The 112500-nt window shown below is 27.3% G+C and overlaps 2 protein-coding genes across 2 annotated transcripts in view; one reads left to right on the forward strand and one right to left on the reverse strand.

Moving 5' to 3' along the window:
- LOC101236459 (TATA element modulatory factor) overlaps nt 1-28076 on the forward strand; it is a 37016-nt gene extending 8940 nt beyond the window's left edge. Inside the window, exons 2-21 of the mRNA XM_065804141.1 lie at nt 5603-6651; nt 7040-7143; nt 7219-7336; nt 7613-7668; nt 9024-9100; nt 9590-9686; nt 10774-10859; nt 10936-11062; nt 12739-12790; nt 13043-13141; nt 13246-13338; nt 13451-13505; nt 13617-13718; nt 15385-15577; nt 18998-19067; nt 20980-21138; nt 21354-21500; nt 25715-25840; nt 25912-26022; nt 27542-28076. Coding sequence (XP_065660213.1) covers nt 5603-6651; nt 7040-7143; nt 7219-7336; nt 7613-7668; nt 9024-9100; nt 9590-9686; nt 10774-10859; nt 10936-11062; nt 12739-12790; nt 13043-13141; nt 13246-13338; nt 13451-13505; nt 13617-13718; nt 15385-15577; nt 18998-19067; nt 20980-21138; nt 21354-21500; nt 25715-25840; nt 25912-26022; nt 27542-27571 — 2951 coding nt within the window. The 3' untranslated portion in view covers nt 27572-28076. The remainder of the gene's footprint in view (nt 1-5602; nt 6652-7039; nt 7144-7218; nt 7337-7612; nt 7669-9023; nt 9101-9589; nt 9687-10773; nt 10860-10935; nt 11063-12738; nt 12791-13042; nt 13142-13245; nt 13339-13450; nt 13506-13616; nt 13719-15384; nt 15578-18997; nt 19068-20979; nt 21139-21353; nt 21501-25714; nt 25841-25911; nt 26023-27541) is intronic.
- Nucleotides 28077-37894: 9818 nt separating this feature from the next.
- Nucleotides 37895-87812, reverse strand: LOC105846133 (gamma-aminobutyric acid receptor subunit rho-3). The gene is made up of 8 exons (XM_065804142.1): nt 87595-87812; nt 85999-86087; nt 60894-60958; nt 53307-53536; nt 46026-46108; nt 45678-45830; nt 42901-43244; nt 37895-38641 (listed from the first exon to the last, which is right to left on the reverse strand). Exons 1-8 carry the CDS (start codon nt 87711-87713, stop codon nt 38234-38236), a joined length of 1491 nt encoding a protein of 496 aa, XP_065660214.1. The 5' UTR covers nt 87714-87812; the 3' UTR covers nt 37895-38233.
- Between the last annotated feature and the right edge of the window lie 24688 nt (nt 87813-112500).

The following is a 112500-nucleotide window of genomic DNA, read 5'->3' on the forward strand; positions in this document are numbered from 1 at the left end:
CATAATTTTTGTGGCTTTTTTTTATATCTATATCATGAAAAAATACAAATTTTTTTTTATGGTTTCTCCTGTGGTGGGTCCCATGAGTCTAAAATACCAAATTTTCAAATTTTTATACATATGGAGGAGGCAGGGTCACTTACAAATATTTAAAAAATACCATAAGAGTTATTTTTGTAGCCTGATATATCAGATTTTAGATTATGTTTTATTTTTTTTGCAAAAGATGATGGAATTTAACCTGAAATTTAGCTTAATTATGTTCTTCATTTCTAAAAGTTTCAATGAAGTCTTGACCAAGTTTAATAGCATGTTCTGCAATTTTATTTACAATGAGAAGACCATTTTTAAATATAATATTACCAGGAAATAAGTCCCAGTTTAATGAACTGATTTTCAGCCATTCTCTCATGTAATGTTATTTTTTAATAAATCAAAGAAAAACCAGCTTTCAAGACCAATAAAATCTTAATTTGTTATTTTATTTTCATTGTCGATAAAAATTTCAGAACTCAGTTTTCCCATCTTATAACTGGCAGGCTTAGCTGTTTGAGGTAATTTAAGAGTTAATTTATGGAACTGATCTACAGGTAAACATTTATCAGCAAGACACATCACCACAAATCTTTCATTTAAATACTAGTTGTATTCCAAATTTCACTTTATGTAATTCCAAAACTTCCGGAATTCATTTTTCGATAAAAATTGGATTCCCTATATAAATACTTGTAGTCATTGTTGGAAACATATTATTGAGGCAATTTTGAATAATATTAAATGGTTCAGAAGTTTTTATAAAAAACTTTATTATTATAACTTATTGTCAAATGCATTAATCTATATAGGACAATCAAACCAACTTGCTTTTCCAAAAAAGTGGTAAAAAAGGTAAAAATATATATTAAATAGCATTTTAATATAATTAGCACCTGATATTTTTATCAATATTACCAAAAGGAATTCTTATTTTTTGCCAAATTAACTTTACTTTGTAAATTACACATGGTAAACATTTTATGAGACAACCGCCTATTTCAGCATGTTGAGCAGTAAAAAAATCACTAATTGGACATGAAGCTATATTAACTGAAGATATGTTTTAGACTCTTAGCATAAAATCTCTGTAATGATAATATTGCAATGCAGTTTTCTTAGTTGGCAATCAGTCTCAGGTATTGTTCTAATTCTTTTTCCACAAGAAAAAACTTCAAGATAAGATATTTTTTTGTAACTGTTGCTTGTTGACATTTTTTATTTACACTGAAATGAAAAATTTAAAATCATGTATTTTTTCAAACTTAATCACCCCCCCCCCCTCTCTTCCTTATGGTATTTTTGAATTATTTGTAAGTATTAGTACCCTGCCCCCACCATATATACAAAAATTAAAAATTTTTGTAATTTCATATTCCTGGGGCCAATCACGAAACCAAGGAGTAACCATGAAAAAAAATTATATATTTTTTTAAAAAATATTAAAAGGAACGATAAAATTTATATTATCAGCGTGGAAAATAAGAAATCGAAGGCGAACAATCAATTTGACCAGCTAAAACATGGATTTGTTAGTCGATTATTTTTTTTGGATGGTCAAAATTTTATTTTTTTGTTTGTTTAAATTTTCAAAATAGTTCTTAATGATCGAAACAAAACACACAAAAATAACCTAATGCTTAAAAATTAACAAACTCGTGTTCTTAATAAAATAATAATTTTAACTAAAATCAATACATGTTTTAAATTCAAACTTGCAAATAACTATCGTTCAAATTATCTGCTAATGTTAATTTGTTTAAAATAGCGCATGTATGCACAGTTTTTCATTCAATTAAAAAAGGAAGTTTGATATTATCCAAATAATTTAATGTTAAATTTTTTATTTAATATCAAAACAAATTTTATTAAATTAAAAAAAAATTTGAACTCATTATTTAATATTAAAAAACATTGTTTTATGAATGCTATTAAAAGATGAAAGCATTGTTTGTCTCTTTATTTGTCTACATTTAGATTGGTTGATGTTTGATGATCCTATCACAATTCAATAATAGAAAGATAAAGTAATTTGTAAAATCGCAATTGATAATTTTAAATTTATTTAAAAATAATTCATTCATTGCAATGGCTTTAAGTTAAACAAAAAAAAAAGTACAGTTAAGAGAAAATATTCTTACTTACAAATTTTAAATAATAATTTTATATCTCTAATTTTAATGAGTCGAGGTATAAAATATTTTTTTTATTTCTTCTCATTTTAAAAACTGTTTTAAAAAAATTAGTTATTAATAACCTTATTAACACTGGTGCAGCCATTGGAATTAGGAAAAATAAGTTCGGCAATAAATTGCTGACCTTAAAATGTTAGAGGTCAGCATCAGGTTGGCAAAAACATTTAACAAAGGGGTTACCATAAAACATAGAAATAAGGTTGGTAATTTTCTGCCAACCTCAGATACTTTTAGGAAGGCAATTAGGCGGCATTGTCAAAAAATATATATATATTTTTATATTATTATAAAAATACTTTATTAAATATTTTTATTAAAACAATAATAAAATAAGAACTTCAATCATTTATGAAGTTTTAAACTTATTTAAAAAGTATTTAAATATAATTTTAGTTTACATTAAGAAATGCGTTTATTTTAAATGATCATTATAATTAACTTTTTATTTTATTTAAAGCCTAAAAGTAAAATAAAAACTTTAAAAAAGATCTACAATTAAAAGTTATTCATTACATAACAATTTTATATATATATATATATATATATATATATATATATATATATATATATATATATATATATATATATATATATATATATATATATATATATATATATATATATATATAGAACCCTTAGATGTTGTCCGAAAGTTTTTTCCATATTTTGTTGACAAAAAGTAAAAATTAAAATGCAAGACCGGAGTTTTTTTTTTTTAATAATGATAGACTGCCTGCCCCAACCAAACCCTCAGTCGATGTAGCAGCACTCCCTTGCGGGTCAGGCTATTTGTCAGTCGATGTAGCAGCACTCCCTTGCGAGTCAGGCTATAAGATAGTCGATGTAGCAACACTCCGCGCATGATTTACAGTAAAAAAAATAAAAATAAAAACATTTTATTAAAAAAAATAAAAATAAAAACATTTTATTAAAAAAAATAAAAATAAAAACATTGTTTATATTGTTAAAAACATTCACAATGTTTTTAAAACATTCTGGTCAATTAAATTTGCGTTTTTGTGGTTTTTTTAAAAAACGATTTATTTGTAATTAAATTAATGGTTTTTACTTTCGTCCAACACGCAAATGTTGGACGAAAGTCAAAAGTAATTAAAAGTGACGTATGTGTTGGCGTAAGAATCACTTTTTTCCTTTCGCTCTTCCCAAAGCTAACAAACTATAGATCTATATATATATATATATATATATATATATATATATATATATATATATATATATATATATATATATATATATATATATATATATATATACATATACGCACACACACACATATATATATATATACATATATATCTGTATATATATACATATATATATTTATATATATATACACATATATCTGTATATATATATATATATATATATATATATATATATATATATATATATATACACATATATCTGTATATATATATATATATATATATATATATATATATATATATATATATATATATATATATATATATATATATATACAAATATATATCTGTATATATATATATATTTATATATATATATATATATATATATATATATATATATATATAGTTATATATCAAGCCTTCCCGGGAAGCATGTGCGGTTGCACGCCTTGTTCGTCCACGTATAAAGTAATTGTTTTAGACTAACTGACCATGGCAGTTCGCATCTTTTAACTTATAAAGCGTTTTAATAATTCGCGGTGAAAGGCTAAACTTACTTACAAAGAAAAAAATAGATAATTCTTAAATAAGGAAACAAAGTTGTAACAAAATATCAAGTTTAATTAAATAAACTAGAAAATTATTAATTAAAAAGAAGTTTTTTTATAAAATTTTTATACAATCGAGTCGTTGTTGAAAAAATCTCTTTTATAACGATTTAACAATAATTAAAAGTTTTGATATACAATTTATTCATGATTTTTATTAGTCCATATAATTTAGAAACTAATTTGCTATGTACAAGAAATTTTGTTAGTTTTTTTTCTTACGTTTATTCATTTATTACGTTTATTTGTTTATTACTTTTATTCGTTTTTATGTCTTTTCGCTTTTAAAAGCATTTTTGATGTATTTGATGTTTTTTCTCAATACTTATATATAATAGGAAAATAAGAAAATAAATTATTTATTTGTAAAAAAATATTATTTGATTAATAAATTTTGTTAATGACAGAATAAGTTAAATAAAAGAATAACTTCTTTAATAAATGTATTTACCGCATTTGATGCATGTATGAAATTGTTTCTTTTATATTGTCCAATTTCCAATGTTAATACAAGTTACTAGAGATAATGAACATAAGGATTTCTCTGTTTAAAAAAATGTATTTAAAAACTTAAACAAAAGTTTTAAATAAGCTCCTTAAAGTTTTGTTAAGAAAGTTCAGCAAGTTAACAATGCACTAGCCCACAAAATCTTGCAGCATCATTTCATTTTTTTACATTGAAAAACTTGTTAAAAAAAAATTTTCACAAATAAATAACAATTAGTTTTCTCGCTTTCCTGTCCATTGATAAAAACAGTAAAGCTTAGCAAAGACATTTAAAAAAAAATTTAAAACTGTCCACATTTCTAGCGCAATTTTTTTAATAATAATTCACCTCCCCAAGGCCGAGAAGGCCAGATGAGGAGGCTACTTGTTGTTATAACCCTCTCTCAACTCTATAACTCCGAAACACGAACCTTGACGAACAAGGTCGCTGCATAAAGAAACAAGTTGGGTGCGGTACTACCAGGAATCGAACTCGGAACCCCTTGCTTATAAAGCGAGTACTCTACCACTACACCACTACCGCATTTATAAATTATTTCATTCCAATTTATAAAGTATTTCTTTTTTATAAAGTATTTATTTATAAAGCATTTCTTTCCAATTTATAAAGTATTTCCTTTGTATTCTGATTGAAAAAATTGTAGATCAAAAATTATTTTTATTTTTGTTATATTCATATCTACTTTTTTCCTTGACTTGTATCAATTTTGGTAGTGGAAAATAACAAACACCGTATATTATTTTTTTGACAACAATTTTCTTTTTTTATTAATAATTTTTTTTAGCTTTTATTTAGATTTTCTATTTCGTATAGTCTTTGGTTCTTTTCTTCAAGTATTGCTGATTAATTCTCTAGTTATTTTTCCGCGAATTTTTAAAATGCTTACTATTTAAAAATGTGGTCAAGTTGTCTAAAAAAGTTACTTTAAGCGTGGGCGTACAAAGTGTGCTGCCGCACACGCTTCCCAGAAAGGCTTTATATATATATATATATATATATATATATATATATATATATATATATATATATATATATATATATATATATACACATACATACATAAATATAAATTGATTTTTATTTGTTTAGCAACTTCAACCTCAACATCATATAACCACCGAAAAGTACAACCTCCTACTGTATCTTCTGCATCAAATCTTTCAACTGATACATTTTTTGATTCATTTTTTGAAAATTCACAAGCAGTTAGCAAAAAAAAAGACAAATTGAGCCATGTTTTGAGCACACCCAATGACAATTTTGAAAAGTCTAATAATGAATCTGAAAGACCCAATAAGCAGTTGCCGTCTAATGAATGGGCTGACTTTTCTATTGAAGCTACACTAAATTCTTCTGTAACAAAAGTAACAAACAATCTAGATGGTACAATTGTTGAAACAATAAAACCTATTCATTCAAAGAACAAAAAAGATAATAGCTTAATTAATATTTCTTTGAATGAAAAGAATAGTTTAGTCGAAAATACTGCAGATTGTTTGCAGGATGATCATAGCAGAGATTTGTTAAATGTTGAATTGACGGTGAACCAAATAAACGATGCTGAAAAAAGTAGTGTAAATGATATTCAAAATCAAAACTCTATTCCTTTAAATCAAAAATCTGAAGATTTCATCATTGAAGATCAAATTTTAAATACAGAAAATAAAATCACTTCTGATTTTAACCATTCCCTCGATAATTCTCTCATTTCATCTGATATTTTAGGAAACACATATGTTGGTCAGGAAAAGAGTACAGAAGAAAAATTTTTTGATCTTGAGACTGACCTAGAAAAAAAAGAAAACAATTTATGTGCTAATAATCATGAGAAGTATAACAATATTCCTAACTCTAAACAAGATGACAACTCTAATCACCATGACAATATTCCTTACTCTAATCCCCATGAAACTGTTTATAAAATTCTTGAATTAGATTGTCTAGATCAAAAAACAGAAATTACTTTTAATAGTGATATGAATAATTCTTCAGGCAATGAGAATGAACCTTTCCTTCTAAATAAAGATATAGAACAGTACAAGGATGTAATCAAACTAACAGAAGAAAGTGAATATTTGGATTTTCATCAAACTCATCATAATGATTCATCTCAATTTAATGTGTTAGAATACACCGAGGTAATTTTAATTATTAATTTTAATTATTTTTTTAATTAATTGTTTTTTTATTTTTATTTTTTATTTATAATTACCTAGGTTTTTTGTTTATTTTGAGTTGTAATAAAAAGTATTTTATAATTTTCTTTTGTAGTTTTTTTATTTTTTTATACTTTTATATTATTATAATATTTTTCTCTGAAACTTTAATTGTATTATAAATAATTTTAATTATTTATATACTAGTATTTATAATTATTTAATAACAACTTATATTTATTGTTATTGCAGTTAGTTATTAATGACTTATAGTTATTAGAAATAATAAAATACAGTTTTTTATAAACTATTTTATAAATGGTTTTATTTTTTGTAACCGTTTTTCTGAATAAAAATTATTGAATGTTAGGAAATTGCACAACTAAAGTGTATTCTTGAAGCTCGTGAAAATAAAATGGTTGAGTTGAGTCACGAAAATATACGCTTAAATGAACTTAACAGTGCATACAAAATGTAAAATTTTATAACTTGTTTACAGTAATAAAAAAATAATCTATATTATTTAGAAATCAAAATTTTTTTATTAAGTCAGCTGGAGCAATGTGAGACTTTATTAAAGCAGAAGAATAAAACAGATGAAGAATCATTTAATCAGTTAAAAAAAACACTTAATGAAACAGAAAGCAAGTTTCAGCTTGTTATTAAGGTAGGGTATATATTTTTATCAAAATCAGAAATTTCCAAGCAGCAGTTCATAACCCTGAGTGATTTCTATATCCACTAGCTCTCTATCAACTGTTTTGTAAAAAAAATTTGAAATATTCCAGATAAAAAAAATTACCATTTTTTATATTATACCATATTTGATTTACCATATATTACCATAATTATTTTTTTTAAATATATTATACCATATTTCAAATGTAATTAATTGACACTGGAAAAATTTAAGTGAGATTTATTTGGACTTTTAATATTAAAGGAACGCGATGCTTTAAAACAAAAGTTAGCAACAGCAGAACAGCAAATTCAAAAAAGGTTTTCATTTTGTTTTAATTTTATAATTACTATGTACACACCACACACACACACACTTGCACACGCACACACATATATAAAGATATATATATATATATATATATATATATATATATATATATATATATATATATATATATATATATATATATATATATTTATATATATATATATATTTATATTTTTGGTTCTCCGAGTCTGTATAATGTTAGTCGCAATCTGCAGACTTGATAATATATTGTATGTGTGTTTAATTCATATTAGTTTTGGTATATGGCCAATATTGTATAATTTTTTGCCACAATCACCAAATCATGTTAATTGTATAACTTTTTACTAAATCCCCAAAAAAAGTTTGTGATACTATTAAAGATAAAGTAAAAAAGAGATTTGCGATGATTTCATTTACCGAAACTGTTATGAATTAAACACGCATGAAATAAATTGCACTGCATATTGCATATATAAATGCATATGTATACATTTATATATATCAGTGTTTCGCAGGAAGGCGTGTGATCACATGTCATTATATGACCAGGCAAATCGCATTTTGCTTTAAGGATTTGACTGCGGCTATTTCCAAAAACAATTCAAAAACGCACTGAATGAAAAATATTCTGAATTATATCTTATGTGAAATAAATTGCTTCGAAACTTCTTAACAAATGTTTTTACATTAGTGAAACCCTTTTAAATAAAGTAACAATTTACTGATAATGATTTTTTTTAAAGTGTCATTGACAGTTGCATTTATTACGCATCAACATACTAACAAATAAAACATGCTCCAATACTTCTTAACCGTGACAATGGCATTAAAATTTCTACAAACAGTTGGAGACCTCTGTTTAAAAAAGTTATCCAAAAAAATGGAATCAAATAATATTTGCTAGTTTTATATTTATGTTATTATGTAATCATTTATGGCTTCTTTTTAATGTCTTCTTTGACGTTTTTTATGTAATATTTGTAACGGTTTTTTTTTTAATTATGTTTTACGTCTAATGTGATCTGTGCAAAAGCAGATCGAAATATTACGAAGAATAAATTTAGTTTGTACGCAGCTGTTTTTTATGTTTTATATTCAAATATATATATATATATATATATATATATATATATATATATATATATATATATATATATATATATATTTAATAAAAATATATATGTATTTTTATTAAAGAAAAACATTGATATATATATATATATATATATATATATATATATATATATATATATATATATATATATATATATATATATATATATATATATATATATATATATATAGATATATATATATGTATATGTATATGTATATATATGGAATAAAGTAAGAATAATTTTAGTGAAAAAGATCTCCAATTGTCACTAACTCAATCAGTAGCAGAGAAAGAAGAAACTATTAAAGCTTTGTTAGAAGAAGGTGAAACATTTTTTTTTAAAATTTATAAGAATAAAACGATATATATTACAAGTCAACTACTGCTGTATTATATATACTATTTGTATTGTATTTAATGTTAATGTGTATGCTTTAATATAATAATAATGATATTATATATAACTTATTATACATGTTGCTATATTATGATTATACTTATACAGCAATAATCTATTAGTTTTAATATGATATATACATGGCTTTTTAAAGTATGATAACAATTAAATTCTTTATAAAATTTATATAATGAAATTAAAAGAAACATTGTTTCTTGTGTGTGTGTGTGTGTGTGTGTGTGTGTGTGTGTGTGTGTGTGTGTGTGTGTGTGTGTGTGTTATATTCACAAATTATTTGTTTGCAGTTAATATATGTATACATTTTTATTGCTTTGTTATCTTTATATCTTAATTGTGTACTAGGCAAGTTATTGTGTAAGGAGAAGGACTGTCTAAGAAAATATTTGTAATTTAGGGGAAGCATTATCTAAGAAAGAGCTAGAAAACAATATTAAAATAAAAAAATTAAGAGTAAAACTAAAGGAGTTTATGACAAAAAATGACAAACTCAGGTAAATTTCTAATTTTTTATGTATGTTTTTTCAAATAATAATAGTAACAATAAATATCATGCTCTTATATTGTTAAGGGCGCACATAGTTCCTACTTATTTTGTTTTTATAAAATATTTAAGAGATGTTTTTAAACAACTAAATTATTTCGTACTTTTTAATGAAAATTATCAATCATAACATAAAACAAAGAGTGTTTACATTAGGGTTGAAACACATTAGGATTTAGTGCAAAGTCCTCTGCTATTCATAATTGCAAAATGAGTTTTTATATGCAGATGATAGATTGAAGGGACAGTCATTGAAAGAATTTAAGGTAGAATGAGATATAAAGAGCTTTAGGTGAGGTAGGTGAAATAATTTTGATAGATTGAAGGGACAGTCATTGAAAGAATATAAGGTAGAATGAGATATAAAGAGCTTTAGGTGAGGTAGGTGAAATAAGAAAATAAGAGCTTAGGTTAGGTTAGATGAAATAAGACAAAAGTTTTTATAACATCAACCATTTTTGTCTCTTCATATTTTCTGCAGTAAAGTCTGACAGAGCAAGCAGAAAACTGAATAGTGCAATGGTGTGCATTTGAAGTAAGTTTATTTTGTTGCATAGTTATAAAATTCGAATCCTTGTGCATTTAGTTGGATATTTGTCGATGTTGTATAGATACTTTTCTACCCTGTTAAAACATCTTAGGTGACTTTAAATGTTGCACCTCCAACTAAAAAGCTATTGGCTTTTTAATGTCACATGGATATTAATTACAAAATTTTTTTAAAGTTTTAAAAGAATAATTTTAATATAGTTTTTTTTTGTTGCTTTCTTTTTTCCCTCAATATTCAAAGTTTAAGTTTTTGAAAAATTCTCAAGAATTCAGCATTTGCTAAAGCATATGCTAAGCATTAGAATAGAGCCAATATATTCTAAATGTACATTCTTAAAAAAAAACTTAATTTTATCCTCCAAATTTTTTATAATATTCTCAAGAAACAGCATAATAACAACAAGTTAACAGTTTTTTGGTTATTTTGAAATAACTTATACAAATTCATGCTTTTGTTAGTTACCAAGTATTTATATTTATTTTTTTAGTACCACAATTGGTGAGCTGAATACAGAAATTCAAAAAGTTAATGATATGTTGGTAGAAAAAGAAAAAGAAAATCAACAGCAAGAAGGTTTTATTATTTTATGTCATAAAACAGTATTTTACAATGCACACACTGAAATATATTAAGAAAATTTTTTCTACAGCTGAAATATTAAAGCTGCAAAAAATGACAGATTTACAAGAAGATGAAATAACTGCTCTAAAAGAAAGTATTGATGAAAATGATGAAAAATATAAGGCAATGGAAACCTCTATCCAAGTTGCTTATAGGTATTATTTTATATGATAATATTTGATTAATTTTTTCTTAATTCAAAAGCAGCATGCAGCTCAATTATTATTTTTTATTTTATTTATTTAACAAATACACTTAACTCATGTCATCACTGACAACTAACAGTTGTCTGTGATGACTACACTACCATATAATTATTTGCTTGTTTTTAATTTAATTTTAAATAATTGCTAACTTAATTTTATCTGATGCTAACTTAGCAATATATTAGATACAACTTAACAGTTGATTGGATATAACTTAGCAATGAATTGGATATAAATTAGCAATAGATTAGGTATATGGTTTCATTAAAAGATCAATATTGAAAGATCCAATAAGAAAAAGTTGTTGAATAAAGTTATACAAAACTTAAAAAAACATTCAGAGTATTCAAAAAAATAGTATAACTGATATGTATACTGAGAAAAAGTTACTTTGGCTGCAATGTTGATTTCTTTTTGTTATTTGCTGTTACTTTATTCATAGTTTAAATTATTAAATAGAACAATAGACTTAAAGATAATATTTAAATTATTAAATAGAACAATAGACTTAAAGATAATATTTTTGCATTGACTCAACCTAAGCAATGAGGTATGCAATTGCTTCACCTTGACTTTTTTAAAAAGTTTTGATTTTCTTATAAAGTTGTAACTAGGGGGTTTCTATATGGTCTTGACAATTCACACTATAAGCACTGACAAGACACTATCAATATTCTGACAATCTATAGTGGGATGCAGTTTACATCTCTTTAAGATTAATATTGATAGAAAAGGATAGAGATGATGTTGAGACATCATCTCTAGCCTTTACTCAACCAAGAGTATCAAAGCGATTAGTATTGATTTCTCCTAGTAAAGAAAATAGTCTTTCAAGACAGCAGAACATGTGGCAGGTTGTACTGATGCACAGTGGCAGTACACAGTACAGATGCACATGTGGCAGGTTGTACTGATACACAGAACATGTGGCAGGTTTGTACTGAATTGCATGTTACCAGCAGCAGAGTGATGATCTTGATCTGAAACACTAAGAACTGTATAAAGTACCAGGAACAAGTTCAAAACATTAAGAACTGTATGAAATACCAAGTACTAAAAAGTACATTACAAAAAAGAAATACTAGGAGAATACTAAGAAATACTAAAAAGAACATTACAAGAACCATATAAAATAAAACATAAATAATATAACGTATTAGGCACTGTGCAACTACACAAATTATGTGGAACTATATAAGTATGAGAAACTACATATACTACATAACTGCATAAAGTATATATATATATAGTACATATACATATATGAGCATATATATATGTATCAACTATACAAAGTTTCAAGTCTTACACAAAGTATTAAAAAACAATCTTTATGTATACTTAATATCTTTAATAGATTGAATAAAAAAATATTTATTAAATCTTTGTAAATTAAATCTTTTTTGTTTTATGTGAGTTTTTATGTTAGGATGTTTGATCCTTACATTTGACTTTAATGATTAATCAATTACATTACTTTCTTTTAATATATATGTACTTTACTCTTGTTTATTTTGTTTTATTTTGTATTAGTTGCGACTTTTATTAACATTTCTTTGCTATCAACTTTTTTCACTTTTATTAATTATATATTTATATTTATTTATTATATTTTTATATTTTAGTGAAATCAATAGGCTAAATTTAGAAAAAGCTCAAATGGAGTCAGAAGTAAATGTAAGTTTTTTACTTTTTACGTATTTACTTTTTACTTTTTATGTATGCAGGTTCTTCCAAATGCACTATATATAAGAGAGCTACCATATATACTTTATGTAAGTATATCGAAGATATGTGGTATATATGGAAAGTGGACTTAATGAATAATTAAAATAAACGAAGACCTATTTGTTTAACATGTTTGTTATTTAAACCATATTTTTAATAGAAATTCAATTTAATGAATTGAATTTAATGTTAATTTTCTAGGAAGGTCATGCTGCAATAGCTATGAAAAAAGAACTTGAGCTCAAAATTAGAGATCTTGAAAGATTATCTTCATTTGACCGAGAGGAACTCCAAAGACAAGTATATATTTTGTTTATATTTTTAAGTATGTACTTAATAGCAATTTGCTTGATAGTTGTAGAAAAAAGTTTAATTTGGTTGAACTCATTTTTGTAAATGCTTAGATGGATGACTTACAAATGGCATATTCTCGTCTTGAGCAACAATCAGCGAGACAAGAAAATTATTTGAAAAGAGAAATACAAGACCTTCTTAAAGTAAATTTTTTAAACACTTTGAATTTTTTAAGCTCTAAAATCTCTAATAGTCTCTACAAGCTTTAAAGCAATAAATTATTATAGTCACTGTTTTGTTTTTCAAATATTATAGAGGTTAGAGGAAGGTGAGAACAGGAACCAAGAACTTCTACAAAGTGTATCTACAGGTAGAACTAGCAAAGTTTGGAAAATTTTTATAGTAAAAAAATTCAATTTTAAAATCTAATAGTTTCATCAATAACTGATATATTTTATATATATTTTTAAATTTATTTTAGCTACCAAGCCTCTATTGCGCCAAATTGAAAATTTACAAACAAGTCATTCCAAACATGTGGAAAATTGGGAAAGAGTAGAGTTTAATCTTACTAGCCGTTTAGGTAATTTTTTTATCAAAATAATTTTTTCATGGATATTTTTATAAAAAGTTTCTTTGAATGACAGATTTTAAGATGACAAAAAGTTCTTTTTAAAATTTGTCATATTTTTCATTTAGTTAAATATAATCAATGTAATTACTATTTACATATGGTAGGTATTTCAATGCCATACAAGTTGTTTATGGTGGATTATCAACACCATACATGTTATGTATGTTGGATTATCAACACTATACAAAATGCCATTACATAATTTGTGGGTTTAGTTTGTGGATTTTAAATCCACAACTTAAACCTTATTTAAAATCTTGAACCACAAAAATTAGTACACATCAAAACTTTTGCATTATTTCGAGGACTACAGCAAGCTAGAAAGTTAATTCAAACTAAAAATTCACAACGCTCACAAATTGTTATAGCAATAACTGGGACAGGAGAAACTACCAGATATTTTTACATTTTGATGGCTCAAATATAATATAAATTCAATAGGAAAATCAAAATAATAGCCTATAAGTTTTTCTTCCGATTTGAAAATAAGACTGAGTGCATGTTTAACTTTTAAAACATTTTTATTCAGGGTTTAACAAATTTTAAACATGATCATGCATAGTATTGTTTATCCCACATGCATGTTTGTAAACTATATTACAAACAGTAAAACCAATTGTTGGATTAATAATAATAAATAAAGTTGAAAACACAGATTATAGGTTTTATTTCAGGTAATTCTGGTCTACAGGTCTCTGTGAACTGAGAAAATAATTAAAGTGTAAAAGTTGTTTAGAAAAAGTTGCATAGTATTATTTGTATCGGTCATTGCTTAGAGCTTGCGCTATGTGTTGCATAGTATGTTGCTCAGAGCTTGCACAATAGAATGTTTTGTTAAAAATAATTTTTGATGATGTTGATGAAATGCTTCTACGTTTATATTATCATAAAATGGCACCAAAAAAACTTAGTTAGCTAAAAGAGATTCTCAGTACTTACAAAGAAAGAATGAAATTTAAGGGTTGTGGAGTCTAACCCAAGAAATATAACAGACCAGACTAATTTTCGACAGAACAGAAATATAACATACTAGATTAATTTTCCACAGAAAAGAAACATAACAGACTAGATGAATTTTCCACAGAAAAAAAACCCAGCAGACTATATAAGTTTTACACAAAAATAACATATAACAGACTGAATTTTCCACAGAAATGAAATATAACAGACTGATTGAATTTTCCACACAAAAAAAGTACAACTGACTATATGAATTTTCCGCATCTGCAAGTTTTAATTTTGAAAGTATCTTTTAACGATGATGAATATCATTTTTACAACAGAGTTAAAAAATTAACTTGTGTCATGTCAAGTAATTATTTTTCCTTTTATATTGCATTGCATGATGATAAAAAACATTTATATTTTTAATCTTAAAATTATGTTTATTATTTTTTTTTAAATTTAATTAATTTTTTTTTTCTTCAACTTTTCTTTTATCTTATAATAAATATTTACAAAGTATGATAAACATTTATAAAGTATAATAAATATTTATAAAGTATAATAAATATTTATAATGTATAATAAAAACAAACTTATAAGTTTTTTACTGTAAGAATAAAACTAAAAAAATTAGAAGATTAAAAAAAAATTTGATGCAATTATATATCAGGTGATATGCAACAACAGTTAGCACTTGCAACTGAAAAAGAAAGATCTGCAACAGAATTAGCTGAAGAGTTAAAAGCAAAATGTAAGGCATTGGAAGTTGAATTTCGGAGAGTAAAACAAGAGAAGTCAATTTGTGATGAAATACTAGAAGAAGAACAGTCAAAAAGGAAAAGCATGGAGGAGGTTTTCAAAAGGTGAATATTTTTTTTTCTATACACTTACATTACATTAAAGGGATCCCCAACCTCTGAGGCATATTGTGCTCATATTAAACAGTATGATAAAAAAAAATGTTTAGGCTAAATTTTTTTGATAAAAGCAAAAGAATAAATGTATACCAAGAAAAACTAACTTTTTTATTTTAGTCTAAGCTTGTCTTCTACGTTTTGTTGTAGGCCAAAAATTCAACATTATATACGCCGCAATCTACAGACCGCAATCTACTGACCGCAATCTAGAGTTTAAGTACATGATGTCATTGATTTTTTTGTTTGTTACATAATCAATCTAATACACAAACAAACAAAATAATCATTGGCGTCATGTACTCTTAGGAATAAAATGCGCTTGAATAAATTATCAAGTCTGTAGATTGCAGTGTATATTATGCTGACTTTTTGGCCTACAACAAAACGGAGAAGGCGAGCTTCAACTAAGATAAAAAAGTTAGTTATTCTTGGTATGTATTTATTCTTTTTTTTTTAATCATTCTCTTTAATATGAGCACAACATGTCTCAGAAGTTTGGGATCCATTTAATCTTTGCTAAAAAAATTGAAAGAAAAAATGAACTTATTTTTAGCTAAAACTCAAGTGTAAAAAATAAAGTTGTATTATCAAATCAGTATAATCAATGCAATGTAATCAATATTTGTAAATTTAAAAATGTCTAATGTTAATGTTTGTAGTTGTTATATTTATATAATAATGTTTTTATCGAGTTTATAGTAATAATAAACTTTTATTACAACACTTTAATAATAAAATTTTAAAAGTTACTTAAAATGTCATTATATTGAATCATAACCACTGGAGGTTGGATGTGGATTGAACCACTGGAGGGGATGGAGGGGCAGAGTAAAAAGTAATAATTGTCAATTATAACGTTTCATTTTAATGCAGTTTTTTATTTGTTTTGTTTTGTTGAAAAAAGATAAGTCAAATATGCAAAAAATTAAAGAATGTTGAGCAAAATTTATGTTGATCAAAATGGTTTACAAAAGCAGTCAAACAAAAGTTTATTATTGATTTAATACTGAGATGTACTTAGACTTTTACCTAATCTTTTGTTAAACTTTTATTAAACTTTGCGTTTGTAAAACAACTTCTATATTCAGATATTATACTTGATGCTATTTTAATGCCATTATTTTGTTTTAACCTAAATAGCCTTTGTGCATTTGGAGTTTCTTTTACAATAGCTTCTTGATACCAGTTTGGCTGAAATTTTTTTTTCTTTTGTTTTCACATGGCACAAGAGATGCTAGTTCTTTAAAGCAGTGCCCATCTTTAGAGCAGTGCCCATCTTTAGAGCAGTGCCCATCTTTAGAGCAGTGCCCATCTTTAGAGCAGTGCCCATCTTTAGAGCAGTGCCCATCTTTAGAGCAGTGCCCATCTTTAGTGCAGTGCCCATCTTTAGAGCAGTGCCCGTCTTTAGAGCAGTGCCCATCTTTAGAGCAGTGCCCATCTTTAGAGCAGTGCCCATCTTTAGTGCAGTGCCCATCTTTAGAGCAGTGCCCATTTTTAGAGCAGTTTAAATAACCTAATATATAACAATAAACTAACAAAAATTATAAATTTAGCCAACCAAAAAATTAATCAGTCTGAAAATAAAACATCTGACTGGGATTCTCTTAAAAAAGAAGTTAAAATTTTTTCCAAAAAATTCAGCAAAACGGAGGCAAGAAAGAGTCGTCAAGAAGAATATAATTCTAAAAAACAGCTAAAAAACTCTCAAAAAAGCGCCTTTTAATCCCACAATGAAACATCTTAGCGAAAACCTTAAAATAAAGCTTCAAACCTTTGAGATAAACAAATTAAACGGTGCAAAACTAAGGGCTAAAATAAAATGGCGAAAAATGCAGCAAGTTCTTTTTTCAACTTGAAAAAGCTAAAATTTTTAAATTGATTTTGTGAATGGTTTCTAAGAAAGATTAAAAATAAAAATTAAAGATTAAGAAGAGATTAAAAATAAAAAAATAAAATTAAAAAAATGATATTTATGGTTTTGTAAAACATTAGATGTTTGGTCTAACAATCTTTGCCACCTGCCACAATCTTTGCCACTTAAGGGAAACTGAAGCAACAGGAAAAATTGTTAAATAAATTTTGTCAGTTACTTTTACTTTTGCAGCAAGGATGATAAAGAAGAAGAAAAGCGAGGATGACAAAGAGCTGACATCGTTGTTTGAATATATTTGTTTATTTTAGTTAAATTTTTTGTTAAGATAAACAAAGCTTGATATAGTTATTAAATTTTTGTTTTTAAGTTTGTACTATTCACCTTTAAGTTTGTACTATTCACCTTTAAGTTTGTAGCATTCACCTTTATGAACTTTAGTCCCAATATCAAAATTGTGGATCTGTAAGTAATAATTAAGGAAAAACTGCAAAATTAGACCTAGTAAAATATATTTTGTTTTTAATATAGTTTTTTTAAGTAATTTGTGCTTTAGATAAGTTTTACCTTCAAAATGAATTATGTTGGAATAATGGGATTCTTCTATGTCTTATTTAGCAGTTAGGGCAGTCACCTTTGCAGTTTTTTTATCTTTCTTAATGCAGTAGAAGTACTGAATTTGCATTTAGTGATATGAACTCCATTATTATGAAGATTGATAAAAAATGTTTTTTTATTTATGTATTTTAATTATGATTATACTTGTTTTTATATTTAAAAATGTTATTTTTTAAGCGTTGTAAAATATTTCATTTTTCCATACAAGTGAATGCATGTTTTTTTTAAATACAAATGATTTAAAATGACATAATGAAAAAAATTCATATAATTTGCAATCTTTGCAAAGTTGTCTGTCAATCATTATCTTGGTTTATAAACTTCATCTTTTCTCTTTCAGTAACTTCCAACGCAAATAGTTGTTGCTTGCGGCTTTGTTGGAAGTGATGTTTAAAAAAATAGTTACAATATACTATGTTTTATTTTTATTTAAATGTTATTATGTTTTATATCATTAATATATTGTCAATAAATAATAGTTGATGATTTTTATTATGTGTATATTGTTATTTTATTTTCAGACATTTATTTTGTTTAATAATTTATTTTTAGCATGCAATATTATTTTATATACAATATTTTTTTTTTGAATATTTTTCTTTATTAGTATACTAATAAGGAATAATATTCAATATTTATACTCCTAAATAAATAAAAAAATATTAAGACATTTTTTGTTTGATTTGCTGAAGTTTTTCAGACAATTAAGTGAAAAAAAAAATATTTTGTTAATATTTTCTTTCTGTAATAAAATATTTTTTTTTTTAAACTTTGTAAATAAATTTTAAGTTTTAAAAAAATTTTCATTTAATTTTTTTTCTAGTTTAAAATTTATATAAAAACTATTTAAAAGATTAAATTATAAGTTCTTTTTTTAGGGAGAAATCACAGAATAATGATATTATCAGTAATTTAAAGAAGATGTATGATGGAATATTAAATGAAAAAGTAATTTGAATTTCATTAAAATAAAAAAAAATTTAATAAAGTAGTTAATAAAAGAATAATATTATTATAATAAGCTTTTATCTCTAATAATATTATTATAATAAGCTTTTATCTCTAATAATATTATTATAATAAGCTTTTATCTCTAATAATATTATTATAATAAGCTTTTATCTCTAATAATATTATTATAATAAGCTTTTATCTCTAATAATATTATTATAATAAGCTTTTATCTCTAATAATATTATTATAATAAGCTTTTATCTCTAATAATATTATTATAATAAGCTTTTATCTCTAATAATATTATTATAATAAGCTTTTATCTCTAATAATATTATTATAATAAGCTTTTATCTCTAATAATATTATTATAATAAGCTTTTATCTCTAATAATATTATTATAATAAGCTTTTATCTCTAATAATATTATTATGATAAGCTTTTATCTCTAATAATATTATTATAATAAGCTTTTATCTCTAATAATATTATTATAATAAGCTTTTATCTCTAATAATATTATTATAATAAGCTTTTATCTCTAATAATATTATTATAATAAGCTTTTATCTCTAATAATATTATTATAATAAGCTTTTATCTCTAATAATATTATTATAATAAGCTTTTATCTCTAATAATATTATTATAATAAGCTTTTATCTCTAATAATATTATTATAATAAGCTTTTATCTCTAATAATATTATTATAATAAGCTTTTATCTCTAATAATATTATTATGATAAGCTTTTATCTCTAATAATATTATTATAATAAGCTTTTATCTCTAATAATATTATTATAATAAGCTTTTATCTCTAATAATATTATTATAATAAGCTTTTATCTCTAATAATATTATTATAATAAGCTTTTATCTCTAATAATATTATTATAATAAGCTTTTATCTCTAATAATATTATTATGATAAGCTTTTATCTCTAATAATATTATTATAATAAGCTTTTATCTCTAATAATATTATTATAATAAGCTTTTATCTCTAATAATATTATTATAATAAGCTTTTATCTCTAATAATATTATTATAATAAGCTTTTATCTCTAATAATATTATTATAATAAGCTTTTATCTCTAATAATATTATTATAATAAGCTTTTATCTCTAATAATATTATTATAATAAGCTTTTATCTCTAATAATATTATTATAATAAGCTTTTATCTCTAATAATATTATTATAATTTTTATCTCTAATATTTTTTCTGTGCATTAGTGATTGTATACAGGTTTTAAATGGAGCGGTACAGTCAGCTATATTTAGGATGAGTCAGCCATATTTATGTAAAATGTGTAACAAAAGTTCTGAAAAAACTTTATCATACTTAAACAAGTATCTCCCTAGTTTCTTGTACTTATACAACCATCTCTATAATTTCTTGTAATTAAACAAGCAACTCCCTGATTTTTTATACTTAAACAAACATCTCTAATTTTCTTTCTCCTTAATTAAACAAATATCTCCTTATGTAAACAAACATCTCCTTAATCAAACAAACATCTCCTTACTTAAACAAACATCTCCTTACTTAAACAAACATCTCCTTACGTAAACAAACATCTCTATAATTAAACAAACATCTCCTTACGTAAACAAACATCTCAGGTTTTACTGTCTTTAATATTATTGAAAAATATTTTAAATATCATCTTGGATTATAAAAAACACACAAAGAAAAACTTATTGAATGAAATTAAAAAAAAAAAATGTTGTTTAAAATTTTCATTTTGTTTACTTTTTTGTTGTTGTTGTATTTTATTTTAAAGCTGTTACCTTTTTAGAAATGAACTAGCTCAATATGAATAAATATAATTATCAAATAAATTATCAAATTAAAAAATTTAATATTTTATTTTAGAAAAAGATTATTTTTTTTAGAGTTTGCTTGAAGACCAATTGGCTACTGAAAGATTGCATCATGAACATGAGATTTCTCAGTTAACGTTTAATCGTTCCAATGTTCAATCTAGCTCATTAAGTCGACAAATTAGCACTGACTCTCTTGTAAAATTAGATGATACTGGTCCATCACAAAAGGTGGCTAGTATAATTTTCTATAAAAAATATTTCTGTTCGGCTGATTTTATATAAATAAAAAATAAAATAAAAAGTAATTTGTTGTCTTTTTGATTTATTAATATTTTTTATATAATCTTTGGTTAAATTTTTAATTAGTTTGTATATTTTATTATTATTGTTTTTTTTTTCTTCTTTTTCAGTGCTAAGATTTATTTAAGTATAATTGCTTTTAGAATTCTTTTATACAATTATATCCTGATACATTGCCAAATAGCATTCAGGATTGGTCTAGTAGTATGCGTTCCACAACTACAACAGCATCATTAGAGCACATAGATATCCAACTTAGAAAACGAGATGGTGAACTTTTTTTGCTACGTGTAAGTTGTTTGCTTTGCAAATGATGATCTTTTACCTACTACTGGAAAGATTTAATCCACTACTGGATTAAATCTTTTTAACAGGGTGTAATTTTTTATGAGGGTGTAAGCTGTTGACATGATTTGATTATAAGATAATTGGATAAAAAGATATGTTCAAATTATTGCTTTTCAAAACTGATAAGAAATTGTTTGATAGACTGCCTGCCCCAACCAAACCCTCAGTCGATGTAGCAGCACTTCCTTGTAGCAGTAGGCTATAAGATCATTAGTGTAGCAGCACATCCTTGTAGCAGCAGGCTATAATATAGTCGATGTAGCAGCACTCTCTTGTAGCAACAGGCTATAAAATAGTCGATGTAGCAACACTCTTTTCTAGCAGCAGGCTATAAGATAGTCAATGTAGCAACACTCCAGGCATGTTTTACTGTAAAAAAAAAATTAAATGTTTGGAATGTCTTTATTTAAAAAAGTATAAAATAAAACATTCAGTATATTTTTAAAAACACTAAGTATATTATATTATTATTATAATTTAATGCTGTAGCTGATGGAAACACCAGCAAGTGTGAATTCCACACTTTGGCAGCCTTTTCATGTTTAAATTGAAGTTTTTCTTTAACAATGTTTTAATTTGTTCAGATTTTTGCATTGACAGCTTCTTCTGAGAATGAATTCTAAAATGGTGCAACTCTATTTCTTAAGAATTTATCTATAACTCCACTATTAATAATTTCTCTGTCATATCTAAACCCATGACCACTGGTATTTCAATTTTTAAACAATAGTGGATTGATAAGCTCAACTTTATCTATAAATATTTTAAACGTTTCTATCTTTATACATAAAGGTTTTTAGAGTAGGATGTATTTTAGTTGCTCGTCTTTGCAGTTTTTAAAAACATTCAGTACGTTTTTATAAATATTTTGAATGTTTTTAAAAACAGTCTAGTCTATTAATTTTCGTTTTTAAGGTATTTTAAAAAAATAATAATTTTAATTAGTTTCCTCAAATAAATAAATGTGTTTTATTATAATCTTATAAGCATTTACTTATGTTAAATTTCATTAACCATTCATTTGACCATTCAGTTAACAAATGTCATAATTAGATCATTATCTTTTTTTATAGCAGATATGATTTTAGCATCATCTGCATATAGTTTTGCAATTGAAGAGATACATTCAGAAAGATCATTGATATATAACAGAAAGAGAAGAGGGCCTAATACCGAACCCTGTGGTAAACCACTGCAAATCTCACACCAATCTGATATAATTTCACCAATTACCACTTTTTGTTTTCTGTTTTTAAAAAAAGTTTCAATCCAATTTAAAACATTGGGCACCTTATTAAATGCCTTGCAAAATCTAGGAACAATATATCAATTAGATAACCATTTTCAATTTCAATTGTAATAATATCAAAAGTTTCTAATAAGTTTGTAAGGCACCCTTTATTTTGTACAAATCTATGTTGTTGAATTATAATATATTATTTTCTATTACATAAATTATCAGCTTTTTTTAATAATTTTTTCCATTATCTTACTTGGTATCAATGTTAAAGAGATAGGTCTGTAATTGAGCGGATCCTTCTTGTCTCTTTTTTAAAAAGTGGTGTAATGTTTGCATATTTCCATAACTCTAGCAGTTCTTCTGAATGAATCGATTTCTTGAATGTTATAGATAAAGGTTTAGATAATCCTTCTGCACAATACTTTAACACATGACTGATGTTATCACAACCAAGAGGTTTGTTTTCATTAAGTTCTAATGAATAATTAAGTATATCTTTTTTTAGTTCTCGATCCCAGTCGCATTCAAATAATTGACTTGTTTTATCAATGAAATATGGTAGATTTTGGTTTTCTTCAACAAATACTGACTGGAAACTAGAATTTAGTAGATTAGCAATGGCTTTTTTATCAGTTAATATTTTATTGTCACTAGTTTCAAGCGCTAGTATTTTTGTATGTGTTTGATTGTTCATTTGTGCATATGCATAGAAACCTTTTGGACTATGTTTTATATCTTTCAGTAAACTTATTTCATAATTACGTGTAGATTTTTTAATTTGTTTTTTAATTGTTTTATTGTCTAATTTGTATTCATCATTCAAGTTTGTATTCTTGAAATTCACTTTGCACCATAAACCACGTTTTTTTCTAATTAAATTCTTGATTTGTTTATTAATGCATGGATTTTGGATAGAACTAATGAGTTTAAAGTGGCTAGGAATATATTGTTTGCAAGCTTCTTCATAAATTTTTAAAAAATTATTCATAACATTGATTTGTAGACATTTTATTGAAGATTTCAACCCACTTTTTTTTATTAAACATGATATTCTTTTCCTTGTATTTTCCTTTTCGAAAATTGAATCTCATATTGTTGAACTTTTAGTCACATGAATTGAACAGGTTTTCTATTTTAAGATGTAATGGCTTTTAGTAACTTGATTAAGTGGAGCATCATATTTAATGTTGATTGCTAAATCTAGATCGTCATACATATTATTAAATCTAATATATTTGTTAGTTTATCGACAGCCATTTGAAAAGTTGGTTTTTTTTTTGGTTTTTTTTGTTTGTTTTTAGATTATTCACCTCCCCAAGGCCCGAGGGGGGCCACTACAGTCGAGGAGGATACTCATTTTTTTTTTTTTTTATATATATATATTTTTTTTGTCATTATTCGTGGTGCAACCCTCTCTCAACTCTTTAACTCCGAAACACGAACCTTGCCGAGCAAGGCCGCTGCGCGGAGAAACTAAGTTGAGCGCGGTACTTCCAGGGACGTGGTGGGAGTCGAACTCCGAACCTCTCGCTTACAAAGCGAGCGCTCTTACCACTACACCACTACCGCTCTAGTTTGCTAACTATTTGATGTAAATAATTATTTTGCAATTTATTGATAAATGCTTTGCTTGTTTGACAGTTTTGGTTTAGTTCAACTGTTCCATCTTCATTCCAAATAATATTCTGATAATTAAAATCACCAACAGTCACTAAATTGGAGTATTTTCCATTGAACACTTCCTTTTTTGCAGTTTTTATTAACTCATTAATTGAATTGTTTACTAAGTTATTACTGTTTGGTAGTATATCCAGGTAATGTTTTTGTTTTATGAAGTACTTAGCTACACCATATTTGTTTAACTTCTTTATATAAAGGTGAAACTACTACTTCATGATCAATTATATCATATTTGGAAAAAATTGCAACACCTCCACCTTGTTTATTTGTTCTATTATTGTAAAAGCAGTTGTAGTTGCTAATATTAATATTTGAGCCATTTTTAAATCATGTTTCACAAATAATTATGATATCTGTTGAATCTATCATGATTTTTGTTTCAAAATCTTTTTATTTTTTTATTTACCAAAGATGTATCATTTGTATACCAATACTTAAGTTAGTTATATTTTTCAACAATAAGTTCATTTAAATTTTCTTTTTCCAACTTACTAAAATTTAGTTGAGTGAAATCGTTGTTTGGTGGGTAAATGGAGTTTTTAATGTCTTTTCGTTCGAGAATGTAAAAGATAAAGTAATAAAAATAATCTCCTTATTTTTATTACTTATTCTTTTACATTCTCTTACATTGTCTCAATAGCTTGGATTTATATCTTTCTGTTTCTGTTAAGTCCGGATTGATAAAAACTTTTTATTAGTTTTTCAATAGTATTTTTGTCGTCTAACTTTGCTTTGCTTTTTCTTCAATGACTGAAGCTTTTATTCCAAAAATTACAACTTTATGCTCTTTCCTTCGTTTCGCTTGCCACTGTATTTATTATGAGCATTTGTTCAGGAAATTTATTTACTTTTTCTGCCCATGTTATGCTTGCATAAGTAGGTAAAGATTTACTATTTTTAAACTCTTTTCATTAATTTTTCGTTATCATTTTATTTCAAAGAAGATATATATATGTATATATATATATATATATATATATATATATATATATATATATATATATATATATATATAGATATAGATATAGATATAGATATAGATATAGATATATAAACACACATATATATATATATATATATATATATATATATATATATATATATATATATATATATATATATATATATATATATATATATATAAATATATATATATATATATATTCACTTATGTATGCATGTTGTTTGTTTATGTATATTATAATATACTCATTTTGGTATAAATTTATTGCATAGGAAGAAGTCAATTCTCTAGAACGGACAAGAGCTTCACTAGCTCGCGATTTGGTGTCTGCAACAAGCAAGCTAGAAGAGCTCGAGATGCAATCTCAAGAATTACAATTTTTTAAAATCAAATACGAGGTATCAGTTTGTATTATATATGGTATATGATTTGATAAAAAAATGGTTCTTACATTTCTTCACAATTTTAGGAGTTAAGCAACCGTTACAATGCAATGCTACAAATGTACGGTGAGAAAGAAGAAGAAAACGAAGAGTTAAAAATGGACCTAGAAGACATTAAGGCACTATATAAACAGCAGGTTTTCATTTTACACGAACTTAATACTTAATTATTTTTTCTTGAAAGAAATTTAATTCCTTAATTAAATTTCCATTTTGAATTATTACATTAATCAAATAGGGTAGTGTGGGGTAATATGGATTGTTGGGGTAATATGGAAATATTCAATAAGTATGCTCGGAGTAAGTTATCTATACATAATGCTAAAACCTGAAAATTACCAACTGTTTATACACATAATTAGCTTCTTTTTTTAGCATTAACAATGTTTATATTTGATTTACATGAATAATTAAAATGTAAAACATTTTGTTTTGAAAAAAATAAAAAAAACATTACGTTTCAAAACTTTCGTCAGCAGACTTCAGAAATATTACTTATCCAAGAATAATGATGTAAATTTTATTAGTTGGACCATCATGTAACAACATGTAAAATTTAATTTATAAGTTCTCTAACCCATATTGATAAATAAACAAAAATCTAAAATGGGGTAAAATGGATATGCAGGTAAAATGATAGTGGGGTAAAATGGATATATATAAGTATATCAAATCCTATTAACATTATAGAATTTTGTTACAAAATCATAAGCTGCGTGACATTTATTTATATACTTAAGCTCACTTTTGCTTTTAAATATAGTATTATACATTTTTCAGTAACATATAATAGTTTTATATAATGGTACTGAACTATTTACATTAAGATCATAGTTCAAATTTGTTTTTTTTTGAATGGCTAGGGTAAAACTTTAAAATTCCCATTTAAATATTTCATATTTTATTTTTTTATTCCTCATTTTATTTTATTACCGTATTATGCCTTATAATTAATTTTATATTTTACATAATTAAAGTTAATTTTATAATATTTTAGATAAAATAATAAGACTGAAATAAACTATCATGCCTGAAATAAAATATTAGTGCAAGACTATTGGTACATACAATCACAGCAAATTAATGACTGCCATACAGCTTGTTAAGGTAGAGGAGTCAGTATACAATGTATCAAAGTTTTCTGGCCAAAAAGGGCAGAGTTTTAACAGCTCAAGATGTTGTCGCAAGGTTGCAAGAAAAAAAAAAAAAACTAAAAAGAAGACTGTATCAGTCAGAAAAAGAAAACTGTTAGTCATAACCAATACAGTTTGACCTTTTAAATTCATGAAAAGCAATAAGTGTGATATATGTATCAAATATACTATGAGTATCCGTATTACCCCACCAGTGGGGCAATATGGATATATGAAAGGTGTTGTTAAAAAGGATTAGTAAGTTAGTTATTGAAAATATATTTATGTTCTACTCATTGTGAAGTTATTGTATACACCCTGAATGTAAAGAAAAATAACAAAAGTTTTTATGGTGATAATTAACTAAAAAAAAAAATTAAACTAAAAAAATATATATATAAAATTCTATCCATATTACCCCACCCCACCCTACATTAATCAAACAATAGGAAACTTTTTAGGAAAAGTTTGATTATTCTTGTCTTATTGTATTTTATTTTGATACTTTTTATTAACTTTTTAGGTCCAAGAGTTGTTATTGTCCGGTAGATGACCACTTAAATTGGCTACAGAATTATTTTCACAATTTACGTTCGTATTTGGCATCACACATTGCTTTAAAAAGCTTTTTTAGACGGATTTGCTGCTTGCCTAATATATACAATAGTTCACACGCAGCGCATAAAAGTATTTGCGGTATCCGTTGATAATGATAATAATAATTTTCCGTAAACTTAATGGAAGTGCGATCTTACTGATTTTCCTTAAATGTTATGGGACAGCGAACTTATTAGTTTCTTTTTTATTTTCTTAATCTTATTTTTTATTAATAATGTTTTTATAATTATTTAAATGAAATTTGAGGTATGATTCTAGTTGATGAACTATATGTATATTAGTTGATTAACTATATGTATCTAGTTGATTAACTATATATATTTTTATGCAATGACATGAAAAAATAAGATTAAATCTTTAAATTCAAATCTTTAAAATCAAATATGATAAGACTCATCGCTACTAAAAAATTTAATGAAAAATTAAAAGTTTATTTTTGACATTGTTGCTCTTTAATTTTTTTTTGAAAAGTTTTGCCCTGAAAGGTTTTTGGGTTACTACTTGACACAACTATGCAGATCGGCATCAATAAGGTATTCATAGTAGTGTTTGTCTCATATGATAGTGTCAGGTGTTTACAGTAATATAACTTTTTGGTATCCTCAGTTGGCCTTAATAATAAATAAATAGATGAACTTTACCTAAAAAATAATTAGTTTTATCTTTCTGATCAGGATCGCCCACTATGGCCATGGAAAATTTCACGATCTTTTTTATTAAATTAAAAAAAAAAAAAAAAAGGAGTGTCATAAAATTTGTGCAAAATAACCTTTATAATTTTTTTTTTTAATATTAAGTTAAAGTAATTAATTTTTATTTAAAACCATTATTTTATCTGAAATTTTTATAAAAGTTTGGTTTTTTGTCATCCGGGTTGATATACTTCAAGAAAATTTTTACTAATTCATGAGACCAAGCGTGTAATCAAGTGCTGTGGTGTAATCAAGTGCTGTGGTGACCTTTTTCAAAAAGTAAATTTTTTTGCTACTTTTAAATCCAAGACTATTTTTCATAGAGAAAACTAAGTGTACCAAAAAGTTATAACACTATAGTACAAAAAGTCGTAACACTATTGTACAGTTATACGAAATATCTAGGTAATAAACCAGTTTACAGCATATAATGCATTTATTTATTGATTTTATGCTGTACATCAATGCATTTATTAACCATAATTATGTATTGTTTCGGCGGCCTTTTTTTTGATTCATACAAGTTTTAAAGTTTACCTAAAATAGATTTGATATTTTTAAGGTTAAATAGTTTGAAGAAATTTATTTGGTTGCGTATGCAACAGTTTTGCAATTACCAAATCTCCAAGTTTGTCATAGAAAGTTATAAAATAATGAGCTTATATAATAATTTGCATTTAAAAATATTTTTTGCCTTTAAAATCTTCGATAAGAAAATAAAGATATTCGTTTTTTGTATATACATGCTTTCGTGTTACGTTTTTATTTATTTACATGATTTCGTTAAATTAAAGGAGAATTTAAGCAATTGTTTAAAAAAGCTACTTTAGTATCCTTAATAACTAAATAAACATTTTAATGTGCAAAAAAGAAAAATACCAGTTTACAATTCTTCATTACCGGTAAACTAAATTAGTTCGGAAAAGTAGAAAAAAAATGTTTCTTTACTAAATATTTGAATTTTTTTTCTTTAAATAAGCACAACAAATATGTGACTTCCTGTGTATAAATTGTTTCGGTTTAACGTATTTCCTTTTTTAGTAGGAGTGCGACGCTTAGTGCATCGTTGTGGATCTTTTTTTATAATTGCATGTGCAATTACCTGTGCAGGTAAATATGCTGCAGTTGTATTTAATAACTTGTAACATTTTAAGAATTTTGATGTTTTTTCAATTCAAATATTTAATACTTGACGAAGAGTTCGATCCGATGTAGCATGAGATTTTTACTCACGCGTTTTTTACTCGCCAGTCTCATATTAAATTTTTACTCCCATTATGAAATTTTTACATTTTGCGGCAAAATGTATTTTACGGCTTTGCTGTATTTTGACAATACTTTTAACGTTTTAAAAATTGTGGCTTTTTGAAAAGCATTAAAGAAGGGACTCCGTTTAATTTGAACATTATTTAAAGTTTTTGTAGCGATTAAATCAAATGACAAATTGATAGGCATTAATAGTAAACAAAGTGTCGCCGTTGGATGCTTTAAACATTTTTCGCATTAATATTATTTATATGAAAATATTATGTAATGGGAAAAAAAAAAATTTTAAATTAATTTTTTTACGACAAAAAACTGGAATCTCTAATTTATCGGGAATTGACTTTTCTGAAGACATTAACTTAATATACTAATCCTTTTTCAAAATTTTTATGAAGTTTATGACATCAGTTTCCTCAAATAGGCCTGTAAATTGAGCCAAGCTTGCCAGGGCTCGACTTGGCTCGTTTACATATTAAGAGTGTTCAGGCTCGGCTTGAGCTCGTTTCGAACATGAGATTCTTTGTTCGAGCTCGGCTCGTTAAGGATTAGTATTGTTTGGGCTCGGCTTGTTTTACATGTTGCTCGAGCTCGACTGGTTTAAAACTCGAAATAATTATTGTAACCTGTTAGTTTAAAGCTCGTTTAGTAAAAAAAAATTGTTCGTTAAAGGCTCGTTTGTAAATAATGCAAGTCCAAATCAACAAACAACATAAACAATCCTACAGTCCATTAAACATGCAAATAAACAACATAATGAAATAAGATCCCACAAATCTAATAGTTCAAAATATAAGTTAAAACTAATAGTTCAATGTTCAAACTTAATGTTCAAAGTTCAAACATAATGTAAACTCTCACAAACATAATAATTCCTATTAAACACCGCACTCTAATAGTTCAAATTAAATTTTCACAAATGTAAGTCTTGCTCTCATTGCATTGGATAAATATATATATATATATATATATATATATATATATATATATATATATATATATATATATATATATATATATATATATATATATATATATATATATATGTATATATATTCGAGCTTTAATCGAGCCTATATGAACGAGCCTATGATGTTCAAGCTCGGCTCGTTTAATAAACGAGCCTAATTTTTTGTTCAAGCCCGGCTCGTTTACCATTCGAGCCGAACATGAACGAGCTCTTGTCGAGCCGTTCACGAACACGAGCCAGGATTTACAGCCCTATCCTCAAAGTAGAATTTTACTTTTTTTTATTTAATTCATTTATGTTGTATTTAATATGTTTAATTTGTGTAATTTACTTTTAGAAAAAAATTACAAACATAAAAAATGAAATCGCCATGGATTACTTAAGGTATTCTAAAATCTTCTATAGGTAAACAAAAGCTTGATATTAAATATTTATAATCAAAAATAACTGAGTCAAAACATTTACAAAAATTGTGCAAGATTATTTAAACGCCTGAGGAAAATACAACAACCGATTTACTTAAAAAGTTCAAATTAAACTCAAAACGCACTTGCCAAAGAATAAACAAAATACTGGTAACATTAGTTCAATGTCGCAATCTTTGCCCTCAGTTAATAAAGTAGGTGATCTTTTCCTTGATCAAAAAACCCTACACCTCTTAAAAGTTCCGATAATTTCATCCACTCGCATTTTAATAATACGTCATCGTTCCTTATGCACAGAATCGCATTTATATACATATATATATATATATATATATATATATATATATATATATATATATATATATATATATATATATATATATATATATATATATATATATATATATATATATATATATATATATATATATATATATATATATATATAGCTGTTGTTCGAGGAAAAGAACTGAGACACAGAAAAAGGATGAGACTTAATTGAATGACGAGTAACACGAGAATGAGTTTTAGTAGGTTGCACAAGAGACGCTAGCTCTTTAGAGCAGTGCCCATTATAGTATTTGTAGAAAAGTGAAAGAGAAGCAACATTACGACGATGTAAATATGGTTGGAGGTTGGCAGCAAGAGCAGGTCCAACTATGTTTACAATACGTTTTTGCACCTTTTCTAAAAGAGAAAGGCCATCATTTGAAGATCCGCCCCAGATATGGCAACAGTATTCCATACAAGGTCGGATTCGAGATTTATTGAGATATAGATTCAAAAGTAAGAAAGTGTCGAGCTCGATAAAGAGATGCAACAGAGAGTGTTGGCTTCTTATCACGACAAGAATAAATGGTAGTATCGTCAGCCATTAATAGCACCTTAGATGCGAGAACATCTGGAAGATTGTTAATGTAAATTAAAAAGAATATAGGGCCAAGGATTGAACCTAGAGGAACCCCTGAAGTTACAGAATAAGAAGAAGAGTGTTGTCCATTGAGGACAACTTTTATACTACAATTGGAAAGGAAGGATTCAATAATCTTAAAGATGTTGCCAAATTCACCATAAGAAGAAAGCTTATGGAGAAGACCAGCATGCCAAACTTTATCAAAAGCTTTTGAAATGTCAAGAGCGATGGCCTTAACCTCTCCACCTTTATCTAATGCACAATAAAACCTATCGGTTATTACTGTCAGCAAATCAGCTGTAGAACGAGAAGATCAAAATCCATATTGATGATCAGAAAGTAAGTTATTAGACTCAAGATGAGAAATTAAGTGTTTGTTAATTAAAGATTCAAAAATCTTGCTTATGATAGGAAGAAGACTAATGAGACGGTAGTTAGACGAATCAGATCGCTCTCCAGAATTTTTGAAAATAGGGATAACAGATACCGCTTTCCAGCAGGCTGGAAAATAAGACTCTGATAAGCACTTGTTGAATAGTTTTGAAAATATAGACGACAGCTCCGGAGAACACTTCTGCAAGACTATAATAAGTATGTTATCCGGGCCACAAGCTGTAGAAGATTCTCAGCATTTTAGATACAGAAGCTGAAAGATATACAGAAATCATTTTAGATACAGAAGCTGGAGTGATACGAATGTCAAGCAATCGATCAATCCGTTTGTTGGCTATATCAGGCAAAACAACTAGTGGAATCAAAAGAAGATATTGATAAAAAGTTCTTAGCAAACAATTCAGCTTTGTTTTTAAGTGAGGTGACAAAGTCTGAACCATACAAGAGAGGTAGAATAACAGATTTTCCCTAATTATTGATACTATTAAAGATTCTCCAGAAGTCACGAGAGCCTAATTTTTGTGATGAAATACGAGATTTCATGACCTGAGAATAGCAGGCTTTAGCGTTAGACAAAACCTTTTTACAATGGTTTCTAGCAGTAATAAACAGACGTCTGTTTTCTGGATAATTGTTTTGCTGATAGATATGGAAGTAACGGTTTCGATTGGCAATCGCAGCACAATGTAAGGAAAACCATGGAGGAGAGTGAGGCTTGACCGGGAATCGTTGAGAGGGAACAAAAGATTCCATGCCAGCCTGAATCCACGAAGTTATGTAAGATGTGCATTTGTTGACAAGAAGACAAAAGATTTCTACCCAAGGGCCATCACGAAGAAAACCATGGAAAGAATCCCAGTTAGCTTTAAGGTAGCTGTAAGAGGTACAATGATAGACAAATTCAGATGATGAAGAAGAATGAGATATTAGTTTTACAGAGCTCTAACTGTGATCAGAAGTACCTAAGGGTAAATGTGGAGAAACTGAGCACTGACTAGGATTAGAAACAAGACATAAGTCGAGTAGAGAAGGTAAATAATTCGGGTTGTCTGAAAAGCGAGTTGGAAAGTTGACTATTTGAGTTAGAGATTGAGAAAGGCAAAATTTTTGGGCTTTAATGCCTGCAGAATCACTACCAAGCCATTCAGTGTGATGAGCATTAAAGTTACCAACAACAACAATATTAGCTGATGCATAAAGAGAGAAGGCTTGGTCCATATGATCAAAAATAAAATTAAAATGAGTGCAGTCTTGAGATGAAGGAGAGCGAAATAAAAAAACCAAAGACAAAGTCAATAGAGCGAAGTGATGCTAAATAAAAGCACATGAAAGAATAGTCTGTGGATTCAAACCTAGTTTCCCGACAAATGGATGTATTCTTACAAATATAAACGCCCAGGCCAAGCATTTGTTTATTGGAGTCTTTACGAATCAAAGGAAGATAACCATAAACACTAATAAGATGAGACAGCTGAACTCAAATTAGTCTCACAGAGAGCAAGTAGGTCTGGTGAACTTTGCAAGAGATAAGACTCAACAGAAGAAAAGTTACTTCGAAGACCACGAATATTAGTGAATGATAGGTTTAGAGAACTTGGTGATGACGATGGTTTTTATGTTTTATAGTTTTTGTACATTATTCTTTTTCAAACTTGTTAAATAATCTGACCTGAAGATATATATATATATATATATATATATATATATATATATATATATATATATATATATATATATATATATATATATATATATATATATATATATATATATATATATATATATATACATATTTATATTTTCAGGCCAGATTATCCTGCTACTGGTAAACTGTAACCCAGTACAACCTGCTTCATGTCCTGCTGCCTTGTAGGATCAACTTTTTTAAGCAAAAGCTTGGAGAAGTCAACTCCAATTTAAAATACCCCTTGCCTTGGGGCTCTTGGTTGAATAAAAGCTAGAGAAACAGATTTTATCTGTTGACCAGCCTAGCACCCCTTCTTCATCTATTAGGCTGGCGCAGATGTACTTATAATACATTGTTTCCAGTTTAGGGTGTTGAATGCTGGAACCTTCTGACTTGATGCATGGGATTTGCCTCTGTCTCTGTTTTTATGACTAAGCAAGTCATTTTATTTTCTCGTAATGAGGGTACAGTTCTAAAACTAAGTTTTATGGTTCTTAGGCCGGATGGTAGTCAGGTTTCCCAAACTCTGTGGTAGCTCTCAGACAGGCTGTTTCTATCAACAGCAGTAAAAGATCAGAGTAATCATAATGACATGCAGCGCATGGATGTTAGTATTTTTTGTGTGCATTGTCGAGGCCACATTTAGAGCCTTTTGTTACGGCAAAGGGTTTATTAATAGTAATGAGGTAATTGCTTAAGCTATTAAATAGTGTACTGAGTACTATCTATGCTTTGAGTTAAGTTTTTTAATCAAATTTAAAAGTGACTAAAGTATCAAAACTATAACACACAAAAAACATCGTCATCAACAAGTTATCTAAACCACTAATATTCGTGGTCTTCAAAGTAACTTTTTTTCTGTTGAGTCTTATCTCTTGCAAAGTTCACCAGACCCTCTTACTCTTTGTGAGACTAATTTGAGTTCGGCTGTATCATCTTGTGATCTTAGTCGTTGATGGTTATCTTCCTGTGCTTTCGTTTAGCACCACTTCACTCTATCGTCTTTCTTCTTTTTTTATATCGCTCTCCTTCGTCTCAAAAAAGCACTCTTTTCGATGTTATTTCTGATCAAATTAACCAAGCCCTCTCTCTTTATCCATTAGCCAATATTGTTGTTGTTGGTGACTTCAATGCTCATCACACTGAATGGCTTGGCTCTAGTGTTAGTAACTCTGCAGGTGTTAAGACCCACAACTTTTGCCTTTCTTAATCTCTAACTCAAATAGTCAACTTTCCAAATCACTTTCCAGACAATCCGAATCATTTACACTCTCTAATCGACTTGTTTCTGATCCTAGTCAGATGTCTTGTTTCTGATCCTAGTCAGTGCTCAGTCTCTCCACATTTACCCTTAGATGCTTCCGATCACGGTTTGATCTCCCTAAATATATTATCTCATTCTTCTACAGCATCGGAATCCGCCTGTTATCGCACCTCTTACAACTACTTTAAAGCTGACTGGGACTCTTTCCAAGATTTTCTTCATGATGGCCCTTGGGTAGAAATTTAATGTCTTCCTGATGACAAATGTACTTTTAATGTAACTTTTTTGGATTAAGGCAGGGAATCTTTTATTTCCCCTCAACGATTCCAAATCAAGCCTCACTCTTATCCATGGTTTTCCTCTAATTGTGCTGTTGCAATTTCCAATCGTAGTATAAAAGTTGTCTTTGATGGACAGCACTCTTCTTCATATCCTGTAACTTCAGGGGTTCCTCAAGGTTCTACTCTTGGCCTTATACTCTTTTTAATTTGCATTACCATCTTCAAGATATTCTCATATCTAAAGTGGCATTGTTCGCTGATAATACTACCATTTATTCTTGTCTTGATAAGAAGTCAACACTTTCCGGTTTGTTTGGAGGGGGCATTTAAGCTTGAAAAAGATCTCATTTCTGCTACAGCATGTGGCTCATAGCAGCTGGTGAAATTTGAATTTTTAATAAATTTTTTAGTTGTTTTAGTAATTTTTTAATTTAGATAAAACCCAATTTCTTTCAGCCAATTGTTATCGCAATCTAGTTATCGTTAACATAATTTAGATAACGTTATCGTTATCATAAACTAGATCTTCCTATATTTATGAACAGTAATGTACTCAATCAGTAATCTACCCTTCATCTTCTAGGATTAATCCTTACTTCCGATCTTTCTTGAAAACCACATATCAAATCCATTTCAAAGTTAATACCTGCACAGGTCGCATCTCTTTATCGTGCTGGCCACTTTTTTACTCCGGATTCTATTTTTTATGTTTATAAATCTCAGATCCATTCTTTTATAGAACACTGTTGCTATATCTGGGATGGATCTTCCTGTAATGTCTAAAACACATAGTTACGCTTAAAAATATTAGAAAACAATATAAAACATTTTATTATAACATTTTTTAATCATGAAGTTTCACAAAGTTTATCTATTAAATTTTAGTTAACTTATGTGGTATTTTAAATTATTTTTTGTGTTAGATAAAATAGTTTATTTAAAATAAAGAAAGTGTACAATGTATCTGATCAGTTTTTATATTCTTTGGGTATCATCAATAAAATATAAAACTGTGTATAATTGTTTTATTTTTAGACAGAAACATCTGAATGTCTGAGCAACATAAGAACTAAGTATTGCAGCATAATGTTCATTTAAAAGTATACTTGTAAATGAATATTATGCTGCAATACTTAGTATTTAGTTAATACTTGAAAGAAAAAGTTGCTATAGCAACTTTTTCTTTCAAATGTTTTATTGCTTAGCTTTTGCAATAGTTAATACAAAATTTAGTTAGATTGCTCTCTTTCTCTTCCCTCTATCACACACACATTCACACAGAAACAAAGTAATTCAGTAATCTTTTTTAAACCTCAAAAATATCTTTCTTAAACATTAAAACCGTAATCCTCGCCATTATAAAAAGTACTAAAAAGCTGTTATAAAAGCTTACATTCTTGCTTTTTCCTCTTATTTTTATATCAGGTAAGTTTAAATTTCTGCACCGTAACTTCCGCATATTGCAAATATTGAATTTAAACATCATGTGCGGGGCTGCCTGCTCTAAAAGTTTCAATCTGGTTACTTAGCAGCCAAAGCTTGGGGCTTTTAAAGCAGCTGCCAAAAGTGATCTGAGATTTTCACGCACTCCTTGGCAAGTGAACTTAGCTGTGTTCTTGGCATTATAAAAGACTGCATGCACTTTATGGAAGAGATCTCTAATCTCAGTGTTTGAATACCACGCAAAGTTTTAGAGGAGTCAAACTCCTAAGCCAAACAAATCTAAGACACCTACGTAAAACATTTATCTTTGCACCGCAAGTTTAACTGGCTTGACCATGTCATTACCAAAAATAGCCAAAATCAAAAAAATCAGGCAACAACCCAAAAAGGTATTACTTTTGGTTTTGTGGGACGTTCTCAGCATTGTTTAATAGGAATTGAAATTTATTGAAATCAATATTATATACAAATATTGAAATAAATAGTATATTTATGCTATTTTTCTTTTGTTTAGCAGAGGAACACGTGTTAGCAACTCTTCACTTTAGCATTAGTATTGATTGTGAAAATACAAGTGTTTAAAATTTGCACTATGCTTGAAAATCTTTATAGTATTAACATTTAGTTAAAAAAGCAACTCATCTCATTAAGGAAATAGATAATGTGAAAACATTACTAATTTTAAAATCAATATGCACGGTTGAACATGTTAGGTTTAATCGTGTTTTAATTTCAGCAAATGTGATTACAACATATATAACCATAGCTATAGTTTGTTTAGTATTTCATTGTAAATTTCCACTAGATTTCCGGGATATATAATTATGAAGAGATGGTGGGATAATGGTCGACATATTTTTAATGAAACATAAACGTTGTAAGAAAAATATTGTTCGGATGAAAAAGTAAACATTTTTAAAAACAAGATTTTACTAAATAAATTTATTTTGAAAATTTCAAAGTATAAATTGTAAAGTATAAAAAAGTATAATAACAACATTTTTCTTTTGTGTATAACAGAAAAAATTAAAAAATATTTTTATGCATTTCAATATACAAATACGCAAAATCTCTGATCAGATTCTTTTTGTTCCAGCCATAGATTATGTGCTATTTCACGTGCTTTTTAAATATGTTGAATATTTTTTATTGTATAAATAAATTACCCAATAATGACAAAACGTGTTAAATACGCCTCAAGTCCATTAAAACGTGTTAAGTACGCCTTGTGTTTATTGCGACATTAAAAATAAAGAACTACGGCTTTCAATTTCGATAGTAGAACCACCAGTAAAATACATTAAAACTAATGAATAAAACAGGGAAAAAAACGCGAGCAAAGTAATCAATTGCAGAAAGCGAAATATTTTCGTCTTTTGGAGCAATTTCAACTTCGACAATCTCGTTTTCTAAAAAAAATGTTGAGTTTCGGTTTTTGAATTTTATCTTCAGCTTTTCATTGAGCAACTTTTGGCTCTCGCATTTAATGTGGATTTTTTCTGGTCTTTCGTTTTGGCTTATTTTTTTTGTGTGCAACTGCTGGTAAAGTAATGTAGCATCTTTAGAATAGTCAATGAAATCATTGATCAAATCTGCTTTTTCTCGGATGTTTTTGGAAAAATCGACCGAAAATTTGTAATCTGACTTCAGTTGCGAACCAATAAATAAATTTCCCTGAATCAAGTTTTTTGAAGTTAGTTATTGTTAAAAAGTTAAACACGTTTAATAAAATGTTATTAATAAAATAACAACACATTTAAATAATGTACATGTACTTGAAATTATTTAAAAATTTGAGACCTTAGAATATCAACACCACATATGTAACTTTTTTTTTTTTTTTTTTTTTGTGTTGCGTTAGAAACTAAGGATGGTCATACTTTCTCAAATGCAAACTTGTTCTTTTTTTACTTACGAAAGTCTTAAATGAGAAAGTAAACTAATTATTTACTTTTATAGATTCCAATCCAATTTTTATTTACAAGTAAAAGTAATTTACTTTTATAAAATAATTTTATATTATAAATAAAAGTTAAAAAAAAAGCGAGTTTATTTTTAAATATACGTTATTATTAGCTAGCTTATTTGAAAGGTTTGAACCCGAATAAATCTATTGGTGCTGATAACATTAGTCCAAAGGTACTTAAAGAATGCGCAGCTCAAATGACTTACCCTCTTACTTTACTTTACAATAAAGCACTGTCCGAAGGCTCAACACCTACAGCTTGGAAACAGTCACACGTCACACCGTTGTTTAAAAAAGGCAGTCGTCTTGATGCCGCTAATTACAGACCAGTGTCTATCACATCAGCTCCATGCAAAGTAATGAAAAAGATTATCAGGGAACAGATAACTAAATATCTTGAAAAAACGAGCAGCATCTCACATAATCAACATGGATTTATGTCCAAAAAAGGATGCACATCTAACTTATTGGAGAGTGTCGACTACATCACGAAAGCGTTAAGTAAAAGAAATTTTGTCGATATTGCATTTTTGGACTTCGCGAAAGCGTTTGATAAAGTTTCTCACCGTAAACTACTTCATAAATTGAAAGCATATGGGATTAATGGCAATGTTCTAAAATGGATTGAGTCATTTTTGATTAGTAGAAAACAGCGAACTGTTTTAGGTGAACACTCTAGCGACTGGACCGATGTTCTAAGCGGAGTTCCTCAAGGGTCTGTACTTGGTCCAACATTATTTATCATTTATGTAAATGACTTAACGGATAAGTTAAAATCAGTTCATAAAATCTATGCTGACGATACTAAACTGTTACAAGAAATAAGACCTGAGTTTCACGATGCTGATTGCCTGATCCTACAAAATGATTTAAACATTGTCACAGAATGGTCAAAGAAATGGCTGATGGAGTTAAATGTTCAAAAATGTAAAGTTATGCACCTTGGTTATGGAAATAGTAATCATGAATACGTATTGAATGATGGAAATGCATCACTTACTCTTGAGGCAACGGATATTGAGAGGGACCTGGGTATCTTCATATCTAATGATCTAAAATGGAATCAACACATACAGGTTGCAACACGTAAAGCGAGTATGATACTTGGCCTATTAAAAAAGACATTTAGATCAAGAGATATGGAAGTTTGGAGTAAGTTATACACTACGTATGTTAGGCCGCACCTGGAATTCGCTATTCCGGTATGGTGTCCTCACTTAAAAGGTGACATCAAAGAAATCGAAAAAATTCAGCGCAAAGCAACAAAAGTACCTCATGATTTAATAGGATTACCTTACGCTGAAAGGTGTCGTAGGCTCAATTTTATTACTTTGGAAACTCGCAGGAGACGTGGCGACTTAATCCAACAGTTTAAGCTAGAAAACGGTTTTGAGAGTATCAATTGGCATAATCCACCAATTCGCAGATCATCTTCCAATGTCCTAATGCGTAAATTCACATATAATAATGCTCGTCACAATTTTTTTACAAATCGTATTGTCAATGATTGGAATAACTTGCCGTCAGCATGCAAAAAGGTTCCGTCAGTTAACGCATTTAAGAATAGAATTGACAAGTATTTTTTTTCTCCAGCTGCAAACAGTACATCTTTTACTGAAGATGAGCTACACGTTTATTAATTAATTCGTGCTTTAGCAGCTACAAATATTGGCTTTTTAGATACTATTTGTCATAGATGTAAACTTGAATTAAATGAAAGCAATCTTTTTTCCCTTTTCCCAATTTTGATATCAACTTACTTGCTATGAACAACAATTGCTTTTTTTTTTTTTTACTTAAAGTTTATATTTCACAAACCATAAATTTTTGTATAATTTTGTTTGTTTGGTTTTTAATTATTTGTCATTTTATCTACGAGGACTTATTTAAATATATTACTATTACTATTACTGTTATGTAATAATAGATTTTATCGAAGTATAATTTATTTTTTTACACATATAGTTTTTAGATATTATTTTATAGTTTTTAGATATTATTTATAGTTTTTAGATATTATTTATAGCTTTTAGATATTAATTATAGTTTTTAGATATTATTTTAACTCTATTGATTGAATTTCAAAACAATTTAATTGAAAAAAAAACAAAACAAGCTAAACTACTTTTATATATTCATTAACAAAAAAACAAAAAAGTTTTAAAATATTTCAAAAATTTTTTAAATAAAGCAAAGCAACAAAAAAAAAAACTATATAAAATTATAACTATTACATTTTTTAATTTTAAAACTTTGAATGTTAATTTTAGTTTAGAACTTTTAATTAGCAAATATTTTGTTACGCAAACTTTTTTTTTAGTTTTAAATCTAGAAAAAATTCCTTTTGATTAAAAGAGTCCTTGCCTAATATAAATCCTCAGTTTATATATTCTCATTTAACTTAAATTTGAATTGACTATTTAAATTAATTTAAATTTTATTGGAATTTATTTTTTAAATTTATTTTTTAGATGGACTAAATCTCATTATTGTAATATAAAATTAATGTAAAGCCGTAGCCGTATCAGTCAATGATATAAACGCAGCCGCAGCCTACAGCTATATCATGTGTCGCTTCGATTCGATTCAAAACAAATGATTCAATTTTTTCGAAAAGCTATTTATTTTGTAAGTGTTGTTGTCTTATATCAGATGTTGTCAGATATCCAACGCTAGGATGCTGTCAAAATATTTTTATTTACCTCAGCCAGAGTAAAGTAATAGTAATAATACTGCTTCCAAATAACCGCTAAAAAAATAATGCGGCAAAAAAAAATTTTAAAAAGAATTTTTTTTTGATAAAAGATGCTTAAATTTGTATTTCCTCATATTGCTGATTCGATTCGTGATTCGATCCGATTCGGTTTGAGATTCAATTCGAAACTAAAAATGCTTATTCGCAGGGCCCGAATATATATATATATATATATATATATATATATATATATATATATATATATATATATATATATATATATATATATATATATATATATATATATATATATATATATATATATATATATATATATATATATATATATATATATATAAGGGTGTCCCTAAAAACAATTTTTTTGAAAAAGATCTGCTCCCACCTTTTAAATGTGTTCTATATAATACAAAAACACTAGGTTTAAAATTTTGTTGAATAAAAAATATTTTTAGAGGTCCCCCAAAACCCTTTAATATTTAACGGGTCCCTAATATTTAAAAAAAAAAAGTTTCTCGAAAATAGGTCAACCTGGTACTCAAATGAAGCGAAATTATATAAAAATTTCAAAAATAACATTCAATAATATAGTTATTTTAGGTTTTACTGCGTAAAAATCTTGTTTTTAGCAAAAAATGAAATAAGTGAATTTTTCATGATAATTGTGATAAATAAATTTAATGTTTAAATTTATTTTTCAAAATGAATATTATTTTTAAAGTTTTTATATAATTGCGCTTCATTTGAGTACCAGGTTGACCTATTTTTGAGAAATTTTTTTTTGAAAATATTAGGGAACCGTTGAATATTAAAGGGTCTTGGGGGACCTCTATAAATATGTTTTTTTCGAAAAAAATTCAAACCTAGTGTTTTCGTATTATATAGATCACATTAAAGGGGTGGGAGCAGATTTTTTTCAAAAAAGTTGTTTTTAGGGCCACACTAATATATATATATTATATATGTTTATATATATATATATATATATATATATATATATATATATATATATATATATATATATATATATATATATATATATATATATATATATACTTACTCAATAGTACATATTATTCTAGTTATATAACTTACTTTAGTAGATAAATATTATATCAGTATTTATAATATTAAGCAATAATTTTTTTAAATATCTGAAAACCTAATCTTGAATTTAATATCGATTTTAATTAATATTGAACTATCATTTTATAAAGTAATAAAAATAATAGAAAAATTATAAAAAAAAAATACTTCTTTATAAGTGCTTTTTCTCTTCTTTTTATGCGAAGTGTTGAGAACTATAATATATTCAATCAAAGCTAAAAAAACAAAGATAAGTGACGCAAACAAATACAAGTCCAATGCTTTTATATACCCAACTTTAGGCATGCTTGCGTTAGTAATGCTAAGCATTGTGATCAACGTCAGCAAAGATGTCACTAAGATACCACAACGCGCAGGAATTGCAGTTGGTATAATCCAAAATGATACCCAGGTTACAGCCACAATTACCGCACATGGTAAGTAAATTTGCAAAATGAAGTACTCACGGCGCCGCCGAAATGTAAACTTTGCTGTAGCACTGGAAAATGATGCTAAATGTATAATTAAAGTAGATCTATAGTTTACATTGGCTAAAAAAAATCTAAAATACAATAAATATAACATATAACTAGTTAAACATCGACCTGGAAACATTGGCCGGGAAACATATGCCAATAGATTCAAAGAATAATTATAAGAAAAAAAAATCAATACTAATAAAAATATTTATCTCAAATAGTTTTTTAAAAGATAAAATTTTGATAAAATTAAATAATAAATAAAATGGTTTTAATTGCATGAAAATTAAGCTTGTATCAGATTAAAAAAATTTAATCTAATTTATACAAAGTATAGTTTGAAAGGGCGAAATGAAATAGCGGATATGATAAATTAGGGTGGTATGAAATAGTGGGTATGAAGAATGTTCGGAAATATTTTTCAATAATATTGCAGAGAATCTTTTTCTGAGAAAAATATTTTTTAAATTTTGACAAAAAATAATATAAAATTTTAATAAAAAAAATAATTTTTTTTTCAATTATTTGTCAAATTTACTTGTATTATTGTTTGTATTGTATTGTTTTATTTATATTATTTGTCAAGTCCGTAAAAAAAAATAAAGGGCACAAAACTCTTGCAACTATGAAGTGAAGTTTATCGTTAGTGAACTTAAAATGTAAATTTGTATAAATTTTTACCATTGGTTAAAAATATTTTTTCAAAATTGAGTTTGCTATTTTCGGTAAATAGTTGAGTTAAAAATGAAAAAAGTGAATTACGGGGTTGAATAAAAAATGTTTATTGTCAACGTAGTGAGTAGGACTAAATATTTGTATTCAAATTTCACTAGTAAATTGACACTTGACAGTAAAAAAATTTCACTAGTAAATTGACACTTGACTATAAAACTGAGAAAACTGAATTTAGTCAAAATTATATATTGCTAATAGCTTCTCAACCACCATCAATCAAAATGTCAAAACACCACCACCAGTTGCTACACCATCTAAATTAGCTACTATAATTCACATACTAACCCCTGCCTCTTGTCATATACAGTCGCATATTATCCTCTACCATCAAAATTGTCACAGCTCTGCTACTCTAACAGCTTTGCGACGAGTATTTCACATCCATCACGTTAACAAGCTCACAAAAAATTGTAGACATCTGATCCCAAAGTTCGAAAAAAGGAAAAGATCTCAATAAATCTGTATTAATCTAGAGATCAAAAGATGTTGCAATAAATGCAGTTAGGAAACAACGTAAGCTTAACTTTGATAATGAATAAATCAATCAACAACAGCAACTCTAACAGCAATAACAACATCAAATAAAGTCAAATATAAAAACTGCCGTAAGTATTGAACAAAGCTTTCAACAAGTTAAAGTAGTGAATGGTATCATTATGAAAATTCAAAATGCAAAGTTTGGCTTTGTTAAACATGCATACCAAAGCGATACATCAAAGTACGTGATTTTATTGGACCAAAAAGTGTTGCATAGACGACAACTCAACTCATCCTCATGAACCCTTCAACAACATCGCAAGATTAATTACAAAAAAAGTCGCTTTTTTTTTAAAACTCGCTTTTTTAAAAGTCGCTTCTTTTTTAATTATTATCATTGGTTGTTTTTTTAATTGCTGCTATTGGTTGTTTTTTTAAATTGCTACTATTGGTTGCTTTTTTTAATTGTTACTATGGCTTGCTTTTTTTAAATAAATGTTTCTTTAATTACCCAATGACTTGCATTCATTCTCCCGAAATGGGAGAGTATGAGTGAGTAAAATAAAATATTTTTAAAACTAAGTAAAGTTTCTTAAATTTAAAAAAAAAAAATTTTGTTTGACAAATTTAAATGCAGTTCAAAACTATAAATTAAATATAACTATATATTTATACAAATTAAATATATAAATAATAAAACTATATAATGAAACTATACTAAATTATAAATCTTTACTTATTCATTTTAACTTAATTTTACTTTATAATTGATAAGTTTAGTTAAATTTAAAGTTATAATTTATTTTGCAAGCGTAATCTTCTTTTTCTAAAGCCCACTAAATAAAATATTTATAACTTGGAACAAAAAACCTTGCCCTAGTAAAAAAAAAGTTGCGTTTTTGTTATGACTTAGTAATTCCCCTTTTTTTTATTTATGTCTCAATGAGACGTTAATATTTTATTACAGGGAAAAGTTAATGAGATGTAATATTAATTAGTATTTTTAAAAATAAAAAAAACTTTAAGCGGTTTTTAATTTATCAAAAACATCAATAAAAAAAAAGTTAAAAAAAAGGGGGTTTCATTGAGACGGTCTTATCGACTTTTCTTTAAATTAATATTATTAACGACTCATAAACTTTTTTTGTGTTTTCTAAAACTAATAAACAGCTAATAAACAAATATTTCCCATCCGTAATTTTAAAATGTTGTTACTGTTACGTAAGTTACGTAATAATACTTTGTAAAACTTACAATCGTGATGAGGAGTCTTTTCGTAGCTTTTAAAAGCGTTGGTGACGTCATAGTTTGCCATTTCTTTATCGTGAACAGCAATGTACTTTTCATTAGTTGAATTATCATCATTTAAATACCATTTATAAACTATATATGACTGATCATAGCCATCTGGTAAAAAATAATTTTGATATTAAAGAAGATATATATATAAAAAAAGTTAATCAATAGAATAGCAGAAAAAAATTTTCTCAATCCTTTTTTTAATGCGGGTAAGGTAAGACTAAGCTAACTTCTACAAATTTAAAAATATTACTTAAAAAAAAAAAGAAAACTTGTTAAATATAACAAACATTTTAAACTTACAGCTTTCAATTGCTAAATAGCAGGTTTGCTCATCAAAAGGATAATTTTTGAAATCCATTCTACAAGATGCAGTTGCGGTAATTCTAGTCAAAAATTATTATTATCAACTCAGGAAGAAACTTTTTACAAATTTAAAAAAAAAACCCTGTAAAATAAATTCTGTTGCATGCATTAATGGTTTTTAAATAGTTTAACTTAAAATTATTTTTATATTAAAATTTCCAAATTATTTTAAATTAAACTTTTTCAATTTTATTTAATAATATTAACAACTTAAATTATAAAGTGACGTTTTAAATTTATTTTTTTACTATTCCTATTACTCCGTTTCTTCCTTAATTAACTTCATAAACATATGTTATTATTTTACTCTATAAATTTATTCCATTAAATTACTCCATTGGTTCAGCTCATTAATTCACTGCATTGATGTAATCTATTGATAATAATTGAAAGTAATAACTTTATTACTCATATTTATTTTCTTTCTCTTTTACTTTATTAGTTAGATTGATCTTCACCAACGTAAACGCAGTATTTGTTGCCCTGGAACCCAGAAAATATTTTAGTAAGAAAAACAAGAAGTTTAGAGGCTTAAAATAGGAGACGAAATTCTAAAAATAGTAACTCTTTGAAACATAAGATTCTTAAACAAACTATTATAAAATTTGGTATAACTTTATTGTAATTATCTATCTTTTTAATTCTTTTACCTTTAAAATTATTCTTTGCAATACTTTGTAACCTAGTACGTCCCACGGAACATGGTGACAAAGGGACGTACTAGGTTACAAAGTATTACAAACCTAAAATGTCAGAGCAATTATAGAAGGTTATTAACTTTGTATAATTGCTCTGACATGTTAGGTTTTGGTTTAGTTCTCTTTGCTCTTTAAGTCTACATCAAAAATAAAATAATACAATCTTGAGCTTTTTCTTTTCTAAACATTAGTTTTTTGAGTTTGTGTAACGTGATTTGGTGTTGACAGCAAGTCTTCATTTTTACCAGTTATGTGTTTTTTAAGACTGCCACTGCACAGTGGGTCAGAATTGTTTGATAATGGCAAAACTATTTATGGGGTAAATATAGACAAATGATACATGTTTATAGGGGTTTTAAGATCAAGGAATTTTTTTTCGAGCTTTTATTTAAGTTTGGAGTGATCATGACCACACAGGTGGTCATTTTAGGGTTGTCAAAGGTGGTCTTGGGATGACTCGATGATTTTTAAATTAGATTAGACATTTTTTATGTCTAAATTTAAGTAATTGCAGTCAGAGAATTTAATTCTGGGCATATTAGGTCTTTGGAAGTGGTCATGACCGCTAAAATGGTCATTTTTGGGGTGGTCAAGGGTAGGTCTTAACAAAACCAAAAAATTTCAAAAAAACGGTTTTCGATTTTTTTTTAAATTGTAAAACCGGTAATCGGTTTTTCTTCCGTTTCTCTATTATAAAGCGATCTGTTATTATTGCTGTGTAAATCCAATGTAGCCAACAGAATCGATATACTGGAATTAGATTTGTAAACTAAAAGAAAATTTTTCTTACTTAAGCTAAAGTAAAAAATTTAATTTTTTTCAATAACTATTAAACATTAATTTTTATCAATGTACAGTTACAAAATAACTATTAAACATTAATTTTTATCAATGTACAGTTACAAAATAACTATTAAACATTAATTTTTATCAATGTACAGTTACAAAATAACTATTAAACATTAATTTTTATCAATGTACAGTTACAAAATAACTATTAAACATTAATTTTTATCAATATACAGTTACTAAGTAACAAAATGTACACTTACAAAATCTTTTTTTATTCATTATCAATGTAGTTTGAATCTAATAAATTTGGATCATTTTTTTTGTTTAAGATTCTTTTTTCCTTTCTAATCCTTCTTTACGAGATTCATAATAACGTAAAAGACTTTTACAAAATATATACAATTTAGCGTACTAACAATATAAAGCTAGGTTTCCGAAAGAAAATCATAAGTATCATATCATCGGAACCTTAAAAAGTAAAGATGTTTATTTATAATATATAGATATAATGAAGATTTAACATAATGCAAAGATACATCATACTAACATTTTAATATATAATATGCTGAAGGTTTACCAAATAAACTTTACAAACGTTTTTAGTAGAATTTTAGAATGTTGTTCATAGAGAGAATGAATTTTTTTAATTTAGTTTTAAAAACAGGAAGAGTAAGAGAATGACCAAAATTTTACTTTTATTTTAATATTATTCCAAAGATCTCAAAATCGTGCACCCTATCTTTGTTTTAACAACAAACAAAAAAATCAACAACAGAAAAAAAAAAAAAAATGAAAAAATACTTCAAGTTACTGTTTAAAAAAAAACGGCTTTTTGGTTTCAAGAAAATTTAACAAAAAACCGGTTTTACCGGTTGCGGTTTGTACCGTTTGCTAAGGCCAACCGTTTGCTAGGATGTCTCAATGGTTTTTTAATTAGATGGGTCATGTTGTATGTCTCAATATAGGTAATTATGATTAGGAAATTCAAATCTGGGCATATTTTTCTCTGGGAGTGTTCATAACCGTACAGGTATTTATTTTAGGGGTGGTCAAGAGTGGTCCTAGAATGTCTCAATGGTTTTTCAAATGAATGTGACAGTTATATGTCTAAATATAGGCAATTGAGGTAGGGCAATTCAAATCTGAGCATATTTGGTCTCCAGGAGTGGTTAGGATTGTACAGGTAGTCATTTTAGGCGTGGTCATTTTAGGGTTGTCAAGACAGTATTTTCTTTATTTTTATCTATTTTATGAACTTAATTTCTTTGATATTCTAAGTATAAACATGCCAGCAAACATTGTTTTAGTGGATTTGCAGTAAACCTATATAGTCTTGTTTTAGCGGTTCATTGGAGTTTTGCTTATTGGTTCCTTAGTGGACCATTATTGGTAGCCACTTTAAATGACTAGTCGATAACTTTCAAACATTTTAATAGTCGTAAGTTATCAGCTAATCACTTTTGGCAGCTGCCACTAATGATCGACTAAGTAACCGAAGAGCAAAACTATAGCGGTCCGCTAAAAATGTCTATTTTAATCCACTTAAAACCCGCTATAACATGTTTGAATCTAGTTAATGACATACATTATACATTAGTACATCAAGAGCTCCTTGGCCTCCTTAGATTGATTGAAGTCTTTGGCTTTTCCATGCATCTTCATCATTAAGGTCATCTTAATATTATAGTTGCAAAGCAACTTTATCAAAAAATTATAGTTTGTATAGTGCTTTATGTTTTTTTAGTGTAAAACATCAATATTAGGGTGTATGAAATGACTACTTTTCACATGTAATCCATTTTTAGGGGTTATTTAAATGGACATAACACTTTTGATAAATTTGAAGCACAATTTTCTAAGTGAAAACGGCATTTTAGAAAAGTTATTTAGATGACATTAAAAGTACTAGATAATGTAGTTTTCTTACTTTCAAGAATCATTAAAAATCCTTTTTTTCTCGTAAACAAACTAATTTCTCTTTACTAAACTAAACTATAATTTTTACGTAAAAATCTTTGCATACATAAATACGAAATAATAAATATCTTCCATAAATCATCTTTTCACACATGTTTACCAAAAAGTAACATAATACAATAATCCACAAAAAATCTACATTAAAAAACCGCTTAAACATAACAAAAATAATTACTAATAAAAAAACTAATAAACTAAAATCCGTCATAGAATGTTCCATAACTTTCCACAACAATATTAAAAGTGCCATTTAAAAAAAGTTTTAACAAAATTTAATTAAATAAAAATCTGGGGCCGTTCTTTATGCGCCTCCGTCAGTTTTTTAAGGCTGATTGGATATTATTTATAATAACAATTCTAGCACCTTATGCGCTTAGCTGAGCTCAGAAAATTTGTTTTAAATCATTATATATACACGTAATTTAAAGTTACCACTTGTACAGATTAGCGCGGGCTAAAGTTTTTTTGATTGTGTAAAGGTAAGTATTAAAAAAAGGTTTGAAAATAATATTTGCCGATAAGAAGTTAAAATGTTATAAAGTTGTCTTACTAGTCTCATTCTTCTTTTTTATTTAATTTTTTCATTTTGACTAATATTTGAAAGGAAAAATATTGCCATTTTCGTGGTAAAATTGATATACTGAGCTCAAAAATTATAGTAGGGAAAATGTTGTACAAGTTTTAGAGTGGTGGGGGTCTCTAAATTAAATTTATAAAAAGAAATTACTTCAATATTGAAGTTGGTTTTGCTCACCTCTGGCCCACTGTGCGCTGTTTTAAAAATGTGATACAAGAGTTGCTTAAACGTTTTTCAAAAGTCAGTTGCTTTGCAAATGTAATTGTCTAAATGAATTGATTATGATTTTCTTGAGAGTTAAAAAATACAACCAAGTCTGTACCTCAAATTCCAGATGTGACCAAACGCTAGCCAAATAGATAACTGACCACAGATTTACATCTCAACGACTAAAAAAAAACTTTTTTAAGTATAAGTGACATTTGATGCATTTTAACATGGAAATAGCCTTTAGCCATAAAGAAAACTCCAATCTTGTGTACGTTTATGTTTATGGTAAATGTAAATAAGTGCGATGAATGTAGCTTAGGAACACAAAAACTTCTTAACTAATCTCTTGACTTTAAAAAGTTTTTTAAAAGTTATTATGATTTCAGGTTTCCAAAAACTTTTTCAATAGTGAACTTAAAGAAATCATATACCTACTCAAATTACAAAGTTAGCATCTGCTACGAATTCCTCTTTTTATTGTGATCGCTATTTTCCTCTAGACTCCTGATTTTATTTTCTATTTCTATAACTTTGTTATTTCTCCTTGTATTAAATAATGTTGTCATAATTTTGTAGTTTATTTAATTATGCCCATTTTTTTGTAAGCAGGCGAGGTCCAAAATATGAACAATATGTTTTATAATTTTTGAATCTTCTGCCATTGGTTTTTTTATTGCTCTTAAATATTTTTTTTTAATATTTATTGCCCCCCCCCCCCCCAACTTATATTAGAGTTACTTTCAGTTTAGTTGAATTAAAAAAATTTTTAGAAGAAAATTTTTTTATCAAAGTTAATATTAACCATAAAATTATCAATTTTTAAAAATATTCGTATTGGAATAAGATCGAGTTATTTTTTATTGCTGAAGCTGCAATATGCCAAAACCTATAACGTTATAAAGTATGGAACCAGCTAAAAATAAACTAAAATTTATATAAAATATGTATATTAAAATAAAACCAAAACATTTAAAAACTCCCAGTAGCATTACGATTTCCTTTCTTTATCATTTTATTTCTTTATTTTCGCTATTGCAGCTAGCTTACATAAAATCTTTCAGCATTGAATTATAATATCATTCAATAGCGTTAAACGTTGAAAATTTTAAATGTAACATGGAATAAAATTTAGTTTTCGATATAAGTTCCTTTATTATCATATAAAGTCTCATTTTGATTGAGACCGAGGTTTCTTTTATCAAGTAATTAATTGAAGCTGAATAGTTTATAAATTGGTTTTAGTTAGTCTAGGTTTAAGTTCATTATTATCACGTAGCAATCCATGACTGGGTCTAAAAAAAAGGTTTATTAGGATGCGTTTGATCAAACTCTTTTTGCAAATGACTAACACTCTAGTTTGGAACTTTTATAGCACCATGTATTCTTCCAACTGATAAAAATTCTTACTACCACCATCACCATAAAATTCAGTATTACAAAGTTATTAAGTTTGCGTTCAAAAACTTCGCCTAGCAACAAACATATTAGACGATTGGTCAGTCTAGTATAGCTTTGCTACCTTGATGCTTTGCTGCCCTACAAAGATGCGTACTTTTTAACATATTTTATGCATTATATAACTAACACTATCTTACTTTGCCATTGTTCAATTGACAGGGAAAAACACATCATTAAAAGAGATATATAAAGTATAATCATTGAGTTAAAAAGCCCAATATAATTATCTATATAATCTATTAGTATAAAGATAAACTATAAATTTTATATATATTTTATCTCTCTCTCTCTCTCTCCCTCTCTCTCTCTCTCTCTCTCTCTCTCTCTCTCTCTCTCTCTCTCTCTCTCTCTATATATATATATATATATATATATATATATATATACATATGTATATATATATATATATATATATATATATATATATATATATATATATATATATATATATATATATATATATATATATATATATATATATATATATATATATATATATGTATAGATCTATAGTTTGTTGTCTTTGGGAAGAACGGAAGGAAAAAAGTGATTCTTACGCTAACACATACGTCACTTTTAATTACTTTTGACTTTCGTCCAACATTTGCGTGTTGGACGAAAGTAAAAACCATTAATTTAATTACAAATAAATCGTTTTTAAAAAAAACCACAAAAACGCAAATTTAATTGACCAAAATGTTTTAAAAACATTCTGAATGTTTTTAACAATATAAACAATGTTTTTATTTTTATTTTTTTTAATAAAATGTTTTTATTTTTAATTTTTTTAATAAAATATTTTTATTTTTATTTATATTTTACTGTAAATCATGCGCGGAGTGTTGCTACATCGACTATCTTATAGCCTGAATCGCAAGGGAGTGCTGATACATCGACTGACAAATAGCCTGACTCGCAAGGGAGTGCTGCTATATCGACTGACAAATAGCCTGACCTGCAAGGGAGTGCTGCTACATCTACTATCTTTTAGCCTGACCCGCAAGGGAGTGTTGCTACATCGACTGAGGGTTTGGTTGGGGCAGGCAGTCTATCAATTAATAAAAAAAATAATTCCGGTCTTGCATTTTAATTTTTAATTTTTGGCAACAAAATATGGTAAAAACTTTCGGACAACATCTACGGGTTGTATATATATATATATATATATATATATATATATATATATATATATATATATATATATATATATATATATATATATATATATATATATATATATATATATATATATATATATATATATATACATATATATATATATATATATATATATATATATATATATATATATAAATTTTTGAAAAAGTAAAATTTTTTAACTGTTTCTATGGAAGTTGTTAGAGACACGCAAAGGGGTTCAGCAAAATTTATTCTATTTAAAAAAGCTCGTTATTTTAAAATTATTTTATACTTTATTCTAAATAATAAATAATATCATAAATGCAGTTGGTTCAAAAACTCATGCTAGCAGAGTGTAAATGTTACCTTGCATGATGTAAAATCATTCCATTTGATAGATTTACAGTAGTAAATCGGTTTTCCACAGTTACAAAATGGAAATTGGTTGCTTTTGAGTTAACAAACACAGTATCAGGCATCCAGAAATCTTCCGCACTTTTTCCAACAATGTTAACGGAGCAATCTGGAATTTCTGGAAAAATTTCTAGTCTTTCATCATACCAATGTTGCGCAAAATAAAAATCCATGTTGTATTTCTAAAAAAACTGTTTTTTATTAAGCGTAGTATATATTGTGTGAACTAAAATTTATGTTTTTAAAAAAAATAGTTTGTTGTCTCGCCAGCTAATGCCATCATTGCAATCATCCACTAAAGTTTGACAGAGCAACTTGAGTATCTTCGAAATAAGGAGCTTTTTTCTACATCACATACACATTGCTCATCTCATCTAGATGTAGCTAAAATCAGAAGAGTCTTATGACTAAAATTTTAAAAATGAATTATAAAATTATAAACCATATTATGAATAGTTGTTTTTAGTTAAAAATTTGCAAGACTCACTTTTTTTTCAATGATCTTTATTCAATAAAGAATTGGACAGAGAGAGGGTCAATATAGATGATGTTAACAATATGTTATTGTAATCTTTTTACTAAGCCCCCAATTAAAGTTTCAATAAAATATAGTAATTGTATTAGAAACCCTAACAACCGTGAAAGTACAACTTTGATAAGCAAATTAAATTAAGATAAAAAGAAAAAAAAAAGTTAATGAATTAATTCAGCTAAAGATAAAATGGTCTTAGACAAAATCAAATCAGTTATTAGTCAAGAGAGTGTATATACTTAACCCAACACAATCAACAATAACTATCCGTCAATAAAGTAGCAAATTCCAGACCATCAAACATTAAACCCAAAATCATCACCTAATAGATTTTTAAACTATATGTATACCAGTTTTAGTAATTATTATCTGTCGCTTACAAAAAATTACTATGTTATTTTTGCCACAGACCTGGTCTAACGAATTCTTTGCTCCATTTTTTCTGGGTTATGATATTTCCAGATAAAAAAACATTTAGAATAACTCTGGCTTAAACTCACTTTGCTTCACAAAACTTTTTTTCTTGCTTGCATTTTTTTTGCCACCATTTAGCGGAGTAAAATTCGTTAATCCAAATTTATTCTTTAGCTCTATTTTATTGGTGAGTATTACTCAAACGGCTAATCAAAATAAATCAGCTGGAATCATCAACATTGGAAAAAAGAACTTTTTGTTCAACTTTTTAATGACCTGAAGTAGAAGAATCATGCCTTCAGCGGCGCTGGTAAGGCAAATAAAGGTGTTCATAAAGTTCCTTCCTTAGCAGAGGTTTAAAAATCTGTATAATTAAACTCTTTAAATATACGACGAGATGTGTTAAACTAAAACTGATCTTACTTCACTAGATAGCAAATTAAATATGCGAAATTAATAGTAATTACCAAGTTTGATTTAACTTTTTTAACAATCCATTTGTAAATAGTTGGAACGTTAGGGCTCTCAATGCCTATTCTATCGCCATTTTTTCAGATAAAATAAACCAGCTACTTATATGCATGCGCTGTGGTAACGATATAAACAGATGGAATAGTGTTTGTACAATATATATATATATATATATATATATATATATATATATATATATATATATATATATATATATATATATATATATATATATATATAGTAATAGTAATAGTAATAGTAATAGCAATACAAGCTGCTGTAACGACTATTATCGCGGAGCATAAAGTTTAAAATTTATACTTTAACAGCCGTTAAAAAATGTTTATCTAGTCTAGCTTTATAAGAATTTACTGTCATTGCAAAAACCACTTTTTCAGGTAAAGCATTCCAATGAGGTATCACTCTGTTTGTTCATTGAGTGACCTCTAAGACTTTGGGAAGAAGTTTTATGAAGCTATTTATACCACAATATCTTATCATTCCTTGTTATTATTTTGAAGAACTCAATAAGATCACCTCTTGTACGTCTTGTTTCTAGAGTTGTGAGACCTAACTTTGTCAATCTTTCAGTATAACTTAGATGTTTTAGTTCAGGTGCTAGCTTTGTTGCTCGTCTTTGAATTTTTTCTAAGTCATTGATATCGGTTTTATTACCTGGACTCCACATCGGAACTGCGAATTCCAGGTGTGGTCTAACCAGCGATGTGTATAATTGCCTTATCATTTCAGTATTAAGATAAGTAAAGCTTTTTATTATTAAACATAAGATTCTTTGTGCTTTGTAGCTGCTTGAACCTGATGATTCAATTTCATATTGGATGAAACTATTACACCTAAGTCTAATTCTTTTGTTGTCGTTTTTAGAAAAAAAAACTTTGATTGACGTGTTTCATAGTGTAGTTGTAGTTAATATTTTTTCTTCCAATGTGAATAACACTGCATTTGCTTATGTTAAAGCCCATTAACCATACATTTTACCATTCGGTTAACAAATCAATATCATTTTGCATATTAATTAGATCATTATGTTCTTTTATAACAGATATGATTTTAGTATCATCAGCTATATATAGTTTTTAATTGAAGAGATTGGGGAAAATCATTGATATATAACAGAAAGAGAAGAGGACCCAATACAGAACCCTGTTGCACAACACTATAAACCTCACACCAATCTGAAACAGCCTCAACCATTACCACTCTTTGTTTTCTGTTTTTAAAAAAAGAATCAATCCAATTTAAAATATTGCCTTTTATTCCATAGTTATAAATTTTATATATAAGTCGATGGTGGGGCACCTTATCAAACGTCTTTGCAAAATCTAGGAACAATATTTCAACTGGATAACCATCTTCAATTTCAGTTGTAATAATATCGAAAGTTTCTAATAGGTTTGTTAAACACCCTTTATTTTGTACAAATCCATGTTGTTGAGGCATTTACAGATTGTTTTCTGGTATATAAATTATCAGCTTCTTTCTAATTATTTTCTCTATTATCTTACTTGGTGTCGATGTTAAAGAGATAGGTCGGTAGTTGAGCGTATCTTTCCAGTCTCCTTTTTTAAAAAGTGGTGTAATGTTTGCAGATTTCCATAATTCTGTCAGCTCTGAATGAATCGAATGAATATTAAAGACAAAGAATATTAAATAATTGAATGAATATTAAAGACAAAGGTTTGGATAATCCTTTTGCACAATGTTTTAGCACATAGGGACTGATTTTATCACAACAAACTGACTTGTTTTCATTAAGTTCTAATAAATAATTATGTACAATATCTTCTTTTAGTTCTTGATCCCAGTAACATTCAAATAATTGCATTGTTTTATTGATGAAATGTGGTATATCTTGATTTTCTTTGACAAATACTAATTGGAAACTACAATTTAGTAGAAATTTTATATATAAGTCGATGGTGGGGCACCATTGACTTATATATAAAATTTCTACTAAATTTTTAAACTTAATGAAATCAAGTCAGTTGGTTGTGATAACATCAGCCCCTATGTGCTAAAGCATTGTGCAAAAGAATTATCCAAACCTTTGTCTTTAAAATTAGCAATGACTTTTTTATCGGTTATTATTTTATTGTCACTAATTTTAAGTGATAATAGTTTTGTATGTGTTTGATTTTTTCTTTGTGCATAGAAGAGTTTTGGGTTATGTTTTACATTTTTTGCAAAGTTTATTTCATAATCAAGAGTAGATTTTTTAATTTGTTTTTCAATCATTTTATTAACAAGTTTGTATTCATTATTTAAGTTTGTATTTTTGAAGTTTGTTGCACGCACTCTGCACCATAGACTACGTTTTTTCTAATTAGATTCTTGATTTTTTTATTGATACATGAATTTTGGATAGAACTAGTGGGTTTGAAGTGGTGATGAATATATTGTTTGCAAGCTTTTTCATAAACTTTTAAAAAGTGTTTATAACATTCGTTTGTATTCATTTTATCAAATATTTCATCCCAATTTACTTTATAAAACATGATATTTATTTCTTGGTATTTTCCTTTTCGAAAATTAAATCTCTTATTGTTGAACTTTTTCTCACATTAATTGAGTATGTTAATTTCCATTTTAAGATCTTATTGCCTTTAGTAATTTGACCAAGTGGAGCATCATATTCAATGTTGAATACTAAATCTAGATTGTCACATATTATTAAATCTAATATATTTGTTGGTTTATCAATAGCCATTTGAAAAGTTGGTTTGCTAACTGTTTCATGTAAATAATTTTTTTGCAAATTATTAATAAATGCTTGTTTGGCATTTTTGTTTTAGCTCAATAGTTCCGTCTTCATTCCAAATAATATTTGGGTAATTAAAATCACCAACGATCATTACATTTGAGTATATTCCATTCATTACTTCCTTTTTCGCAGATTTTTTTAATTCATTAACTGCATTATTTATTAAGTCAGTACTATATATATATATATATATATATATATATATATATATATATATATATATATATATATATATATATATATATATATATATATATATATATATATATATATATATATATATAAATAATATATACGGACGACGTTTTTTGAATAGACCTCAAAGCACTTAGTTAATGTAGTACTTTTGCTGCAGTATTTTTGAGGATTATCAAAAGAATGGCAATTGTTTATCAAAAAATATTATTTACAAATGCATTGTTTTCTCACAAAACAACTCTGATATACAATATATTGGCTTAACCGAGGGCAAATGGAAAAAACGTTATGCCAACCACAAACAATCTTTTAAACATAAAAAATACTTAAAAGAGACTGTGCTATCAACATATATTTGGCTACTGAAAGAAAAAAATATCAATTTTATGCTGATCTGGTCTATTCTAAAAAATGCGTCTGCCTATAATAACATTTCCAAAAAATGCGTACTATTTTACATAATGCATAAAATACAAAAAATGCATACTAGTTTACAGGAAAATTCTGAAATTATTAATCATTTAGATCAAGAAAATTTACTGATAAAAAATCTGAAATAATTTCTAAATGTAGACCTGAAAATAAGTTTCTTTTAAATTATTATAAAAAACAAACGACTAGTCTAAATTTATCCTATTTCTAAAGAATTCTTTTCATGATTTTTTAATTATCTTATGTAGTTGATGCAACTTCCTGGTTGCAAAATACTACAGTTATTAAAATATTAATAACTGACCTCAAAAATACTGCAGTTATTTAAATATTAATAACGAGAAAATAATTTTAATAACGAGACATGGAAGAAAAAAACTACGCACGAGTGTTATGATGTAACAATGGGAAGTTACGACGGAGCAGAAATTTGCAAATTTGTAGGCTTATATATTTAAATTTCCGAGCTAAAATAATTCATTTTAATCAAATTAGGCTTTTATCGCGACGATGGTTTAATTATAATGCAAAAAAAATCAGGGCCTCAACTTGACAAAATCAGAAAAAACATTATACAAATTTTCAAAAACATTGGCTTCCAAATTGAAATTAACATAAATTTAAAGATTTTGAACATTCTTGATGTTACATTTAACCTCTCGGAAAATTCTTATAGGTCTTATAAAAAGCCTAGGTACGAATTATCGTATATTAATATGAATTCAAATCATCCTCCTCAAATCTTAAAACAATGTCCTATTTCAATTAACAATAGACTAAATCATAACTCTTTTAATGAAAGTATTTTTAACTCTTCCAAACGCGTGTATGTAGATGCTCTTAAAAAAAGCGGATTTAAAAATATCGAAGTAAAATCTCGAAACAAAAAATGCAAAAATGCGAAATAGAAATATAATTTGGTTCAACCCTTCGTACAGCAATAATGTTTCAACAAATATTGAAAAAGCGTTTTTTAAAATTGGTTGACATACATTTCCCTCCCTCTAATAAATTGCAAAAAATTTTAAACAGAAACACTATTAAGGTAAGCTATAGCTGTACAAAAAATATTAAAAGAATTACAAAAGGCCATAATTTTGTATTGATTAATAAAAATGAATTTTTCAAAGAAAAAAATACTAAACATTGTAACTGCAAGCAAAAAATTGACTACCCTTTGAATGACAATTGCTTTTCAAAAAATATTATTTACAAATGCATTGTTTCCTCACAAAACAACTCTGATAAACAATATATTGGCTTAACCGAGGGCCAATGGACAAATGCCAACGTTATGTCAACCACAAACAATCTTTTAAACATAAAAAATACTCAAAAGAGACTATGCCATCAAAATATATTTGGCTACCGAAAGAAAAAAATGTCAATTTTATGCTCAACTGGTCATTCTAAAAACTGCGCCTGCCAATAATAACATTTCCAAAAAATGCATACTATGTTTACAAAAAAAAGTTTGAAATTATTACTCATTTAGATCAAGAAAATTTACTGAATAAAAAATCTGAATTAATTTCTAAATGCAGACATGAAAATAATTTCTTTTAAAAAATTATAAAAAACAATCGACTAGTTTAAAATTTTCATATTTCTAAAGAATTCTTTTCATGATTTTTTAATTATCTAATTTAATTGATGCAACTTCCTGGTTGCAAAATACTACAGTTATTACATAATTAATTAAAACAATTTCCAACTTCCTGTGAAATAATTTTTTTATAATTTAAACTTTTTGATGTTTAAACATTTTTCCTAATAAACCAACTGATGGAGAAACAAGCTGTTGAAGAAAAATAAAAATTGAATAAGTGTTTTTACTAATTTATATATATATATATATATATATATATATATATATATATATATATATATATATATATATATATATATATATATTTAAACAATTTTAAAATGTATTCTGCAAAATAGAATGCTCAATGTTCTTAAAAGAACAGAGCAATTATAAATAGTACAACTAATTACTTAATTATAAATACACATCTACTAATTTATATATATATATATATATATATATATATATATATATATATATATATATATATATGTATATATAAATACACGATATAATATTAGCTAAAAATGAGTGCAACTATATATAACTTACTTAAAAATCCATCACAAAAAGTTTTTAATTTGAGAAAAAATTAAGTAGCATTAATACTCTGTAGCTTTTATCATTTGAAAAAGAGGTTTTTTGCTAGATATTTAACTTATACCAGATAACTTACCTCATTAAGAGCCTTATATGTCAGAGCCATCGTTTTTTTAAAGATTATTTTTTATGTTAATATTGTACAAGTCTTACTGGTTTACGTTGTTTACGTTATTTTAATATTGGAAATAATATTTGAAACAAGCACGCATAAACAAATACACTCATACATACAAACACAACAGCAACTATGAAATGCTACATTTTGATGCTGCTATTATTTTTTGATGCTGTATTATTTTTAGACAAATCAATTAAAACGTTGTCACAAAAGATCCTCAGGTAAAGTATTCTTAGTGTACTCAATTTTTAGCCAATATTATATCAATATTGTTAAAGCACATCTTTTTCCTGGAAAGAAAAAAACATAGTGAATCTTGGCCTCAATTACTTGTATAAAAAACCATTACTTAAGTTTTTTTAAATGATATTAAAATATTAGATATGTAAATATCCAACCATTGAGCTCTCATCCAGGTTATCAAACGATAAAATGCGAATATCAAGTTCAACTTGCACGACTCCTATATTTAGAAAGCATAAATTATAATATTTATATATAAATATATATATGTATATAAATATTAAATGAATATATATATATATATATATATATATATATATATATATATATATATATATATATATATATATATATATATGTATATATATATATATATATATATATATATATATATATATATATGTATATATATATATATATATATATATATATATATATGTATATATATATATATATATATAATATATATATATATATATATATATATATGTATATATATATATATATATATATATATATATATATATATATATATATATATATATATATATATATATATATATATATATATATATATATATATATATATATATATACAGTATCGGACAAAACATTTGCAACCAACATCGAACAATGCTAAAAAGTGTTCCTAATTTTACATGTCTTTAAAACGAAACGAACTATACTACCACAGCAAACAGTTCAGGAGTCTGGAGTCATAGCATGTCATGACATGAGCAATCAGCTGACAGGTGACAGCACACAGGCAGAATTTTGTTGACAAGTGCCATTTTGCAGCGGACAAAACAAGTGCAACTTCTTTGGTTTGTTTCATTTTCTTTAGTCTGGTCCGTGTCAACGTCGCGGAAGTTTTTTAAGATTTAAAGGAAGTATCCAGAAGTTTCCAGAAGTTTCCAGAAGCATGCAGAAGCTTCCAGAAGTTACCAGAAGAAGCATCTGAAAGCATCCAGTAGCATCCAGAAGTATCCAGAAACATTCAGAAGCATCCAGACGCATCCAGAACCTTCCAGAAGCATCGAAAAGAAGCATCTAGAATCTTCCCGAACAGGTTCACACAGATTCATTTTAGTATATAAGAGACATGCAAATCGACATGTAATTCAGTCAGTATATGGAAGTCAATCAGTCAGTATTATCAAGACAGTTTATCAAAGTGAGTTTTATCAAAGTGTTTTATCGAAAAACATCAATACAAGAAGTGAAATACAACAAGTGTTTCATAACAGCAATACAGTCCACATCCAACCAAGGCGTTGTGTTCCACAGAGCATTATTGTATCATCACAAGGTAAATGTAACACGGTAAGCCTTGAGAAGCGTGATTATTTATTTTTATTATTTTTATGACTTCAAGTGCAAAAATGGCTCTCGACAGTCTTGGACTGGAACTAAGAAAAAAAATTATTGGCGATTACGTAAGTGGAATGTCACAAAAAAGTATTTGTGATAAATATCGCGTGAAAAAATGGACCGTATCAAGACTATGTTCCAAATATTGTTCTACGGAGAAGTTGGCAGCAGATAACAATAGTGGAAGATTGCGTTCCACCACTTCTAGAGAGGATTCTATGATCGTCAGATCCGTTAAGAAGGATCCCTGGATATCATCAGTCGAGATAAAAAAGCATTTAGAGCTGCCTGTATCGAACCGAACAATCAGACGACGTGCTGTTGTAGCCGGATTGTTTTCTCGACGCCCTGCAAAGAAACCGCTGATTTCACTAAAAAACCAGAAGAAAAGACTCCTGTTTGCTAGATCTCATATTGACTGGAATGTGCAGAAATGGCGAACTGCCCTGTTCAGTGATGAATCGAAGTTCAACATCATTGGGAGCGATGGCATTTGCCGTGTACGTCGACCGGCCGAAAAACGCCTCGATATACGTTACTGCCTTAAGACTGCGAAGCATGGTGGAGGCAATGTAATGGTCTTGGGGTGTTTTTCTGCTAACGGTCTAGGTCCAATACATCGAAACGATGGAATAATGGAACGTTTCATGTATAAAAATATCCTGAAAGATGTTATGTTACCTCATGCTGAATGGAATATGACAATAAAATTGGTTTTTCAGCAAGACAACGATCCGAAACACACTGCAAAAGTAGTCAAGCAGTGGTTTCAAGACAACCACCTATCGGTGATGGATTGGCCGCCTCAATCACCGAATATATATATATATATATATATATATATATATATATATATATATATATATATATATATATATATATATATATATATGTATGTATATATATATGTATGTATATATATACTTATACATATATATATATATATATATATATATACATTATATATATATATATATATATATATATATATATATATATATATATATATATATATATATATATATATATATATATATATATATATATATATATATATATATATATATATATATATATGTATATATATACACACAAAAATTTGATGTAAATCACTTAAATGGTTGCATTAACAAACTAAAGCAAACATCATTATAGATCTCTTTGAAACATTATACTTTTTCGAAAACAACAATCTAAAACATTATACTTGTTTGAAAACAAACTTGTTTATAAACCTAATATGCCTCTTTAAAATTTAGTTCATAATAATTTTATTATATTTAAATTTTTCGAATAATAAAAAAATTAAATATTAAAACTGCTTTAAATTTCTATTTATAACAATTAAAAATAGAGTATAAACGACTCTTATTGGAGAAAGTCTATGATAACCATCATGCCCTTTTATGTATATATATATATATATATATATATATATATATATATATATATATATATATATATAGAGATAGATATATATATATATATATATATATATATATATATTTATATATATATATATGTATATATATATATATATATATTTATATATATATATATATATATATATATATATATATATATATATATATATATATATATATATGTATATATATATATATATATATATATATATATATATATATATATATATATATATATACATATACATATATATATATATATACATATATATAACGGGGCAAAATGCCTTTTCATTTAACAACTCAACAAAAAAACTTAAAAATGGGTAAAAACGAAATTGTATTTAGATCTTGTATTTTAAAACGCTAATTGTTTTTAAAAAATATTATTAACGCAATTTTATACGCGGTTTCTTTTTGTGCATGAAAAAAACATCGGTTTTGGTTATTCGTAATGAATGGTGCCTTCCGGGCGTAATCTCTTTTTTAAGAATATGTTTTTGCGACGCGTGTTTACTTTGTGTCAGTTTAGTTAGAATAGTTCGTAGTTTTTAAAATTTTATAAAATTGGAGGCAGAAATTGCACAACAAGACATATTGCTCCAGATACGTCACCAGATGACAAACCTTTGAACTTTTTATTTTAATTTTTATTTCACATTTTCTACTTGCAAAATGAAAATTCATGCAGACAATGAATCATTACGATAACATAAACATACTGAAAAAATATCATTGCTTGATTTAAGCGATACATATAACGTTTGGCAAAAACGTCAAGAAACAATGTTTATCAAACTACTTATTTTACGAACTGGGACGCGTTTAACGCGTTTAACGCGTTTAACGTCCGAGAAATATATAAAAAGTAGTTTAAGAAAGAGAGATGTAAGTTACATAGTGGTGCTCGACGATAATCGGTCTAGAGAGAGAGAGAGAGAGAGTTAGAGTTAGGGGAGTTGCATAATGGTGCTCGAAGAACAATCATATTTTACTATTTTATTTTATGTATATGTATTAATAATATTATATTCAGGAAACAAAATCGTGTTCAGACTCATAGTTTGTATATATATTTAAATAAAAGTTACCGCGTAACATTTGGAGGCACTACCCGGATACAAGCAGATTTTATCTCTGTTTGAGCCGACGAACTATACAGTAAATACAGATAAACTGCTTTGATTTGACAATATATAATACACGTTTGTGTGTGGAACTTATGAAATAATTACGCTCGGGTAAAATCTGCCCATTTACCGAACAAACACAACTCTCTTGTACCACCGAAGACCCTTGTACAATCCTTGATCAATCTTTTGACGACTCTACCGACTCGTTAGAACTTTCAGCACCAACTCATTTAAACGGGAAAACAGCCACAACTCAACGAACGACGCCGTTAAAAAGAATATGTCTTTAGAAAAAATTCTTGAGCGTTTAGCAATGAAACCAATCCAGGAAATACTACCAAAGGTGTTCAAAGGCACTGAAATCAAAGATATCACAGAATGATTAGCCAGTTTTTGCCACATCGTACTGCATAACCAATGGACTGACGTGAGTTAGGTACTTGCGTTCCCTTTATATTTAGAAGGAGGTGCTTCAGTGTATTACGAAACCCTTTCCGCTCACATTAGGAACAATTTTCATCAGCTCAAGGAACAATTCCGACAATAATATGACAATGCAAACATGGCTTGGAACCGTAAAATGGAGTTGTTTGATTTAACACAGGATACTTTTTTTTTTTTTTTTTTTTTTTTTTTTAGTTTACAGTTATTAATCGTAATATAACAATATAACAATACATAAACTTGGTATCTGAAAGAAAATCCAAAAGATCTTGTCGTCAGAACCATATAAAATATATCAAACGTGTATGTATAATATAATAAAAATACAATTGATTTAATAATTATTAACAATGTAGAATTAACAAAAACAGAAAATAATTTTACATTTCAAAAATATTTATATATATTGTCAGTAGAAAGAATAAAGTTTTTTAATTTTGTTTTAAAAACAGAAAACGAAATTGACAAATCAAAATTTGGAACAACAATTTTGTTCCATAAATACGGTGCTCGATAGTTTATGCAAAATTGATTAAACTTTGTTTGACAAAAGGGTTCAATTATTAAATTATTATTTCGTAAAGTATATTTGTTTATAGCTTTATGGGTAAAAAGATCTTTAAAAATGAACGATGGTTGTTCACTTTTACAACGAAACATAAAACATAAAATATTATAGACATTGAGTTCGTAAACGTTAAGTGCTTTAACGTTTTTAAACAAAATATTAGAATGAGAAAAACGATTTTTAAAACATATTAAACGCATTGCGTGTTTCTGACGATGGTAGAGATTTCGTAACTTACTTTTAGAGGTACTTCCCCAAACAATATTGGCATAATTTATATAGCTATGTATAAATGAGTAGTAGAGTTGAATTAAATTTTGTTTATTTAGATAGTATCTGACCTTATATAGAATTCCAATACTTTTGGCCAATTTAGTAGAAATAAAGTCGATATGATACTTCCATGTAATATTTTCATCAATGTAAATGCCTAAAAATCTTGTGACCGACTCCTTTTTTATTTCAATTTTATCAATGAAAAGTTTAGGTAAATAATTTGGTAAAAAACGCTTTTTTGCGAGGGAGTGGAAAAGGATCCATTTTGTTTTGTCAATGTTTAACGTTAACTTGTTGCACTTAAACCAGTTGGAGATGTGATTGAGTTCTTTATTCATATTTGAAAAAAGCTCATAAATGTCACTGTTTGACAGAAATAAATTAGTATCATCCGCAAAAATGATACTCATAAGGTTAGAAGCTTTATTTAAATCATTTATATAGACTAAAAACAAAAGTGGGCCTAGAATAGAACCTTGTGGAACACCACATTTTATGTATATTAATTTTTCATTTTGAAAATAATTTCCATAGAAAACAAATTGTTTTCTATTTGTCAAATAACTTTTATACCATTTTATTAATTTGCCATTAATTCCATAAAATTTGAGTTTCTTAAGTAGAATTTTGTGATCGACCGTGTCGAATGCTTTTGATAGGTCAATGAAAATACCTATTGTATATTGTGATCTACCAAATGAATTGGAAATTTCACGAATGAACTGTGTAATGGCTTGTTCAGTTAAACAATTTTTTTTAAAACCGAATTGATTTTTATATAGAAGTTTATTTAGATTAAGGTAATTGTATGTTCTATTGTATATAATTCTTTCTAAGATTTTCGAGAAGGTTGAAAAAACTGAGATAGGGCGATAATTACTAATATTTGATTTTTTTCCGTCTTTGTAAATTGGAGTAACTTTAGCTATTTTTAATTGGTCGGGGAATACACCTTGCTGTATAGATGCCCTGAACACTTTATAAAGAATACATTTTAAATTTTCAAAGCAATCTATGACTATGTTGCCATTTATTTCGTCCGCACCTGTAGCTTTGTTTCTTTTAAGAGATTTGTAAGCTCTCTCAAACTCATCTAAAGATAAGTCAGAATATAAATTATCTATAAAAAGTGAATTATTTATAGGCTCTAGGAAATCACTAAAAGTTTTTTCCGTAATAGGAATCTTATTTGCCAATTTAATTCCTATATCAATAAAATATTTATTAAACTCGTTTGCAATTTCGTTTGGTTCATATATATTTGTTTTATTTATTTTAATTGCTTTAGGAAGGTAGTTTGAATTTGTTTTTTGTTTTCCTGTTATTTCTTTCAACGTTCTCCAAGTATTTTTTGAGTCGTTTTTAAATTTACTAATTAAATTTGAATAATAAGTTTTTTTAAGTTTTTTACGAATTTTTTCAAATAAATGTTGGTAATTTTTATATTTTTGTTGGTTTTCATCTGATTTTGTTTTTAAATATTTTATATATAGTTTCTGTTTGATTTTAGAGGATTTTCTAAATCCTTTGGTAATCCATGGACTATTCAAGGTTTTTTTTTTTGTTATTTGTTCACAAAGTGGAAAGTTTGCATTGAATATTGAGAAGAAAGTATCAAAGAACTTATTATATATTGTATTTGCGTCATCACTAAAGTTAATATGTTTCCAATGCAGAAGTGATAATTGATATTGAAAGGATTTTATATTGTTTTTGTTGAAGACAGGTTTTTTTATTATATTTTGTCTTTCGGGGTTATTAGAGGATACAGTATGAATTGTAGGAAAAATGGGGAAATGATCGGATATGTCGGTTTTTATAATTCCTTTTTGTAATTTCTTATTATAAATATCTGTTGTAAAAATATTGTCAATCAACGTCGTTGAAGTTTTGGTTATTCTAGTAGGGCGATTAATTAAAGGAAGAGCTCCTGCCATAAATATTTTATCATAAAAACTTTTAACTTTTTTATCTTTACTATAAATTAGACAGTTCATGTTGAAATCTCCAATTATAAAAGTAATTTTGTCTTCTTTGCTACCTTTGTGAATGATATTACGCTGTAAAAAGAAACTAAGATTTTCAGACGCACCATCTGGTGGACTATAACAGCAGCTTAATAGAATACTTTTTTTTTTAGTTTAAAATTTCAATAGTTATGATTTCTTTATCACCGTCAGAAACGCACATATCATTCCTAATGCGATATACAATGTTTTCCTTAACGTAAATCAGAACTCCTCCACCCCGTTTATTTGTTTGTCTTTCTAATAAAATTGTTTCAAAACCTGGAAGATGGAAAATAGAATTATTTTTAAACTCATTCGAAGAAATCCATGTTTCTGTTAAGCAAATTATATTAAAAATATTTTCAGTTTCATCTAAAAAATCACAAAACTTTTCAAAATTTTTATTCAGACTTCTAATATTAATGTGAAGGATTCTGATTTTTTGATTTTCAGTGCCGTTTTTATTAAGAAATTCTTTTAACTTATTGTGATAAAGATAAGAACAACGTGTGTTCACATCATTAAAAAAGTTGACATCTGGATCTGAATTAAGATCTGGTTTTAAGTATTTATCATGAAAATTAAAAGTAAAGGATTCGTGGTCATCCATTTTTGTTTTTAAATTTGATTATAGGATATTAAAAGAATTCCTTTATAATTATAGGTCACGCGTAATTAATTTATTGTAAGTTACTTTAGCAAACTTACCTTTCGCTCGCAATTCCTTCGCTTCTTTGAAAAGCTTTCTTCGTAAATTTATTGTAAAATCGCTAAAGTCTTCGTTAACGTACAACCGCTCGTTCCAAAGCTTCATCGTCGTATATTTGTTTAACACTAGGGCTTTGTCTTTGTAGTTTTGAAATCGAACAACTATTGATCTGTTTTTTCCTGTTTCTTTTCCAACTCGATGGGCTCTATCTATTAAAATATTTTCTTGTATATTAAGCTTCGTATTGAGGAATTCTTTGATTTTTTGTTCACTTTCTTCCCAAGTTTTATTAGCTTTATCTTCAATCCCAACAAATCTCAAGTTGTTTCTACGGCTTCTGTCTTCTAGTTCTGCTATTTTCTCTTCAATGTTATTGTTTCCATTTTCAATATTACTTATATCTGTTGATTTTTCCGACTCTGTTTTTTTAATTCTGTAAGTTCAATTATTATTTTATCATAGCTTTTGCTTATAAATTCAACAGCTTTCTGTACCTCAGATAATTCTTTTTTTAACGTAAAGTTTTCATCTTTTAAGTTATTAAATTTAATTTCCATTTTTTCTATCCGATCATTAAAAATTTTCATCATAGTATTCTCATGATTTTCAAGGATTTCTTTAAGTTGTGCTGGTGTAAAGTTTTTCTCCATTATTATAAGTTTTTTAAAACGCACTTAAAAACACGTCCGTTCTCGGTGAAAATTGCGGTGAAAAAAATCTACTGATACTGATCTTGCATCGTATATTAACACGTTAGATAAGCTGAGTCAGCAGCTTGGTATTGATGGTGAAACAAAACTGAATTTGTTTGTTAAAGGATTGAAACCCCACCTACGGAATGCCCTTAAGCTTAAACAGCCAGTCGATTATCAGGCTGTAGTAGCTTTTGCGAAGTTGCAAGATACTATTGGTACCGATTCGACTATGTCATGTCTTGAAGCCAAAGTTGATGCGCTACTCAACCCCAACAGACAACCAATTGCGGCTGTTACCCACCAAAAGAAATTGACTCAAATAAAGTAGCGGTAACACAAGGAGAATGTATCCCAGCCATAAACACTAAAATTTCTCCATATGGAACATTACAACTAACTAGTCCCAACACATGGAGAACTGTGGTTTCGGACGAATTTCACTGCTCATGGATGCGAACAAAAACAGCTGAATATATACATTTTAATATAAAAATATATGAAGAACAAATTACTGGACGGTCTGTAACAGTCAAACAGTATGTCACTAAGAGCCCGTGTTACTATTTCATGCGTCGGTATATGCCTGGTGAATGGTCAGAATCGGTAATTGTCTGGAAAACCGCTAAATATGATGAAGAAGTTATGAAAAAGTTAGACACATACTCTATTAAATAGGAGAATTCATCCTAATCAGAAACCTAAAGGTTGGAGGTGTTAAACAGCTAACAGAACAGGAAGGCAACGTACTGACTCTGGATAACGGCATGCTCCTAAAGGACCCCACGTTCCCAAAGGGTATATTTCAGCAATACAAATCTACTGCAGCTAATTATTCGCAGAAATAAGGAAATGACCCAACTACGGCTATTCTAGAAGTACATATTACCGTCGCCCTCATGACCCAGAGAATGAGCATGATAAGTGCTTGGGAGCAAATATGCTTTATATAAACCGAAATCTCCCGTATTCACAATGGATGATTACTCAATTTCTATCAACATCAGCAGAATGGATACACCAATCCTTGGGCGTGGCTGTTGAATCAGCAGGAGATGCGCTGTTGTTGTTGAAATGAGTAAATTATACTAAATATGACATAAACTATGCCTTGAGTATAGGGAATTTCTGCTTTGAGCATTTCCCTATCACGATACCGAATTCAAATGTTACTTATTTTTTGGAAATTAGCGGTAGGAAGTTAATAAGAACCAGTCCTCAAATCCCTTGTAACCTCAGACCTAAACATACCTACTTATAAAATCCAAAACTAAACACCATGTATGAAGTATCGGCCTACGGAAGAGATAGGATCGTTAAGACCCAGCTAGACAATATTTTGCCCTCGTCAACCAAACCAATTAACCGCATTCGAGGTTGTAGCAAGGACATTGTAATTGATAAACCCCAACGACTCTCGCCATATACAGTTTTACAACTAATATCTAATTCTCACGAGACACTACAGACGTTATAAACAATCGGTGATATTGGTACGGCTTTAGCAGTGCCCTACAAGCTACAGGAGGCGGAGAAAGCCAAATCATTAAAGCTATTAGTGGAGCCATTAAGGACTCATTGAATGGTGTTTCCGACTTGAATGAAAAATTGGTTCAATCAATTGGTGTTGCTTCGTCCTCAGTATTGAAAGTCACCGGAGGAGCAGTTAAGGATGTTGGGGAAGGTGCAGGATCATTCTTTCAAAAAATTTTTTGGAGGCATTTCGGGATCAATTTTATGGGATGCAGTGCTATTAATATTTGTATATTTAGTTTTGAATAAACCGAATTTGAACTATGCCTTACCGTGTTTGAAACCTCTGATTAAAATAAAGAATATAGAAACAATCATGGCCTAGTTAAATTACTCGACCCAATGATATATTATATAACTAGATGTCTAACTTCAATCCGAAAAGTGAAGCCGCTCTTTGCCATTTTTACAAATGACGGATTAGATTTGTAAACAAATATTTTTAACTTTTCTTTTCTTAAATGAAGTAAATATATTTTAAATTCAAATACTATTTACGTAAAAGTATTAAGCGGAAATTATAATACTTGTAAAATAATTATTTATGATTCCTTAATTCAATTTCGATTAAAAAGGGATTAAAGTTTTGAATAGATAAGTAAAACGACAGACGCTTTTGAAGCATTTTTATGAATTAAAATACTTTTTAATAAACATAGGTTCATAAAAAAACTTATATAAAAGTTTTTTTATGAACCTATGTATTTTATAATTATTGAAATTTTATAATTATTAAAGTTATAAAATTTTAATAATTATAAAATACATAGTATTTTATAATTATTAAAATTTTATTATTATAATAATTATAAAATTTTTTATAATTATATTAATATTTTATAATAATTATAAAAAATCATGTATTATAAAATTATAATATATAATTTTTTATAATTATGTATTATAACTATTTTATAATTATGATACATAATTATAAAATATAAAGTATTTAATAATTATTAAAATTTGTTTTTAAAATGTCTTTTATTTATTGGGAACTTTTGACTTGCATTTTTAACTTTTATTCCACTCTTCGACTTCAGCTTTTGCCCTTTTTACAAATGGCGGACTATTGTTATAAACAAAAAAAAGCGGCCTCAATTTTTGTCCAATAAAATTCCGCAAGTTCGACATCTAACTTGCCAGAATTCACTTTTACTGGACAAAATTCATAACTAATTTATTATATTAGAGTTATTGAATTAATTGAGTTATATTAGTGCTATATTCACTAAAATTAGTATGACTACTAATTTGATGTCTGCGCTTTTTATGAAGGTAATATTTTTTATTTCGTTGCTATGGATACCTTTATTTTGCTTAGCAACAACCTATTTTTGTTATATGTTATAAGTATTATATTTACTAAATTTGGCATGAGTACCAAAAGAGATCACACTTCTTACAAAAGTGATCGTTTTTTAAATTTAGTTGCTATGCATACTTACATTGCTTAGTTACCGGGTACTTTCCTTAGTTACAATGTGGTAAATTGATATTTGAATATATTTGACCCACCTATACTGAATAACAATTGAGTATTTAGGTAAATAATGTTTTAAGAATAATAAAAACAAAAAATAATGCAAGAAAACATTGTCAATTTTAAATTACATGAAAAAATTATAAAACAATAATATCGTTTGAAGATTGTTTAAGTAATTGTAAATCATCTGAAGGAAATGCTTTATGATTTGTTTGGTGTGATGTTGATTTACGAAGTGATGAAATAACAGTATCATTGAAACTAGGAGTCTATTGATAAGATTAGTATTTATTGCTCTTCTGGATGTTTTTCGGTTGAAATTATTGCGATAAGATTTGAAGTCTTTATTTCTAGCCTATTGAGTTTCTTCTGACATAAGTCCGATGAGTAATTTAAGGCTTTTAATTATGTCATGTCTATGTACCAATACTTTGTGAACTGATTGAGCCATGTAATACCATGGATATAAGGACACATATAGTCTAACAGTGTCAAAACAATAATCCTTGAATTTTAGGAGGTCTATTTCATATCCTGAAGAGAGCGTTACCAAGATAATGTAAAATCTGAATATGAGGTTTTAACCAATACCCAGAATTCAGCTGTTTGTTCATATGCTGCAAAAGCACGCCTTGAGATATTGCCATCATTGCTTGTTTAAGAACCACCAACAAGTCCCATTTTGTTCATAGAATCAGTCTGAATCTTTTGTTTAGCTACAGATGACTTTTCTTTGTGTTCTTTAGATCTTGCTTGCCTCTTTCCTTTTTCTTTTTTATATGCAATGTACAATACCATCTCAAAAAATCGAATCCATGCATGAAGACTGTAAAGACCATATTTGAACTCTCTGTTAGTATAATCTATATTAACGATATCAAGAATATTTATATTTTTTGGAGAGACACAACACACTGAACACCATTGGTATGAGTTAGTTTTTTCAGAAAATATCGTTTGAACCTTCCCATCAATCATTGTAAGTTCAACAATACAATTCACTTCAATAGAAGATCCGCAAACCTCTAAAAAAATCAAACCCAAGCTTTCTATCTCACTTTTAATGTACTGATCTTCTTCAATCACAGATTCCTTGGATTCCATTATGTATGCAAATCTTATGGGTCTAACAACTTTTGATTCCTCAAAATAGGCACCTTTTCGTTGCTGTTGTTAAATCCAGTCAAACCCAATGGAACTAGACAAGTAATAAATAATGATTGTTTTTATTGCTTAGTCGTTCAATATCAAGTGCCTCAGCAAAGGTTCCTGAACTGCACAGATTCTTTGCAAAGTATTAACCATTAAATCTTTTAAAGGAACTGAAGCTGAATAGTCCTCCACTGTTATATTTGCAGGATAACATTTCAATTTTGAATCACTGACATCGTTGTAAGCGGGGTAGAAGTTATATTCTTTCTCTAAGACTCCGCTTCTAATCAATTGAAAGAAAGCTTTTTGAGACTTGCATCAATTATTAAAACCAGTGCTTCGTCGGCTGAATATTTAGTTGCTTTATCTGTATTTGAAATATTTAAAACGTTCTTGGCAGCAATAACAATAGATTCATCTCTAAATTTGTTATTAGCAGAAAAAAATAATTCATTGGATGAATGAGATTCAATTTAACAAGATACACGCCGTTTTTTAGTTTTATTAGAACTATTATTAAATGCAACAGGTTTTCGACCACGTCTACTTGCAGTTGGCTCATTGTCTTTTTTTCTGACAATTAAATATTCATTAAGGCAGTTCACAAACTTCTTTTCAAAATTTTCGATAGTATAGTTTGCAGATTTCCACTTTTTTTTATACAAATAAACAAATCGTTGAACAGTATGTCTAAAATCAACATATTCAGCAAGTTTTGGCTGAGTAAATTTCAACGTATCTTCAGTAATATTTTGTTTTGAAATTTTTTGGAGAAAATTATGAATGTTTAAGTTTAATAAAACCATATCTAAATAACTATTGTAACAAGTATTTTGTATTTAAAAGTTTAATGTTACAATATATATGTCGCGTGGACTACTAATTCTTTTTAGTAATTAAGTTACTACAAGTGTAAGTAATTAAAATTAAAAGTTATTAAATTGCTGTTAGTGTTAGTAATTAAATTACTAGCAACTACCGAAAATATGTTGTTGCTATGCTATGCAAAGTAAGGTATCCATAGCAACCAAATTAACCTCATAAGAATTGTGAATCTCATTTTAATACATACCCCTAACATTGTGTACTTAGCGCAAATAAAATACTATTAAAACAACGTTAATGTAAAATTGAGTTGTTGTTATGCAAATTTAGTACCATAGCAACCAAGTTAAAACATATATAAAATCTGAACGGGAGTTTAAGGGGACGAGCAATCAATTAAAACTGATTGAAGCATCATATAGCTCAAATAAATATAAGACTGCACATGGCAAATTGTGGTAATTATTAGTTATAGTGCGGCAAAAAATAAATTTCTTAAGGATTTTTTAATCTGTGATTTTCAAAGTATAACTGAGATAAAATGCTATGACAAATTTATTTACGCATTGGTTTTTCTTATCTCTAAATATTCTAGAATAACATGTACTAATTTTTTGTTTTAAAAACGTAGATGTAATTGAAATATAACACAACGTTGATGTCACCGTTAGTTATTTATTTATAATTTTTTTATTTTTTTTATTTCAATATTCAAATGCTTTGAGTTCTGCTAACTAAGGGATTTAATATAAATAAATTATCAATACATTTCTTCTATATATACATATATATAGAAGAAATGTATTGATAATTTATTTATATTAAATAAATTATATTAATTTATTTAATATAAATAAATTATCTATATAAGTATATTTATATAATATATATATATATACTTAAATTGAATAAGATTTCAAGATTAGACAACTAAAATTTTTCCAATTTTGTCCACCAACTGGCCCACTGTGACACGGCCTGATTTGTTGCATTTATTTAAAATGGTTTAATAATAGTTAGATTTACTTTGAGTACTTAAGTTATTTTGTGGTGGATTTTTTGTTAACTGACTGCCTGCTTCAGTTTATTCCAATAACACAGAATACTGAAATAGGCTTTCAGATCAACACATACCAACATGCTACTAAAAATAACTTTACATGTTGCTAAAACACCCACAACTCTCCATTGGAAATAATTTTAAAGGTTTGTAATTTTGTATTTATTATTGCAATTATTAGGTAAAAAACATGGATTTTTCCATGCTTTATATAAGGTTACTTTCTATATATATATGTTTGTGTGCCACAAAATTTGAAATCAATTTTTGAAAGCTTTTTTCTCAACCAATTTTGCTCAAATTTTGCACACTTAATCATTTTCGATGACAATACAAGGAAATGGAAAAATTTGACCAAAAAAAGTTAATTAAGTTAACAAAAATTTAATTTGTATTTCCCCATACATTTTATTTATTTGATATGAATTGCGTATTACGTCACAAAAATCATTGATTTGCAAATTATTTGCAGTTTCGAAGACATTAAAGCGCAGCGATTCAAAACCTATTGTTTTTTCCATGCTTTAAAAGAATTTCTAGGCCCAATAGAATTCTGCTTGCATAAAGCATGGATTTGAAAAAAGAATTTTTTTTTGATTTACTGGTTCTTTGAAGTATTTACACTGCAAAACAATGTTTTGCAATGTAAATACACTATTATGCTTCATGTTTCAAACATGCAGCAATTTAAATGCAACAAATCAGGCCATTTAATTACAGTAGGTCAAGAAATATCAGGCATACCTACTGTTTTGGAAGCAACATCAGGCATACCTACTGTTTTGGAGTCAACAGCTGTTAAAAAAATTGCTAATTTTTCATTGTCTAATAAATGCTATCATATTTCTTTACCTAAATGGTTTCACAGTAGCAAAAATTACAAATAAAAAAACTATAACATATTAGTAAAATCATTGACAAAAATCTGGTATTAAGTGATTATCTGCTTCTTGTCAAAAAAGGTGTATTTACAAAAGTAGACCATAATCACAGTGGTAAACAATTTAGTGAAGATTGAGGAAATAATGTTTATAAAGAAGTTGTTTTTGTGTTTATGATTATAGGGCTTCAAAAATTTACTCTTATGTTTTAAAATCATCACCTAAAGTTTACATATCAGGTTTATGTTTGAAAAAAGAGATTGATGAGTGTATTACCTCAATGCACCAATCTGAATTTAAGATAAGAGCTGTTGTTACAGATAATCATTCTACCAATGTTCATGCATTTTTATATTTTTATAAAGCATATACTGGAGAAGGAAAATTATTAATTTATCACCTAGTTTAGAAAAGGAGTTTTTAAAAAATACCGTAAGATTGGGTGGCTTTGGCCCCACGGGATGACTTTAGCCCAAGCAAAATTTTTGTTTAAAAATGGTTTAAAATCGATACCTCAAGGTATGCCGGTTAATGTTTAGTAGCAAATTGTGGGAAATTTAATATTTATTTAGTCTAACTTAGTTTACTTAACTCGAGTCTTTGTGATATTATTGTAAGTTGCACTTTAGAAGAAGCACCTAAAATCCGAATTTTTTTAGGTGTGTAAACTTTTACATCGATAGCAGTACCTGGAGAAGGTTTTTTATTGGAATATACACTGAATTAATTTTAAACCATTAGTGTTTCATTCTATCTTGTTTTGAAAGCTTAACAGTTTATTACTTTTTTGCAATTGAGATTAAAAAAAAATAGGTTGTCTTTGGCCCACTACATAGGGTGACATTGGCCCGGGCTAAAGTCCCATGTATTAGAGTAAACCTTTTTTAGTGATCATTTATTGATATTATGGTAGTTACTATGTTGGAATGAAAAATTTTGTAGTAGTAATGCAATAGAAAATTAGTATAACAGTTTGTATTAGTAAATAGCGAAACTTGTTTAGTTCTTAGTTTAAATATGCCACAAAATTACGAGCCAAATCGTGGAAAAAGAAAATATGTTACTTATACTTTAGAACAGTTAGACAATGCATTAAAAGATTTAAAGAATGGTTTAATTACTCAACGACAAGCAGCTTTGAAATACGATATACCAAGATCAACATTAAAAATAAAATAAAACAGACATATCCTAAAAAGTATGGTGGTCAGCAAATATTTACATCAAAGAAGAAGACATGTTTAAGGCATATGCAATAAAATCATCTGAGTTTGGTTTTCCTGTTGATAAATATGATCTAAGATGCATAGTAAAAGGGTATTTAGAGAAAAAAGGCGTCGTTATACCTCAGTTCAAAAATAATTTTCCAGGTGGCGATTGGATTCGATCTTTTTTAAAAAGAAATCCAGAACTCACAGTAAGATTTGCAAGCAACATAAAGCGAAAGAGAGCAGAAATAGGAACGACTGTGATTGATAACTACTTTATAAATCTATAAAATGAAATAAGTAATATATCACCTGATAATATATGGAATTATGATGAAACCAATCTCAGTGATGATCCAGGTAAAAAAAGAATATTAACAAAGCGTGGATGTAAGTATCCTGAACGCATAATTAATTCTACAAAGACCTCGTTCTCTGTAATGTTTTGTTGCAATTCTAATGGTGAATTGCTACCACCTTATGTTGTTTACAAAGCTGAGTCGTTATGGAATACATGGATGGAACATGGGCCACCAAAAGCACGTTATAACAGATCAAAAAGTGGTTGGTTTGACTCAACATGTTTTGAGGACTAGTTTTTCTCTTTACTTCTTCCAAGACTTAAGAAGGCTCAAAGAAGAAGTGTCATTATAGGTGATAACGTATCTTCACATTTGAGCATTGCAGTACTCGATGCATGTCAAAGCAATAACATAGGATTTTTGGCATTACCAGCAAACTCTACACATCTCACGCAGCCATTAGATGTTGCCTACTTTAGACTTATGAAGATTAACTGGCGCAAAATATTGTGTGAATGGAAGGAGAAAGGAAAAGGAAGAAGAGTTGCTTCTCTTCCTAAAGATGAATTTCCTAGACTTTTAGACCGTTTAATTACCAACTTAAATGAACACGGGAATGATAACCTTAGAGCTGGTTTTCGCAAAACTGGAATTTTTCCATTAGACAAGTCTCAAGTGCTTTCACGACTACCATGTTGTAATGTAGGTTTAGACTCAACTACTGATTTAGTAAGCCAATTATTTTTAGATCATTTATGTAAGTCACTGGATGATCCCTCAGATGGTTCTAAAAAACCAAAGCGACGTAAAGTATGTGCTGTCCCAGGTAAAAGCTTATGTTCAACAGATATATCATCTTGTGTTATAAATAAAAATAATCTATTAAATTCAAATAATGTAGATACACCTATCAGTATTATAAATACAATTGAGACCAACAACATTGACTTTGCTGGCCCAAGTACAAATACTGGAACTACTGAGACTACTAATCTAATTTTTGCGGATGTAAGTTTAGTCGTAGAAAGTCATACAGAATCTTTAGATCATTCAGCATTAGGCAAAAAGAACTTTCAAATTATTAATAAAACAAAAAATGTTTGTAAAAAGGAGAAATTGTTAAATCTTGTAAAGAATTGTTATGTAATTGTTAAATGCAATCAAGAGTTAAATCCTGGACAGGTTTGTTTATTTATTTTGAATTATTTATATTTAGCTAATCAATTAGTGAACTTTATAACTAATTATTTTAATAACTAATATTATTTAATGTAATAACTATTGAATAATTTTAAAGTAACTTTTGAAATTTTTTTTTCTGCAGTTGAAAAAATTAAGAAAAAATGGAGCAGAAATTACTATTATGAAAAAAAATGAACTTAACTGGAAATGGTCACTACCAGCAGTGCAACTTTTTTTTCCCCAGTCTGAAATAGTCGATTTTATTGAGGAACCAAAGAAAATTTCGAAAAGAGGAATTTATTCAGTTCCAGAACTTTTTCACTAAATTTTTTAAAAGATTTATTTAGTCATTTTTGTTTACTTTATACCTAAACTGTTTTGTTTACTTGGTACCTATACTTGTTTAGTTTGTACCTATATTTTATTTACTGTATACAAGAACTTTGTTACTAAATCTTTTATTGTCACTTTATTTTTGTAAACTTATTTTCTTTGCCTAAATATTGTTGTTTTTAATGTTATTTTGCTTCCTTTAGTCCCTTTTTACAGGGTTGGGCCAAAGTCACCCTAACACACAGGGCGACTTTGGCCCACCATTTAAACCAACCAAAAGATACTTCAGGTAAATAATTTTGAAATGGGAGACAGATAGTTCTAACTGTCTTTTCTATGTACTTCTAATAGTACTTAGTGTTTGAGGAAATAACTTTAGTGGCTTTCATGCAATAGACATTAGGGTGCAAAATGGGCCAAAGCCACCCAATCTTACGGTACTTATTATTCGATATACTCCGTTTTATAAAAAATGTAAGTAACAACTTGTTAAACGCAAAAAAACGTTTTTTTCTTCTTTTTCATTTGATTTTTTTACTTTAGGAGTTATTTTGTGTTTTGTGAAATTACTTCTTTTTTCCAACATATATATATATACACATATATATATATATATATATATATATATATATATATATATATATATATATATATATATATATATATATATATATATATATATATATATATCACGGTCGTTTTTAATTTATAAATAATTGGAAAGTTATTATACGCAAGCGCAGTAGAGTTAAAAAAAATTTAGAATTTTAATAATGGCTACGGATGCAACGTTTTTAAAAACTTATCATTGACAACGAGTAACTTGTTTAATTTTAGATAATTAAATAGGCTTTTAACTATTTTTTTAAATAAAATTATTGTGAAAATAACTTGTAGCTGTACTAAGAAATGTTTTAAATAAAATACAAGACAACTGAATGTGAATAAAATCTACTTTCAGCTAAAGCTACTTTTACTGTTTTTGTTTATAATCTTTAAACCTTTTTTAAAAAAATTTTGAGCGTAGAAATTTTAAAATTTTTATTTATTCAGCAAGATAAACCTTTTATCTTTTTTGCATTTTTTGCTTATATGAGGATTCAATTTTTTTTGCAGGGTTAAAATAAAATCTTAATTGTTAACTTTTTGTAACCTGCTGATACGGTACTCCTTTCCGATGTATATATATATATATATATATATATATATATATATATATATATATATATATATATATATATATATATATATATATATATGTATATATATATATATATATATATATATGTATATATATATATATATATGTATATATATATATATATATATATATATATATATATATATATTATGTTACTAACAAATAAATATATTATGTTACTAACATATAACAATATTATGCTCTCTTCTTTAAGAATATTGAGCACTATACATATATATATGTATATATATATATATATATATATATATATATATATATATATATATATATATATATATATATATATATATTATGTTACTATCATATAACAATATTATGCTCTCTTCTTTAAGAAAATTGAGCACTATACATATGTATATGTATATATATATATATATATATATATATATATATATATATATATATATATATATATATATATATATAGCCACATGGGAAAAGAGTACCATAGCAACAGGTTACAAAAGTTTAATGATTAAGATTTTCTTTTAACCCTGCAAAAAAAATTGAATCCTCATATAAGCAAAAAATACAAAAAAGATAAAAGGTTCATCTTGCTGAATAAATTTAAAATAAAAAATTTCTACGCTCAAAAATATTTTAAAAAAGGTTTAAAAATTGTAAACAAAAATACTAAAGTTGCTTTAGCTGAAAGTAGATATTATTCACAATCAGAGGTCTTGTATATTATTTGAAAAATTTCTTCGTACAGCTACAAGTTATTTTCAAAATAATTTCATGAAAAAACTAGTTAAAAACCTATTTAATTATCTAAAATTGAACAAACTACTTGTTGTCAATGATTAGTTTTTATAACGCTGTTTTAAAAATGTACCCATTTTAAAAATTCTACAATAAATCTAATCCCACTGCGCATGCGTGTAATAAATTTCCACCTGCAAACGACCGTGATATATATATATATATATATATGTATATATAAATATATATTATATATATATATATATATATATATATATATATATATATATATATATATATATATATATGTATGTATATATATATATACATATATGTATGTCTATATGTATGTATATATATATATGTATATATATATATGTATGTATATGTATGTATATATATATATATATATATATATATATATATATATATATATATATATATATATATATGTATATATAAATTGGCACCTAAACTGGATTTGATTAATATATTTAGTGTTTTATGTAAAATTTATGGGTCATCCAGAGTAATAAAACAACATAAACACAAATCATGTTTTGAGTTATAGTATGTATGCAAAAAATTGAAAGCCGAGAAAAACGCAAAATAAGAATAAAATATATAAAATTTCACAGGTGCTGTGAAAAACGTAAAAAAAATCTTTTTTTACGTTTTTCACAGTGAACTGTAAACTTTTATTTTATTTGCCTAATGTTTGAAATATCTAATTTTTTTGCTACAGCTTTTGAAATTTCGACTTTTAAACCAAGGTGTTCTAAAACCTTCAATATTTCTTTGCGTTCAACATTAAAGTGAATAATAGCTGAACTTACATCCATTTCTATGATTTCCCTGCCAATAAATATTGTTTTTGGTAATCTTGACCATATGAGTCCATATAGAGCCTCGTTTTTGTTCTGGGTTTTTCCATTTAAACATCTATTTAACAAATCCTCATCCATTAAATCATTAAAATTGGGTTGAAGTAGACACTTTATCCAAAGAGGGAGGTAATGGTAGGTTTGTAATATTTTCGGCCCTTAGAATAGTACTTGCACCAACTGCTGGTATCTTAAGGTCAAAACTTATAACGCTCAAGTGGATCATTCGTGTTTGTGAAATAAAACAGTATTATATAAAATAAAACAGTATTATAAAACAGTATATATGGCTTTTTTCATAGGGCAAATGTTGGAAAGGTTTGATTTTATTGCCATATCATAATAATTTTGCATGGAATCAATACATTTATTAGCCAGTTTCCATTTCCAGAAACAGGAGTTTTTATACCCTTGTAAGATTTAACAAAGTTGCATAATCGGGTTCCTAGTCGCTTCTGCAAATGTCCAATGCATTCAAGCTTAATAGGTGTTATACTATATTTTACAAATGGCTCAGATCTAACAACATCATAAAAGAGAAGTATCACCATCACCAAGATATTCTTTGTAAATTATGCTGTGCCTTATAATTGAACGGTTAAAAATATCAATAGCAAAATATAACTCCATCGCATCGCTAAAAAATATCAATAACAACATATAACTCCATCCAACGCTTTAGTATATACTTTCAAAACTATTTAACAAATGCTTATCAGAGTCTTTTTTTCCAGCTTGCTGGAAAACAGCATCTGTTATCTCTATTTTCAAATACACTGGCGAGCGATCTGACTAGTCTAACTGCAGTTTCATTCGTCTAACATTAGTTTGACTAGTCTAACTACCGTCTGATTAGTCTTCTTACCATAAACAAGATTTTTGAGTCTTTAAATAATAAACATTTAATCACTCATCTTGAATCAAAAAGTTTACTTTCTGATCATCAATATGGATTTCGGTCTTATTGTTCTACTATTGAATTTGTTAACGGTAATAACCAATAGGTTTTATTGTGCATTAGATAGATGGGGAGAGGCTTGGCTTATCGCTCTCAACATTTCCAAAGCTTTTGATAAAAATTGCCATGCTGGTCTTCTCCATAAGGTTTCTTCTATCAGGTAACATCCTTAAGATTTTTGAACCATTCCTTAACAATCGTAGTATAAAAGTTGTTCTCAATGGACAGCACTCTTCTTCATATCTTGAAACTTCAGGGGTTTTTCAAGTTTCTATCCTTGGCCGTATACTTATTTAAATTTACATTAACAATCTCCCAGAAAATCTCACATCTAAGGTGGCATTGTTTGCTGATGATACTACCATTTATTCTTGCCTTGGTAAAATGCTAACACTCTCTGATTGCTTGGAGGGGCCATTTGAGCCTGAAAAAGATCTCACTTCTGCTACAACATGGAGCTTTCAGTGACTAGTGAAGTCTCAAAGTCTAGACTCAGATAAAACTCAATTTTTTTTAAATTGTTATCGCAATAATCTAGATCTTCCCATATTCATAAACAATAATGTACTCAATAAGTCATCTACCATTCTCTTCTAGGATTAACTCTTACTTCTGATCTTTCTTGGAATCCATATATTAAATCGATTTCAAAATTAGCCTCTGCTCAGATTACATCTCTCTATTATGTTTGCCACCTTTTTACTCCGGAATCTATTTTTATCTCTTTAAGTCTCAAATCCGTCTTTGTAAGAAATACTGTTGCCATATCTGGAGCTGATCTTCGAGTGATTCTCTTTCTCTTTTAGACGAGGTGTAAAAAGGCATTGTAAACATAGTTAGACCTGGCCTTGCAACCAACCTCCAACCATAACCACATTGCCGTAATGGTGCTTCTCTTTCTCTTTACTATAAATACTATAACAATTCGGGCGCTGTTCTAAATAGCTATCATACAGAGCAGAATTTGAGGACACTCTTAAGCCATCTACTAAAGTTCATTCTCGTATTACTCGTCATTCAATTAAGTCTTAACATTTCACTGAGGCTGTTCTTAAGTACTCCAAAAATTTTTATTCGCGTAGTTTTTTTCCTCGAACATCAGTACTTTGGAATTCGCTCCTTTCATCTTGTTTTTCTGATTCATATAGGTTTCTTTAATCTTTTAAGTCGTCTGTTAATTGTTAATCGTCTTGCTCTATAAACATCATTTTCTCTCTTCCAGTATCTTCTAACTCAAATGGTAGTTGCGAAAGTAGACGAAATGGTCGTTATTCACCATGGGGAAGTGTAAATATAGTTGATGATTGTTTTTCGGGGCGTAGTGATAAGGTAAATTTTGTCTTCTTTTAGCCCCGGTCATGTGAATTTTATTTATATAAAACGGTATTGTATTCTTTTTTTTAATGACGAAATAAAAAAAAAAAAAAGATAACAATCGATTAACTTTACTTTTAAATATTTGTATATGTATAAAGACGTAATATGTGTAATATAGATATAATACCTTTAGTAAGATATAATTGTAAATATAGAGAAAATTGATTTGTATAAATTTAAATTATGCTGAATTGCATAATAATACATGGGTGTTTTACTCTTAACTTATAAATAATTTTTTTGTGTGAAACAACATAAAATAAGATAAAAAATGTACAACAGTAGTATAAAACCTTATCATTTCGAATAATTTTGAATAATTTCGAATAATTTCAAATAATGTTTGTGACTTCAAAATAAAATATTTAGACCGCTTTTTTTAGATACACTCAGAGTAAAATATAAAGGCACATACACGAGGAAAATTGGGAATAAACTTTAGTTTATGGTAACTTTTGACGTTGTTATGGACTCGTATGCTACCTCCGAGTGTTTTCAGATCTAATTATGAACCAAAAAATCTTTTTATTAATTTCCTACGTTTGTGGCATAAAAAAAGACTATTCAAAGTGTAAAATACCCCCATTAAAAAAAAATTCAATTTTTTTTGGACCACTTTTCATATCCTTACCAATTTATATACGTGTGAATGAGTAATAAAGTTAGGTTAAGGCTTTTTTGTTTAAATATGATCTGGATTCCTTGAAATTTTTGATAATCCAATCATCTTGCTTTTTCTTTTTTTTTAGCAACGAGCAAATATTTAACATATTTAATTGGTAATCAGCTACGTTACTAATCCTTTATTTTATTTATTTTTTTAAATTGAAAATTCAATGTATCTAACCAGAAGCAGCTTTTAACGCGCTTTAATGTTAAAGATTTTTGGTGACAAGACTTAATGGTCTTCTTCAAGTTTCTGTGTTCTTTATTTATTTGTTATTATTTTTCTTTTCTATTTAACAAAACCTATTTTTGTAATTATTTCTTTTTTAAACCTAATCTATTTTATACTCTTTAATTGTATATATATTTACATTATCTTTACAAAATTTTATATTTTACCAAGTTCATTTAAATTGCAAATAAAAGATGTATTTGTAAAGCGTACTTGTATATTAAACAAGAATGGTTTTAAAATAAAACTTTTCAAGGTTTCCTCTGTTCAAAGCATTGTTTCGTTTTTAATATGCATTAATGATCTTCTGTTTTTAACATATTCTAATAATCCTCTGTTTTTAATATACATTAATGTTTGCAGATGTTACAAATTTACTTTATACATAGATGTCTATTAAAAAATAATTAAAACAACAGTTAATGAATTTGAAAAAGTAAACTTTTATCCTATTTTTAGAATTGCTCTCGAGTTTTGTGATATTTCAGAATATCTAAATGTTTTTGCTTGTAATTAAAAACTTAAGTTAGTAATGCTACTAACTAAAAAAATTACAGTAGGCTAAAAAGAAGACATATATGGTAATTTACTTTATGACCATCGTTATAGTAAATGCTTGAAAAAAAGTGACCTTTTGGCTTGGCGACTTTGTTGTAGTTTTTCATTGCTATTTGAAGCGCTACTTCTGGTAAAGTACCTTTTATTTCATCATTGGATTCACTAGAAGTTTGACATAAAAAACAAAATAACTAACAAAATAAATAACGAAATAAATAAAAGTCAGTGTTTTAACAGTGCTTTATCACAACTAACCCCTACAACATTTTAAAGTTACGTTACGTATTGAAGCGTAAACGAAATTAGTTACGTGCAAAATGTCCGTTATTTTTACGTAACCGAGACGTAATATTGTAACATAATAATACGTAACACTGTAACGTAACGCTTCGTGCAAAATGTTACGCAGCAACACGTAACATTTTGACCTAAACACACGTGACATTGTAATCTATTATAACTTTCTATTAGATAGATTTTTATTTTTTTCGTATGTACATTTACCTATATATATAGAGAGAAAGAGAGAGTTAGAAATATTGAGAGAGAGAGTTAGATATATTGAGAGATATATATAGAGAGAGAGAATGAGAGAAATAAAAGATGACCATGACTTGGCTAAAGAGTAAAAAACATTTACATATATGGAAAGAGAAAGGAAGAGTCACACATTGGAAGTTAAATAAATTGAGAGAGATATACATAGAGAGAGAAAGAGAGATATAAGGTGACCATGACTTGGCTAAAGAGTAAAGTCAAGTCGGAAATACAGATAAGAGGGTGTAAACAGATGTTGCACAGAACGTGCTAACTTTTTTTTTTTTTACCAACCAACTAGAGTGACCTGAAGCTGAAACCAGACTTACAGAGGGCCCTAGAAGGCGGTGTTATTTGGGAGCCGAGACTCCGTATATGGCCCATTTAAGGGTTGTGTAGCCCATTTAAGGGTTTACGAGACGTAACGTAACGTAAAACATTTAAGAGCAAAAACGTAATTAAATATGTCACAATTATAAATTTTTTTACGTTACATTACGCCTTTTTTTTTTTAAGTGTATTATTGTATAAATTATGATGTAAATAATACAATATAAAGTAAAAAAATATAAAAATAATATAATATAAAGTGTAATAGTGTATAAATTATGACGTAACGTAACGTTAAATAAATCTGTTTGTGACGTTCTAGTTACGTCTAAAATCTAGTTACGTTACGTTAAGTCTCAATTGGTTACACTTTATAAAGTTTAAAAAAAACATTTAAAACGTAACGTTGCGTATTATGACTTTATCATTTTTTCGTTACAAAGTAACCAATTAAGACGAAGCTATTTTACAATAAAATAAAATATAAGATAGTATTTAGCAATACGACAAAGATAAACAAACAGTTACTGAATTATCAAGTTTATTTACTTAATATTTAATTAAAAATTAGAGAATGTAACCTTGTTAACCAATTGTAACCGATTGAGACGTAACGTAATTTTAAAATGTTATAGGGGTAATATGGGTCCAATTATTGGAACTAATTACTTAACTACTAAAAAACATTAGTATAATAGAAAATAACAAAGTTAAAACATATTTAAAAGAGGCTTTTCTATGTTTAATTTTTTTGTTTACGCCTTAAAACTAAAAGTGAAAACAAAAGAGTAGAATAAATTACTTTTTTATCTGCTGCTTATGGAGCCAAGTAGCGTTTTCGTTGTTTATTTTTACATTAGATGCTTTCAAAATGTGCAACGAAGTAATGATTAATTCTATCAAAATGTAGTTATCCATCATACATAGAAGCTGGAATTAAGTATGCAAAGTTTTTTGGTTCATATGCGATTTAACGTCTTTGGAGCATATATGTATGTACAACATATGTACATACGCACATTTAATATATATATATTTATATATATATATTTATATGTCTATATACATATATAGTGTGAAAGAGATAAAAAAAATAAATTATTGAAATTTTTAACCACGTTTTATAATATTTTTTAAATATTTATAATATATGAAAGTTACTTTCTTTTCATGTTAATTGTTTTTATATTGGAACGGCTTGCATTGAAAGCCAAAACATTCCCCTCTTTTTGAAACAAAACTCAACTAACATCTAAACGATTCTTGTTAGTTACAAAAAAGTTATAAATATGTAAAATTATATTATTACTTCGAGATTCAGCGGATTGTGAAATGTTACTTTAGAAACCTTAGTTGGTTCATTAATTTTAAAATTAAATCTCAAGTTATCTTGTGGAAAAAAACTTTCGTTGTTTAATTTTTATAGCGAAAAATTCTGTGTTATGATATTCAAGTTTTTAAAATCAAAAAGAGAAATTTAGAAAATAAAACTATTTAGAAACTATTATATATTAAATAAAACTATTTAGAAACTATTTATAAACTATTTCAACAAATAGAGAAATTTAGAAAATAAAACTATTTTCAACTAAATTTTATTAAAGTAAACAAGCAAGAGTTATTTCTATTATTAGTAATAAGACAGCAACACATTTAAATATCTATAGTTCACGTATATGTTATTTATTTATTTTTTATCAAACAAAGAGCTGACAACACGGGTTTTGAAGTAGGGGGCACAAGCGTTAATTAAAAAAAAAGTACTTTATATCTTGAAATTTCTAAACAGAAAAAAAAAATTTAAAAAGGTTCTCTTGGAAATAATTGGCGGCATTGTGCCCCTGGCCACCCCGGTGACGTCGGCCGTGGCAAATAAAGATTTAGATAAAAAAAATGCGTTTTTGACAGCAAATCCAAGTTTCTTAAAAGTAAAATTGTTAATAACCTTCTTTTTAAAACAAACATGGTTTATGAGGGAGGGTTGAGTTCGGTAAAAGGCAGATCCAAACTTTTTTTAGACTTTGAGATGCATTTTTTGATTATTTTCAAACTTTAGAAAATTATTTTATTGTAAATGTTAATTACGTAATAGAATTAAACACCTGATTTCAACACTTCTTAAATAATGTAATACAAATTATTATTTTATTCACTAACCAGCGAACCGTGCTCTAAGTAACCTTCAAAATAGCACAACCTTATATGGTAGTATCACAGGTTGCAAAATCGAAAAAAAAGTTTAATGTGAGCTTGATGATATTTGCTCGTGGAACACGTGTTTTTTTAATTTCCATACTATGAACAAGCATTCTGTATACAAAAACAGAACGTCAAACATTCAATAAATGTTTAACGTTCTTTTTTGTGACTTCTAGGTTATTCTGGTTCCAGCCGAAATTACAATACTTGAAGCCGGAATGCCGGAATTTATTTTTTACCTGTTTTTTTAAGACATGTGACATAGACTGTGTAAATTAAATCAAAAAATCATTGTCCTACAGGGAAATTAAGAACTATAGGTAAACCTAGGTAAAAAAGACAAATTTCTTAACGAACCCAATGTAATTTTATTTGCAGTAATCAATTATGTATGGATTTCTAGAAGTTTAAAAATATTGTGTGGCAAAAAGAGTTTCTATCCTGTTTTGGGCAACAAACTAGCTCTTTTTTCATCAAAAATATTACCTGCCTCTGAGAATAGTCTCATTTTAAATGTTACTTTAATTTTAAATTGTTAGAAAATATATGATGCCTTAATTTTCACCTTAAATTTAGACATTTAAATTGAAAAATAGAAAACAAAGAACGAATTTTAATTATAAATATTATGCAGGGTAAAACTTTAAACAAATAAAATTATAAGAAACAAATAAAAACGAAATATTAGATTTAAAAGAAACAAGAATCAAATTATTGAAATAGGTTATATATATATATATATATATATATATATATATATATATATATATATATATATATATATATATATATATATATATATATATATATATAATAGGATATAAATATGTAGGATATAAATATTATAAAGCCACGGTGCTGAGGTGCAGGCTTTCACTTTCAATCTTGAAGACAAAAAGTAACATAAATATAATTCTCGTTCCGGCCGGAATTTCGGCCGGGATTTCAAAATTTACATTTCAGTGCACCCCTAGTTTTATCGTTTTTTGTATTTATCTTTAATTTGCTTCTTCCTTCTTTGCAGTTTCATTGTTATCTATATTTAATTTGTTTTTTAATGGCTGAATTGTGGAGAAGTTGCATTTTAGTTTAATTTTTTCATAGAATATGCAGTTTAAATATCTTATTAAATTCAATACAAGTGTATTTCAACTTAAACTTTGTATATTTTAGGTTAGTTAATTCATATTTTGTGTATGCTAAGTAAAAACCGCAATTTGCATGTTGCTTATTCAAAAGTAGTAATTAAAAAGTTCTTTTGTTTTGAAAACATATTTGTTCAAAAAAGTTTGCATAATTAAGACTTTTTTTATAAAAACTTTCTTTCTAAAAAGTTGAATTAAAAATATGAAACTAAAAATTCTATAAACTCTTAACAAGAGTTTATAGAAAAGTATTATTGTTTATACAAGGTGGCCCATAAATCACTTTACATTTTAAAAATTAAATAAATTTTTTCTATTAATGTATTTCTATTTCTCTTTTCAAAGTTAAAAAATATAACCTTTGGAGATTTTTGGTTTGGATAAGTTTACAACAGAACAACGAGTGAAAATAATTGAATTTTCAAAATTGAACCTTGTGATGCGTTTTCAAGAGCATGGCTCTGTAAGTGATAGTTCTAGAAGTGGACGAGGTCGTTCAGTGCGTACACGTAAAAATACTGAAGCTGTGAGCTGTGAGCATTGAAGAGAACCCAACCAAACCAACCACTAGAAGGCGTTCTCAAGAACTTGGCATCTCACGCACATGTACCCTTACAAGATTCAATAAGTGAAATCTTTACAACCATCAGACTTTCAAAAACGACAAAATTACGCTGTCAGGTTTCAGAGAACTGCAAGAAATAACAATGAGTTTATTCACAAGTTGACCATGGCAGATGAAGCTCATTTCCGTTTGAATGGACATGTGAATAAGCAGAATACCAGATTCTGGGGCGCAGAAAATCTACGCCAAGTTCATGCGAGCCCATTGCACCCGGTTAAAGTCACAGCATGGTGTGGAGTAACATCAGGTATGGCTATTGGGCCCTTCTTTTTGAAGATGCAAATGAAAATGCTGTGACAGTGACTGCTAAGAGATATGGAGACATGCTAGCAAACTTTGTTCAACCTCAGTTAGAAAACATGGCAGGGTATTGGTGGCAACAAGATGGTGTAACTGCACATACCGCTAGAGCCACAATGCAGTTGTTAACGTAATTCCGATTTTGAATGGCCTACACGTTCTTCTGATTTGACAACACCAGACTTTGGGGATATCTTAAAGACAAAGTGTATTCAAATAAGCCCTGAACTATTCAAGAACTTAAGGCAAACATTCGACAGGAAATTCTTTCCCTACAACCTCAGATGTTAAGAAGTGTCATAGAGAATAGCTTAGAAAGAGCTCGACTTTGTGAAGCCGAGAACGGAGGCTATTTAAGAGACATTATCTTTCGTAACTAAGTCAGAACTAACTTACAGACTCTAAACTTTGTAATAAAAAAGAATTAAATACAGTCATTTAAGAAAAATTTATTTAATTTCTAAAATGTAAAGTGACTTATGGGCCACCTTGTATATTTATAATTTGCTTTTTGTCACGCTTTTTTAGTTAAAAAATGCTAATACCTCAAGCATTTGAAGATCCGATTTTGCTTTTTATGCTTACGTATGTAAAATATGACTTGACCTTTTAAATTTTTATATTTTATTCTTATTAAAGTACTTTAAGCTTGCATAATATACGGAGGAGTGGGTTGGTGGGAATTTTAGTCCTGATTTAAAACAATAACTGTTATCTGATGAAAAACTTGTTTATAATAAAAAAAACCATAGCTGAAAAACTAAACAGTTTTTCTCTTGAAATTGGTCCAAATCTGGCGGCTAAAATTATATCAAGTACCATAAAATTTGAAACTTACCTCAAAACGGCAAATAATATCATGACAGAACTAAATTTGAATAGATGTGAGTTGCGTCATGCTTTTTCAAATTGAAAAATAACAGTAGTGCAGGCATAGATAAAATTACGTCAATGTAGTTAAATCAGTCTTTGATATTATTAAACCCTTATTATTTCACATTTTTAATTTCTCATAAATGTCTGATATTGTACCAGATAAACTTAAAATAGCCAAAATCACACCGATTTTTAAGTCTGGTGAAAAAATAAATGTTTCAAACTACAGACCTATATCTGTCTTACCTTGTTTCTCTAAATTGCTAGAACCCATTATGTACAATAGGCTTTATAATCATTTAGTATCAAATAAAATTCTGTACAACAAGCAATTTGGGTTTAAAAAAAATCATTCTACGCATCACGAGGTAATTGAACTTGTAAACCATATATCGGATGCTTTTAATAAAGATTATTTTACCTTAGGAGTTTTCATTGATTTATCAAAAGCATCTGACACTGTCAATCATGAAATCCTTATGAAAATTTTTTTACGAAAAGTAAAAAAAAAGTAAAAACTTTACGAAGTAAACAACTTAAACTTATTTTGGTTTAAAGACTACTTGACTAACAGGAAACAATGACTAACAAAACAAAGTTTAGGATCTAAAAAATTATATCTTAAATTGTTTGCTGACGATTCCAATCTGTTTTATTCACACAAAGAGATAAAAATTCTTTTTTAAAATTTTTAATGAATGATTTATAAGTAACCGTCTTTCACTTAATGAATGGTTTATAAGTAACCGCCTTTCACTAAATGTACATAAAAATAAATTCATCCTGTTCCACAAACCAAATAAAGTTGATAATATTCACAAATAAAGTTGATATTAAATAAAGTTGATAATATTCACTTAAACTGCCAAATCTTTTATTCAATAAAACAGATGTGAAAAGGGAGTCAACTGTTAACTTTTTAGGAGTAATTGTATTAATTTAGGAGTAATTGATGAAAACTTGTCATTAAAGTTTCACATCCAATCGATTGAAAGTAAAATCTATTATAATATTTCCGTACTTTATAAAACAAAACCATTTTTAAATACTAAAGTTGTAATGTAAATTTATTTTTCAGTTATTCACAGCTATCTTTCTTAATTGAAACATTGCATGGGGAAGTACGAATTACGGAAAACTCAAAAAACTTTATAGTAAACAAAAGCTTGCTTGTAGGATTGCATTTGGGGCAAACAGAACTGCGTATTGCGAATCACTATTGAATCGTCTAAAGGCATTAAATATTTATAAACTAAACATTTACCAAATATTACTTTTCATGTTTAAAATGACACATGGAATATCTACATTCATATTTCAATCTTATTTTAGTGAAATATCTCATAAGTATCCAACAAAGTTTTCAGAGAATAACATTAATGCTCCGAAAATTAATTTAAAAATAAGTTCTTATAGAATTCAATACCGAGGACAATTTTTAGAGATAAATTTAATAAATGTTCAATAAAGAACATTACTCACTAGAAAAATATAAAACAGTTTCTTAAAGAATCTTACTTCAATTAGATTTCAATACAATAGACTTTTAATATTTTTTTAAAAGGTAATTTTAAAATAGAAAAAATGTTTCCATTAGCACTATATATATATATTATTAAAGATGTATCAAATATATTTGTATTAATATACAAAACTTTTTTTATTTTCAAAATAATATAAAAGCCATTTTATTATTTGAGAAAAATTATGCATTTTTAACGTTTTTTGTATATTTTATTTTTTGTTTATAAACACGGACAATATGTTAACGGGGCTCGGTGATAAGACAGTCAATGTCCTATTCTTGCTCCGGCCAATTTTTATAAATGTAATATGTCTTTATTGTAAATATATGAAACAACAACAAAAAAAAATTGTATAAACGGGTGGGGCGATGTCTAAGTAAAAGTGGGACGACTGAAAAAGTGCGAATTTCATAAGTGCAAACAGACATAAGTGCGAATAGCGTAGGTGCAAACTATTGCAACCGCCAACTTGCATGAGTACAAACTGGCATGAGTGCAAAGCAGTTACAAACACTGACATAAGTGTGAAATAGCATAAGGGCGAACTGTCATAAGTAAAAATCAGTTGCGAAAACGGATATAAGTGTAAACTGGCAAAAGTACCCTAAAATAATATGCAAAAAATGATATAAGTGCGAATTGACATAAGTGCGAAATGCCAATTCGCACCACCTTGATTTTGCCGCATTTAAAGTCTAACATTGCTATTCTAGAGTAAGTCAAACATCAAGCAACATAAAAGATATCATCTATTAAACACCTGTCTCATAAAAATTGACTCCAACAGCTCGGTCTAACAACACTTGAAGAACGCCGTAAAAAAGGATACTCAAACATGTTAGTTTTTTTGTCTCGCAAAAACATTTAAACAGTAAAACCAAGTATATTTTGAGAAAGCGTAACCAAAAACTAGAACGCCAGCTTGTACGAAATTGTGAAGAACGACATAACTTATTTTTAATTAAAGTTATTGACCCATGGTGTGCTCATTCCCAAGCAGAAGTGAACGCTCCATCAATCAATGTTTTTAATGACAGCATAACAAATTAACTTTTAGAGACTCAATTGCTGCTTTGTCTGTAGCTTCTGTGCATTTTTTTGTCAGCATAGAGAACCCTATTGTAACACCTCTTCATCAATCTATCAACAGATTTAATGTAAGGGAGAGTTGCTTTAATTGGAACACTTTAGGAATAATTATTTATTAACCAAAGATGGCTTAACTATGAAAACATTTATGATTTATTTAATGCAAACAGACGACCTTACTTTACTTTTAACCATGATTTGACTTAATTGATTGCACTGTTATTGGAAATAAATTTGTTTTTGCAAACTTCATTGTTCTAAACTTCATCTTTTTTTTCGCTTTTAAAAACTTTGGCATCTTAAAAAACCAACTAATATAATTAATAAATGTTTTTTTTTCTAAATAAAATAAATAAATAAGAAACAGCACCAAACAATCAATTATTGTATTTGTAGTTAGGTGTCTGTTACACTTTAGAATTTGAAACTTGCAGTCGTGATTTAATGGAAATAATGTGGTTTTAGCTAATGGATTAAGACATTTTATCTAAAAAACTTATTTGCAAGATTCAATGTAACCTTATGTTTAAAAACATGGATATATTATTAGATTTTTGGGCAAAACCAAATCTTGCTTGGCGTTGCTAAGCCGTTGCTATACGAATAAAATTAGACCTGGTTTTTTAAAAATCTTATGTCTCTTAAGAACGTGCTTGTAAAATTTATTTTTTGTACTAAATGTAGGAAAACAGTAACTTTATCAAATAATTTCCAAAAGAGAAAATGATTTTCGTATCTTCCAAGTTTAAATTGCACAAATTGTGACTGGAAATATGAATTTGAAAGCTCACAGAAAATAAGTAAACTTACTGTAGGAAAAACTGTAAGCTGCATTAATTATCAAATGGTTGTAACTTTTCGTGAGATTGATCAAGGTTATCAGGGAATCCGTACATTTGCAAACAGTATGAACATGCCAACACCGTTATCATTTCCTGGATATCAATTGATAAATAATAAATTACATACTTTTTATTACGATGCAGCTTCAGAAAGCATCAGCAAAGCAGCTTTAGAAACAAAGATTTTACTTGCTACCAATACTTTTGATAACAATAGCATTACATATTGCCAGGTCTCAGTTGATGGTACATGGCAAAAACGTGGGTGTTCGTCAATGAACGGTGTTGTAACTTTAATTTCAAGAGAAAATGGAAAGTGTTTAGAGACAGCAGTTTTATCCAAATTTTGCATGTGGAAAGGAAAAACAAACAAACCAGGGTACCTGAACTGGCAAACAAATCATATCTGTCAAGCAAATCACAAAAAATCTTCAGCTTCTATGGAGGCTGCTGGTGCTATTATAATGTTTTCTCGATCAATAAAAAATTATGGTTTGCGTTACACTTCAAATATTGGTGATGGTGACACATCGTCTTTTAATGAAGTCGAGTCTTCTAAACCATATGGCGAAGAAATAACAATGGAAAAATTAGAATGTGTTGGCCACGTTTAGAAGCGATTAGGTACACGATGCCGCAGTTTGCTTCAAAGTATGAAGGGAAAAATACTAAGTAATGGAAAAAATTAAAAGGGGGAGGAAGATTGACAGATAATGTAATAAATAAACATCAAAATTATTATGGAATGGCAATTATTTTATAATAGTAATATAAGTAATCCCATCGAACGCCATCAATTCTGCCCTCAATCAAAAAACAGTTGGTACTTGTGGCAAACAGATAGGTTTAATAATTAAAAACAAACAACAAAACAAACCCACATTGAATATACCATTGTCAATCAAAGCTGCTCTTCTCCCAATTTCTCATGATCTTTCAAGCGATGAGTTACTTTCCAAATGTTTACACGAACAAACCCAAAACAACAATAAAGCTTTAAATTCTATAATATGGAAAAAATGCCCCAAAGATACTTTTGTTGAAAAAAAGGTTTTGGAGATTAGAGTTTCATCTGCAATACTACAGTTTAATGAAGGTGCTACCGGTATTTGCAAAGTTTTTGAATGTTTAAAAATTCCTGTCGGGCAATGTATGAATAAAGAATTTATTAAAAAAATGAACGAATCAGAAATATGAGGAAAAAATCAACAAAAAAAAGAATACAACAAAGAAAAGTACTTAAAAATATAAGAAAAGGTTACTTAGACATTCAAAATGAATCAGAAAAACAACCAGCTTATTCTATTGGTGGTTGGTAGTTGACTGGGAAAGTTCATTGTTTTTAAAACGTGTTTTTTGCCATTTGAAAATTTTCAATATACACCATTTCGCAGAATTAAATACCTCAAGATCTAAAGGTGCAATTACAATGAAATTTTCAGGATATATTCATTATATTCATATGCAGGAGTCGTACTAGAATTAGGCTCTAATACAATATAGTCCATGAAATAATGCCTGATATTTCCCCCCACCTGACTTCTGCAGCTGGTTCAATATGGTAAAATTGCCTTTACTCCTAAATTATATGCTTGCAGTAAATGATTCTAGTACAACTCTTACATCAATATGGGACCTATGTTATTGTAAAGTTTTGGAGCAAATAAATGACCCTATCTTGAGATATTGCATTCTGGATATTTTTCTTTTTATGAGCTTTTAGATTTGGGTAAGTGAAGCAAAAAAATTTTTTGGTACAAATTATTTCAAAATTTGTATATTTTAATTTTTTGTATTAAAACTTCTTATTTGCAGCATTTTAATACATTATTTAACATTTTAATAATAGATTTAGTACCATCAGAACAGGTTGTTTTTTTAAAAATAAAACACCACTAAAATCAACAAAAATTGATTTAAAATGATTTTTATCTTAACAGTGAAAATTTAAAAGGTACATTCAAAGTTTATAATAGGATTAATATTACCCTAACAAACCGAAAGTCTACAAACAAAAAATTATATTAAAGCTTCAACCATCATGACGTTCTCTTAATTTATTGATTAAAAATCACTAAATAAAGTAATATTTTTAAGGTTTATGGCTGTTTGTAAGTATTTTTAAATTGCGCTTGAACTATTTTACATCCCGTTGATTTTATTACTGATTAAGTAAGAAAAAAGTTAAAGTTCTAATCTAGAAAACTTTGGACTATTTTATTATATCGCTGCAATATCCTGCTTGCAGCAATTTACAAGATAACTTTGTATATTTATTTTACATTTTAAATCTCGTCAAATTAAACATAAAAAACTACAGCAGTATAGTTTACCCAGCGCAATCAATATAGCATGAATATAAAGCAATCAATATAGCATGAATATAGCGCAATCAATATAGCATGAATATAGCGCAATCAATGTAGCATGAATATAGCGCAATCAATATAGCATGAATATAGCGCAATCAATATAGCATGAATATAGCACAATCAATATAGCGTGAACACAAAATTGGATCACCGAAAAAAAATGACGCAAAAAGACTTTAAATGAATGGTGCACATGCATTTTTTGAGGAATAACTTTCAAATTGTATCAAAACGAAGAAAATAAGGGGTTTTACTAAAAAAATGAAAAATATAGCTATAACTTTTTTTTTTTTTAAGTAAATGCAAGTGTTTAAATAAAGGCGCTGTTCCAAATATGGCAACTCTCCCTATTGGTTTTTTTTTGTTTGATTACTAAAAAAATAGTAAAAAAATAAAAAATAAATAAAAAAAATAAAATAAAGTCTCTCAAAAATCTTTTTGTAAAAATTTACCGATTGGCATTGCTAAAATAAAAAGCTCCTTGATTTTGAAAAAGGGTCCCTAAATTTACCGAATCGCCTCTCCCTACCACTCATTTGGGGGATATGGGTAGCCTACCCCCGACATTGGGTTAAAGGCTTTGCTTTTAATAAAGTAATTCTTTTTTAAATAAAAATTAAATGATGATTGTGATACGATCTCGGATCTCCACCGCGAAATCGTTAGGTTTAATTTCTTGGCCAAACGAGCATACTTAGCATAATTTAATTTTATTAAAGAAATTATTTGTATATATATATATGTATATATATATACATATATATTTTTGTACGCATATTATTTAAGCATTCAATAAAGTAATGGATTGGGGGTGGGAGGATATAATCAATTTTAAAAGCGCACGCTCTAGTTTAAAAAATATTTATTTATACATATTCTAAATTTATTTATACATATTTTAAATATTCTAAAACTTTTTTTAATGAAAAAAAAAATTGTGGGAGAGGGTATTTCAAAAGCATATGTACTTTTTAGGGGAATGATGGGGATTTAAAAATACGCTTAGAAACAGGGGAGGGGGTCGATTTCTAAATTTTTGGCGTACGTACTTAATGGATGACCCCTAAGTATAAAACTTATATCAACATGTTAAAACTTATTGAATTATGTTGAATCTTATTATTATTATATAACAGTTGTTAGAAAACGCTTTGTTGTAGTGTATCTAACTAGACCTGGTTAAAATAACCCATTATTATTTAATAATTTTTTCCTGATATAATTTTATCTGAAAAATTCCTGTAGTTATTCTTAATATTATTAAAAAGATGTAACTACATCTGTAGAGTTCACAGATGTAGTTGCACAGATTGTGTTATTCTTAATATAATTTAAAAGATGTAACTACCTCTATTTATTTACACTTTTGCAAATAAAAAAAATTTACAATCGTAAATTTTCGTTTTGTAGAGTACAGACAAGTTAAGAAAATATGATGTTATCCACTTCTCCTTTTCACAGTTGTTTTAATACACCAAATCATATGTGTACATTATGATTATAACAGAAACGATTTTTTTAGAACAAAAATCGTTTCTGTTTTGTTTTCTGCCACAATTGAGGGAAAATTTGTAAATGGTTTTTTTTTACCTAGTTTTCTATTTTCATTTAAATAAATGCAGGATTTCGTTTTGAGAAATTTATATTTTAGGGGGCGCCAGTTGACTGACTTAGGGAGCGCCGTCATTTTATTAGGCAATTAAGAAAAGCAACTTTACCCTTTTAAAAGAGATAAACAAAAAAAGGTTTGTAAAGCAAAATATTAAGTAATAGTTAAGTTAGATGATGTTTCTGTTAATGCTTTTGGTGCGCATTGTCGAGGCCACATAAAGGACCCTATGTTACAACTGATTGTTAATTAACAAGACTAAGACAAATTTTTTTTTATCAAGGCTGCAAGCAACCACAACAACTATTAAAATTAGACAACCACTATTAGAGTTACTTGAAGGGAAATCATAAATTTTATAAAACAAGATAATGATTAACAGACGGCTTATAAGATTGTAACATATATAAATCAGGAAAACAAAATGAAGGGAGCAAGTTCCAAAAAAATGGTGTTTTTGGAAAAAAACTAGACGAATTGGAATTTTCGGAACATTTAGAAAGAGTCACAGTAAAAAGAAGAGATTCAATTGAATGACTAGTAACACGAGAATAATTTTTAGTAAAAGGCACAAGAGATGCTAGCTCTTTAGAGCAGCGCTCATTATAGTATTTATAGAAAAGAGAAAGAGAAGCATCATTACAGCAATGTGACAATGGTTGAAGTTTGGCTGCAAGAGCAGGTCTAAGTATGTTTACAATGGATTTTTGCACCTTGTCTAAAAGAGAAAGGAAATCATTCGAAGATCTGGTCCAGATACGGCAACAGTATTCTATACAAAGACGAATTTAAGACTTTGAGAAGCGATAAAAAATAGAACACGGAGTAAGAAAGTGGCGAGCATGATAAAGAGATACAACCTTAGTAGATGCTAGTTTTGCAATGGATTTGATATATGGTTTCCAAGAAATAATGAAGAAATAGTTAATTCTAGAAGATTAAGTGTAGATGACTCAACGAGTACATTACCGTTCATAAATATAGGAAGATCGAGATTATTTTGATAACAACTAGCTGAAAAAAAATTGAGTTTTATCTGAGATAAAGTTCACCAGTCAGAAAGAGCCCATGGTGTAGCAGAAGTGAGATCCTTTCAAACTCAAATGCCTCCTCCAAGCAATCAAAGTTGGCTACTTATCAAGACAAGAATAAATTGAAGTATAATTAGAAAACAAACGCCACCTTGGATGTGAGGATTTTTGAGAGATCGTTAATATAAACTAAAAAAAGTATGGAGACAAGGACAGACTTTAAGGAACCCAAGAAATTATAGGAAATGATAAAGAGCGCTGCCAATTGAGGACAATTTTTATGCTATAATTGGCAAAGAAAAATATCAATAATCTTAAAGATGTTGCCTGTCACACCGTAAGAAGAGAGCTTATGGAGAAGTCCAGCATGCCAAAATTTATCGAAAGCTTTAGAAATGTCAAGAGCAATTGACTTAACCTTTTTACATCTATCTAATGCACGATAAGACCTCTCAGCATGTAAATCTGCATAACTAATTCCTAAGGAGTCTGTGAAATATTCACCAGAATTTAACTTTGATAGTTGAACATTACCTCTTGCAATATTCTCCAGACTTGCTTGCTCTTAGTTAGAATAATTTAAATGCCGCTGTTTCTTCTTCAGACCTCAATGTTTATGGGTACTATCCCATAGTCACATGCTTGGCTTGAGAATATATATACGCATCAATTCACCTATTTGTGAAGTCAGGTTTGTATCCTTTGACCATCTTTTATGTTTTTCGATGCGTATATATACTTTATATATATATATGCATCAATTCTTCACTCTATCACCTTTCTCTTTGTTCTTATTGTTCTCTTTCTTCCAAAGACTCTTTAGATGTAATTTTTGATCATATTGACCGTGCCCTCTTACTTTATCGCTCTGCCAATTTTGTTGTTTTTGGAAACATTAATGCTCATCACACTTAGTGGCATAGCTCTAACACCACTAACCCTGCTGGCACTAAGACCTATAAATTCTGCGTTTCTTAATCTTTTACTCAGATCTCTCAGATCTCTCATTTACTCAGATCTACTCAGAGATCTTACTTAAATCACTCAGAACCCTGACGTAGTGATCTTTATGACTCGTTTTCCTGACAACCCTATTTATTTACCTTGACTCCTTAATTTATGACTTGTCTCTAATCCAAGCTTGGGTTCCGTTTTTTATTTTTCTCTCTTAGGTGCTTCTGACCATGCAATGATCTCTTTAAATATTTTATTTCGTACTTTTTTTTCAGGCTAACCTAATCATCGCACTACTTACTACTACCCTTAAGCTGACTAGGATTCTTTTTGTGATTTTCTTTGTGACGGTCCAGGGGCTAATATCTTTTCTCTCTCAGCTGAAAATTGAACCTCCTACGTAACCTCCTGGATTCAGGCAGGAATGGATGCTTTAATTCCTTCTCGTCCGTTCCAAGTCAAGACTGATTCTACTCCATTGTTTTCTAATTCTTGTGCAGCTGCTATATCTAACCGTAATAATTTACCTTTTTCAGAAGAACGACTCTCTTTCCTTCTAACGTTTCTGTAATAGTCTTACAAAATTTTTCTCCAGTACTCTCTTTTATTCTCTTTAAACTATTCAATAAGTGTCATTTGTTGTTCCAATTTTCAAAAACTCCGGAGAATATTCTGACTCTAATTATTGTCCGACCAGTCTTTCTACTATTAGCAAAGTTTTTGAGTCTTTGATAAACAAATTTCTTAGATACCATCTTGAGTCAAATAACTAACTGTCAGTCATTCTTTACGGTTTTTGACCATCTAGAAAAGTGTTAGACCTCCTAAGCTAACAAAAGATGAAAATAAACATTTAAAAACCCTATCTTTAAGAAATACAAAAAAAGCATCATTTTGGATGAATTTGGACTCATCGGTGAACAGAAACCGATTAAACAATTCCTGGGCCCAATCTTTGTGTTGTTTGCATATTTAAGTCGTTTTTCTTTATTGCAACACCGTAGTAATGGTTTTCGAATTGCAACACACCCTCTTAATCCCGATTTAAGTTGGTGCCGTCAAATAAAAGAAGAGCTGACATTTTTCCCAGTTGCTGTGTAAATGTCTTTTGCCAGCTCGGTTGATGCTTTTTTTGTATTTCTTAAAGATAGGGTTTTTAAATATTTATTGTCATCTTTTGTTAGCTTAGGAGGTCCAACACTTTTCTTTCTATCTTCAAGGGAGCCAGTTTTTCTGATTTCTATAACAGCATTCTTTGAATACCCTGTTTTGGATGTAGTTGTTATGACACATCGTTTTAATAAATAAACAAATAAATCCCTCATGTTTCCTCATCAATTTTGTTTATTTATTCAAAATAATATATTTTTTCAATTTTTCTTATATATTATTAAACTTAAGTACGCTTTAAAAAAATTACATAGAAAAAAAATTGTAAATACGTCTAATTATGCAAGTGGTCTAAAACTTATTCACAATACTGAATATATATATATATATATATATATATATATATATATATATATATATATATATATATATATATATATATATATATATATATATATATATATATATATATATATATATATATATATATATATATATATATATATAAGATTTAAGTGACATCTTCAACAGTATGTGTAATGATATTATAAGCATTAAAACATCATATACTGTATCATACTATTTATTTATTTTTTCACGTTATTTCGGCTCATATAGTGAGAGCCATTATCAAACTGAAAAAACCGTTATAATAGTTATAATAGTAATAAAAGTTATAATAACTTCAGACTTTAGAAAAAAATGTTTATAAAGATAAAAATTTATTGTGCTTATAACTATAATTGTAGATAAGTATATTTGCATAATTTAATTTAACTTTTAAAGCATAATTTAATTTAACTTTTAAATTAAATTATGCTTTACTAATATAATCAAGTTTTTACTATTTTTAACATTATTTTAAATCATATTCTACCTGAAAAAAAATTATAAAAACCTTTTTGTGCTCATATTTTTTATTTGGACAAGTATTATAATATTTTATATATAGTATTATAATATAATATTATAATATTTTCACATATATTATAATATTTTCACAGATAAGTTTTACTCTTGCCATTGCTTTGCACCAAAATTTATTAAAAATTTGTTGATTGATTTGTTAATCCCATACACTAATCTTTTGCGTAATTTTTTTTGATTCGAATGTCGAATCAAGAAAGTTTTTTAATTTTTCTTTCTCTAAGACGAAAATTTTACTTTGGGTACTTTTACTTTTAGTTAAATTTACTTTGGATCCAAAAAATTCAATAATCAATATTTTTACTTTTGCATTTTTTATTTTAAACCATTTTAAATTTTGATAAAAAATGTTCATAACTTTGTAAATTACAACATTTTGGAATAAAATTTAAAATATCAATAAATTTGAATATAGCCTAAGATAGTAAAGTTGAAAATTCGTTAAATTCTTATAATATATATATATATATATATATATATATATATATATATATATATATATATATATATATATATATATATATATATATATATATATATATATATATATATATATATATATATATATATATATATATATATATGTATATATACATATATATATATATACATATATATATATACATATATATATATATATATATGTATATATATATATATATATATATATATATATATATATATATACATATATATATATATATGTATATATACATATATATATGTATATATATATATATACATATATATATATATATATATATATATATATATATATATATATATATATATGTATATATATATATGTATATATATATATATATATATATATATATATATATATATATATATATATATATATATATATATTGCCTATTTTATTATTATTATCATTATTTTTATCATTATTATTATTATCATTATTATCGTTATTATGATTGCTATTGCTGTTATTACGTATTTTTAGTATTATTACGTTCTTAATATTAATAGATTCAGTATTATTACTACACTGTTAAAATAAGTTCGCGTTTTTTACGGAAAAACCATATAAATTAATATTGTTCATTTAAAAAGTTTATTTCCATCGAATAATTTAGATATAAAAAAGATTGTATGATATCGAAAATATTATTTAAAGACAAATTTTCTTTGATTTAGATAAAAAATATTAAATTTTTCCGTGATTTAAATTTCATTTTAAACGCAAATACACAAATAAATAATAAATTAGTAAATAAACAATTTTAAACAAATTATTAACAAATTTGATACAGTAAAAAATAAGCACATAATATAATTATATTGCATATTTCTATATACATTTACCGTATAGATATACTTAAAAAATTATTTTTGAGTAATATATACTGGTTTCGCAAAAAATAAAAAAATCAACCCAACTACACAAAAATACAGTCTTTCCTTTCTACTTCGAGTCAATTATAAGTTTAAAATTAAAAAAAAAAAGTTTCAGAGTTTGGAAAGATTTAATATTTAACAAATAAGTAAATTATAAAAAACATTCATTATGTGCAATGGTTACCTTAAAGTTGTTACTCAATATGAGTGATTTAACAAAGGCAACAAACAACTCTTTTATTATTAAAAACTCTTTTGAGCAATAAATAAAAACCTGCAACAAATAAAAATTGAAGTACGATACAAATAGAAGTTTTAAAGTGCAACATAACCAATCTCAGGTTGTTTGTCACTGAAATGGTGATATCCGAATTTCCTGTTTATGCCATTGTTGGCGCCAATAATAAACTAAATAAACTAAAACCTTTAAAACTTTTTTAAAATTCCAATAATTAATTACTAAATTTACCTACTAAATAACTCAAAGTTTAACAATAAAACTCAGTTTTTCTTTTCTTATCTTTAATGGAAATTTAATTTATCAAATTATTATTTTTATTTAATATACAATCATTTTATAAAATCAAATTTGAAATTTAATAGTAAAGATCATACTTAGTTCTAATCTTTAGCAAGTTAAAAAGAAAAAAATTATAAAAGGTTATAACTATAATACATCTTTTTATTCTAAACATAAATAAACTTAATGATTAATTGTAATCTTTATAACTAACTTATTAACTCTTACACCTTTAAGTGCTTTCTTGTCTTAATATAAATAAATGTGAACACAAACTTAATATATATATATATATATATATATATATATATATATATATATATATATATATATATATATATATATATATATATATATATATATATATATATATATATATATATATATATATATAGAGAGAGAGAGAGAGAGAGAGAGAGAGAGAGAGAGAGAGAGAGAGAGAGGGGAGAGAGAGAGAGAGAGTGACATATGAATATAGACATGAAACATCATTAAAACATATTTAAAATTAAAACTATTGGTTTACCTTTCAGACAATCATCTTCATTGTTGGCATTGAAACAATTTCGAAAAGAAAACAAGTCTTCATTTCATATTTAAACTAAAATATAATAAAATCAACTAATGTAAGGTGAAATATTGAAAAGTAAAATAAAAATTAAAAGTAAGAAATACCATAAAACTGTATTTAATTATTATCTAACTTTATCAAATTATAATTTTCACAAAAATATATTCATACTTTACTTAAATAAGTACAAAAGAATCATAAAATGTGTAGATAATCATTCAATCGTATATATTTTGAAAATAAATTTTCTCGGATGTTTACAAATAGTAATGAAATACAAATTTTAAGTAAACACTATTTAAGTATACCATATTTTATTATATCTTTTGTTTCTAAGGCAAGTGCGCTACCTTTGCGTCACGGCTGCTCATATATATATACATAATGATAATCCTTCATATTAAAAATTGGTATTTAACAAAGTAAAGAAGTTACTCTTTATAGTATTCATTTTATAGGATAAAGTAAAGAACTAAATAGTCACAAATGTATTAGATATTGTTATTTTTAAAAAACACGCTAGCTAAAAAATCTAAAATTGCTTTTTAATGTGACAAGCTTGTACGCTTTTTATTTTGGCTCTCAAATTTCAATTTAACTTTGGCTTAAATAAAAAAACCTATTTCCACCGGAAATTTCCGTGCTTCACATTTTTTTTTAAATTAAGGAAAATTTACGTTCAATTTTCATTAATGGGTACTTTCGCACTAATAACGGAAAATAGTTCTGAAAAAGAACGGAAATTTATTACAGTGTAGTATAGTTACTATTATATGTAAATGGCTTCTTGTTCCTTTGGTTACTGTGTTATATTGGTCTGTTATTGCTCATCGCTTATAATCGCTTATAATTATTGATTAATTCAACGCTGCTGCTGCCGTTACTCATTCGTGCGCGTTTTAAAACGAATTTTTTTAAAGAAGATTTAGCACGCTTGGCCTTTTAAAAGCAGTAATTTGATTTACCATTACATTTTACAGATCCATCAAACACAATTATGACTTTTGTAGTTAATTTATTGGAACCGAGAATTAGAAAATATGGTAAATATCAATAAATATCAGTACCATCTCCAAGATTCTTTATATTGATTTTCTCCAAGTATCCTTTCTCTTGATACCGCTTAATAATATTATTGTACTCTTCTCCAAGACTTTTGTTTTTCATTAAGCGTTTTTCCGTGTTTTGTAGTCTGTTTAACGCCATGGTATAACTATTGTCCAGCTATCTATTTTCATTCCATGGTAATTTTAGCTCATTTCTTCCATTTTCTGTTTTTAGCGAATTAGTTACTATAATAAGGGCGATTCTGGACTTATTATTGTTTTTCTGAATTGCATCTCTTTGTCAACTTCAATTTCCCATAACTTTTTAATGGTATTGTTTACATCTTCTATTTCCTTTTCACTAGATGTTATTTTCATAAAATGGGATTGAAGATAAGATTGATGAAAACCAGTACCTCCAATTCATTCTCGGTACAGCGCGTGAGCCGAGCCACTGGTGTATTAAATCCTCCTTTTTACTTCCTTAATTGCACAGTTCAACTCAACATAATCCACAACTAGAATTAGAATGTCAATTTTTGGTTTTGGTTCAATATTTGGGAATTCGATTTTCTTAGATGTTTCCAAACTTCTGACAAATTTGCCCAATTAACTGCTTTTAAGTTTCCAGTTACATTATTTACTGTAAAGGCTTTCGCAGTAATTTTTGGTTTTACCTTGCAGTGACTTTTTTATTTCCATTACAAAAAATAACTGACACCGTTCTAAGAAATATGCAGTTCATAACGTGTTTTGAATGTAATTAGATGTTCGACGTGTGAGAATTTTCTATTATCGTGAGTTTTTCCTTGGAATCTTCAGAAATTGTTTCATTTAGATGTCTTTTCACGTAAAGCAAACAATTATGAGTGTCTGTACAGCCAACAATCCCACAAATATTTGAGTTTATGCATTCTTTTGAAGAATGGTTAGAATTCAAATATCTGAAGCAGAGTTCATTTTTTTATCTGTCTCTTATCTTTTTTAATATTTTGATTTTGAAACATTGGACACTCCCATATTTTATGATCATTTTTGTGAACAGAACATTTCTGCATCCAATTTATTTTCTTTTTTTGGTAACTGCAACCAAATTACATGTTTCCTTTGTGTGCTTTGCTACCAATGGGTTTTAAACCATGTAGAGTTTCCTTTGCAGTTTGAAAATCTGCTTCTTCAACAATAAAATTTTTTAGAGATTCAACATTTTTGTTTAATCTATTCTTATACACCCATCGTTGGTATCTTATTAACATCATCTCTGGAACTTTTTTTTGCAGTTGATGGTACAACGTCCCATCGCCAAGTTCTTCTGTTGGATTTGCTTTTTTTAAGTTTGATACTGCCACATCTAACAAATCCGTAAACTTTTCTACGTCTCTTGGATTATTTTTCCTCATAAATTTAAAGTTGTGCAATTCATCCAAGAACAAAAAGATTTTTTTACCTTTAATAAGTCATAAGTCTTTCTTTCACAGTTTCATTAGCGATTGATGAATGCTCAAGTCCTTCAATTGCTTTTAATGCATCTCGACATAAATATTGACATAATTGAAGTAATTTATGCTCAGCTGTCGCTGGGGCTTGATCAATACATACGCAGAATGAAGCTTTCCAATTTTCATAGTTTATTTTATTGCAATCAAACATTAGCATACAGACGCGTTTTAGTTGTTTCCATAAATCATGTTCAATTTTTGCAGTCTTTTGGTCCAAATCAATTATTTTATTTTCCATTTTACGCATGGAATGCGTTAATTTGATTGATTCAATTTCACTATTATCGCTTTCTTCTTTATTATCCTCATACTGGTCCTTACTTTTTTGAGTACTTAGCCATTGATAACATTGCTTTTTTGTTTCCATTTTAAGTTCTTTTCCATCCTTTGTTGTTTTAAACTTAATTTTAAACTTCTATTGCAAAATGTCCATTCATTTACATGTTACATAATTTCCGCTAATTCGTCATTTAGTTTTTCAATTTCTTTATTGAGTTTTCCTACATTTTCTTTTGATTCCAAATCTTCGTATTTCTTTAATAATTCAACCATTATCTCAAGAGCTTTGTTTAAAGTCTTTGTTAATTGATTACTCAATTCGCGTAACTCATTTTTACAAGTGGGTTCATCGTCTCCAAGTTGCTGAATAATTTGGTGTTTAGTTCGCGTAAACGAAGACTTTAGAATTATTTTCTTTATGTTCAATGTAGATTCTTTGTTTTGAACGGTTAACTGATCTGCCATTTTGTTATTTAATTTTTAACTTTTCTTTTTACCATTCTTCCGTGTTGAAGAAACCTTCTGCTACCAATTATGATCCGATGGCAATCACGAATAATACCAAATATGTATTAAAACTTATATTTTTAAGATCTTAACCGTTTTACATATCACTTATTTTTTATATAATTTTAACAACAAAAACAAAACTATTGTTTTTCAGTTTTTCCCATTCATTTTAATGCTATCAAGTTTATTCATTTAAATAAGATACTATTGTTAACGATACTCAATGCTATCAAGTTTAATCATTTAAATAAGATACTATTGTTAACGATACTCAATGCTATCAAGTTTAATCATTTAAATAAGATACTATTGTTAACGATACTCAATGCTATCAAGTTTATTCATTTAAATAAGATACTATTGTTAACGATACTCAATGCTATCAAGTTTATTCATTTAAATAAGATACTATTGTTAACGATACTCAATGCTATCAAGTTTATTTATTTAAATAAGATACTATTGTTAACGATACTCGATGCTATCAAGTTTATTCATTTAAATAAGATACTATTGTTAACGATACTCAATGCTATCAAGTTTATTCATTTAAATAAGATACTATTGTTAACGATACTCAATGCTATCAAGTTTATTCATTTAAATAAGATACTATTGTTAACGATACTCAATGACAATAAATAAAAGTTAGGGTCAAAAATTTGATAAAGTTAATGCTAATCTCAAAAAGCTTTGGTTTTCACACAACCTAATTCTATGTGGCACTTTCCAGAACCAATTAATTTAATAATTTGTTTTTTAAATGTTAAACATGCAATTCAAGGTACGTAATAAACGAATACTACAAAATTGATGTTTCATTTGTAAATTTTATATTTGTAATAGCTTTTGGAAAGTATTATTATGTGTCGTATGATGCGATAATGTGTGTTAATTATTATGTGTTTTATATAAGGTTACAAACTAATTTATATTTTGTAAATGTTTCTATGGGTGTGCTGTTAGTAATAAAAACATGTACAATAAACTTAGGATAACATCATAACTCTCAATAACTTGAACTAATTTTGAAACTCCAGTTGAGCCTTCATTTATGAATTATACTCCCAATAACTCTAACATTCTCTAATAAACTAATTTCTTAGTCCATTGGAGATTTGAGTTATTGAGAATTTACTGTAACATGTTATGTTATTCGTTAATTTTGTTATGTTATTGTTGTGATTTTTTGTGTTGATAAACGACTTGGCTCACCTTCACGTTGGTGTTTTCATTAAAAATAATTATTGGGTTGTTTCATTACTAAAATAGACTTCATCTAATTATTTACTAAAAGCCAAGGATTCGATTTTTATAAAAAATTGTTATGGTTTATCTTATTGTGATTACATAAGTATCACAAGTATCTTATTGTGTAAGGGTAAGTATAAGTATCTTATTGTGATAAATTAAGCAATCACAATAAGATAATCTTTTAAAAAAAAGCTTTTTTTAAAAGAGTTTATAATCCAAACTTGCAACAATAAATCTTGAAACTTTGATGAAAGAAAAACAGCACCTCTCCAAGTAGGTTTCTTATTCGTTATCTATTTAGCCACATTTTTGAGTTTTCAAATTTGTGACTAACACTCCTTCTTTTATGACTGATTTTTGAAAATTTTCCTACATAGAATAATTTAAGAAATGTTTTGAATGTTGATCGTTTTCTAAAAGCTAAAACGAAGTTTCGTCAATTTTCATCGCATTTACTAAAAGCTATATAATAATGAAAAAATGTTAATTATTATATAAATTATTATTTAAACTGCTTTTATACTAGAGTTGTTAACCGGAATGTTACGTACAATTCCGGAAAAATAAAATTCTTTGGGAAGGATATTGAGAATAAGGAATTTTCTTTTTTCGTACCGAATTTTACGAAACAAAAAAAACCGCCGATGTTCATTTCGCAAATGCTTCTTACGAAATGTTGTCTTCCGCAAGTTGAATTACGAAACAAAACTATTTTGCAACATACGAAAGTAGGGCTTACGGAAGTCACACTTGCGAAATGAGCTATTTCGCTAAACAACGTTTCGGAGTCTATAACAAAATTTTGTTGGCCAAACTGATATAATTATAAAAATTAAATTTTTTATATACCAAAATGTTTATAATAAAATTTTATTTTCAGTATTGCAACATATGAACATTTTAAGGTTTTATTTTTTGAAATAATGATAAAAAACCAAATTTCTTTCGAAACGAAACTCTTTCGCACTGAAACTTGCAAAACAACTTCATTACGGAAAAACATTTACGAAACGCGGCATATTAAAAATATTTAAATACGTTTTATGAATCAAATACGTATGATTAGCTAGGTAACTAAAATACTAATTATTATAATAATTATTGATATGTTTCAGTTAGTAAATTTTTATAAATAAACCTAGACTTTCATAAAAATACTAAAAATGTTTTTCAATGAATAAGAGTTAAATAGTGAACATAACTTGAACAACATAAACTTTCCCATTTTGAGGGAAAAAAGAAAATTTAGAGCATGTAAGTCATTTGTTTGGGATCATGTAGATTTGCCTCAAATAGTAAATCGGTTAAAAAAAAAGGGTCGTTATCGAACTAATTTTTAATGTAAACTTGTCGTTAGCTTAACTCAAAGGCAGTTTTTCTCCTGTTCCTTTCTTTATATTCATTACTTACCCGAAGTTGTGAGAGAGCAGTTAATTAGCCCCTGAGTCAGTAAGTTAATGGAAAAAAAGAAACGGTTTTATACGAATAAAATTGCGTGATTGGGAAACAATGCTGTCGTTGAAATCAAAAAAAGATATAGGTCATGTAGTCAATCCTAAAAAATAACTACTCAATAAAGTACGTACGCTTTAAATTTGATCCTCCCCTCCCCCGCAATTTTCAATATCTCAACGTTATTGGAACTATACAACCGCTGAAAGTTATAAAGCTCTGGCTATTTTTGAGAGCTGTAAAAATTTAGTTGCAAGATTTTGCAGCAAAAAAGCGGGTACGTAAAATACAACCCTTTCCCGAGTCTTTGCCCCGGGAAAACATTTAAACATAGAAACTCACTAGGATTATACAAGCGCTGAAAGTTTTAGAGCTGTAGATAGTCTAAAAATTAGTGATAAATTGACATAAAATGTAATGGAACCAAATATTTTACTAAGTTTTTATGTATAAGAATATAAATAGTAAACCTCCATTTCTGAAAAGCCAAAGACAATAAACAACCGAATGTCGGAAGTGAACCAAAGTCGGTACTTGATAAATATTAATGCATGTAAACACTGGTATAGGGACATGTTGCGGAGGAAGCGTTGTCCTTTCCCTCAAAACT

The sequence above is a fragment of the Hydra vulgaris genome, chromosome 08 (assembly GCF_038396675.1).
Source record: "Hydra vulgaris chromosome 08, alternate assembly HydraT2T_AEP".
In the NCBI taxonomy this organism is placed as follows: domain Eukaryota; kingdom Metazoa; phylum Cnidaria; class Hydrozoa; order Anthoathecata; family Hydridae; genus Hydra; species Hydra vulgaris.

What these genes read in the sequence shown, in the direction of transcription:
- LOC105846133 (XM_065804142.1), bottom strand. Translation starts at nt 87,713, where the DNA reads ATGATGGATAACTACATTTTGATAGAATTAATCATTACTTCGTTGCAC. An exon ending in ATGATTTTACATCATGCAAG is followed by an intron (nt 46,109 to 53,306) that starts GTAACATTTACA and finishes ATTTTTGACTAG; the next exon opens with AATTACCGCAACTGCATCTT. An exon ending in CTATTTAGCAATTGAAAGCT is followed by an intron (nt 45,831 to 46,025) that starts GTAAGTTTAAAA and finishes ATTTTTTACCAG; the next exon opens with ATGGCTATGATCAGTCATAT.